This window comes from Pituophis catenifer, unplaced genomic scaffold (genome assembly GCF_029215685.1).
Source record: "Pituophis catenifer annectens isolate HBS135680 unplaced genomic scaffold, rPitCat1.0.hap2 SCAF_10, whole genome shotgun sequence".
Classification (NCBI taxonomy): Eukaryota; Metazoa; Chordata; class Lepidosauria; order Squamata; family Colubridae; genus Pituophis; species Pituophis catenifer.
The window spans coordinates 29,930,900-30,073,464 of record NW_027256890.1 but is presented as its reverse complement, the minus strand read 5'-3'; the positions used below and the strand labels follow the sequence as shown (position 1 = coordinate 30,073,464).

General features: G+C 45.8%; 3 protein-coding genes across 8 annotated transcripts; 1 reads left to right on the top strand and 2 right to left on the bottom strand.

The window, feature by feature from the left end:
* The first annotated feature begins 32,537 nt into the window (after positions 1-32,537).
* VANGL2 (VANGL planar cell polarity protein 2) lies at positions 32,538-57,754 on the top strand. 2 transcript variants are annotated; one of them, XM_070950861.1, is made up of 7 exons: positions 32,538-32,608; positions 36,190-36,310; positions 36,892-37,499; positions 45,752-45,882; positions 52,635-52,770; positions 54,910-55,141; positions 57,162-57,754. In XM_070950861.1, exons 1-7 carry the CDS (start codon positions 32,538-32,540, stop codon positions 57,420-57,422), a joined length of 1,560 nt encoding a protein of 519 aa, XP_070806962.1. In that variant the 3' UTR covers positions 57,423-57,754. The 2 variants fall into 2 exon arrangements, with proteins under 2 accessions (XP_070806962.1, XP_070806961.1); XM_070950860.1 differs by having other exon boundaries at positions 45,752-45,888.
* A 10,368-nt stretch (positions 57,755-68,122) lies between these two features.
* LOC139322477 (uncharacterized) lies at positions 68,123-79,208 on the bottom strand. The gene is made up of 7 exons (XM_070951596.1): positions 79,169-79,208; positions 74,969-75,154; positions 74,477-74,737; positions 70,783-70,905; positions 70,063-70,101; positions 69,450-69,511; positions 68,123-68,227 (listed from the first exon to the last, which is right to left on the bottom strand). The coding sequence occupies exons 1-7, from the start codon at positions 79,206-79,208 to the stop codon at positions 68,123-68,125; spliced, it is 816 nt and encodes a 271-aa protein (XP_070807697.1).
* Positions 79,209-82,436: 3,228 nt separating this feature from the next.
* On the bottom strand, positions 82,437-130,947 carry LOC139321604 (SLAM family member 5-like). 5 transcript variants are annotated; one of them, XM_070950367.1, is made up of 10 exons: positions 130,859-130,947; positions 112,410-112,727; positions 110,749-111,009; positions 108,970-109,005; positions 101,702-101,806; positions 100,522-100,557; positions 96,604-96,656; positions 91,480-91,578; positions 84,199-84,303; positions 82,437-83,692 (listed from the first exon to the last, which is right to left on the bottom strand). In XM_070950367.1, the coding sequence occupies exons 1-10, from the start codon at positions 130,905-130,907 to the stop codon at positions 83,618-83,620; spliced, it is 1,137 nt and encodes a 378-aa protein (XP_070806468.1). In that variant the 5' UTR covers positions 130,908-130,947; the 3' UTR covers positions 82,437-83,617. The 5 variants fall into 5 exon arrangements, with proteins under 5 accessions (XP_070806468.1, XP_070806470.1, XP_070806472.1 ...); XM_070950369.1 differs by lacking the exon at positions 108,970-109,005; XM_070950371.1 differs by lacking the exons at positions 100,522-100,557; positions 101,702-101,806.
* Between the last annotated feature and the right edge of the window lie 11,618 nt (positions 130,948-142,565).

The window sequence follows — 142,565 nt, the reverse complement described above, 5'->3', positions numbered from 1 at the left end:
GACACATTTCCAGGTGTTCTTCAAACATAGCTGGTAAGAGAAGCGGAAACAAGTTGTAAACAAGATGTGGATAAATCTTGTCTCGGAATTAGCTTGAGGAGTGACTCCTGCCAGCACCTGTGTGAAGATGTTAAGCAGCATCAGGACAAGAGAGACCCCGGGGTCCCCAGCGTAGGACAGTCCCTCCTTCTCTTGATTTGAAAGAGAGCAAGAGCCAGCCTCGCTGCAAGGAGCCAGAGTCTATCCAGTGATTTTCAACCTTGGCAACTGAATTAGAATAGAGCTGGAAGGGACCTTGGAGATCTTCTAGTCCATCCCTCTGCTCAAGCAGGAGAACCTAAAACATTTCAGACAAGTGGCTGTCCAGTCTCTTTTTAAAAAGCTCCAGTGATGGAGCACCCACGGTTTCTGGTGGCAAGTTGTTCCACTGGTTAATTGTCCTCACTGTTAGGAAGTTTCTCCTTAATTGCTTCTCTCCTTGATTACTTTCCAATCATTGTTTCTTGTCCTGCCTTCAGCTGCTTTGGTAAATAAATTGACCCCCTCCTCTTTGGGGCAGCCCCTCAAATCCTGCTCTCACGTCCCCCCTAACTCTTCTTTTTTTTAGACCAGCCAGACCCAAATCCTGCAGCTGTTCTTCGTCTGTTTTAGTCTCCAGGCTTTTGATCCTCTTAGTTTCTCTTCAACTCCCAGAATTCCCCAGCTAGGCATGGGGAATTTCACAGCGGTTAGGCAAATGCTATGGTTGTTAAGTGAGCCTTGTGGTCATTAAACGAACACCGTGGTTGTTAAACAAGTCCATTTTCCCCAATAGGCATTTTTAACTGGAAACCAGAAGGAATTGCTAGAAACTGGCAAAAGACATAGAAAGCCTCAGTCACGTGGGATGCTGTAATTGGTCATAAATGACTCTGAGTGTGTGTGTGTGTGTGTGTGTGTGTGTGTGTGTGTGTGTGTGTGTGTGTGTGCATATGGCTGTCAAAACTTCAAAAACAGGTCAAGTTGCTCCGGGGAGGTCCGTCGTAAATTCAAACGGTTGCTAAGCAACCAGTCGTTAGGTGAGGACCACCTGTATTTGGTTTGCCTTAAGGGTTCAGAGCTGCGTGGAATCTGGTTTCCTTTCACCGCCCCCAGAGGGGTCTTTGGTTCCTGGTTCTTATTCCTTGAATTTTTCTCCCCATCTGATCCGCTTCCTCCAGATTCCTCTGGCCTCCCTCCCTGCCCTTGAAAGCCTCACCAAACAGGAAACCTGGTGCGATATATTTACACAACATATTGTCCTAGCTCAGAGGCGATAATGAGTGGTGTTTGGCCAAGGAGGTTGCCATAACCACCCCACAGAATCCACTGTTGAGACCCCCCCTCCCTCCATGCCTGGGTGAAAATTCAGCCTCGCTTAAGAGCCGGCAGGGGTGCAGGTGAAGGGATGGGCAAAGACTGGGACTACGGTGCCCATATTGTGCTCGATCCTGTATTGTTTGTGTGATGATTTTTAAAAACGCAGGGAAATTTTGATTAGATCAGGGGTCTCCAACCTTGGCAACTTGAAGACTTGTGGGCTTCAACTCCCAGAATTCCCCAGCCAGCTTTGCTTTGCTGCCTGAGGAATTCTGGGAGTTGGTCCACAAGTTGCCAAGGTTGGCGACCCGTTTTAGATGGTCCTATAAACTGAACAGAATCAGTCCTTGACTTACAGCCATTCGTTTAGCAACTGTCCAAAGTTAACAATAGTACTGAAAAAAGTAACTCATGACCAGTCCTCACACTTACGACAATTGCAGCATCTCCCTGGTCAGGTGATCACAATTTGGTTGCTAGGCAACTGGCATGGATTTAACATGTTTGCAGCCTCACCCGAGATCCAGGATTCGTCCCAGACTGCAAAGTCAGCGAGAGAAGCTGGATTCGCTTTTTACAATTGGGCGATTCACTTAACAACTGCAGCCATTCACTTAGCAGCCATGGCAAAACGGGGGTAAAATCAGGGGCGGCTCACTTAATGACTGCCTCGCTTAGCAATGGAAATTCTGCACCCAATTGTGGTCGTATGTTGAGGACTTCCTGTAAATACACTGCTCAAAAAAATAAAGGGGAGACAAGCAGAAGACCTCCGAGATCTGAATGAATGAAATAGCCTTATTAAATCCTTTGTTCTTTACATACAGTAGTTTATACACTGCTCAAACAATTAAAGGGAACACAAAACTACTGTATGTAACGAACAAAGGATTTAATAAGGCTATTTCATTCATTCAGATCTCGGAGGTCTTCTGCTTGTCTCCCCTTTATTTTTTTGAGCAGTGTAGATCCATTGGTCAGAAATGAATTTTAGCTTCAGCCCAGTGGTGGGTTCTCAACCTAGTCTTCAAGACTTATATTGATTTTTTAAGTATATATATTTACATTTATATTTTTATTTCTATTCTTTCTTATTCTTACAAATAACTTAGGGGAGTGAAAATATCAACAGACCTTCTTCCTCCTATTTTCCTCACAACAACCCTGTGAGGTAGGCAGGGCCGAAAGTCACCCAGTTGGCTTTCAAGATTAAGGCGGGACTGGAACTCCCAGTCTCCTGCTTTCTAGCCTGGTGCTTTAACCATTAGACCAAACTTTGCCCCTTAGCAGTTTTCAACCACACAATGATAGTTGTTTCCTCCCAAAAGTAGGCTTAAGAAAACAGAGCGTAAGAAGAGATGGCTCTTTTCTACCACTCCCCGCTGCACAAACCTACCAGCTGCATTTTAGCCTCAGGGGTTGTGTGCAAATGAAAGGCCTGTGTTTAGTTTGTGCATTGCGGTGTTGTCCCAAACCAGTAAATCTGGCTAATCCATGAGGCTGTGATTAGGTGAACCATGGATAAATATGGTTTTTATGAACCCAGCCAATAAATTGCATCTTAAACTGCTTGACTCCCACCCAAGCTTTAGATTCTTAATTGGTTTCACCACACCAAGGACAGGAAGCGGTTGTGAAGCCTGTTGTGTCCTTGTTAGTTTTTGCTTACTGGATATTGCTATTAGGTTGCCATTATGTTAAGGCGTCTGTTTGCTTCCTAAATACTCACCCACTAGTGCAGGGGTCTCCAACCTTGGCAACTTTAAGCCTGGCGGACTTCAACTGGCTGGAGAATTCTGGGAGTTGAAGTCCGCCAGGCTTAAAGTTGCCAAGGTTGGAGACCCCTGCACTAATGCAGCCTTTCTCAAGCTGGTGACTTTAAGATGGGTGGGCTGGGGAAAAGCTGGCTGGGGAATTCTGGGAGTTGAAGTCCACCCTCTTAAAGTCACCAAGGTTGAGTAACGGCTGCGTTCGTGGGATAAACTGAACAAACAATTCAATCTCTATACATCATTGTCAGCCAACCTCAGTCACAACCTCATAGAATGGGGAGAGGGCAGCTTAAGTCTCTCCAGGGCAGCCTGTTTATCTTGATGTGGTAGTTTTCGGGAAAAATGCCTCACAACGACCTATCCCCCTGATCCCAATCCCAGGATTAGGAGATCAAAACTTCCGATCAGACCTTGAGAAGGTCAATTAGCTTATCCCTGCTCACACGCCCCACTAATATGGGGGGTTGGACTAGATGACCTACAAGGTCCCTTCCAGTTCTGTTAATCTGTTAAATATTTCCTCTTTCCTCACCGCCCCCCCCATCCGGATTTCTCTCTAACGTCAGGGAATAGCAGCATTTGCAGAACAGATCAGAGGTCTTCTAGTCCAACTCCCTGCTCAAACAGGACAACCTATACAGATAATCCCCTATTTACAACCACAGGTCATTCCAAAATTTCTGTTGCTAAGTGAGACAGTTGTCAAGTGAATTTTGCTCCATTTTACAACCTTTCTTGCCAGAGTTGTTAAGCGAATCGCTGCAGTTGTTAAATTAGTCACATGTTTTTGTTTTTTTTTTAAATTTGATTTATATGCCGCCCTTCTGCGGAGACTCAGGGCGGCTTACAATGCGCTAAGCAATATGGTGGTTAAGTGACTCTGGCTTCCCCATTGACTTGGCTTGGCAGGAGGTTGCAAAAGGGGATCATGTGACCTGGGACAATGCAACCGTCATAAGTACATGCCAGTTGCCAAGCATTTGAATTCTGATCATGGGGATGCAGCAAAGAACATGGGTGTGGAAAACTGTCATGTCACTTTTTTCAAAGCCATTGAGTCTTTGAACAGTCACTAAACGAATGGTTTATAAACCGAGGACTATCTGTAATTGTGGACCAGGATAAAAATATATATCCTGACCAGGATAGGTTCAAGTGGGCTGGGTGATTTGGGACCCTTGGGTTGCGGGAAGAAAGGCCATCCTTCTTTTGGTAGATATGACAAACCATCATAGTATTTCTCGGAAGCTTGCTTGCCATACAGTTTAGGATAGAGTTAGGATTTAAAAAAAAAGCTGTAGAGGTGAGCAAGGATACCTTGCTATGCCTTTTGCTCCCGACTAACTTATCTCTGATTTATTTTCCTTCTGTGTCTTTTTTTTAAAAAAAAAATCCTTAAAAAGAGATGAGGTTCAAGAGCCGTTGCATTGTCCAACGAAGAGAAAGTTATTATTTTTCCCCCGCCCGCCCACTCACCTCCTCCGCTTTCCTGAACGAACGAACCATAAAACTAACCGGCCGCCAGGAGGAGGCGGGAGGAGCAGGAGGGGGCGGGAGCGGCCGAGGGAAGAGCGGGCGCTGGGAACTTCGCGGCGGAGACAATGGAAGCGCCGGAGGGAGGCGCGCGGAGCCCTGGGAACAGCCGCGCCGAGTCCGCAGGTTCGAATCCTCCCCGTTCACACGCCGGAGCAGCGGGGGGGGGGGGAGGCTTGCGCTGGATTCGGCCCCTTTCCAAGGCGAGGAGCAGCCCAGCGCCGCTTCGGCCCCTTTTCCCAGCCTCTGAGTCGGATCCCGACCCCCCCCCCCTTCCTTTTTGCAATTGCACGGAAAGCGGAAGGAGCCGCCCGGGAGGGAGAGCGCGGGGATTCCGCGGCTGGGGCCGGCCGGGCAGGCAGAGGACAAAAGCCGGAGGAGCCGTCTCGCCCCGAGGGTAATCCGGCCCCAGCGCCTTTTGTTCGGGCTCCTTGCAGCCGTTGCAAGCGGGGCGGCCGGGAAGGCGTGGTTGCAACGGCCGGGCATTGCAAGGGAGCCGCCGCGGGGGTGGGGGGGGGCATGGGAGGGTCTCCCCGGGTAGGAGCCGTCTGGCCCCGCGGAGGCTGCCTGGGGGTCCCGGGGCTTGCTAGGAGGGGCCAGACCCTGCGACCCCCGCCCCGTCCTGGCTTGCAAAGACGGGAAGCGGGCCCGGGCCCGGAGGGGTCTCCCTGCCTGGCTCTGCCCTGCCCAGCCCAGGAGAGACCCCGGGCTCGGAAGCTGGGGGGCTCTAAGCGGCGGGTCCCGTTTGGCCCCTTGGCGTCAGGAGCCTGTTGCAAAGCCGCTCGGGCGGGGGGCGGGGGGGCTGCCCGGGGCCTGGCACGGTCTTAGAAGGCGGGCTGGGGGGAATCCGGGGTTTGCACGTGTGAACGGGCTGCAATGCAACCTGGGTGGATTGCAACCGTCCCGGGTTGGGTTAGCAGCCGCTCGGGCCAAAGGCTTGGGGTGATGCCAGGGAGTGGGGGGGGGGTTGCTGGAGGCTCTTCCTCCGCGGAACTGTTGCTGCTGCTCCGTCCTGCGTGGGCTCTTCCACGGACAACAAGCCAGGCTTTGCATTCCCCCCGCCCCCCCCTCCAAGCAGCTAAAATGGCTGGGGTCGCGCCAAGCCGGAGTCACCCCACTTGGTGCAATGCGTGAGCTCAGCTGTTGCAGGCCTGGCCCCTGCCGCCTTGCCTTCCCCCCCCCCCCGGGCATCGCCGGGTGGCCTACCTCCCAGGGCTGCTGTTTTGCATTTTTTCCCTTTTTAAAAAAGAGGGGGGGCGATCCTGGGGACCTCGAGGGCTGAAATTGCAAGCAGCAGCTGGGAGGTGTGTGTGTGGGGGGGGACGACGGGCTTTAGGAAGGGTGAGGCAGATTTGTGGGTCCCTTTGAGTGAGCTTCGGGTCTGAACAGGTTGGGAAATTGTAGGGGTCTACTTTGGGGGAGAAGAACCCTGATTCTGGGCCTGTTCATCCCACTAGCTCATCCCCTCTGCTTTCTACCCTGCCCAGGATGAAGAAAAGGGGTGGTGGTGGTGGTGAGAACTGGGGGTGCAGGCCTTTGAAGGGAGTGTTAGCCTTGATTTGTGCAAACCTCTTCATCCCAGTGACATTCTGGCTGAGTGCAAAGTGGGAATGCAGGGCACAGTCTGGTTCCTGTGAATAAACCATGGTTTGTTGCATTCATCCCAGTGTCTGGCTTCCCCCAGCATCTTAAACCATCAAGATTGCAACCTGTGGTGTTCAGTATATTGGGAGGGGGCGTAAACCTGACCGCCCCCCCTTATCAGATCTATTTGGGGGGTGGGAGGAACTTGTGTCTTGGCTGTGAATGGGGCAATTTTTTTTTCTGGGCAAAGATTTCCCCCCCCCCCCATTGTGTGTGTGGTTGGCTCTTTTGCACCCCCCACCCCCTGCAAGAATGGGGAGGGTGCAGGGATCCTCTGGCTGCGTGAGGAAACCCCCCCCCCCACTGGAAGGGCGGGTGGGTCTGGGTGTGAAGCTTGTAAGGGGGGTGTAACCAGCCCGTCTTTCTAGCAGGGTGTGCAAAGGCCTTTTGGGGTGGGGTCCTTTTCTCCCCAGTTGGAGGGTCTGGAGAGAATGAAGGTCTGCCAGCAGGTCCTTAGTTAGAGCTATTGCAATGGGATGGGAGGGGGCAGAGGAAGAGGAGGGGGCTGCAGAGAACCTCAAGGGAGAGTGGTGGTGGCAGCAAATCCCATCTGCTTAGCAAAAGCTGCTGTTTTTTGTTTCTGGAATGGAGGTGACGTCTGAAACCTGGAATCTGGCCTGGGCCAAGGCAGGGGTGAGAAGCCCCCCATTTCTGGGGCGATTGGCACTTCTGGGGTGCACCAAGCTGTTCCTTTCCTCCGGTTGGGGCAGATTCAGACTTTCTGTGAATTGCAACATCATGTTGGAATTGCAGAGGCGAAGGACTTAATTTTTATTTAAGTGGAAACATTTGCAGAGTCCATTTTGTGATTCGGCCTTGTGTCCTGTTCCAGGCGGATGGGAGACCCGGCCAGCTCTTCCTAGCCAGCCTCCAAGAAGTCAGTTTAACTCTGGTGTGTGGAATAAACCATCGTTGGCTAGGTTCACGCAGCAGGCTGAGCTCAGATAAACCGCATTTTGGCTTTGGCGTGTTTTTGCTTTGGGAAATTCATACGACCACAAATATAAAATTATTTCCCTTTTTGTTTTTGCCACCGATTGCTAGGCTACAGCTCCCTCCTGCCTCAGGGCCAGGCTGGGGCTGAAGAGCTGGGAGGAAGAGCTGAATAGAGAATTTCTCATGCTTTAAAATGCATTTAACTCGCTTTTCATTGTTGAAAAAATGCTAAATGTTGTGTGTGGGGGAGGGAGGGAGGGAGAAGCTGGGAAAGCCCCCTTTGTGAGCTGTGGGAAGCTGCTGGGATCAGGCAAGCCTTCCATTTCTGGCTTTGCCCCCTTTGCAAGAAAGGGGGAGAAAATCGGGGTACAGGATGGGGATGCTCCATGGGGCTGGAAGCATTGGCGTTCGTTATTGCTTAGAAGGTAGCTGGGTTTGGGGGTGCAAGGGCTAGGAATTGGGGAGTAGCTTTGCAGCAGGGAGAAGGAAAAGCCTCGCATGATGGACTGCCTTTTCAGGGGATGTCACCCCTTTCCCCAGCCTTCTCCACCCGGAATCCTTCGAACTCAGCACTGCCTGGAGCAAGGTTGCCAGCTGGATTTCTTAAAAAAGCAAAAATCGCAACAAATCAGTTTTAAACTGAATTATTTTTACCTATTTATTGACTTTAAAAAAAAACAGATTAACAGAGATGGAAGGGACCCTGGAAGGGTCCAACCCCCTGCCCAAGCAGGATGTTGCGTGTACCTACAATATATTGCATAGATATAGATAATTCTTGATCACAATTGGGAAGGAAAGTTCTGCTGCTTAAGAGCTGCTGTGGTTAAGTGAGCTGGGCCTGATTTTACCTCCCTTTTTGGCCACGGTGGTTAAGCGGTTCACATGGTCCTTAAGTGAATCTGGCTGACCCCCCCACTGACTTGGCTTGTCAGAAAGACTGCAAATGGGGGAATCTCCTAATTCCAGGGATGCTGCAGCCGTCGTCAGTTGCATGCCAGTTGCCAAGCGCCTGAATTTTGTTCACGCGAGGGTGAGGTTGCTGTGATGGTCGTAGTGCAAGGACCTGTGGCAAGTCACCTTTTTCAGTGTCGTAACTTTGAATAATTGCCAAACCAATGGTTGTAAGCCGAGGACTACCCATATAGAAAAACTTTAATGAAATTTTAAAGTTGACAACTTAGAAACCCAGACAAAAAGTTAGAACAATTCAGATGGGGTTTAAAAACCCAGCACGGAGAATCCTGATCTGGAGGGCAACTGAGGTTGGAGGGCGCAGATATAAATTGTGATCCTGGCAGGAAGCAGGAAGTGTAAGATGAGCCGGACCTGACAGGAGAGTCCTCCTCAGTTTCACTCATTACGCTGAACAGAGATTCTAGAAGGGGACGGCGTTTCTTCAGGCTTTTGGTTGTAATTTTAAGGGTGTGAGTGTGTCAGAAAAGGCGGAAGGAAGGAAGGAAGGAAGGAAGGAAAAGAAAGAGCGCGCGAGAGAGAGAGAAAGGAGAAAGAGCGAGAGAAAGAAAGAAAGAAAAAGAGACAGTGGAGGAATACAGGTACTCCTTGACTTACAAGCACAATTGGGATTGGAAAATTCGTTGCTAAGCGAGACATCACGTGACCACAACTTGTGGCCTTGTCTGCTGCTGTCCCCATTGGTTTTGCTTGTCGGAAGGCAACTGCGAAGCTCACAAGTGTCAGTTGTGTGACCATCGTAGATGTGAGCTGCTTGCCAGGAGCCCAGATCGCAATCGTGACCATGGGGATACTGCCACAGTCATAAGTGTTGCAAGTCACTTTTTTCAGTGCTGCCATAACAGTTGCTAAACGAATGGTCATATGTCGAGGACTGCCTGTATGCTGGTTGGCATTAATTAGGGCATCTTTCGGAAACTTGACACTGGTATTGATCTTCCCAGAAAATGCCCTGGACGTATCGTTGAGGTCACCAGGAATCCAGTTTCATTGGAGGGTCGCTTTACGGACTGAATGACAGGTCTTCGAGTTATGACCATAATTGAGCCCTGCAATTAGAATTGCAAACTGTGACGGTTGTAAATGTGGCCATGAGACATTAGAACTTCCAGTCCAGGTCGTAAGTCCCTTTTTGGGGTGTCTGTTGTAACTTTGAACCATCACTAAGCAACCAGTCGTAAGTCAGAGACTAGCTCAGCCTACGTCAGCCTGGGGCTCCCGGATGCTGTTCTTGGCTCTGCCAGTTGAGGACGATGGGAGCCCACAGATGGAGAGTCCAGTGTGGGGACCTGGTGCTTTTGGGGTTCTGCGGAAGCGGGAGGGCTTGCTCTTGGGCACTTGAGCGGCTGGGGATGCTGCCCCCCAAACAAAACTTACCTCCCAGGAGGCAGCCCTGACTTCATGGCGGCCAAGGCACCTGTTGCCCAAAGCTTGGCAGATGCTCCCAGGTGTCCCATAAAAAGAACTTTGATTGCACCATCAACACTACCATTTCGACTGCACCCTGCAGACAGGCTGGCAACCTGGGTTTCATCTCAGTTGCCCAACACCTGGGCCGCTCCCTTCCCCTGTGATAATAAATGGGGATCTAAAGTCACAGAATCACACAGCTGCAAGGGACCTTGGAGGTCGTCTAGTCTATCCCCCTTCCCAAGATCAAAGAATGGGGCTGGAAGTGTGGAGGTCTTCTGGTCCAATCCCCCGCCCAAGCCCTTGCCTTGACAGGACCCTTAACCTGGTGCCTTCTAGATGTGACGAGGCCACCATTCCCAGAATCCTCAGCCTTGATTAAGGGAATTCCGGGAGTTGTAGTCCCTCATCTGGAGGAGCCACATTGGAGAAGATGGCTTTCTGTGTATTTTTGTGCAGCTTTCTTAAGATACCTGTTGCAGTTGTAGCCAGTGCCATGTTAATTGTGACTTGTTGTTTGCTGGCATAAGCTCTGGTTGGGTCAGAGTCCACTTAAGACTCCAGTTCTGGAGAATGCATTGTAGGAATTTCAGGAATTTACAGAGTGGTGCAGGTCCAAAGGAGAGCAGCTAAGGTGATCCAGGACCTGGAAGGAAAAACTTCGTGGGTGTTTAGCCTTCAGAGAAAAATAAATGTGCGGCTCAGGTTAGCTGGCTTCAAATACAGATAGTCCTCGACTTATAACAATTTGTTTAGCAACCAAAGTTACAATGGTACTGAAAAAAGTGACTTACGACCGGTTTTCAGACTTCCGATCATTGCAGCATCCCCATGGTCACATGATCAGAATTTAGATGCTTGGCAACTGACATGTATTTATGACGGTTGCTGTATCCCACGGTCTTGTGATCCCTTTTTGCGACCTGACAGGCAGAAGTCAGGGGGGAATCCAGATTCACTTCATAGCTGTGTTATTAACAATGAATGAGTCACCTAACAGCTGTGACAAAGTCGTAAAATGGGACAAAACTCACTTAACAAATGTTTCACTTAGCAATAGAAATTTTGGGTTCAGTTATGGCCACAAGTCGACTACCTGGACGTGAAGGATTCATGTAGAAGAGAGAGGGCAGATTCGTTCAGAAGAATAATGGGTGTAAATGACGAGGAAGCAGATTTTGATGGGACTTTTAAGAAAAACTTCCTAGGGCAAACGCTGTTCAAGCTGGAAACAGATGTGCTTTGGAAAATGGTGGACTGCCGTTGGCTGGAGGGATTTTAATTATGGTGAGGCTTAATTATGGTGATCCATAATCTTGCTGACTGTGACATGCAATGTAATTAGAGCTTCATCTGAACATTATTAATGGATAAAGGGATTCTGGCTAAACAAAATAGCGTGAAAAATAATGCTTTTTGTTAATCTTTATGGAAAAATGTTGCGCTAATAGTCACCGTTTTTCTTGGTGAAAATATGGGCTATCTGATGCTCTTGAGAGGGTAAATCATTGCACCGGTTGCAGTTGGACGTATGTTTAAGGGACCTTCCATATTAAAAACCTACGTTGTCTGATTACCACAATTGGAGTCTACTATTCAAGTTTGTGAAAATGAATTATATCCCAATCCAAAGAGTTTTCTGCAGGACTCAGAAAATGTTGACAGTCTCCATTCATCCATGGTCACCATTGTTAGCCTTCCCATTGATGTTCATCCAACTGAATTATCTCAAGAACAGGATATATAATAACTGCAGGAGGTCTCAAAGAACTTCTGCAGAAGATCTGTGGAACATCTTTGCATGGCCTTAATTTCAGTGTCCATCAGCATGAAGATGTCCATGGAAGAACATCAAAGAGGCAAGTCTTCTGCAGAAAGCATATTGTTTTCAACTTGAGTTTGCCAAGGAACATTGGATGACCTAGTAGTCATTGGAACCACACTCTTATAGACAGATGAGTCAATGGAGAACTTTCTGGCTTTACTGAGAAATGTTACACCTGGAGAAGTCTATTCATTTCAACAGAAGAAGCTCTCCTTCCCAGCATAAAGCAGACTGTGTGAGCATCTAACTTGAGGTTGCTTTGCAGCTTCAGAATCTGGATGGTCTTCATCCTTGGGGCAATAGTAGATTCTGGATTGTACCAGAATATTTTACTGGAGAATGTCAAGGTAGTCTGTACATGAGTTGAAACTTAACATGGCAGCAACCCTGAACGCATGAATAAATTTACCAAAGAAGGTTTGAAGCCAAAGAAATTTTGCATTTGAAAATGGTTGAGTTGACCACTTGATCTTAACCCAAGTGAAACGTGGTAGCATGAGCTGAAGAAACCAGTTTGGTCAAGATGGCCCCCCAACGTCGGTGAGTTAAAGCTGTTTTGGAAAGGAAGATGGGCCAAAATGTCTCCAGGATGGTGTGTAGGATTGATGCCCACGTACAGGAAACCTTTGGTTGAAGTCCTACCTCTCATAAGAGGTGCCATCACTTGCTAGAAGCCCTGACTGCTTTTCCTGTCAAAGATGCTGAATATTGATTCAGTGAGTTTAACAAAGGCTTGGCATTGTACACTAGTTGTCTATTGTTTGTTTAACCAGAATGTCTTTATCTATTAATAGAGCTTGGATAATAGCTCTGCTCTTTGCAGATTGCAAAGAAGTCACTACCTGCTTGGATTATAGAACTTCTAAAGGCTTTGCAGGCCCCACAGAAGATTTGGGGTGTCACGAGAAAATCCAACACAGATTTGTGGTACCTTTGTGCTTTTGATAATGGATGGCTGGAGGCTTTTTTGTTGAACTTCAAGAATTTATGGGCGGGGGGGAAGGGGTGTGGGGGGTGGTAGGGGGAGGGAAAAAGGGTGGGGGGAATATTGGGGGAAAAATCTTTTTTTCTGTAAAACTTTTCAATTAAAAAAAAATATGGGTAGTTTTCAATTTACAATCATTCATTTCATAATAGAATATTCTTTATTGACCAAGTGTGATTGGACACACAAGGAATTTGTCTCCAGTGCATAAGCTCTCAGTGTACATACAAACGACAAAGTGATAAATCATAAGATACCAATAGGGGAAGGTAATAGGACAGATGAGAAGGATAGTAGCAGTACAGCCCTATTAATTTAATGCAATTAGTGTTTGAAATTAGAATGGCACCGAAAACAGTGATTTATGTCCAGCCCTCACACTTACGCCCATCATAGTATTCCCACAGTTATTTGGCCAGAAAACCAAATTAAACCTAACCAAGTTTAGCATCTTACGCAAACGTAGCTGCTAGATATTTAGGTGTGGTGCGAACATGGCTATTCATAGTCTGCCATGTCGGGTGGAATCAACCCAAGATTATGTCTTATTTAACAAATTGTCATCAAATACGGCTCAGTGCAGATCCAACTAGGGTGAGGACTTGTGCATCCCATTCTGGGATTTTACAGGACTTGTGCATCCCATCTCATTGCGGAATTAGGTGAAAGGGGATTACCTGGGAAAAGGTGTGACCCATACTAGAGAAGTAGCAAAGTCTTGGGGTGTGTGTGTAAGTGGGAGGACAGGGTGGATTAAAATTGACGATTTTTTTTTTTAAATCAAAAGTATCAAGATTTTTTAAAAAATTTAATCGGATTTTTTTGATTTTTATAAAATTTATTTTTAATAAAATGCTTTTGGAGTAAAAATCTATCTAAAGATAGTTTTCTATTTAAGATACATTCATAATTTACTTTATTCAATGTGACATGGATCTTAGTTATGTAGCATGAGGAAGTTGCAGATTCTGCAATATTGGGACTGTCGGTGAGTCAATAGCGGGACCGAGGAGGAGCCGCTGTGGGGCAGAGATGACAGTTGCTCTTTAAAAATTATGATTTAAATCAAGTTGATTTAAATCAAATCCACCCTGCTGGAAGACCTCTATTCTAGATTGACTTGCAGATAGATCTAGAAAAGATGGTAGCCCTGATCCCTTTGAAGCCTGGTGACCCAGTTGATCCCTGGTCTTGTATTCTTGGGCTGCAATGATGGGGAGAAATGACTTAACCCCCCTCCTCTTTTTCTCCAGCTTCCCTGGCTGAACCCATATATCCAGGGACGATCTTTATTAAGTGGATAGAAAGTTCTAAAAAGGGTTTCAAATGTTTTGAACCCTCTTCAGTCTTCAGGCAAGATGATTAAAGCTCCAGCTAAGCCGCCTCGGAGGGCTCTGAAAAAAAAAGGGGGAGATTTGAAGCTTTGGGTCTGGGGGAGGAAGGCGAGGCATCTGTTGGCTGTAGAGACCCCATAAACTTTATGAACTCATAAAATTGGGAAATATACATTCCAGCTGTTGGAGTTGCAAGGGTCGCCTAAGAGGAGCTTTCCTTCCTAATGGCCACCGGGGCTGTGAGAAGATCCAGATGCTTCTTGGATTTGACAGAGGAGTCCTGGACTTTGAAGGGACTTGGGGGGGGGGTCTTGGGGGCAGCTGGGAGGCAAAAACCCCGAAGGAAACCAGACATTTTGCTCAGTTCTCTCTAGGGAAGGAGTCGGGAGGCACAATTGTGTCCCTTTCTTGTCTTCTTCAAAGGAGCCAAAACTTGCCCAGCCAAATGCTTCAACCTCTCATTAGAGGTTTCGTCTACCTGCCAATTAGCCTTCCTTGCGCTGGGCTGAACCCGTGGCAATTTCTCTGAGTCTTCTTTTGAAATGGTGCCCCCAGAATTGGGCATGGCAGCTGGGAGCAGCATGGCCTGGATATTTGTTCTTTTGGGAACTGCAAAATAATGTTGAGGTTGCCATGCCAGTCTTCGACTTAGGTTCACAATTGGGAGCAGAATGACTGTTGCTAAGCAGAGTGGTTCTTAAGTGAGACAGGGCTGATTTTATGGCCTTCTTTGCCATGGTTTCCTTCCTGTTTTTCCTCTCTTCTCCTACTCGGGGCTTTCCTTTCCTTTCCTTTCCTTTCCTTTCCTTTCCTTTCCTTTCCTTTCCTTTCCTTTCCTTTCCTTTCCTTTCCTTTCCTTTCCTTTCCTTCCCTTCCCTTCCCTTCCCTTCCCTTCCCTTCCCTTCCCTTCCCTTCCCTTCCCTTCACTTTCCTCTTTCCTTTCCTTTCCCTGTTCCTGCCTGCCTCTTTTCCTTCCTTCCTTCCTTCCTTCCTTCCTTCCTTCCTTCCTTCCTTCCTTCCTTCCCTCCCTCCCTCCCTCCCTCCCTCCCTCCCTCTGCTTCCTTCCTTCCTGCCTGCCTGCCTTCCTTCCTCGTTTCCTTCCATCCATCCATCCATCCATCCATCCATATCATCCTCAACTTAACCACAATTCAGAATTTCTGTTGCTAAACAAGGCAGTTAGCAGAGTGGTGCACAATTTTAAAACTTTTTTGGCCATAGTTGTTAAGTGAATCACTGCAGTTAAGCAAATCACATTGTCATTAAGTGAGTCTGCCTTTCCCCCATTGGCTCTGATTGCTGGAATCTGGCTGGGAAGTTTGCAAATAGTGATCCCCTGATCCCGAGATGCTGCAACTATTGTAAATGCATGCTGGTTGACAAGTGTCCAAATTGATGGGGAAATGGATGGTCATAAGTGCGAGGACCATTCTTGAGTGCTGTTGTAACTTCAAACGACCGTTCAAATGCATGGTTGAAATTTGAAGACTTGTCTGTATTTTACCAGCTTAACATTTCACTAGTGATCAGCTATTTGTTCCAAGATCTTTTTCCTAAATTCTCTGGTCAGATTAAGCGTTGCCCATCTAAAAATCCAGGAACGTGTAGTCGCCATGCAATCTGTCATAGGCTCCCAGGGTGGGGAAAAATTAGTTGAAGCTTAACCACTAAAATTGCCAACATGGAGGTTTTAGACTTGACGTTGGAGGCGATTCTGCCCATGGTTCCCTCCCACTGAAATGTTTGTGTCTTTAGGCCAGGGGTCTCAACCTCGGCAACTTTAAGACTGGTGGACTTCAACTCCCAGAATTCCTCAGTCAGCTGCATGCTGGCTGGGAATTCTGGAGTTGAGGTCCACCGTCTTAAAGTTGCCGAGGTTGGAGACTCTGGGGTTTGAATGCGTGTGAAGGGTGGTATAGGGCTGTGTGGCTGTGATGTTCCTTGGAGGAAGCCCTTCCCCCATCTCCATGTTTCTCAACCTTGGTGACTTCAAGCTTGAGTGGACTTCAACGTCTGTCAATTTCACAACTGTTGAGTGGAATTAATGGTTGTGCTTCCTGAATGTTCTCCCAGAGAATTTCATGGCTGAATTTGAATGTTAGTATCGCAAGAAGTCCACAGTGTGCATCATTTCCATAATTTCCTCTAGAACCAAAAGCTCTCATCAAACCGAATCCTGGACTTGAGACTAGGATATCTGCGTTATTGTTTATCGATAAAATGAGGACCCAGATGGTTGGGGGGGGGGGCAATTATGCTGACTTTGTAAACCTCTAAGACTTAGAGACGGCTGCAAAGCCCTGTGAAGCGGTATATAAGTCTGAGTGCCATTGCTATCCTTCCATCCCTCCCTCCCTCCCTGTGGTTAGAATACAGGATTGCAGGCTAAATTCTGCCCACTACCAGAAGTTCGCTCCTGATGAGCTCAAGGTTGACTTGGTCTTCCATCCTTCTGAGGTCGGTAAAATGAGGACCCAAATTGTTGGGAGCAAAAGGCTGACTTTGTAAATCACTTAGGGCTGTAAATGACTGTGAAGTGGTATATAAGTCTAAGTGCTATTGAGATCCTCCTTTTTCCCTTTTTGATTTCTCAACCCATGAAACCTTGATGTAATGTTAATTCTTGCTGGGACATGCAACATCCTCCTCCGCCTTTATCCCTCTGGGCCTGATCCCCCGATCTCCTCTGTTGGCTGGACTCATGATGTCCAATTCTGTAGAGCTTTCAATATCCTGAAGTGCTGGAGCCACCCTTGAAGGGCCACCTCTCACAGTTTGATTCTGGGCACCTTTACCAACTGGTCGAAATATGCTGAATCAGAATCAGAATAGCGTTGGAAGGGACCTTGGAGGTCTTCTAGTCCAACCCCCTGCTCAAGCAGGAGACCCTACCGGGTTTCAGACAAGTGGCTGCCCAATCTCTTCTTAAAAACCTCTAGTGATGGAGCACCCACAACTTCTGAAGGCGAACTCTTCCACTGGTTAATTGTCCCTTCGTCCTTCCTTGTAGGATAAACGGTCCTTCAAGCTGCCTTCTCCTTTACTTTCCCCAACCATTCAAGATACTTTTTGGATGCTTCACCCCATTCTTGCTTCGTTATGGTTCATAGCTAAAATAAGGAATCATAACAACAACCAACCCTACTTGCATTCTCTCATACTTGATCTTGGTTCTTTCTGCAGCTCGTTTCTGGACCTTGGACTACACGGTAGCCCTTGTAGATGCTGAGATCCAGGACTTGCCACACTAACCGGGAGAGGAGGGAGCGTCTGGCCCAGCGGCTGAGTCTTCAGCGGCCCGGCTATGTACAGCTGTTGGTGGGGCTGAGTGGGCAAGCAAGAGACGGTTCTTCAGCGCCCTTTGGGTCGGTGAGTGTGGCTTCTCTTGGAGGGGGGGCTGGCCTGGAAGAAGGACCTTCGACTGGGGTGTGTTTTCTCCTGCTGGTTATGATTCCTGAGACTTTGTTGAAGCTGTTTTTAATCAGTGATGGAGTTTTGATCAAGAATGGTGGCTTTATCTCAGCCGTTGTCCAAAACCTTTAGCTGTGTGAACAGAGGCTATATTGGCTAATAATGGGTGAATTGTTCTTTTTAAGTCTTAATAAAATCCTGGGTGTGTTACAGAGGTGAGGAAAAAGCCTCAACCTTGGGGACTTTAAGCTGCATGGACTTCAGCTCCCAGAAGGCTGGGGAATTCTGGAAGTTTTTTTTTTTTTTTTTAAATTTGATTTATATGCCGCCCTTCTCCGGAGACTCAGGGCAGCTTACAATGCATTAAGCAATAGCCTTCATTCTTTTGTATATTTTTACAAAGTCAGCTTATTGCCCCCACAACTGGGTCCTCATTTCACCTACCTTAGAAAGGATGGAAGGCTGAGTCAACCTTGAGCCTTGGAGAGATTCGAACCAGCAGTAATTGCAGGCAGCTGTGTTAATAACAGGGTGCTTAGACCACTGTAAGTTGAGGTCCACACATCTTAAAAGTTGCCAAGGTTGAGAAACACAGCTGTAGAAAATCACGAATACATTTGTGATGTTTGAGGATTTAAATAGCAGTGGTGTAGTAGCTTCATCGCTGCAGAGAGAACTCTCGATCATGCACAGGCCATGGGCTGACAGCACGGGAAGGCGCAGGCCGCTGTAGGTTAATGCAGCCCTTGGGCCCACCTCTGTGGGTCAGGATGTCCATTGGGGATGGACATTTGGGAAGTGGGCTCCCAAGTTCATGTTCTGCTCTCAGATGGCCCAGTCTTCAGAAGACACAGGCAAATCTCCCTCTCTCTCCCCCCCTTTCTCCTGTTTGTTTCATTCTCTTGTCTGTCTCTCTAACTATCTTGCTTCTCTCTCTCTCTCTCTCTCTCCCTCCCTCCCTCCCTCCCTCCCTCCCTCCCCCCCCCCTCATCTGTCCAACCATCCATCCTGTATCTCTCTCTCTGGTCTGTCTACTCACTTTCTTTCTGCCCCCCTCCCCCGCCTCCCTGTCTCTGTCTCTCTGTCTGTCTTTTCTGTCTGTCTGTCTCTGTCTCTCTTTCCCCCGTGTTTCTTTCTCTTGTCTGTCTCTCTAACAGTCTTGCTTCTCTCTCTCTTTCCCCCCTTCCTTCCTTCCTTCCTTCCTTCCTTCCTTCCTTCCTTCCTTCCTTCCTGTATCTCTCTCTCTGGTCTGTCTTTTTTTAATCTATGTCTAGTCAGCTTCTTTCTACCCCCCACTCTGCCTCCCTCTTTCTGTCTCTCATCCGTCTGTCTGTCTAGTTTGCTCTCTTGTCTCTCTGTCTCTCTCTCTTGTCTATCTAGTCTCTCTCAAATTTTGTGCTGCCCAGAGTCTCTTTGCAGAATGATATGGGCGGTAAATGAATTTCATAAAGAAATTGTTTGCACATGCCTTCCAAAGACTGGGACGTCTGAGAGCAGAACCTGAATTTGGGGGCCCCTGTAACACGTCCCCTCCCCACTTTAATCCCCTTGTGAGCCATCCACAACTTGACTGAGAGATTTAGGGTCAGGAAGCTGCACCCCCACCATTCGGGAGGGGGGACTTTCCATTGGGTCTTGGGGGCTGACTTCTCTAGCGGGTGCATCCAGCTCCAAATTGCCCCCTCCCCACTGAATGGGGGCTGCTTCCCTGCCTCGCCTGGAGCTGCTGGGAACGGGTGGAGCTTTGAATCCTTGCGCTGTGCGAATATTTTCTTTTGTAACCGAGTGGATTGCTCTGAATGGGCACCTTGCAAAAGGGTCCCTCCCCCGGCTGGGGGGGCTCAGCGCAGAGGGCTGGGGGTGACAGAGGTGGCCCTCTGTGTTTTCCTTCACCCAAAGGCCAGCCTGAATAAGTCCACGGCCGCCTTCCCAACCTCTTCTATTCAAAAAAAGCCCCCCACCCAACCCCTCTCCAAAATGTTTGCCCCCAGCTGTCCCGGCTGCTTTGTTTCCCCGAGAAACCCTTGTTTTTTCTCCCCCACCAAACAAAGCTCAGGGGGGCGGAGGCTGATGGGGGCAGCGTCCCCCTCTTTGGGCACCCCTTGCCCATCTCCCCCCCTCCCCAAAAACTTCATCTGGCCTCTTTGGATGCTGGCCTGCAAGCTCCCTGGCCTGCTTGCCATCGCCTAGGTAACCGGCTGTGTGTGTCTCAGGCCGGCTTTGTTCCCCCCCCCTCCCCTCCCCCCCCCCCCCCGCCGTGATAAATGTGCAAAACTCTCCAGGGGTTTTGCACAAAAGGCTGGTCTCTCTTTCTCTCGCCTTTTGTGCAGGCAGCGGTGCTTGCATTGTGGGGAGGGGGGGAGCGGAGAATCTGTCAAGGGTTGCCCCCAGCCCCAGTGATATGAGCCTAATTTGCAGCAGCCTCCCCCTCTTTGTGAAGGCCCCAGCCCTCCACCCATTTCAGCCCCACCTTCTCTGTATTTGGGGGTGGGTGGGAGAACTAAACGTCCCCTTGCATCGAGGAAAAGAGCAAACTCTTGCCCTGTGGCTTTAGCATGCCCTCCCCATGATCACGTGATCAAAATTCAGACACTTGGCAACTGACTCGTATTTATGACCGGGATCATCTGATCCCCTTTTGTGACCTTCTGACGAGCAGAGTCGATGGGGAAGCCAGATTCACTGAACAGCTGTGTTAGTAATTTTAACAACTGCGGTGATTTGTTTAACAGCTAGCAAGAAAGGTCGTAAAACGGAGCAAAACGTACTTAACAGATGTCTCACTTACCAACAGAAATTTTGGGCTCAGTTGTGGTCATAAGTCAAGGACCCACCCTGTATTGGCAGGTTCAATGTCCTGAATGGTTTTCTGCTTGAATATAGTGTTAGACTAGAACAGGAGTCAGCAACCTGCAGCTCTGGAGCCGCATGTGGCTCTTTCATCCTTCTGCTGTAGCTCCCCGTCACTCAAAATATATGTCACAACCGCCAATGTGCAACACCTGCAGCACGCGATTTATTGAGCTTTTCAACCCTCGGTAGGCCAACCATGGATAAATCCAAGAAAAGAAAAGTTTAAGAAGAAAACAGAAGGTTTAATTCCACTACATAGGCTTGTTTTGTGGCCGCTCAAGAAATAGTCAGGCACGGGAAGGGTTTTGTGGCTCCCGGTGTTTTCTTTTCTGTGGGAAATGGGTCCAAATGGCTCTTTGAGTGTTTAAGATTGCAGACCCCTGGACTACAAGACCTTCAATATCCCTTCCAACCCTATTATTCTATATTATATTCTCAATCTCTGCAACTTTAAGAGGGTGGACTTCAATTCCCAGAATTCCTCAGCCCGCATGCGCCAGCTGGGGAATTCTGGGAGTTGAAGTCCACAGGCCTTAATGTGGCCGAGTTTGGAGACCCCTGCCCTATAGACACAAACCTTTCAGTGGAAGGCATAGCTGGCTGGGGAATTCTGGAAGTTGAAGTCCGCCCTACTTAAAGTTGCAGAGATAGACAAACCAGTTAAATTAAAGGGCAGCTGTTTTAAAAGATGAAGGATTTGTAAATTTGTTTTTTTAAGACAGTGCTTAGAAAAAACAACCACTCAATGCTGCTCTTTCTTTCTCAAGGTTCAATGCAGGCCCGAGATCAGCAGTAGGCCTTTCTTAAACAATGGCCTTCATTTGCAGAGGTATTAGTTTCTGTCTGCATGCATAATAAAAGGGCCCTTGAGGCAGAGTAAAACAGTATCAGATACATGTGGCTTAGGAGAGAAGATAGGCAGGACAATGTAGGACAAAGACGAGCAAAAAACAAACTGACTTTAACAATATTAAATGGTTATTAGTTGCCCCGACCCTAAACGTCTCAGGAATTTAGTAGGGTAGGTGTCCATCACTGGAGGTTTTCAAGAAGAGACTGGCCAGCCATTGGTCTAGAATAATTTCCTGCTTGAGCAGGGGGGTTGGACTAGAAGACCTCTAAGGCAGGGGTCTCCAGCCTTGGCAACTTTAAGACTTGTGGACTTCAACTCCCAGAGTTGAAGCAAAGCTGGCTGAGGAACTCTGGGAGTTGAAGTCCACAAGTCTTAAACTTGTCAAGGTTGGAGACCCCTGCTTTAAGGCCCCTTCCAACTCTCTTATGCTGTGTTGTAAATTAATGCCAGGGAGCTTTGGGGTCAAGAGGAAGAGGCTTCAAAAATTTAGGATCAGCACCTTAATGGTTATGGTGGTATCTCTGGGTACATCGGACCATTTTGGAGCAATTCAATGGTTGAGTGTTTTGGTCAGGTTTCGCCTCTGGTTTCTCCAGGAAAGGTCCAGATGGTGAAGATCAGCAGATGTTCTTGGTGGCCTGCATGTCAGTGGACAGGGATGGTTACAAGGAGAGGTTCAACCAAGGTGGAGAATATGTCTCTGGGCATCGAGACCTTTGAACGGCCCAAACACTTTATATCTTTCCTCTGTTAGATTTGCCCTGTTGCCTTTCTCTGCTGCAAACGTGGCTGTAGATTCTAACAGATCTCTCACTCTTGCCCAGGATCAGGCAGGAGAGAAGGATCTGGTGTGAAAAGGTAGCTCTAAAATAGACTGAGTGTTGAGCACTTTTCGAATCTCTGGATGATTTAGAGCAGACTCTGGTCACTTCACAGTGGACTTCAACTCCCAGAATTCTATGCTGGCTGGAGAATTCTGGGAGTTGAAGTCCATCCCTCTTAAAAGCGGCAAGGCTGAGAAATTGCCGACTTAGACAATAGATTAATTTCAATTTTAGCAAACATATGGCCCTCTTGAACCGAGGAGATTCAGAACGGTAGAATCGCTTGCAATGCCTTTGAATCTTTTAGTGAATTTTGCCCAGGAGGAAAATGCATGAGATCCTTTAATTGACCGTCCTCCAGGGAGACCCAACTTGAGTGTCTTCCAGATGTTTTGGGGCTACAGCTGTCAGTAGCTATGCTGAAGTGATGGACTAGGGAGACCAAAACATCTGGAAAAAGCACATTCATGTTGCTGGGCTCTTCCTCCCTCTTTGGGGTGTCACCTCAGCCCCAACAGCATTGCTGAACAACAAGATGGCTGGGTTACACCCCAATCATACACCCAATATAGTGTTGTTTTACCACAAGTGTTGGTTTTTATAAATTGTGATGTCACTTTGAAAGTCCCTCCTGGAATCAGGATCTCATTCATAGATCTTTGGAAGCTACGTGGCATTGGTGAACCCCACATTTCTGACTGCTGGCTGACCTTATGCCACATCTACCATCTATGGCAGTGATGGCGAACTTTTTCGGCACCAAGTGCTGAAAAGTGGACACTCAGCGCATGCACATGCTCGTCAGGGCTGCGACTAGGAAGAGGAGCTGCCCAGGGGGCCATGTGCATGCCGGATAAGGTGCTTTTGATTTCCGGCACACACATGCAAGTCTTCCAGTCACTTTCAGGCATGCAAATATGCTGATCAGCTGGCACATGCTCACACCGGAGAACGGAAGACCAGCTCTTCCGGTTTCCGGTACATGTCGCCAGCTGATCATCATGCGCATGCGCACCAGAAACCCGGAAGAGGAATGGGCAGTGCCATGCGTGCCAGGCAACAGAGCCTTGGTGGCGCAGTGGACTAAGTGCTGTTAAGTAACACCAGCTGCCTGCAATTACTGCGAGTTCAAATCTCACCAGGCTCAAGGTTGACTCAGCCTTCCATCCTTCCGAGGTAGGTAAAATGAGGACCCGGATTGTGGGGGCAGTAAGCTGACTTTGTATTAAAAAGAACACCGCTTGGGGGGGGGGGGGGCGAAAGCCCTACTAAGCAGGTCTATACAAAAGTATGAAGGCTATTGCTTAACGCATTGTAAGCCACCCTGAGTCTCCGGAGAAGGGCGGCATATAAATCGAACCAATAAATAAAATAATAATAAATAAACGTGGCTCTCCATGCCACTTCGGGCACACATGCCACAGGCTTGCCATCACGGATCTGCGGTCTTCTCTTGGGTATAAAAGCGGAGGTGTGAGGGCCCCTTGCTAGCTGGCCTTCAACCCAACACAGTCATGGTCATCTCTGGAGATTCTCAATCATCGAGGTCACGGTTGTCCCCAAAAAAGTGCTTTTCCCAAAAGGCAACTGGGCTTTTCTTGTTATTTTTCTTCGAAAACATTTCCCTTGGTCATCCAAGAAGCTTTTTTCAGTTCTAACGTTTTGTTTGTGTGAAGTGTTTTCAGAGAAAAAAAAGAAAAGAAAAATCCAGTTACCTTTTGGAAAAGCACCTTTGAGGCATGGTCCTCTGTGTTCTCAGAGCCTCAAGGTTGATTGCACATCCAGGACATTTGGCTGCCTTTCGTTCCCCTTTTCTTCAAGACCCCCCTCCTCTCCCCTCCCCTGTCCCCAGTCTTTCGTAAGGCTCTTCCAACGAAGCCTTGTTCTCTGGAAATGGAGTGGCCCAGGGAGAGAAGAATCTCTGACGGAATCGGCGTTTTATCATTTCACAAACCTTGCTCTCTCTTTGAAGAGGCGCATTCAACTGAGGCTTATGGGCTTAGTGCCTTTCTTGCAAAGGGAGGAAGGGGGTAGGGTGGGGGCTAAGGAGGAGAAGAGGCCAGGGAAAGGCTGGGGAACTTGGGTTGGGAAAAGAAACGTGGACAATAATCGGTGTTAAAATTGTTGGGTGAGTAAAGCCAGCATATTAATCTTGTGATTTGACCCATTGAGTCATACTTTTGGGTAAGGAAGGCTAGTCAATAATCCAAACCAAAGTCTACGATAGTATCTCTCAACTGTGGTCACTTTAAGATGGGTGGACTTCAACTCCCAGAATTCCGCAGCCCAGCTGTGCTGGCTGGGGAATTCTGGGAGTTGAAGTCCACCCATCTTAAAGTGACCACGGTTAAAAAAAACAACCATCTGTCACTGCCTTGCTTCTAAACTATTCTTCTTGGTAGGCTGCAGCTTCATCCTGTTGGCAATTGTGTGTTGCTTGGGTTGTGTGAAGGTGCGGTGCTTCAACCCTGCAAAGCTGATTTGGGCTGCTGTCCTCATTTTGCAGCCGGCCAAGCCAGAGGTGCAATCTTTGATGTCCCACCCTCCAAAATTGCTGTCACTTCTAGGCATGTGAAATCGTTTTGGAGCTGGTGGCCACCGGGGAAGGCTGGCGATGGCTGTGAAATTGTCCTCCCACTGCAAGGGTGTGGTGAGGAGACGGCTCTGCAGTTTCGGAGAGCAGAAGGCTTTAAAGCCAGGTGGATGCAGGGAAGGTGTCTGGGAGTGTCCTTCAGGGCCTGGCCTGCAGGTGGAAGGAGAAAGGTGCTGAGCAGTTCTCACCTTGCCCAGGTAGACATCTGTGCTTGGAAATCCTGGAGGCCTGGCAGATGTTAAGGAGCGTTGCTAATATAAGCAGCAGCTGGGTGCCATCCGTGTGTGGCTAGCGGAGCTGCCACCTGCCCCTGCCCTAGATGGCAGCTTGACTGCATGACCCAGTTGGCATAGCGTGGTGGCCTGTCTTTAGGATGGCTTCATAAGTCCAGGTAGTCCTCGACATATGACTGTAATTCGGACCAGAACTTCCATTGTTGAGCAGTGCGGTTTGCAAAACACTGTGTGTTGTCCTCCTTTCGCCATCTCTCTAACGCTGCAGGCAAGGAGATCCCATGGCCCCCCTCCTGAGCTTATGTCTGAACATCTGGGACGGGGTTGGAGTAGACGTTCTCCAAAGTCCCTTCCAGCTCACGGTTCTGTGATTCTATGATCTTGGGCAGGAGGCTGGACTAAAACCTCCAACGTCCCTTCCATCCCTAGGATTCCTCCTTTTGCCATCTCTAAAGCTGCAGGCAAGGAGATCCCATGACCTTCCTCCTGAGTTTATGGATGAATATCTGGGGCAGGGGGTTGGAGTCAGAGATCTCCAAAGTTCCTTCCAGCCCTAGGATTCTATGATTCTTATGACCTTGGGGCTTACTAGAAAACCTGTAAGGTCCCTTCCAGACCTGTCAATTCTATGATTCTGTGATCTTGAGCAGGATGATGGACTAGAAGACCTCCAAAGTCCCTTCTAGCCTGTTCTACCATTCTATGATTTTGGGCAGGGGTTATTAAAAGACCTCCATGGTCTCTTCTAGCCTGACATTCTATGATTCTGTAATTTTGAAGAGGGGGGGGGGCTGTAGTTTCTTCCTGTTGCAATTGTGAAGACCACCAAAGTCCTTTCCAAGCCCTGTTGTTCTATAATTCTACAATTTTGGGCAAAGGGTTATTAGAAGACCTCCATGCTCCCTTCCAGCCCGAAGGTTCTATGATCTTGGGCAAGAGGTTGGTCTAGAAGACCTCTTAAGATCCCTTCCAGCCTTAGGGTCCCAGGATTGTATAAGCCATGCCCTGCTGGATGGGACCCCTTGCCCTTGTTTTCACCATGGCCAGCCAGCTGCACCAGGAGGCCTGCCAGCGGAGGCCTTCGGAGGCAGGTGCAGCACCATCGAGGCTAAGATGGTGGAGCCTCGATGGTGGCGCAGCAGACTTAAGCACTGTTAAGTAACACTGTTAAGTAGCACCAGGTGCCTGCAATTACTGTGAGTTCAAATCTCACCAGGCTCAAGGTTGACTCAGCCTTCCATCCTTCCGAGGTAGGTAAAATGAGGACCCGGGTTGTGGGGGCAATAAGCTGACTTTATATAAAAAAGAACACCGCTTTGGGGGGGGGGGGCAAAAGCCCTACTAAGCAGGTCTATACAAAAGTATGAAGGCTATTGCTTAACGCATTGTAAGCCGCCCTGAGTCTCCGGAGAAGGGCGGCATCTAAATCGAACCAATAAATAAATAAATAAACCAATAAACCAATAAATAAACCAATAAACCAATAAACAAACAAATAATAAATAAATAAATAAATAAATAAATAAATAAATAAATAATAAGCTTAATAACAGGATTCCCATGGATCACACAGCCCCTTTTTTGAAACCAGCCAAGTTGGTAGCATCACATCTGGTAGCAGATTTCAAGCGGAATTTACTCGTTGAGTGAAAGAAATACTTCCTTTTGTCTGTTCTGATTGTTCCAGGGTGCAATTCAGTTGGGGCCAGGGGTCTCCAACCTTGTGGACTTCAACTCTCAGAGTTGGACTCCTGAGTTGAAGGAGCTCTGGTTCTAGTATTTGGAGAAGGAGGGGTAGAGCTGCTCCTGCTCCATACTATCCGTACCCAGCATAATTTTGCTTCTACTTTGCTTCCCTTGGTTTTTCTCTGGCTTCTCCTCTTTTAGTGCCTGACCGTTCATGGTGAGATATTAGGAGATAGATGAGTGTCTATGAAGCTGATTTATTCTCCAGACAGTGCAGAAAGTCCTTGACATGTAACCGTTCGTTTAGTGACCATTAATGGAATTCAGGGGGACACGGTGGCTCAGTGGCTAAGATGCTGAGCTTCTTGATCAAAAGGTTGGCAGTTCAGCGGTTCGAATCCCTAGTGCCGCGTAATGGGATGAGCTCCCGTTCCTTGTTACAGCTTCTGCCAACCTAGCAGTTCAAAAGCAGGTAAAAAATGCCAGTAGAAAAATAGGGACCATCTCTGGTGGGAAGGTAAGAGCGTTCCATGCGCCTTTGGCGTTGAGTCATGCCGGCCACATGACCACGGAGACGTCTTCGGACAGTGCTGGCTCTTCGGCTTTGAAACAGAGATGAGCACCGCCCCCTAGAGTCAGGAACGACTAGCACATAGGTGCGAGGGGAATCTTTACCTTTAATGGAATTCAGAAGACCAGCGAGTCTTCCAGAATAAAATTATTGGCAACTATAAGCACCCTGGTCATCTCCTTTGAACCAGGGCTGAATTCTCAGAAGGCAGCTTCTCCAGCCATCGGTATAGGCATAGGTGGCGGCTCACGACCACGGTTGAGCTTAGAATTTCTGTTGCTAAGTGAGACAGTTGTTAAGTGAATTTAGTCCCATTTTACAGCCTTCCTTGCCACAGTTGTTAAGTGAATCACCACAGTTGTCAAGTTAATAACACGGTTATTATGTCAGAAGGTCACAAAAGGGGATCATGGGACTCTGCAACCGTCATAAATGCGAGTCAGTTGCCGAGCGTCTGAATTTTGATCAGGTGACCCACAGGGAAGCTACAACGGTCGTAAGTGTGAAAACATTTCATTCAATGCCATTCTAACTTCAGATGGTCACTAAACAAATTGTTGCAAGTCAAGGACTACCTGTAAATGTGAACCAGGCTAAAATAATCTCCTTGTATCTTCTTAAAAGGGTGTTTAGGTATCCCTTAACTCCGTGATGGCGAACCTATGGCATGTGTGTCACAGATGGCACGTGGAGCCATATTGGTGGGCATGCGAGCGTTGCCCTAGCTCAGGTCTGGCGTGCATGCACGCACTGGCCAGCTAATTTTGGGGCCTTCTGAGCCCACCAGAAGTCAGGAAACGGGCTGTTTCTGCCTCCGGAGGGCCTCCACGGGGCTGGGGAAGGCTGTTTTCGCCCTCCTCAGGCTCCTAGAAAGGCTCTGGAGCCTGGGGAGAGCAAAAAACGGGCCTTCCGGTCCCACCGGAAGCAGGCAAAAATGTGCCATCGTGTGCCAAAAGTGGGGAGAGTTCGGGGGGATGGGGCGCATTGAATTATGGGTGTGGACATGCACGCGCACAACCCCCTGCACTTCCCCTACTTTTGGCACGTGATGGCAAAAAGGTTAGCCATCACTGCCTTAGTTCATTTTTACTCTCTTAAGTCTGCAAAAATATGGCCCCAGATGCCGAAACAGCCTTTCATTGTGCTTTGTCCCTCCTGGCCTGTATTCTTTGTTCTAATGAGCAGGCTTGTTTCTTTCATAAAGAATCTCCAAGCGTGAGGTGGCTTCTCAACGCGCCAACCAACCTCCGTCTAGACACCAGGAGATGCTTTAATGGAGGAGAAATGGAGGACCATGCAGGATCTCCACTTGGCAGTCTCGGAGCCACCTTCACCCGTGACTTGGTGGTGCCAAGAATTCGCCCTGCCCCTCAACTCTGGTCCCCCCCCCCAAGGAGAACCGGATCTGGGACTTTCCTTTGGGGGGGGGGAGGATGGGAGCTTTGTCGAGTCAGCTTCTTCTTTCCGGAGTGGTTGTGTCCAACTTGTTCTGACAGACTCCTGGCGCCCTGCAGCAGAGCGAGCTCCTGTCTCGCAGGAGGAGGAGGAGGAAGAACCATCTTCTAGTTGGCTTCTCCCTCTCTTGCTCTCAGGCGCTGAACATGGAGGAGAGCAGATCCTTAATGAGCACATCAATCATGCTTCATGTTCCACCGCTGGAGACTCCAAGAGGGTGGAGTGCATGGAGTTCTGGGAGGAATTTGGGCTTCCTGTTTGGTCTGACTTTCTCCTGGTCAAATCCTGGCCAGGGTGTTTTCTGCCTCTTGCTTGGTCCACTCCTTCTCCTCTTCCACCACCAGTTAAGTATAGTTTATTGAATAGCCCGAAGGCCTTTTCAAACAAAACAGAAAAGAAAAAGGGAAAAAGATAAAACAGTTACAAAAATAGCAATCTAAAAATATATGATAGATGACATTACAATTTTACCATATCAAATTTCAATAGCTAAGTTGCCAAGACTAGATAACCCAAATAGGATAGCTCCTCTCTAACTGAGCTCATCTTTCTTACAATCGATAAAATTTTCCTTGATATAACTGGCTCGTATTGCCGTCAACCTTTTAAGGTATCGAGTGATCGCTCTTACCACTTAACTTCCACCACCAAGACCCAGCCCAGGCCCTCTCTTCCACCAGGAAGGTGACCGTTTGGTCCTTGTGGCTGGACAAAACTTGCCCTGAGTCTGCTCATTTTGAACCACTTCTCTAATAGGATAAACAAGAATTAAAAGTGCACAGAGAATTTGCTCAGGTCTGCCTTAATGTAGTGCTGTTGTTGTTATAATGGCAATCCTGCTTGAACGGGGGAAGACCTCCAAGCTCCCTTTAATTTGGTTATATTTTATTTTGGAACAAGGTTCCCAACATTGGACAATTGGAGCTTTTGCCTCAATCTGGAGGCTGTGAGTTCCTAGGTAGAGGCAGATATTTCTCTCTCTGGGCACAATGAGAAAGTATCTGCTGAACAAAACTCCACATTGGCGACAGGAAGGGCATCCGGCCAGTAAAACACTCTGTTAGCTCCATTCAGTTGCCCAGCCACCCGGCAAGGGATTATGGAGTCGTTAAAAGAAGATGATTGCACAATTGGAGAAGTCACTTCAGAAATTAGTTGTGAGGAGAAGAGGGTTTGGGTAAAATTCTCCTGTGGAATGTGAAATTCTTTGCACTCCCATAGTTACAAATGCACACTTTACCACACATATGTGACCGGGTAGCCAAAGGGTACCTGTGCATCTCTCTCTGCTCAGTCCCAGTGAAGAGAGTCACGTGGGGCTGTTCTGGATCCCTGCCCTGGAAACCTGCTGGAGAAGTTCTACGTCCCCTGAAGGGATTCAGAGAGATCCCTCGCCCGGTTTCTCCCTGCCCCAAACAGGCAGAGACGTTCAAAAGGTGCTTAATTGTCTTTTAAAGCTGTATGAAATGTGCTTTTCCAAAAGGCAGCTGGGATTCCTTGGTCTCCCCCCCCCCCCCGCCCCTGAAAACGTTTGGCTTCTATGGCACTTTCCACCGGCAAGATTGGCAAAGATGTTTAAGGTCAAATCTGCTAAATGTTGGAAATGTAATCAAACACCGGCTTCACATTATCATATGTGGTGGACATGCCCAAAGGCAAAAAAACATTGGACAAAAATATATGCATGGTTGGAAAAAATGGTAGAACAGCACATAGATCTAAAGCCCGAAATATTCTTGCTGGAAAAATACAAATACAAGAAAAATACAGAAAAATACAATAAAGGGCATACATCAGGGGTGAAATGCTCCCGGTTCGGACCGGATCACCCAATCCGGTAGCGATGGAGGTGGGTGGTTCAGAGAACCGGTAGCAAAAATCCCTGCCCCCTCCCCCATTACCCAGCTGAGCCACACAATCATCAGAGGCTTTTTAAAAAAGTTTTTAAAAGCATTTTTTCTATAACCTCTTTGGCCAAAAAAATGCTTTTAAAAGTAAAAAAAAAAGCCTCTGATGATTGCGCGGCTCAGCTGTGATCGTCAAAGGCTTTTAAAAGCATTTTTTCTACAACCTCTTCAGAGGTTGTAGAAAAAAGGCTTTTAAGAGCCTCTGACGATCCAAGCTGAGTTGCCTGATCGGCAGAGGTTTTTAAAAGAAAAAAAGCTTCTGCCGATCAGGCAACTCAGCCGGGATCATCAGAGCCTTTTGAAAGCATTTTTTCACAACCTCTTCGCCGAGGTTTAAAACCATTAAAAATGGTTTTAAAAGTTATAAAAAAAAATGGCCAAGCCCAGCCAGTCACATTCCCCCCCCATCAAGCCACGCCCACAGAACCGGTAGTAACAAATTTTAGATTTCACCACTGGAATACATATTTAATTTTACATGTGTTAACAGCAGCTAGAATTGTGTTTATAGAACAGCGGAAAAATGAAGAGATCTCTACAGAGGAAAATGTAATTAAAAAATATTAGAAAGTGCAGAAATGGATAGATTAACACTTAAAATTAAGGAGAAGGAAGAAACGGAATACTTTTTAAGATGGGATTTGTTTTCTCAATGGTTAACTGGCAGGAACAGAAGTTAGAAATTTAAAAGCATAAGAGAATGATTAACTGTACCCAGACAACACACTATTTATCTAGACATTGAATTTTTTATGTTTAATAAAAAAAATATTAAAACTTTAAAAAAGGAAAGAAAACATTTCACTTCTCATCTGAGAAGCTTCTTCAGTTCTGAAGTGAAGCTGAAGAAGAAAAAGAACGGAAGAAGCTTCTCAGATGAGAAGTGAAACATTTTCTTTCTTTTTTCTTTTTTTAAATAAATTTTTGAAATTTCTTTAACCATTGATAAAATAACCCCCATATATTATAATAATCTGATTCTTCCTTTCCTTGAATTGCAAGTGTTAATCTATTCATTTCTGCATATTCTAATATTTTCTTAATCACATTTTCATCTATGGGGATCTCTTCACTTTTCCAGTTTTGTGCAAATACAATTCTAGCTGCGCTTATTACATGAATAATCAGATACACAGGTGAAACATTTTCAAGGGGGAAAAAAATCCAAGAAAGTCCAGCTGCCTTTTGGAAAAAGCACCTTTGGGACAACCATGATCTCGAGGATTTGAGAATCTCCACAGACACGTCTTCTGTTTTTAGGGAGCTGCAGGAGTCCTTGCAAGAGGGGAATTCTGGGAAAATATCCTGTTTTCCTTCTGAAAAGCAATTGGGGGGGGGTTTAGGGGGTTTAGGAAAAGGAAACCAAAGATGGTTAGAAATTACTACCTGAAGTTCACAGTTTTTGGAGAAATGAAATCGCATCACACAGCTAAGGTAGTCCTTGACTTATAGACTACACTTGAGACCAGAATTTCTGTTTTTATGTGAAGGGGTTGTTAAGTCAGTTGTGCCTGATTTTACAACCTTTTGGCCATTTGACTTGTTAAGCTAATCATTGCAGTTGTTAAGCGAGTCACACAGTCATTAAGCGAATCTGGCTTCCCCCATTGACTTTTTGCTTGTCGGAAGCCAGCTGAGAAGGTGGCAGATGGGGACATTGCAACTGTTGTAAATGCATACCGGTTGCCAGTCACCCAAATTTTTGATCACGTGACCCTGGGGATGTTGCAACAGTTGTGAGTGTGAGTCACTTTTTCCCCTGTACTGTTTTCACTTTGAATGGTTGCTAAATGAATGGTTGTAAGTCGAGAACTACCTGCATTCTCCAGAAAGTGTGCGTGTGAAGTTGTTATGTGCCCCAAGCGTGGATTAGAAATCCTTGCATGGAGAAAGCTAGTTGTGTCAGGGCAGAAGGCTTCAGTTTCACTTTCTTGAGTGGCTGATGTTCTACTTCAGGGCTCTCCAACCGTGGCAACTTTCAACTCCCAGAATCCCTCAGCCAGCATGCTGGGGATTTCTGGGAATTGAAGTCCACAGGCTGTAAAGTTGCCAAGGTTGGAGAGCCCTGGTCTACTGGCAACCCCAAATCAATATAGCTCCTAGTCCCTCAGCTTCTTCTCCTCTTGTGTGCTCCAGGTGGACTCTTTGGTGGATAGGATGAGAGGGACTAACCTGTTCTGCCTTCCCCCCATACAGGTGCGCCACTTTTCTTCTAGGTTGTGCCCAGCCAGCCGATCAAAATAGAGTCCTTCAAGGTGAAAGTTGACTTTCTGAAGGTGCCCCTTGGCCTAAAGAAGCCGACTCTGAAGGAGGCCGCGGCTGCCTTGGTGGCTGTCCCAGGGCCCGCCAGATCCAAGTCCATCAACGTGGATCGCTACAAGGCTCGGCGTTCAGACAACATGGACAACGAATCGCAATATTCAGGGTACTCGTACAAATCGGGGCACTCGCGCAGTTCCAGGAAGCCCAGGTGAGCTGGCCAGATGGGCTGAGTTTGGGGCAGGTGGAGGAGGTAACACGGGGACGGTCCTGGAAAGATCTGGAGAACCTCGGTAGAAGGTTCAGCAAGGGACAAAAGGTGGGCAGAAAGGAACTTGATATAAATGGGATGCCTTGCCTCCAGAAGTTGTGGGTGCTCCATCTCTGGAGGTTTTGAAGAAGAGATTGGACAGGCACATGTCTGAAATGGTATCAGGTCTTCTGCTTGAGCAGGGGGTTGGACTAGAAGACCTCGAAAGTCCCTTCTGCCCTATGAATAGATTAGATAGATAGATAGATAGATAGATAGATAGATAGATAGATAGATGATAGATAGATAGATAGATAAGATAAGATAAGATAAGATAAGATAAGATAAGATAGATTGATTAGCTTTCATCTCAAGAGTTGTGGATGCTCCATCACTGGAGATTTTCAAGAAAAGATTGGGCAGTCACTTGTCCAGGATGGTCACCAACTTTTTGGACCTCAGGGAACACTAAATTCATACTTTTAAATCCTGCGGACCATTAATATGAATTTTCTAAGAAGATAAATAGTATTTTATTGCAATATAAAAAAATTGCAAATATTTTTTCTGTGGACCACCGAAATTTCCTCATGGACCACCAGTTGGTGACCACCGGCCTAGGGCCTTCTGCTAGAGCAGGGGTCTGGTCTAGAAGACTTCCAAGATCCCTTCCCATTCGGGCATTCTTTTCTGCCGTTAAACATGGTTTGTTGCGAGGGGTCCTTGGTGATCTCTGTGCTTGGTTGTTTTCTTGCTAATGTTTCATTACCCAAACTAAGTAACATCATCAGCGCTGGAAGGGAGAAAGGTATACAGAGAGGAGGAGGAGGAGGAGGAAGAGGACTGGGGGTCCTTGGTGCTCTCTGAGGGGTCCTTTCTTGCAGACATTTCATGACCCAACTAGGTAACGTCATCCGTTCTAGTTGGTGATGTTATCTGGTTGGGTCATGAAAAGTCTGCAAGAAAACAACCAAGGACCCCTCAGAGAGCACCAGAGACCTCTTGTTTCAACCCTGAGCGACAAATATTCTCCTTTGTGGGTGTTGTTTGCTAACGCTAGAATGGCCAGCACCTTCTGAAATGGATAAATTAACAATGGAGATCAAAGGAAGAGAAGACTCGGATTATTATAAAGTGTTGAATAGGTTTTATACATGGTTGGAAAACAGAAATCAAATTAAGAAATAAGAATATAAAGTGAAATCAGATATTAACATACTGGATATAAATATAAATAATGATCCTGCTAACAAAACAGTTAATTATGAATATTTAAAAATAAAGAGAAGGAGCGGGAGGATAAAAGCTAAGAGTAAAGACAAAAGTCGATGCAGAAAGTTGTAAAATTGTATATATCTGTTGTTAGTATTGTACACTGCTCAAAAAAATAAAGGGAAGACAAGCAGAAGACACCGGAGATCTGAATGAATGAAATAGCCTTATTAAATCCTTTGTTCGTTACATACAGTAGTTTTGTGTTCCCTTTAATTGTTTGAGCAGTGTATAAACTACTGTATGTAAAGAACAAAGGATTTAATAAGGCTATTTCATTCATTCAGATCTCGGAGGTCTTCTGCTTGTCTTCCCTTTATTTTTTTGAGCAGTGTATTTTAACGTCTGGTGTACATGTGTTTTTGTTTTTTGTTTTTGTCTCTTGATTTCTTTTGCTATTGTGTGCTTGGTTTTAAAATGTAAAATACTCAATAAAAAATATTTTTTTTTAAAAAAATCAAAATTTGGATGCCAGAGAACTGGAAGTCTGTGCTGCCACCTAGTGATGGACTGGAACGCTGCAGTCTGGATTTGGTGGCCCTCAGCCAAGGGACAGCATAACTTAATTCTGTTTGGACATTTCCCCCATTTCCCACAGGTCACCCAGAGACCCTCCAAGAATCAGTTAATTCTTGAGGGCCGAAGGAAGAAGCCTAGAATTTAAGCTCTAGAGGCGTGTTTTTCAATCTCCCAAAACTTTAAAATACTTCCGTTCCCAGAATCCCTCTGCCTGCTGGTCCCTGTTTGAAGCCCCTACATCTTAAACGTTGCTGAGATTGAGAAATGGGTGGTTGCAGAGCATAGATTTGTGTAGAGGTTGTGAGTTCTTTGTGCCGAATTGGACAATGGATTGTGGCGCTGGAGGCTTCATGCTCCTCTGCAATAAGGATTCCAGTCAAATGGCATTATATTTGGGAACCTTACCTGCCGTATTTTTTGGACTATAAGATGCACTTTTGTGTCTCCCAAAAGGGGATGAAAATGTCTGTGCGTCTTATAGACTGAATATTGCCAAAGCCCCACCCACCCGCCAGCCCTTCTTTGGCCTCCGCATGCCCAGTTTTGGGCCCTTTTTTCAGCCCGTTTTTTCCAGGGCTGTGGAGTCGGGAGATAAATGTTCCGACTCCGACTCCTCAGTTTTTTGTACTTCTGACTCCGACTCTGACTCCAGGTACCCAAAATTTCCTTCGACTCCGACTCCGACTCCACAGCACTGGTTTTTTCAAAAAAAAAAAAAAAAAAAAAAAAAAGAGGCCAAAAAGCCCCCCAAACGGACCAAAAAACCTCAAAAATGAGCCATAAAAGCCCTGAAAACAGGCTGAAAAAAGGCTAGAAAAGGGCCCAAAAAAAGGGCCAAAAAATGGGGTGCACAGAGGCTAAAAACTTTTTGTTGTTGTTTTCCTCTTCTAAATTTAGGTGCATCTCATCAGGTGTGTCTTATAGTCTGAAAAATATGGTAAATCAGAAAGGCTGATTTAAGGACCTGTGATTTATGGCCGAATCTGGTGTGAAGCTCAAGAGATTGATTGCCAGTTCAATGGCTCTAAAGTTTGGAGACTCCTGGGGTTTAGTGTGACATTTAATCCCGGTTGTCCTGGATTCGAATTCTTTGCCGTATGACTCCATGCAAGGGATGCCCCCAAGCCCCCTTTTTATCCTGTGTTTGTGGATAATTTAAGGAAGACTTTTTGCTGTCTGGTGGTGAAAAGGAGGAAAAAAAAAACTGTGGCAGAGGCTGTAAAATAGGATGATAGGTAGTCCTCAACTTATGACCACAATTGAGCCTTAAATTTCTGTTGCTAAATGAGACACTTGATAAGTGAGTTCCGCCCCATTTTATAACCTTTTTTTTTTACAACAGTTGCTAAGTGAATCATTCCAGTTGTCAAGTTAATAACATGGTTGTTAAGTGAATCTGGCTTCCCCATTGAATTTGCTTGTCCGAAGGTTGCAAAAGGGGATCACATGATCCCGGGACACTGCCACCGTCACAAATATGAGTTACTTGCCAAGCAGCCGAATTTGGATCACGTGACCGTGGGGATGCTGCAGTAGTCATTAATTGTGAAAAAGTCACCTCCTTCAGTGCCGTTGTAACTTCAAAACAGTCACTAAACAAAGTGTCGTATATCGAGGACTGCCTGTGTGCAAGATCCCTGCCTTCCGGTTTCCACGGAGCAACTGGGTAGGGAGAAGATGGGTATTGCAATGCTTGTGACTTGAGCCAGCCCCCCCTAACTCTCAGGACCCCCCCCCTCCTTGCCCCACAGAGACCGCCGAGAGCGGCACCGCTCCAAGAGTCGAGATGGGAGCCGGGGGGACAAATCGGTCACCATCCAGGCTCCTGGGGAGCCCCTGCTGGACAACGAGTCGACCCGAGGGGACGAAAGGGTGAGTGGGCAGACAGGCCTGGAGCCGGCTTGGAGGCTCGCTCTTGCCTCCTGGGGGAGGGGGAGGGGAAGGGGGGGTTGGGCCTCCCCAGGGATGAAATGAAAGGGTCTCTTGGAGGAATTTGGGGAGGCTTCCCTACATGGGGGTATTTCCGGCATGGGCTTAAGGGGGGAAGCAGGAAGGACAAATGGCAGCACTTCTTGTGTCTATGAGGTGTTGAATTCTGCTTGTCTGTCTCCGTCCATCCATCCATCCATCCAATTTCTACAGCCAGCCAGCTGTCCATCCATCCTATTTTTTATCCACCCACCCACCTATCTATTCTCTCTCTCTCTCTCTCTCTCTCTCTCTCTCTCTCTCTCTCTCTCTCATATCTCTCCATCATCCACTGTGGGGTGGGGGGGGGGACAGAGGCCGACTGGAGGGGCTGCAGGGCTGCTGGGGTCCCTGCGTGGTGCCATGGACAGATCCTTTGCAACCGCAGAGGGCAGCTCTCCTGTCCAGAAGACTCCCCTTCTGTTTCACTATCGACTTCACTAAACCCCCTTTGACCCCCCGACGTGGCCTTTGTTTCCCGGCAGGACGACAACTGGGGCGAGACGACCACTGTGGTGACCGGCACATCGGAGCACAGCATTTCTCACGATGACATCACACGCATCACCAAGGACATGGAGGACAGCGCCCACCTGGACTGTTCCCGCCACCTGGGGGTCTCGCTGGCGGGGGCCCTGGCCCTGCTCTCCTTCCTGACCCCCATCGCGTTCATGCTGCTGCCCCAGCTGCTGTGGGGGGAGCAGCTGAGCCCCTGCGGGACCCCCTGCGAGGGCCTCTTCATCTCGGTGGCCTTCAAGCTGCTCATCCTTCTGCTGGGCAGCTGGGCGCTCTTCTTCCGCCGCCCCAAGGCCTTCCTGCCGCGCATCTTCGTCTTCCGCGCTCTCCTGATGGTGCTGGTCTTCCTCCTGGTGGCCTCCTACTGGCTCTTCTACGGCGTTCGCATCCTGGACTCCCGCGACACCAACTACCAGGGCATTGTCCAGTATGCCGTCTCGCTGGTGGACGCCCTGCTCTTTGTCCACTACCTGGCCGTGGTCTTACTGGAGCTGCGCCAGCTCCAGCCCCACTTCACCCTCAAGGTGGTGCGCTCCACCGATGGGGCCAGCCGCTTCTACAACGTGGGGCACCTCAGGTAAGGGTGGTGGAGGGTCAGAGGGGCTTGGGGGTATCTCGTTGTGGTCAGGGACAGGCGGGGCGGCTGATGGAAGCCCCCTCTTGCAATTGAGCGATGGGGATTTTGTCAATGCCGATGGTGCTCAAGTGGTCCTCCAGAGGTTTCTGGATTAGAACCCAAGATGCTTACGACTAGCTTCTGCCATCCAGTCGTTCTAGTTCTACAGGTAGTCCTCAACTTACAACAGTTCGTTTAGTGACAAGTTACAACAGCACTGGAAAAAGGGACTTAATACCATTTTTCACACTTTGAGACTGTTGTAGCATCTCCACGATCACCTGATTTACATTCCGATACTTAGCAACTGACTCACATTTTATTATTATTATTATTATTATTATTATTATTATTATTATTATTATTATTATTATTTATTAAATTTCTATACCGCCCTTCTCCCGAAGGACTCAGGGCGATGATTAAAATACATACAATATGAAAATTAAAATAATTTAAAACATAATTAAATCAATTTGGCTTCCCCAATTTAAAACCCCTTACCCATAAAACTTTTAAGCCAGCCTGGCTTGCTGAAATAGAAAAGTCTTCAGGGCCCGGCGGAAAGTATGGAGGTCCGGGATCAGTCATATCCCTGGGGGTAGCTCGTTCCAGAGGGCGGGTGCCCCCACGAGAATGCTCTCCCCCTGGGGGCCGCCAGTCGACATTGTTTGACCGACGGCACCCTGAGGAGACCCTCTCTGTGGGAGCGTATTGGCCAGTGAGAGGTTATCGGTGGCAGAAGGTGGTCTTGTAGATATCCAGGCCCTAAGCCATGGAGCGTTTTAAAGATGAGAACCAATACCTTGAAGCGCGTGGTTGTGAAAATGGCAGTCACAGTTGGGCAATCAAGTTTCTGCCTCTACGTTAGAGGACATTTGTAGCACACCTTGGCATTTCTGACCACATACTGTGTATAGCCTGCAGAAATCTCCCAGTTTTCAGATTTTCATGTGACAGAGTGGGAAATTTACCACATTATTATTATTATTTATTATTTATTGAATTTATATACCGCCCTACTCCCGAAGGACTCAGGCCGGTGAACAGCCAAAAGATAAAATACATATAATACAAATGTTAAAAAATCATTTAAAATACAATTTAATAATTTGGCCCAGAAAACAAATTTAAAACACCCCAAATTATAAGACAAATTTAAAATTTAAAAAACAGTTTAAAAGAAAAGTTAGGCCAGGCCAGCCTGCTGGAATAGGAATGTTTTGAGGGCACGGCGGAAAGCCCGCAGATCCGGGATCCTCCGTATCTCCAGGGGGAGCACGTTCCAGATGGCAGGTGCCCCTACAGAGAAGGCTCTCCCTCTGGGGGCTGCCAGTCGACACTGTTTGACCGACGGCACCCTGAGAAGCCCCTCTCTATGGGAGCGTACTGGTCGGTGAGAGGCTATTGGTAGCAGAAGGCGGTCTCGTAGATACCCCGGTCCAATGCCATGGAGCGCTCTAAAGGTGGTAACCAAAACCTTGAAGCGCACCCGGAAGACCACCGGGAGCCAGTGCAGCTCGCGCAGGAGGGGGTCACATGGGAGCGCCACGTCGCTCCCATAACACCTGCGCGGCCGCATTCTGGACCAGCTGGAGCCTCCGGGTGCTCCTCAAGGGGAGCCCCAAGTAGAGAGCATGAGTGGAGAGCCCTTCCATTAGCTCCAAATATTAATATTTATGAAATGTAAGTATGCATGCATTTCATTACTTGTTTTTTTTTTGTTTTTTTTTTTTTCTTCTTTTTTTTTTTTTATTCTTTTTTTTTTATTGCAAAAGTTTTACAATTACATTTTCACCCCTTTTTTCACCCCCCCACCTCCCTCCCCAAACTTCCCATCCACCCTAACCCTCCCTAACCCTCCCCCCCCAGACTTCCCTATTACATACTCATAACTAATAACACTAATATATAAACCTGAACCCATCCCTCCCCCTATATAATTTTTCCTCTTTGTCTCTTTACATAAAAATATTTCTAATACATTATTTTCAAATAAAAGCTATTTGATACTTTCTGGTTTGGTATTTGTTCTGAACATATTCTATCCACCTTTTCCATTCCCATTCGTAAGTCTCTTGTGAACAATCTTTTAGATACGCTGAAATCTTCGCCATCTCTGCAAAGCTGGCCATCTTCAAAGTCCATTCCTCGATAGTAGGCAAAGCTTCATTCTTCCAATATTTACCTATCAACAATCTAGCTGCTGTTATCATATACAATATTAGTTTTATTTCACCCCGTGTAAAACCCTTAACTATACCCAATAAAAACAATTGTGGAGAAAATTGAATTTTTTTCTTCAAAACATTCTGCATGACCCACCAAATTTTTATCCAAAAAGCCTTAACTTTCCTACAGGTCCACCAAACATGATAATATGTAGCATCTACACAATCACATCTCCAACATTTTGGCTGAACATTAGGGTACATACATGACAACTTTTTAGGATCTAAATGCCATCTATAAAACATTTTATAAAAATTTTCTCTCAGGTTTTGCGACTGTGTAAATTTAACATTCTGAACCCAAATTTTTTCCCAAGTTTCCAGCATCACTGGTTCTTCAAAATTCTGTGCCCACTTAATCATACAATCTTTAACTAATTCCGTTTCTGAATCTCTTTCTAACAAAACATTATAAAGCCTTTTAATATGCATTGGACCTTTCTCTCTTATATGTCTAACCAATTCTTCCTCATGCAACATAATACCAGTTTTTTGGTCCTCTTTCCATCTCATTTGTAATTGATTATATTGTAACCAGGTTAAATTAATCCCTTCGTCCAACAGTGTCTGCAATGTCTTCAGCTGCCATCTGCCCGCATCTGTAAAAAGAACCTCTTTGTATAAAAACCCCCCGAGTGACATTATATTTGTATTCCACAAGGTATGACCAAGATCCAGCCATAGCGGTATTTTATAATCCCATTTGAGTCGGTGCTTCTTCCAAACTCTCATCAAAGAATCTCTGAGTATATGACTTTTAAATACTTTATCAACTTTATCATCATAAAATAAGTAAGCATGCCATCCAAATTCAAGATCAAAACTTTCTGCATTCAATATTCCAGCCTTTTTATTTCCAAACCAGTCACTTGTTAAAGTTAAAGCTGCTGCATCATAATATAACTGTAGGTTTGGGAGTTTAAGGCCTCCTCTTTCTGGAACATCTTGCATAATTTTCAATTTCACTCTCGGCTTTTTCTCGTTCCAGACAAACTTATTCACACCAGACTGCCAGACTTTCAGTTGTTTATCACTTTTAAGCACCGGAATCATTTGAAACAAAAACAGAAATCTTGGCAAAATATTCATCTTAACTGCTGCTATTCTTCCAAGTAAAGACAGTTGCAGCTTTTTCCAGGTCTCCATGTCTTTCTGAACCTCTCGCCACAACACCTCGTAATTATTTTGAAACAATTTCATATTTGATTCTGCAACCTGAATTCCAAGATATTTTACCTTAGGTACAATTTCAAAACCTGCCCTCCTTTCAAGCTCATGTTTACGATCTTGTGTCATATTCTTAACTATCATTTTAGTCTTTTTTGAGTTCAGTTTAAAACCTGAAACTCTACCATAGTCTTGTATAATGTCGTTCATCAGGATTATTGATTCCATTGGTTGTGATAGGGTAACAACCAGATCATCTGCAAATGCCTTTATTCTATAATCCTCTTGCCTTATCACTATACCTTTCAAGATTTTTGAGTCCCGTATTATATTTAGCAAGACTTCCAATGTTAATATAAATAAAAGTGGGGACAACGGACATCCCTGTCTTGTTCCTTTTTCAATTTTAAACTCTGTCGTCAAACTTCCATTAATAATAATCTGTGCTTTTTGCTCTTGATAAATTGCTGAAATCGCCTGTATAAATTGGTCCCCAAAGCCCATCTTTTTTAAAGTCTTTAGTAGAAAGTTCCAATCCACTCTATCAAAGGCTTTCTCCGCATCCAAGAAAACCAGCACTGCAGAAATCTGTTTATTCTTATCAAGATATTCCAATAAGTCTATTACTTGCCTTACATTATCCTTCATATATCTGCCCTCAATAAATCCCGCTTGGTCCTCATGAATCACTTTTTGAATTACTGGCATCAACCTGTTGGCTAATACCTTCGCATAAATTTTATAGTCTGTATTCAAAAGAGATATTGGTCTGTAGTTCTCTGGTTTTTTAGGACCAACTTGTTCCTTTGGTATCAAAGATATATAAGCAGTTGTCCAAGATGGGGGTATTTTACCCCCTTGTTGAATATTACAAAATAAATCTCTAAGTTGTTCCACCATTTCAGCTTGTAAAGTTTTGTAATACACTGCTGTCAAACCATCCGTGCCAGGCGCTTTAGCTGTTTTTAGCTGCTTAATTGCTGCTATTATCTCCTCCACTGTTATAGGGTAATTCATTCTTTCCTTTTGTTGATCAGTAATTTTTGTAATTCTCTTATCCTTTAAATATTTTTCTATAAGTCCATTCTGCACCTCTTCTTTGGCATATAATTTAGTATAATAATCCACAAAAGCTTCTTTAATTAATTTTTGTTGAAAAATTTCTTTCCCTCCAATGTCAATACTATCAATAGTCCGTATACTTTGTTTTTTCCTCAGTGTGTAAGCCAACCATCTGCCCGGTTTATTAGCATTGCAAAATGTATTATGCTTTGCGTATTGTAAACTTGTTGCAACTTGTTCCGCCATAAGCATTTGAAATTGGTCTTTCAAAAGTTTTATAGCACTTCTTATTCTTTCATCTGTTGGGTTTTTAATAAGTAACTGTTCCTTATTCTTTATTTCCATTTCCAACTCAGATCTTTTCTTTTGTCGGAACAGTCTGTGTTTAGAATTCATGTAGATAAGTACCCCTCTCATATAAGCTTTACTAGCGTCCCAAACAATTTCAATTGGGGTACCTTTATTCAAATTTATTTCAAAAAATTCTTTCAAATGCTTTTTAAGTTCTATTGTATTTTTTTCATATCTAAACAAGTTCTCATTTAATCTCCAAGAACGTCTCTCAACCTTATCCATCTCAATTTCTATCCATACAGGGCTATGGTCAGTCAAAGTTCTTGGAAAAATCTTTGTTCTTTTTGTCTTAATAAGTAAATCATTTGACAACAGAATAAAATCAATCCTAGAAAAGGATCTATGTCTATCGGAAAAAAAAGTGTAATCCAATTCATTCGGATTATGTATTCTCCAAACATCTTTTAGTTCCATATCTTCTTTCATATCAAAAAAAGTCTGCGGTAGTCTAATTCTAGACTTTGCCAAGCTCTTTTTATCTAATTTAGAATCAATTACTCCATTCCAGTCACCCATAAATAAAATAGATCTATAGTCCCATTGCAATATTTTAGTATGTAACATCTTGTAAAAACAATCCTGTTGTTGGTTAGGAGCATAAATTCCAATCAAAAGAATTTGACCATTTGCTGTAAGCAATTCAATTGCTACAAACCTACCATCTTGATCTACTTCTATAATTTTTGCTGTTAATTTTTTATTTACATAAATAACCACACCATTCTTTTTCTGCGAAGTTGAAGATATATAATGCACTCCTAATTTTGAATTTATCAAATATTTCTGATCTTGAGTTGTAATATGTGTTTCTTGTAAGCAAATTATATCATTATTAAATTGTTTCAAATATGTAAATATTTTCTTCCTTTTCTGTGCTGAATTCAACCCATTAACATTCCAAGATAAACACTTAAGGGTCATCGGCCTGTTTCTGGAGCGCAGAGCAAAATATTTGAAGTTCATCCAAAAGCTTCGATCTTGCTCCTCCCATAGCTCCACTCTCTTGTGGGGTACTCTTAGCTGCCATCTTGTCTTGTCTTTCCTGTTGTTGTTGTTGCTTTTGTTTAAGTAGCTTGGATTGAGCTCTAGTTATACGTTGATCTTTAACTTCAGTCAGCTGAATCAAATCCAAAATTGGAGAAGAATCCAGCAAGGGCTCACTCAGAAAACCTCCTTCTGCACCTTGCACATTTTCTAATTCTTGCTTGGGCTGTTCTCCTTAATCTCCAAAACTGTAGATGTACGTGGAGATGGTGTTCTTTCCTTAAGAATAGTACTATAAAAATGTTGTGCCTTCTCCACGGTATTCAATCGATATCCTTCTCCCTTATATCTAAAAATTATCCCAGCTGGTGCATCCCACCGGAAGGGTATCTGTAAGTCTTTCAGTTCCTTAACAAGAAAACCAAACTCTTTTCTAGCTTTCAGCATTTTAGGAGGTAATTCTTTAAAAATTACAAGTCGTGAGCCCCCCACTTCTACAGAGGTGTGAAAAGATTTTTGGAGGATTTCATTTCTAATTTCTCTCTCAGTAAAGTATATGACCACATCTCTAGGCAATTGTCTTTGTCTGGCCACCCAAGAGTTGACTCTGTAAATTTTATCTATTTTGTGAAATACCAAATCAGGGTTAACTTGTAAGATCTTAGCCAGGGCTTCAGAGCAAACTTGTCTCAAATCCTGTCTCTCCTCCTCTCGAATTCCCCGAAGCCGTATGGCAAATTCCATCGCCCGGAATTGTATCATGACAATCTCATCTTCAATTCTCTGCATTTTATTATCAGCTTCTTCAATTTTATAGTCATTATCTTTCATCCTAACATTAACTTCTAATTTGAGTTCTTCAACTTTAAAATCAACTTTCCCAATAAAATTTGCCAGGCCAGACGCCACTTCTGATATTTTTTTGGTCACCATATTTTGATTCTGCTTCACCATATCTTTAACTTCATTAATTTCCTGCAGAAATTCCTCATGTGATTTTTGAAGTTTATGATCTATTTCCTGTTGAGATTCTTGAAATTTTTCATCCAAAGTTTTAGCAATAAAATCTTTTAAATCTCCCACATCAAGTTCTTTTTTCTGAGTTTGTAGTTGTTGAGCAGGGGGAAGTTGCGTTTGATGTTTGTGTGTGGGGGATCCCCCCCCTGATGCCTTCCCTTCCTGCTTCTTTGAAGCCATTGTGCCACGTAGGCTAATTTTTCTAAAGAGGGAAGTTCTTTTTCCTTTCCCTCTTCCACAAAAGCTTCTAAAAAAGTCCCCCAAATTTAGTCAAATAAAACTGAAGTAAAGCAAAGTCAAATTTTAGCAAAAAGAAATGTTTTCCTTTAGGTAAGACAACTTTGTAGCAACTTTTCAACTTTGTAGCAAAGCAGAGAGGCTTCACAAATCCACTTTCACTAGCTCGTTAACTCAAGCGCTGGACGCCATATTTTTTCCAAATCACTTTCACTCGCTCACTTTCTCTTGATTTAAAAAGTCAATAAAGCACTAATACTTGCAATTTTCAGGTTTCTGGATTCAAGTTGGTATTTCCGCTATTTGTTAGAATTAGTTCCTCTCACTTTAAGAGTTTGCTGCTGTCGGCTTGTTCTGCTGAAGGCAGAATCGTCCCACGCCGCCCGGAGTCTCCGCAGGTTGGAAGGGAGCCGCTCCTGTTTTCACCCCCAGAAACAATTCCCTGGGGGGGTTACAGGGGCTCAACCTGTGCCCTGCTGTCTCTGCTCCTGCAATCTTCAAGATTTCGGAGTTTTCGAGCCGCTCCTCGTTCGCGGGGCGGCTCTACAGGCGGCGGGGCTGGCGGTCTTAGAAAATCACCGCCGTCGCCGAAGCTTCATGCATTTCATTCTAGCCCCAGAGCAGTGGTAAAATCCAGCAGGTTCTGACAGGTTCTGGAGAACCTGGAATGGAAATTTTGACAGTTCGGAGGACCGGCAAATACCATCTCTGGCTGGCCCCAGAGTGGGGAGGGAATGGAGATATTGCAGTATCCTTCCCCTGCCATGCCCACCAAGCCATGCCCACCAAGCCACACCACACCCACCAAGCCACGCCCACAGAACCAGTAGTAAAAAAATTTGGATTTCACCACTGGTCAGAGGGGTGGATCTGCCCTTCGGAAGCTCCATTTCGGCCTGCAACGTGCAGGACAAATGTTGCAGAGCTTCTGCGGTTGGTTGTAAGGGCAGACAACTGCCGTGATGCTGCAAGATTTGTAGTTTCGGGAGTTATTTGCAAATGCTAGGGGACGCTTACCACGTAACTTCGAATGTTCACTAAGGGACCGTTCGTAAACCGGGAATTACCTGTATTGTGCTATGTAACTGGATCCTTCGGTGATTGCTCCGGTTACCTTGTTGTGTCCAACTAACGCTGGATCTAACGCTTCCTTCTCTGCAGCATCCAGAGAGTCGCCGTGTGGATCCTGGAGAATTATTACCACGATTTCCCCGTCTACAACCCGGCTCTGCTCAACCTGCCCAAGTCGGTTCTGTCTAAGAAAATGTCTGGCTTCAAGGTCTACTCGCTTGGCGAGGGTAAGCGTTGGCAGCCCCTTCTGAAGCGGCAGCTTCGATCTTCCATCCACGGGAGCCAAGAACTGTCTTTCCTCCGGCTCTCAAGCTCGGCTTCCAAGAGGCAGAGGCTTCAACCAGATCTCCTGGAGATCTAACTTGATTGCTGGGTTCTTGGACCGGGGTGACCGTGATCTGGGTCAAAATCACATTTATTTATTTATTTATTTATTTATTTATTTATTTATTTATTTATTTATTTATTTATTTATTTATTTATTTAATTTTTATACTGCCCCCTCTCCCGAAGGACTCGGGGTGGTGAACAGCCAAGATTAAAAAACATATAATATAAACATTAAAATACATTTAAAAGAAAAATTAAATCCAAAATGGCTCTATAACCCTATAATTAAAACAAATTTAAAATTTCCACATTTAAAAGGGGGAAGATTTAGGCCAGGCCGGCTTGATGAAATAGAAGAGTCTTAAGCGTGCGACGGAAGGTGCGCAGATCCGGGATCCTCCGTATGTCCGGGGGGAGCTCGTTCCAGATCGTAGGTGCCCCCACAGAGAAGGCTCTCCCCCTAGGGGCCGACAGCCGGCATTGTTTGGCCGACGACACCTGGAGGAGCCCCTCTCTATGGGAGCGTACTGGCCGGTGGGAGGCTATTGGTGGTAGCAGGCGGTCCCGTAAATAACCAGGTCCTAAGCCATGGAGCGCTTTAAAGGTGATAACCAGAACCTTGAAGCGTACCCGGAAGACCACTGGGAGCCAGTGCAGCTCGCGCAGGAGAGGTGTTACATGGGAACTCCATGTCGCTCCCATAACCACCCGCACGGCCGCACTCTGCGCCAGTTGGAGCCTCCGAGTGCACCTCAAGGGGAGCCCCACGTAGAGAGCGTTGCAATAGTCCAGCCGAGAGGTAATGAGGGCATGAGTGACTGTACGTAGGGAGTCCCGATCTAGAAAGGGACGCAACTGGCGGATCAGGCGAACCTGATGAAAAATCCTCCCGGTCACGGCCATCAAATGCTCTTCTAAAGACAGCCATGAATCCAGGAGGATGCCCAAGTTGCGAGCCCTATCCGTGGGGGCCAATGATTTGCCCCCAATAGTCAGCGATGGCACCAGCTGACTATATCGGGACGTTGGAAACCACAGCCACTCAGTCTTGGATGGGTTGAGCCTGAGCCTGTTCCTCCCCATCCAGATCCGTACGGCCTCCAGGCACTGGGACATCACTTCAAGGGCATCGTTGGGGTGGTCCAGGGTGGAGATGTACAGCTGGGTGTCGTCAGCGTACTGATGATACTTCACCCCGAAACCACGGATGATCTCGCCCAGCAGCTTTACATAAATGTTGAACAAAAGGGGCGAGAGGACCGATCCCTGCGGCACCCCACATATAAGGGGCTTCAGGGTCGACCTCTGTCCCCTGTCAACACAGACTGCGACCGGTCAGAGAGAAAGGAGGAGAACCACCTTAGTACGGTGCCTCCCACACCCAACTCTTCCAACCGGTGCAGCGTGATACCATGGTCGATGGTATCAAAAGCCGCTGAGAGATCTAACAGGACCAGGACAGAGGAGCAACCCCTGTCCCGAGCCCTCCAGAGATCATCAACCAATGGACCAATGCCGTTTCTGTGCTGTACCCAGGCCTGAAACCCGACTGGAACGGATCCAGATACGATGCTTCATCCAAGTACCGGGGAAGCTGTCCCGCAACCACACTCTCAACAACCTTCGCTACAAAACGAAGGTTGGAGACTGGACGATAATTAGCCAATATTGCCGGGTCCAGGGAAGGCTTCTTGAGGAGGGGCCTCACCACCGCCTCCTTAAGGGCAGCGGGGAAGACACCCTCACCCAGTGAAGCATTTATAATCCCCTGGAGCCAGCCTCGCGTCACCTCCCGGGAAGCCAGCACTAACCAGGAGGGACACGGGTCCAACAAACATGTGGTCGCATTCAGTCTACCCAGAATCCTGTCCACGTCATCTGGGGTCACAGGATCAAACTCATCCCAGATAACAGTCTCAAGACCTGCCTCCGTCACCCCCGCTGGATCTACCCAGTCAGAGTCCAGACCTTCCCGAATCTGAGTGATTTTGTCATGCAGATACTGAACAAAATCCTCGGCTCTTCCCTCCAAGGGGTCCTCCCGCGCTTCCTGGTGGAGCAGGGAGCGGGTCACCCTAAACAGGGCGGCCGGGCGATCATCTGATGACGCAATAAGAGCAGCAAAATGAGCACATTTTGCTGCTTTTATCGCCACTAAGTAATTCCTAATATGAGATCTTACCAGTGTCCGGTCCGATTCAGAAAGACTAGCCCTCCAACTACTCTCTAGGCGTCTTTTCCGGCGCTTCATCTCCCTCAGCTCCTCGGTAAACCAAGGAGCCAGGCGAGATCGGCGCCGGGTCAGAGGCCGCAAAGGCACGACTCGATCCAGAGCTCCAGCGGCCGCCCTATCCCACGTGGCCACTAGGTCTCCAGCCGAGGCGTGAGCCAGAACCTCAGGAATTGGCCCAAGCTCCGTCTGGAACCTATCAGGTTCCATCAGGCGCCTGGGGCGGTACCATCTTATCGGTTCCGCCTCCCTGCGGCGGGGTGCCGCGGTTCGAAGGTCAAGGTGAAGGAGAGAGTGATCCGACCATGACAAGGGCTCAATGACTATGTCCCCTATCTCAAGATCACTCAACCACTGTCCAGAGACAAAAACCAGGTCCAGTGTGTTTCCCCCTGTGTGCGTAGGGTCATGAATTAGCTGGGTCAGGTCCATGGCCATCATGAAAGCCATGAACTCCCGAGCCACCTCAGACGCCTCACCCACGGACGGCAGGTTGAAATCCCCCATGACCATAAGTCTGGGGGTATCAACCGCCACCGCGGCGATAACGTTGAGTAGCTCGGGCAGGGCTGCTGCCACGTGGCAGGGAGCCAGGTACGTGATCAGCAAGCCCATCTGAACCCCATGGCCCCACTTCACAAGGAGGGACTCACAACCGGCCGTCTGAGGTACAGTGGTCTCCCTCGGCCTAAGGCCTTCTCTAATAATAACCGCTACTCCCCCGCCCCTCCCCTGTGACCTCGGCTGATGAAATGCATGGAAGCCTGGTGGGCACATTTCTACCAGAGGGACTCCTCCCTCCGGGCCCAACCAAGTCTCCGTAATACCCGCCAGGTCCGCTCCCCCCTCCTGAACAAGATCACAGATGAGGGGGGCTTTATTTACTACGGACCTGGCATTGCACAGCATCAGACGAAGGCCCGGGCCGTGAGGGTCTGTGCAACCTGGAGAAAGGGTGGAGCCTTGGGGGCCGGAGCACCCTACCACTTGGAGACAGCGGGTGCGTGCTCCCTTAACATGATATGGCCCCCTGCTCCGGCCATATCTACCCCTCCCACTCACAGTACTGATAGTAAAGACACAGTCTGGACAAGCTCGACCCCCCCCCCATTGCCCCCGGATTCCCTCACCCACCCTGCCGCACGTCATGGCCGGGCCCGACCCTCCCCTTGGTGGGTTATCCCCCAAACCCACAACCCTAGTTCCAATCCCACCCCCTTCCCCCCTCCCCAAATCCCTTAAAAAATTAGACAAAGACAATTTTAAAAAAGCATGCCACATGAAGTGTTGTTAATACCACTTTATAAGGCCTTGGTAAGGCCACACCTGGAATACTGCATACCATATTCCGTAATACAAAAAAATAAAATAAAATAAAATAAAAATTTGCGACTCTAAAACATATGAAAAATGGTTACAGGAACTGGGTATGGGAAATTTTGAGCAGTTCGGAGAACCAGCAAATACTTCCTCTGGCTGGCCCCAGAGTGGGGAGGGAATGGGGATTTTGCAGTATCCTTCCCCTGCCACACCCACCAAGCCACGCCCACAGAACCGGTAGTAAAAAAAATTGGATTTTACCACTGGGCTAGGGGTGATACGATACCAGTCTTTTAATATCTGAGGGGCTGCCACAAAGAAGCGGGGCTCAACCTACCCTGATAATAAGCCCAATCGGGTTTTTGAGCGCATGTGTTAAAATAAGCCCCCCCCCCCCCAAAATAAGCCCTCCCCGAAAATATTTAAATGTATGTGCAGCCGGTCCCCGCCATTTCCTCTGGTTAGGGTTAGGAAGATAGAGCTGGAAATCAGGTAAGACAGCAAGAGGAGTCACATCTTGCTCCATGCACCCCAAAATAATAAGACCTCCCCAAAAATAAGGCTAAGCGGTTATTTTGGGGTTCAAAAAATATAAGACAGGGTCTTATTTTTGGGGAAACACGGTATTCTCCAAAGCACCTGAAGGCAGGACAAGAAGCAACGGATGGGAAGACATCAAGGAGAGAAGCAACTTATTAGAACTAAGGAGGAATTTCCTTAACAGTGAGAAGAATTAACCCCTGGGACAGCTTCTCTCCAGAGGTTGTGGGTGCATCACTGGAGGCTTCTTAAAAAACTGGACAGCCATTTGTCTGAAATGGTATAGAGAAGGGGGTTGGACTAGAAGACCTCCAGAGTCCCTTCCGTCTCTGTTATTCTGCTGACATCCCAAGCCTGGCACCCACTAGATGTCTTTGACGATGCTAATTCCGAAGTTCCCAGCTACCGGTGAGATAATCTCAGCTTGTTTAGGGGGTGCCAGGTTGGGGGCAGGCTGTGCTGATGCCTGTGAGGACTGAATGCCAATCCAGGGTGCCAGCCTGTGCCAGCATGGTTCCTGCGTTCTTGCTTCTCTTGTGTAAAAGGTAGCTTAGATGGGCAGCTGATCTCCCCGGCTGGGTAGAAATGTTGATTGTTTGATTGCTTTAGACCTCAACCTGGGCAGTTTCAAGATGTGTGGTCTTTAACTCCCAGAATTCCCCAGCCACCATGTCCGTCCTTCTTCCACCCACCCCCCTTCCAGATTAAACATGGACTGGTTCTTTGGGTGTTCACCTGGGGATTTATCCATATGCTGTGGGGCTAAAGCAGAGGTCTTCAAACTTGGTGGTTTTAAGACTTGTGGACTTCAACTCCCAGAATTCTCCAGCCAGCATAGGAGTCGAAGTCTGGGATTCTGGGAGTTGAAGTCCACAAGTCTTAAAGCTGCCAAGTTTGAAGACCGTTCGTTTAACAATGGTTTGAAAATATGATGGCCTCAGAAAAAGCGACTTAGTTCACATCCTCAAAGTTATGACAGTTGCAGCACCCCTGCAAATCATGTGATCACAATTTGGGCAGTTGGCAAACCGGCTTGCATTTAGGGCAGTTGCAGTGCCTTGTAGTCACATGATCGCAATTTGTGATCTTCCTGGCAGGTGTCCTACAAGCTTAAGTCAATGGATCATCCCAACTGGACTTTCTGGTTTTTTTCTTTTGAAGACGTTTCGCTTCTCATCCAAGGAGCTTCTTCAGCTCTGACTAGGATGGAGGGGAATAGAAGGATTTATATTCCTTGCAGACAACTGGCCATTTGCATCCTTTGAGAGGGTCGTTGAGGCCACTTGGAGGTTTATCCGTGTCCTCAGGGTCACCTGAGTGGTGCAAATGATTCCTGTAGTCTGCAATTTTTCCTCTGGAAATCCATTCCTACTCCCACCTCATTCCAGGGGGGTCCATCCCAAATTGAAAAAGCACCTTTGGGACAGCCATGATCTAGATGACTGAGAATCTCTACAGTCAGTGGGGGGAACCACTTAACGATGGTGGTAAAATGGTCGTAAATTTGTGTCTGAGACAATGCCTGATTAACTACTTGCATTGTTTAATTCTCAGTTGTGGGTCATGAATCAAAGTTGGCTGGGGAATTCTGAGAGTTGAAGTCCAAACATCTTGCACTGCTATCTTTCAGAAATGGTGTAGGGTCTCCTGCTTTGGACCGGGATGGGAGTGGGGGGTGGGGTCGGACTAGATGACCTACAAGGTCCCTTCCAACTGTGTGTGAATCTTCAAGCTGCCAAGGTTGAGAAACGCTGATTTAGACTATGAAATGGAGACTAGGGTGACCCAGGTTTTCTTTTTTGGTTGCTTGTATTTTTCAGCAAGGATGGGGACAACTGCTAGGCATGTTATTCCCCACCAATGTTTAGCAAAGAGACAGACTCTTCCTTTAGAGTCATCAGGATGGAAGGGACCTTAGAGGTCTTCTAGTCCAGCCCTCTGCTGGATTGATGGTGTTTATGACCCTCCACTTTGAGGAGGTTTGAGAGGCGCCTCAATAACTCCATTGGTCCAGAAGCTAAAAATTATTGGAATAAAATGAAGACATGGTTGGAAGAAATGACACAACAACGTATTGATTTAAAACCAGAGCTGTTCCTACTGGGTATCCTTCCAGAGAAAACTAGCAAAGAAAATACCTATTTGATTATACATGTAATAACAGCTGCAAGGATTGGATTGTCTTTGCACAAAATTGGAAAGCAGAGAAAATACCTGTGGAAGGAGAAGTAATTAAAAAAAAAATAGACTGTGCAGAAATGAATAGATTAACTTTGATGATTAAAGAAAGAGAGGATTTAGAATACTTTAAGATATGGGATCATTGGTTAGAAAAGAGATATAGATAAGTAAATCAATAGTTATGTATTTTTGGAGATAGGTTGTAATAGATTGGGTGATAATGAAGACAGAAGAAACAACAAAAAGATGAAGTTATGGAGAAAACACCAAGATGTGACATGGAAGGAATGATGTATTAAATGTTTGTCTATAAAATAAAAAAACAACAACCTTAAAATAACTCCATTGGTCTTCCCTCTCTCCTCCCTCCAGAGAACACAACCAACAACTCAACCAGCCAATCGCGGGCTGTTATCGCTGCAGCTGCCCGGAGGCGGGACAATAGCCACAACGAGTACTACTACGAGGAAGCAGAACATGAGCGCCGGGTGCGAAAGCGGCGAGCCAGGTGGGTTCCCTCAAAAGGGACCGTGTGTGTGTGCGTATGGGTGTCTTTCCCAGCTGGGAAAAAAACCAGGCTCAGGTTCCCGCAGAGGGAGGATTCCTGGCGGCTGAAATCGGACCCTTGTGGTTGTGTGAATTCTTGAGTTGGTTTGGGAGAAAAATCCTCGGATCAGCTCTGCTTTCAAGGAATGGCCGAATTGGTTTTGGAGGTTTCTCATTTATTTCTTTATGAAATTTATTTGCTGCCCGTCTCTTATCCAATGACCCCAAGTGTTAATTGGCTTCGGCTTTAGAATTATTTGGAAAACTGTGGGGCCCTTGGTTTTTTGCTTGCAGACGTTTCCTTACCCAACTAGTGACTGGTTGCTGCTAGCACTGATGAAGTTACCATATTTTTCGGAGTATAAGTACTGCAATGCTCTCTACTTGGGGCTGCCCTTGAAGACCACTCGGAGACTTCAGCTGGTACAGAATGCAGTCGCGCGGGTTGTGATGGGAGGATCCCGAGACTCCCATGTTACACCTCTCCTGCGCGACTTGCATTGGCTGCCGGTTGCCCTCCGAGTGAGATTCAAGGTGCTGGTGATGACCTATAAAGCCCTACATGGCTTAGGCCCAGGATACCTGTCGGACCATCTGCAACCAGCAACAGCTCCCCATCGCGTTCTCACAGGGAGGGTCCACCCAGGGTGCCGTCGGCTAGACAATGTCGGCTGGCAACCCCCAGAGGTAGAGCTTTCTCTATGGGCGCACCCACCCTCTGGAATCAACTCCCCCGGGGGCTCCGGTTGGCCCCTGACCTTCGCAGTTTCCGCCACGAACTAAAAACATGGCTGTTTAAATTGCCCAGCCTGGACTGATGGGGTTTTGATTTTTAATGTATTTTAATATGCGTTTAATATGTATTTTAACATGTTTCTTACTTGGATTGAGATTGTATATCTTAATTGTTGTGAGCCGCCCTGAGTCCTATGGAGATAGGGCAGCATACAAATCTAATTAAAATAAATAAATAAATAAAATAAGGCGCACCTTAATTTTTGGGGAGGAAAATAAGAAAAAAGCTGATTGGCGGGTGGCTCAGCCTCCCGGAATACCCCCAATCAGCTGTTCCCAGAGGTGAATTTTAGCAACAGGTTTGTTGGTTATAAGCTCTGTGCCTTGCTTTTTTTTTCAGCCTCTAAAACTTCTAAAACTGTTTCAGAAAAAACGTTTTTTCCTGCCTCTGAAAGCTTCTGAAACAGCTTCAGAAAAAAAGCCTCTCTGTTTGGAGGCTTCTTTTCTGAAGCTTCGTTTCTGATGCTTTTTTCAGCCTCTGAAACCTCCGTTTGAGAAGCTGGGCGGGGTTACATTTGGAATATAAGACGCACCCAGATTTTTCACCCTCTTTTTGGGGGGAAAAAGGTGCATCTTATACTCCGAAAAATATGGTACCTAGTTGGGTCATGAAATGTCTACAAGAAAACAACCAAGCTCAGAGAGCACCAAGGACCCCTCAGTCCTCCTCCTCCACAAGCCCCACTTCCTTCTAACACTGATAATGTTACCTAGCTGGGTATTGAAATGTCTGCAAAAAAAACCCCAACCAACCTTAGAGAGCAGCAATGATTTTACAGTTCAAAGCTAAGCTGCAAATATTCTCTTTTTATCCATTTGGAAAACAGATTCAGCCTTGGCTGAAATGGCTGCTATGCTTCTGAGCTTCACGCAGGCTGCCGTCCTGAGTAATAGGATTAACATTAAGATTAGGAGAGTTGTAATGGGCTTTCCACATCCCAGTTGTAAGCACCCGGTAAGCAGATTAGAATGCAGAAATACACATTGTACTGTCAAATCTGGAAATCCTGGTGGGGTGCAAATTGGAGGGTGAAGTAAATCCAGGTAATCTGTTAGAGAAGTTAGGGGAAAGATTGTCCTCCCTCAGCATCCTCCTCTCTTCATTCTTCTCTTCCTCTTGTTTTGGGGGCCCTTTACTTCTTCCCTCTGCTGGCAAAACTTCAAATCGGATTTTGTGAATGCGTGTGCCATGGTGAGCAGTTTAGTCTGTGCCGAAGGTGGATTTCCATCCTGGTTGGTCCTTGAGGTAGGGGTGGGGATGCTTTGGAGATCGTGGCTTGCTATGACGAGGTCCCCGTCTCTGCAGGTTGGTGGTGGCTGTGGAAGAGGCCTTCACACACATCAAGCGGCTCCAGGAAGAGGACCAGAAGAACCCGCGGGAGATCATGGACCCCCGGGAGGCCGCCCAGGCCATCTTCGCCTCCATGGCCCGGGCCATGCAGAAGTACCTGCGCACCACCAAACAGCAGCCGTACCACACCATGGAGAGCATCCTTCAGCATCTGGAGTTCTGCATCACCCACGACATGACGCCCAAGGTAGCCGAGGGGGGAGGTGGGGACGGGAGGGGGAACCGGGACTGCAGGGAGCAGCTGGTGGTTCCCATCGCAGGTCCTCTGCTCTGGTTGGATTACTCTGCAGAAAGACGGTCAGCCTTATCCAGGGAGGCCATAGAGGAAACCCGCCCAGTTAAGCTAATTCTACCTTTATTGTAAGGCATTAAACATTAAACAGAATCTTTCAAGTCTGAAAGGACAAATCTCCCGCTTTCATCTTTATATGAAAACAAAACAAATCAGACTTTAAAAATCAGAAGATGGGATTATTTCGAGCTCCGGCCGATGGCTCAGTGCCTGATGGTGCTGTTGATGTAGGATTCCAAAATAAATATGGTTTCATCCACTTGATTTTCACTGGCATCGATCCTTGAATAAAAAAAGAAAATACAATTAAGATCAAGGGAGGTCCTAATACCACTTTATAAGGTCTTAGTAAGGCCACACCCAGAGTCCTGCATCCAGTTTTGGTTGTTACACTATAAAAAAGACATTGAGACTCTAGAAAAAGTGCAGAGAAGAGCAACCAGGATGATGGGGGGACTGGAGGCTCAAACATACAATGGACGGTTGCAGGAACTGGGCCTGGCTAGTCTAGGGAAGAGAAGGACCAAGGGAGACATATTAGCAGTCTTCCAATATTTGAGGGGCTGCCCCAGAGAGGAGGAAGGGGGTCAGGCTATTTTCCAAAGCCCCTGAAGGCCAGACAAGGAATAACGGATGGAAACTGATCAAGGAGAGATTCAACCTGGAAATAAGGAGGAATTTCCTGACAGTGAGAACAGAAGTTGCCTTCGGAAGTTGTGGGAGCTTCATCACTGGAGGCTTTCAAGAAGAGACTGGACTGCCACCTGTCAGAAATGTAGGGTCTCCTGCTTGGGTGAGGGGTTGGACTACATGACCTACAAGGTCCCTTGTGGTCCAGTTGATCTTGGGGATTGCTTTTTGGAGTTTTCTTCCAAAAAAAGAAGAGTATTTGATAGGTTCTGGGGTGCTCCTTGCTTCTTTAGTGATAGGAGGGGGAGGAGGAGGCAGATTTTCAAATCAATTCGGCTGCTCCTTGTGCCATCTGACAGTCTGAGATCAAATGCTCTTGAACATGGAGGTTCAAATGGGATAGGATAGTGAACGGTCCTGAATTTGGAACTGTTGCGGAGTCAGTATTTTTGGCTTCTTAGTTTTGGTTTAATTTTTTTCTGTTGGGGCAAATAGTCCGTGACTTACGCCCAGTCTCCTCACTTAATGACTATTGCAGCGTCCCCTCGGTCACACAATCCCCATTTGGACCTTCCCAGGGTTCTTCTGACAAGCAGAGTTAATGGGGAGCTGAATTCACTGAACGACCATGGCCAAAAGGTCATAAAATTGGGTGAGGTCAGGTTGACAAATCACTTAATGACTGCATCGCTTAGCAGTGGAAATTTCTGCCCCAATTGTGGTTGTAAATTGAGGACTTAACCTTTATTTCATTTTGGCTGGTTTCTGAATTCTTCTGTGCATTTTAAAAGGCAATTCTGTGCAAGAAATTTTCTGGAAAAATCTGTTCAAATTAAATTTGACTTTATCAGACAGCACGGAGATTTCAGCCAGAGATAGAGCACACATATTTTAAAATAGTTGACCTCGTATCGGCTGTAAAGTCAGTATCTGATTTAACTCTCACGTTGTTTTAAAACCACCCAAGGCTGAGATTAGCAGCCGGGTGCTCCCGGGCACCAGGGAATCCACAGCGCCACCAGGGGGCGCCCAAGGACCTAATCAAAAGAGCGTTAAATGGATAATATTTAACTCGAGTCGATTTGATAAATCAGTTCTTAGCAGGTCCTTCATTTTAAATAATATTGTTGGTGTTACTATTACAGGTAATCCTCAACTTAACAACAGTTCATTTACTGACTTTGGTTTAGCATTACCCCTTTGAATTGCAAACTTTTCTCGTAAACCACTGTTTGTTACCCTTAAAGTCAGGCTGACCGGCTCTTCTCTCCGTCCGTCTTTGCAGGCCTTCCTGGAGCGCTACCTGACCGCAGGGCCCACTATCCAGTACCACAAGGACCGCTGGCTGGCCAAGCAGTGGACTCTGGTCAGCGAGGAGCCCGTGACCAATGGGCTGAAAGACGGGGTGGTCTTTGTCCTGAAGCGCCATGACTTCAGCCTCGTGGTCAGCACCAAAAAGATCCCCTTTTTTAAGCTCTCCGAGGAGTTTGTGGACCCCAAATCACACAAGTTTGTCATGCGGCTGCAATCGGAGACCTCGGTGTGACCCACGGCGGAGCCGAGGGGCTTGAATGCCAGGGAAGGCGGTTCCCCGCCAGGAGGAGGCAATGGCCTGGCGCCAGCCTGCGTCTCTCGGGTTTGAGAGGGTTCCTGGGCTCGGTGGAAGACCCTCTTGGGGCGCCTGCCTCACCACCTCCATGCCAGAGCTTCCCCCTCCTTCCCCCCCTCCTTTGTGGCCCCAACTGAGGGGAAGGTAAGGGGCCCGCTCTTCCTTCCTTCCTTCCTTCCTTCCTTCCTTCCTTCCTTCCTTCCTTCCTTCCTTCCTCTCCCTCCCGCCCTCCCCCCCCCTCATTCTCCTTCTCTCTTTCTTTTTCTTTCTCTTTCCCTCCCTTCCTCCCTTGTAGCAAGCCCCCCAGGAACTGAGGAGGTGCGTGGGTGACAAGGACAGCATCACCCCTCCCTCCCTCCGTCCCTCCTGATGAATTGCTGGAAGTTACCTGTGCCAAATTCTAAGGGCTAACTCTGTCTTCACCAGCACCTGCAGACATGGTCGGGCTAAGGAACTTGTTGTGAATGTCGTTTTCTACAAAGCTACACGCCGGCACCTGCACCTGCACCTCCAGACCCACACCCCACCTCGACCCACGCCGCTGGGTGCTGTTGTCGTCTCCCTGGGTCTCTTGAGGTCCAACTGCACAAGGTTTGGGGGGGATCCCCCCAGGGGGACCCAGAGGTCCAAGGGAAGAGGGACCCAGCCAGCCTCCTGGAGCCATCCTTCCAGCCTCTGGAGGTCTTGGGCTGGCTGGAACTTCAACAGGTCCATCACAAAACGAAGGCTGGGAGGGAGGTTGGGACATTTTTAAGAAGAGGCTGGCTTTTTTGTCAAGAGCTCTGTGCTTTTTAGAGAAGTTCACTGTGTTGTAAATACGTTTCCTCTGAGTCACTCACTCGACCACAAGGTGGTGGGGACTCCTCATTGCTCTGTGGTTTGAGCAAGCTTTGGTGTGAAGCGGTGGTGGTGTGTGTGTGGGGGGGTTGAGGGTTATGGGGGGATGTGAGCAAGGAACCCCTTTCCTGCCTTTGAATCAGCAGGATGATTTTTTTGCACTTTTGCATGTGCAAAAATTAGATCCGGCTGTTCCTTTTGGAAGATTCCTGTCTGCATTTTGCCTTTCCCCCCTCCCTAAATGTCAGGCCCACCCCCAACACAAGACAGCTCGCAGAGGGTTTTCCTGTTCGCCTCCCACCCCCCAAATTACTGATTGGCTGAGGACCAATCACTCACCAGTAGAGTGATGATGTCATTTTGAGGCAGTGTTCTCAACAATAGCCACTTTTAAGATGGGTGGACTTCAACTCCCAGAATTCCACCTGTCTTAAAAGTGGCTGAAGGTTGAGAAACTCTTACTTTAAAGTGTCGTTGGGATCCTAAGAAGATTTTTTTTTTGCAGTTCATTTTTCAGAATTTTTTTTTTTTAAAAAAGAAAATGTCACCAGTTTTTCTGCTGGGTTTTCTCGACAGTGGTTTCCATTTAATCTAATGTGGGTTTTTTGTGTTTTTTTTTTTAATGTTGGACTTTGCAGATGAAGATCTGATAGGGGTTGCAGTTAGGGTGCTCAGCTGGTGCTGGGGCTGCTTGACCTCATTCGGGGTCCTGTGTTGAAGGGTGAAGATTGGGGTGGAGAGGCCTCTGGGTGTTATCACTATGATTCACATTTTTAAAATAATTCTAATTCTTGGGAGAGGACCTGGCCATAGTAAGGGACCTTCTGAAATTGCAGTGACGGTTTTGCCTTGAACCAAACGGTCTTAAAAGCCTTTTACACCAGGGGTCTCCAAACTTGGCAACTTTAAGACTTGTGGACTTCAACTCCCAGAGTTCCTCAGCCAGCTTTGTCTTCAAGTCCACAAGTCTTAAAATTGCCAAGTTTGGAGACGCCTGCTTTACACCTTCATCAGAATATTCCAGTTTAAATCACGGCATTGGCTTTGGGAGAGGGATGCCTTTTAAAAAAATAAATCAACGCTGACATCGGAGCTTGCATTCTATTTATATATTTATATCTTTTCTTTATTCCTGCCGTAACATTTCCCCAAAGTGAGCAACTGAGAGAGACCGGCCCAATCTCCTTCGCAGAGAAGTTTCCGGGACAGGTAGTCCTCGACTTAAAACTATTTGTTTAGTTGTAATAAGTGGCTCACGTCTTGTACACAACAGTGGCAGCATCCCTATGGTCGTGTGATCAGAATTGGGACGCGGGGCCACTGGCATGCATTTATGTCGGTTGCGCTGCCCACGGTGCTGTCCTGATCACCACTCGTGGCCTTCCCAGCTGGCCCCCGACCAGCAAAACCAATGGAGGAAGCCAGATTCGCTTAACGAACACTTGATTTATTTAATGACTGTGGTGGCTGGTTTAACAACGGTAGCAAAGGTGTCGTAATATCGGCCGCAACTCACTTAACCCAGTCTTAGCGATGGAAATTTTGGGCTCCACTGTTGTCGTAAATCGAGGACTACCAATAGATATCATAGCAAATCTGCTAAAGGCTCCAAAGTCCCTCTTGGTCGTTATGCAGACGCTGGCCTTGGTTTTTCTGAGCAGGTGCCCACCAGGTGAGGTCTTACACCTTTGCGGCCTTTAACAGCGCTGTGTCTGTGACCCACTGCTGAATGAAATAGAATATGCTGGAAGGGAACTTGGAGGTCTTCTAGCCCAGCCTCCCTATGCCATTGCAGATAAGTGACTGTCCAGTCTCTTGTTAAAAACCTCCAGTGATGGAGCACCCAGGATTTCTGAAGGTAATTTCTGTGCCACTGGTTAATTGTCCTCACTCTTGGAGTCTTAAATTAAATAGGAGCCAGCCGTGTGCAGTGGCAGCCAAAAAAGCCAATGCAATCCTAAAATGCATTAACAGAGGGATACAATCAAGATCAAGGGAGGTCCTACTACCACTCTATAAAGCCTTAGTAAGGCCACACCTAGAATCCTGCATCCAGTTTTGGTCACCACACTATAAAAAAGACGTTGAGATTCCAGAAAGAGTGCAGAGAAGAGCAACCAGGATGATGAGTGGACTGGAGACTAAAACATGCGACGAACGGTTGCAGGAACTGGGCCTGGCTAGTCTAGTGAGGCTCTGTGGGGCTGCCACAGAGAGGAGGAAGGGGGGTCAAGCTATTTTCCAAAGCACCTGAAGGCCAGACAAGGAATAATGGGTGGAAACTGACCAAGGAGAGATTCAACCTAGAAATAAGGAGAAATTTTCTGACAGAACTATCAACCAATAGAACAGAAGTTGCCTTCGGAAGTTCATCCTTGGAAGCTTTCAAGAGGAGACTGGGCTGCCATCTGTTAGAAATGGTGTAGGGTCTCCTGCTTCGGTGGGGGTGGGGGTTGGACTAGATGACCTACAAGGTCCCTTCCAACTCTGTTAATCTGTTAATTTGATCCAGAGGATTGCAGGGCCTTAGAAGCAGTTCGCACCCAGATCTTGGAGCTACAGAAGGGATCGGTTTCTTAGGGAGATTCTTAATGGGGTCCACCAGTGATCCATTCTTGATTTTGGATGGTGGCTTCTTGGTTTAGAACTGTGCTGGCTGGGGAATTCTGGGAGTTGAAGTCCACAAGTCTTAAAAGTTGTTTAGGTTGTTGGACACCCTGGTTTAGAGGAATTTTGGGGTGGCTGCCGGATGACAAAAGTTGATAACAGGATAAGAGTTTCCCCCAGCACTTGGAAAAACACAAGTACAGGTAGTCCTCAACTTAAAACCACAATTGAAAAAAAAGTCATTAAGTGAGGCATCATGTGGCCACACATAATTTTTATGAAATTTTTCACCAAATTGCTATTTGTAAATAAGGGAGGCATCCCATGACTGCAAATTGCAACCTTCCCTTCCAGCTTCCCCATCAATTTTGTTTGGGTCAGAAGCTGGCTGGGATGGTTGCAAATGGGGATCATGTGACCTCAGGATGCTGCAACTGTTGTATGTGTGAATTGGTTGCCAAGAACCTGGATTGTGATTACATGAACATGGTGCTGCAATGGTCATAAGTGCTGGGACCGTCATACGGTCGTTCTGCAGCACTGTTGTAACTTTTCGGTCACTAAATGAGTCGTAAATCAAAGACTCAATAGAAACTTTCTAACCCTCATGGGGGGGCAGGGGGGGTCTTGTATTTGTAGCGCACTCCTCTTGATCCTCTTAAATTTGAAAGCACATCCAGACCTGGCTTCCGAGAAGTAACTTCACTGCCATTTTCATGTCATTTTAAGACTTGGTTGTTTAGTAGGAGAAAAGAGTTCAAGAGACCATCCTCCCCTCTCAGACTGGAAGTATTATTGAAGCAGAGGCCACTTTTCTCCTTAGCTCAAACACACACACACACACACACACACACACACGCCGAATTTAGGAAACCATTTTCTGACATTCCCACCCACCCACCCCCAAAAAAGCAGAGAAACCTTGTGCATGCATGTAGAAAATTGTAAAATGTAAATTTTTTTTAATATATAAAATTTTGTTTTTACTGTTTGCAGTGGTACTAAGCATTACAACAATGTTAGTCGAGGGTTTTTTTCATAAATAATAGGAAGTAAAATTGTACATTTTTTTCTAAAAATAAACATCTTTTGGAGTTTTGGGTATTTCTGTTCTGTCTGGCCTGGTGATGTTTTCAGGAAGGGCTGGGTGTGGGAGCTCATTCAGTTGGGGAATGAATGGTCCCTGGTCTTTATTAGAATTGAAAGCATCCATGGCTACAGAGGAGTCGTCCACCAAATTGGGAGAACTATTTCTTTGGGATGGCATAGGGTCTCCTGCTTGAGTAGGGGGTTGGACTAGAAGATCTCCAAGGGTCCCTTCCATCTTTTTTTCTCTCTTGTTAAATGGGTTGCTTTTGCCAAGCTTCAACTCAAGTTTCCAAATGATCAAACACCATTTTACAATTTCCCTCCCAATAAGCTTCTTGGAAATGGTAAAGACAGGTGTCCAGAGGAATGAATGGGGTTTCCTGTCTGAAGAGAACGCCAGCAAACTTTCCAAAAAAAGTTCAAGATTGCATGTCACCATTTTCCTTCTTACGAGATTTGGAGCCATAAAGGTCCTTCAACAAAGGGACGTCATCATTGCTCTTCTGTTCATAAAAGTAACCCTTGAATTAGACATGCACTGGATTTGCAGCTCACTGTTAACTAAGTTTAGAGATGTGAAAGTCGCACCTCTTGTTTCAGTGGCTCATAATCCCATAAGTGTTAAGGATCCTTTAAGCCTGGAGGGCGAAGACTTAATGGCTTACTCTCAGCTCAAGAGGATGTTAAACTGAAGGATTAACACAATTCAAAGAACATCTAATCTAAAGCAATTTAACTCCTGGTGTTTCTTTAGTTACAATAAGGGATTCATTACAGAATAAATAGCTGGATCATTGGGGGAAAAAAACTCAGCTGCTACCATGTTTTCCTGAAAATAAGACATGTCCTGAAAATAAGGCCAAGCTTTGTTTTTTGGGGTAGGCCTAAATATACGCCCTCCCCCGAAAATAAGCCCCCCTTTCTCACCCACCCACATAGGTCCCTCACTCCCCCAACCCTCCCAAGGCAGCCACATCTCTGCAAACTCCTGTGCCCCCCGCTCCTTTCGCCACCCGCGGCACCAACCGTAAACCTCGTGTGCCTGCTCCTGCTCCATGGTAGCGGCCCGCCTGCTGTCTTCCCCACTCCCAGGCGCCGCGTCCACATAGCCTGCGCTATGGTTGGGAAGCCGCAGAGGCAGAGTTTGGGCGCAGAAGTCTTTCTCTCCCGCAAACCCTGCCTCTGCTGCAGTCAGGGCAGAGGCCGCTCTGGGAGTGTGCTTCCCACTCTGGTGACGGCTGCAGCTGGAGCCTGCAGGGAGGGGTGGCCCAGGCTGTGTCTTCCACGCTGTGTCTTCCACGTGGGTGCTGGTGGCATTGGCTATGAGCCCAAGGACCTGATGCTCACCAGCTTCGCCCACATCAACATGGTGAGGCCTGGGAGGCGCGTGAGCTGGGGGGGGGGAGGACAGGCACTCACGCAGCTTGGTGCTCACGTTCTCCACACACCCCGTGGGAGGGGAGGGACTTGATGGCGGTGCACAAAGGGATTCTGTCTCTGCCGGATTCCCGGCTGTGAGTGCGCAGGCCACCTGAGCCTCCTGCACCCCCAAAATAATAAGATCCCCCCCGATAATAAGGCCAAGCCTCTATTTTGGGGTTCAAAAGAAAATAAGACCCTGTCTTATTTTCGGGGAAACATGGTAGTACTTTTGTTTGGGATGGCAAACTCTTAAATTTTAACACTGGAGGCAATAATAAATCAATAGATTAAATAGATTTTATAACAAATTGATGTTAAGCTTCGAATAATAGAGAATATCTGTAGCTGAGGGTTGAACTGTGGGGTCTTTGAGGCTCTCTGGTGGTTTCTCTGCAGACGTTTCAGGACCCAACTAGGTAACATCATCAATGCCAGAAGGAAGTAGAGTCTGCGGAGGAGGAGGAGGAGGTAGACGAGGAGGACAACTCTAGTGTCCTTGGTACTTTTTGAGCTTAGTTGTTTTATGGCAGACATTTTATTATCCAACTAGGTAACATAATCAGTGCTACTTGAAGCTTAACCATTGAAATTTGTCAACATGGATGCCAACATTCAAACAGTGGAGGCTGGTGATGTTACCCAGTTGGGTAATGAAATGTCTGCAAGAAAGCAACCAAGCTCACAGAGCACCAAGGACCCCCAAACTTGAAACAGGTTGACAAATATCTAAATACAATATGGGTGTCCCCTCCCCAGGTGTCTCAGCCATGAATCCCAGGTGGGCTTCATTTCCCTCCTGTCCCTTTGATCCATCTCTGTTGTGGCCCATCAGCGGCCTGTGCAGATTGTAGCTGATTCTGACAACGAGGAGGCTGGCGTGGTGCTGTGCCAGCAGCCTGTGCAGCTGGCGCTCGAGTCGGACAGAGAGGAGGCTGGAGAAGATGTGCCAGAGGCAGGGATTCAGCCAGGGCCCTCAGAACCTCCAGAAGCTCCCATAAGTGAAGAGGACGAAGAGGAGGAGCCTCTTCTCAATGCATGGGTGCGCAGAGCTGCCAAAAGGCAGGAGTGGCTCCTCAGGAGGAGGCCTTCTCGAGAGTAAGGCTTGGGGCTAATTGGCCACTCCCTTAGTCTATTTAAGGAGGAACCGGTTGCAGCAAGCTGTAGGGAACAACTTTAGTTCAATCTCCTTTGTGTCTGGATTCTCTGCAAAATTATTTCTGGGCTTTCTGCCAACTCTAGTAAGACTGATTACTTTATCTTAGAATTCTGGTAGGCTGTTAAGACAGTTATTAACAGCCTTTGGTTGATAAAGACTAAGTTATTTGAGTAAAATAAGCTTTGTATAGAGTTTGTGTGTGCTGCATTCTTTGAGGTCCGTAGTTGGGGCAGAACACTCTTCCTCCACCAGTGGAAATTTTCTTGGCACTTATTTATTTTTATTTTTATTTATATGTCAAGCATGTATAAAGTAACAGATATAAGTATCAACATGATTATGAATACAGGAAATTGATATGAATAAATGGGAACAGTAGGACAGGGATGGTAGGCACGCTGGTGCACTTATGCCCGCCCCTTACAGATCTCTTAGGAATGGGGTGAGGTCAACAGTAGACAATCTAAGGTTAAAGTTTTGGGAGGTTTGGGGAAGAAACCAGAGTCAGGTAGAGAATTCCAGGCATTGACCACTCTGTTGTTGAAGTCGTATTTTCTGCAATTGAGTTTGGAGCGGTTTACCTTAAGTTTGTATCTATTGTGTGCTCATGTACTGTTGTGGTTGAAGCTGAAGTAGTCATTGATAGGTAGGATGTTGTAGCAGATAGTTTTGTGTACTACACTTAGGTCAGACCAAAGGTGGCATAGTTCTAAATTGTCTAAGCCCAAAATTTGAAGTCTGGTGGCATAAGGTATTCTGTTGCAAGCAGAGGAGTGGAGGACTCTTCTCCTGAAATATCTTTGGACTTGCTCAATTGTATTAATGCCCAATATGTAGTGTGGGTTCCAGACAGATGAGCTGTATTCGAGAATTGGTCTAGCAAAGGTTTTGTATGCTCTAGTTAGTAGAACAATATTATCAACATTACAATATTACCACAACTTCCTAGTCAGATTTTGTCTGTTCCTTATCAAGGGATGCGGTGGCTCAGTGGCTAAGACGCTGAGCTTGTCGATTGAAAGGTTGGCAGTTCAGCGGTTTGAATCCCTAGTGCTGCATAATGGGGTGAGCTCCCGTTATTTATTCCAGCTTCTTCCAACCTAGCAGTTCGAAAGCAGGTAAAAAATGCAAGTAGAAAAACAGGGACCACCTTTGGTGGGAAGGGAACAGCGTTCCGTGCACCTTTAGCGTTGAGTCATGCTGGCCAGATGACCATGGAGACGTCTTCGGACAGCGCTGGCTCTTCAGCTTTGAAACAGAGATGAGCACCGCCCCCTAGAGTCGGGAACGACTAGCACATATGTGCGAGGGGAACCTTTACCTTTAATTAAGGGAACCACTGCAATTCGAGTTGTTTTTTACCCCCTGGTGGGGTTTCCACAGTAGGCTGACCAAGCTGAATTTTTAGCCCCTGAAAGACAGGCGTCACAATGGTGGGAATACAGGACAAGACATATCATGAGATTCTCCTCAGTTTTTGATGTTCCCGTAAGAACTTTTGGCTTCTCCAGAGAAAGAAAAAGAGATGGGGCAATAAGCTGACTTTGTATAAGGGGGGGCCAAAAGCCCTACAATATATACAAAATGTATGAAGGCTATTGCTTAACGCATTGTAAGCTGCCCTGAGTCTCCAGAGAAGGGCGGCATATAAATCAAACCAATAAATAAATAAATAAAATAGATGGTATCTCTCTTGCAAGTTTCTGGAAGCCAGAGGTTAGATAGGGCAAACCTGTTTCTCTCTCCATCCCCTTTTTGCAATGTTGAAATATTGCAGTTCATTTTATAATGGTTGCAAAACTACATTCTCCATTTTGCTTTTTTCCTATTTCAAGATTATTCATTCCATTTTGTAGCCACTCTCTTGCTGAGTCTGACTCATCCAGACCATGACAACCTTTAGAGACCCAGTTGGGGTTTCCACGGTGACTTCCATTCAAACCATGATAGGCCTAGATAACTGGGTATCACCTAAGACTGATGATACATCACCCAGAATTGGTGAAGGACTCCTACGAGTGGTTTCACACAAATGCCCAACATCAAAGGGGAGTGGAACAAGGCCTCAGACGCCCAGAATGGCAACTCACTTCACTTCCCACTTAAAGAGCAGAAACATCATAATATGGTGCATCCAACTTGGAACATACAATATAGGACCGTGATGGTGAACCTATGCTACGGCAACCAGCTGTGGCAACCTAGGCGTGCCACAGCTGGCCCACAGAGCCCTCTCTACGGTCAACTGAGCCATCGCCCAACTCATGTTCACCCTGCCTCCCTCCAGCCAGCTGATTTTTGGGAGGCGCAGGGGCTGGGACGCATGCAAGAGATGCGTGCACATCAGTGGTGGGTTGCCCCCGGTTCGCACAGGTTCTATAGAACCAGTAGTAAAACCGGCGGGAGGCTCCGCCCACTGACGCTGACATCATGAAAATGCTACTGCGCACGCGCAGCCCCGTTGCAAACCGGTAGTAAAGGTAAGTATAACCCACCCCTGGTGCACATGAATGGGGGTTGCGTGCACATTCACAGAGGGGCAGGGGGAGTGCAAGTGGAAGCAGTGCACACATTCCGGAAGTGGGGAGGGTGAAAAAGAGGCCTCTTGGGAAGTCCAGAAACGGGCCTGTTTCCAGCCTCCGGAGCTCAGGGGAGGCGGTTTTTGTCTTCCCGGAGGCTAGAGGAAAGCCTCGAGCCCAGGGAGGGTGAAAATGTCCCCCCCTCTGCCGTGGTGCAGGTTGCTAAAATTTTTGAATCCCACCCCTCACAGGGGTCGTGGGGGGGTTGCGTACACATGCAGGTTAGCCATCACTGGTATAGAATAATAGGGTCGGAAGGGACCTTGAAGGTCTTCTACTCCAACCCCATGCTCAAGGCTATTCTGGACAAATGGCTGTCCAATCTCTTCTTGAAAAGCAGTAATGGAGCATCCACAACTTCTGAAGGCAACTTCTGTTCCATGGGTTGATTGTTCTCACCGTCAGTAAATTCCTCCTTATTTCCAGGTGGAATCTCCCCTTGGTCAGTTTCCATTCATTCTTCCTTGTCTGGCCTTCGGGTGCTTTGGAAAATAGCTTGATCCCCTCCTCCTCTCTGGGGCAGCCCCTCAAATATGGGGACATTGCTCATTGTATGGTTTAACCTCCAGCCTCCTAATCATCTTTGTTGCTCTTCTCTGCATTCTTTCCAGGGTCTCAACCTCTTTTTTGTATCATGGTGACCAGAATAATTGGATATAGTATTCCAAGTGTGGTCTTTTCCACTTCCAATTCTTGGAAATTATCCAGATAGAGAGTCTAGCTAAAACTGCTGAGGACCTAAGCAAGACTAAAATGGCTCCTTTGGTGCCGGTTTTGGCACCAGGGAAGTTGGAGATAAGATGCCAGTCTTGGAAGCCAGGAGGTGCCTCCCCCTGTGGGGGGGGCATTCCAGGGCTTCTTACTGGGGTGGCCAGCCCCCTATCCCACCACCCTTAACATTGCATAACATGGGGGAGAAGGCAGTGACCCAGAATCTGAAGCAAAAATCATGCTTGAGTTGGAAGTTGCTTCGGTGTATCGGAGGCCTTTCCCTGGTTGCTGACGGCTGCTTCTGCGTTGGACGTGTTGTTCTGAGGGAGAGGTTTAACGCCCTGCAAGAAACAGCAAAATCCTTTTCATCGGCCCACGTTCACATCTGTAGCTCTAAAGCAGGGATTTCTCAACCTTGGCAACTTTAAGACTTGAGGACCAACTCCCAGAATTCCCCAGCGCGCTGGCTGGGGAATTCTGGGAATTGAACTCCACTAGTCTTAAAGCGGGCCACGCTTGGAGAGCCCTGGTCTAAAACCTCAAGCAATTGTTGTTGGTCTTTTGGAGCAAAAGAGTCGACTTATAGCAGTGGGATTTTAAAGTCAAAAGCCAAAACGCCTGGATTTTATCCACTCTCATCTCCAAAGGCTGCCAAAATAGCCAAAGGAAGGCAGAATTTGCTGCTGCTAATATTCCTGCAGCTTCTGGCTCCTGGGGGAAGCAGCCATCCAGTCAAGGTGGGGAGTCGGGAGGCCCCTCCCCATCCCTCCTGCAACACCCCATTTCTGCTCTGAAGATGAGCTATCCTTACAGGTAGTCCTCAACATATGACCGTAATGGAGGCTGCCCGTTTTGGTTGTATTTCAGGACGGTCATAAAATGGGTTGCTCGTGGGACCAACCTGGTTTTACAACTTTTGCAGTGGTCGTTTTTTTTTTTTTTTTTAATTTGATTTATATGCCGCCCTTCTCCGAAGACTCAGGGCAGTTTACAATGCGTTAAGCAAGAGCCTTCATCCTTTTGTATATTTATACAAAGTCAGCTTATTGCCCCCACAACTGGGTCCTCATTTCACCTACCTTAGAAAGGATGGAAGGCTGAGTCAACCTTGAGCCTTGGCGAGATTCGAACCCTGTAGTAATTGCAGGCAGCTGGTCTTAATAAGCTTAATAACAGGGTGCCTTAAACCTCTGTACTACCAAGGCTCAGTCGTTAAGCAAAAACAGTGGTCGTTAACAAAAGCAATGATTGGCTATGGGCACGGTCTGGCCAAGAACCAGTTTTGGCAAAACCTCCATAAAACGTGACCGTGGGGTGGTGCAAACAGCCATAAATGTGCCCTTTTGATTGAACAGCTGAACTTCGGTCACATGATTGTGGAGACGGCCTGACCACTGGAACTGGGTTGTAAGTAGCCCCAAGGTAGATCTGAAGTAACTTTGATTGCTTGTCAAGCAACTTGTTGTAAGTCGAGGATTCTAGTTCTCAGGCAATGCAGAGGACCAGGCAAAAGTGGGAAAGAAAACGGGGCTCCCACCCCCCCATACGGCATAACTGGATTACCTCGGGAAGGAAGCTGACCTCTGCCATCTGTTCCACCGAAGGACCCACCTCGTTGTCGGAGTCTGAAATGAGAATTAAGCCGTTCATGCTCAGGATGGAGAATGGGTGCTCCACCTAAAGAAACCTGTTAGAACTACAACACCCAGCATCCCCCACCGTTGCATGTGCTGACTGAGGCTGCTGGGAGTTGAAAGTCAGCAAGGTTGGGTCCCCCTGCTCTGATTTACAATTCTGATATAGGAGATGACCAGGCTGAGCCCAAGGGAGGGAGGGAGGGAGGAGTCAAACGAGTCATCAGTCTCGAGTCCCTTCGTGCTCACAAGAGATCTAAGTTCGGTCCGCCTTGAGTTCTGCTGACTCTTATCTGCCGCTAATTTGCTTTGAACTGTTAGTTGGCCAGATTCTTGTTGAGAGCTTGAGCTTGTAATAAACGTATATATTCATTTGAGCTGCCTGAACTTCCTGATTTATGGTGCCTGACGCCTTCTTTGCTGCTACATGAAAGTACAAACAAACTCTTGCCCAGAGCAGTTTCCCATCTAGGCCCCCAAGAAATGTGAATGTGGCCCAGCCGTGGCTCTTGATGAGGGCCGTGGCTACGAAGATGACGTACCTGAAGACTCGTTGATGGACTCCATGCTGCTGTGGATTTCTGTTGGACGGGAAAGAAAAGAGATATGAATTCTTTGGAGGATCTGCTGCAGGCATTATTCGGGGCACCCTACCCCTTGCCCATCATCTTGCCTGTGGCCAGGACTGGTGGTTAATTCGTTGGCTACTCCTGCCTGCCTTGGATTGGGATACGAGGGCTGTGAAACTTCAACCAAGGTTCTGCCTGGAGACCTGAAGTCATGAAGAATTGATCTGCCTGCAAGAAAACTTTGACCAAGCCACTTTCTCTTCAGTGGTAGTCCAAGGAGTCCTCACTTAATGACCTGAACTGAGTCTAGCCACGTTGTCATTAAGTGAAATGGTTGGCAAGTGAAACCACAATTGTGCTTACAATCTGACTTCAGCTTTTCTTTGCTTTACAGCCTGCAAAAGTTATCAGTGTGACAACTGGTTGCAAAATTATCATTCATCATGGTTATAACTGTGGTGGTCATTGTACAGGGCAGTCACTAGACTTTCCCTAATAACCACCGCCCCCTCCCCTCCCCTGAGTCCTCGGCAGCCCCTCAAATACTGGAATATCATGGCACCCCTAGTCCTTCTTTTCACTAGACTAGACACACCCAGTTCCTACAACAACTCTTCCTATGTTTTAATAATGAATAATAAACCATTTTGCAAATAAGCCTTCCTGCTAAAAAAACGAACAGTCACGTCTTACCTCTCCCTCTTTTTCGTCTATACATTAAGAAGAGGACCAGCAAGATCACAAGAACGATCAAAAGTGGGACGATATATTTAGCATAAAAAGATGCCGAGAGGTATTTGCTGGTGATAGGCGGATCTGTAGAAACCCAAAATAATAGCAAAGTCAATTAGACCCTTCCCCTATTTTTTTTCCTAGCAAAATTGCTGAGTGGTTTAAACATTTTTATGAAGTATAATTTATGACAACTCCCCCCCACCCCCCATGCTCAAAATGACCCACCAGGCTAGGAAACCCAACTCAAATGGTGGCCACCAGGTTGGGGAAAGTTGGAGTAAGGATTTAACTCTCATCAGCCCCACTCAGTGCGCCCAATGGGAGGAGTTGCCACCCCAAAATACGTAACTCTGGTATCATGGTGTATTCAGGGGTTCTCTGCCTGGTTGCTGGGTGGGCGTGGCCATGGTGGGTGTGGCCTAGTCAGGCTCCTGCACCACGGCAGGGTGAAGGCGTTTTTGCCCTCCCCGGGCTCCGGAGGCTTTCCTTGAGCCTCCAGGAGGGCGAAAACGACCTCCCCAGGCTCTGAAGGCCCTCTGGAGGCTGAACTTTCCAAACTTCCGTTAGGCGCGTTTTTTGCTCTCCCTGAGCCTTTGCGCATGCCCTGCACTTATCTGCATTCAAAACGGGCTGTGTGGGGACTCCTGGGAGGGGCAAGGTGGGGTGGCCAGGGCCAGCCAGGGGTGGGATTTACGAGTTCTCCAAACTGTACAGAATCTAGAGGGTCTTCCGAACCCCTGCGAACCCCCAGCAGCCCACCTCTGGGTGTATTTCATCATAGAATAATATGTTGGACAGACTTTGGAGATCATCTAGTCTAGCCCAGATACCTGCCTAGAGTACAGATTTGTTCCTACAGTAGGCAAGAATGCTCTTCCCTGATGACCATGTGCAACACCCCGGGCAGGTGTCTTCACAACTTCCTGAGAGTACAAAAGCCATCAACCAGAGGAACAACCTGCCACTGGAAGTGGTGAGGTTTTTCACCAGAGGCTGAATGATCACAGAATCCTTGTCAATCCTGCATTGGGCAGAAGTTGGACTGATGGAGAAGAATATTTGCAGCTCAGGGTTAAAATGAAAGGTCCGTGGTGCTCTCTGAACTTGGCTGTTTTCTTGCAGAAGTTTCGTTGCCCAAACTAGATAAGACCATCAGTGTATGTTGGACTAGAGCAGGGGTGTCAAACTCCAGGCCCGGGGCCTGGATCTGGGCCCATGGGGCTGCCCTGGAAACTGCAAAGGACCGGCCCAGGGTGCCTCTGCCAGTGAAAACAGAGTTCGGGAAGGCCGCAGGTGACCCTCTTGAGCTCTGTTTTCGCTGGCAGAGGGTTGCACAGGAGGCCGTCGCAGGCGAAAACAGAGCTCGGGAGTCCGTTTTTGCTGGCAGAGCACTTGGGCCTGCACAGCTGCCCCCGACATGAGTGATGTGGAGCTATCCACGTCCGCCCTGGCCATGGGCACCCCGGCCTCCAAGGTCAAACACAACCCTGATGCGGCCCTCAATGAAATCGAGTTTGACACCCCTGGACTAGAAACTTCTAAATTCCCTCCAATTCTATGATCGGATTGACAAGCAATTGTACCACCAACATTAACCCAAACTCCACATCTGGTCTTCTTAACTGTAGCATTAATCTTTGCTAAATGTTCTGTGTTGTCTACAAGTTTGATTTCTGTGTGCTCAAACTCTTGACCTTCCACTCCAACACCTGCGGTTATATGTTTTCAGGATGTCTTCCTGGGTGAGTCACACCAAATGAATTTTCTTCCTTTCCTCTCTCCTGTGCCATGGGCCCCCAGGATTGCAAACATCCCTTGCCATAAACCATCGTCACGTTAGAAAAGGAAGATGGTGATGCCTTAAATGCCAGTCTTGGTGCCTGGCAGGTGCTCTGTATCTTCTGCTTTTGTTAACAGATATTTTAATGAAACAGGAATAGAAAGACAGATGGTGCTCTCTGAGCTTGGTTGTTTTCTTGCAGACATCTTGTTACCAAATGAGGTAACGTCATCAGTTGTGGGGCTTGCTCCCTATTTATATACAATAGTTTGCTTTGCCAGGGTTGGTGGGGTGTGGTTTTCTCAGTAGTTTCTTGATTAGGTTATTGTTTTCTATTTGATTGATTGTCTGGGGTTAATCCCTGCTTAACTGGGTGTTGGTTACTGGAGAGGATGTGTTCTGGTTTGATGGTTCCTTCTTAGCTTTTTTATTGTCTCTTTGCACTGGTGTGTAAATGTGGTTTATCTCTATGTGTCTGTTGATGGTTGATTTATTTGAATATCATTGAGGGCCGTATCAGGGTTGTGTATGACCTCAGGGGCTGGGGTGGGCGTGGCCAGCTTGACATCACTCATGTTGGGGGCACCTGTGGTGGCCTGAGTGCTCTGCCAGCAAAAGTGGGCTCTTGAGCTCCATTTTCAGCTGTGACGGTGTCCTGCAGCCCTCTGCTAGTGAAAATGGAGCTCAGGTGTCCCACTGGGCCCTATTTTTGGTCACAATGGCCTCCTGCAGCCCTTTGCCAGCAAAAATGGAGCTGGCAGAGCTGCAGGAGGTGTTGTGGCTGAAAACATGCCCTGGGAGGGCCACGTGTGGCCCTTCCGAGCTCTGTTTTTGCTGGTAGAGGCACCGTGGGCTGGTCCTTCACTGTTTCCATGGTGGCCCCGTGGGCCAGCTCTAAGCACCTCTTGGTGCTTGAGTTTGACACTCCTGTTCTAGGAATTCCCTAGTGCAGTGATGACAAACCTTTTTGGCCTCGAGTGCTGAAAAGGTTGTGCGGAAACGTTGCGTGCACGCATGTTCATTGGGGCCGCACTCCGGAAAAGCCAAACTTCCAGATTCTAGCGCACATGCGCGCCCGACAATCAACTGGCTGGTGCACATGCGCGCACCAGTTTTCAGCACTGCCATGCATGTGGACAGCTGATTGTCGCATGCACATCCACACCAGAAACCTGGAAGACAAACAGGCAAGACTGCGCATGCCGGGCCACATTTCTTTCATGTGCCACTTTGGGCATGCGTGCCATTGGTTTGCCATCACGCCCCTAGTGGTTTTGATCTAAGATGTGCACAATTTCCCAGTTGAGACTATGGTTGAGTCTCTTCATGTGTTGTGAGATTAAAGAGTTTTCCTTGTGTCTTTTGACTGCTAATAGGCGTTCATTGATGTGCCCTGCTGTCTGTCCTGCATAGTGGCTGTTACAGTCCTTTCACTGTCGGTTGTGGATTTTTGCTTTTATTTCTTGGGGTCTTTTGATTTACTTAAGATGCTCTGGGGGGCTTTAGTTGGTTTCTGTTGGCAGATACAACTGCAGAGTTCTTTGAAGACGAACAAGGAGCATCAAAGAGCATTTACCCCCGAGTCACCTTGGGTAGTAAGATGAGCGATGTATGCATGTAATAAATATTTATAAATATCATAATCATAATTATAAATACTGATATAATAAATCTCCATCTTCTGTCGAGCCCCAGCCGGGTCTTGCCATTCTAAATGGATGTTTTTGACTGGCACGGCTACTGCAGCAGCCATGATGTGAGTCTGCCCAGGCTTTGCCCTCACAATTTCAAAGGTGAAACGTTGTCGTACCCCTGGGTGAAACCTTCTGGTCCCTTAACATCCCCTGATTTTGTACCAGAATCTGCGCTCACCCTGGCAATGCTTCTTCAATGAAACCATGCTGGAACGTTCATCCGCTTGGCTGCGAACAATGCAGATGTAATCCGGGGTGCCCTGCTGAGGCTTCTGGGTGATGTTCAGCGTCTGGGCCGTGGAGAGAACCACGCTGCCGTTGACCTGGAGCCAGGTGAAGTTCAGGTTGCCGGCTTCCTCTTCTGGCACTGCACATCTCAGGAGGGCCCGGCAGGTCCCGTTCTCGGCATGGACGGTGATGGTTGGGGCCGTCAGCCTCCCTGGGGGAGCCCAGGAGGGGGGACAGTTAGTACACAGGTGTCTGCAGAGTGCTTAAATCTGGCCCGTGGGACCAGCTTGGAAATAGCAAAGGACCGGCCCATGGTGCCTCTGCCGGACAAAACGGGGTGTGCGGGAGTCACATATCCCCCCCCCCGTGTCCCATTTTCAGCCTGGACAGAGAAAAGGGTCTGGGACTTGTATTCCCTCCCTCCCCTCCTTTTGAGGCTTACTGGCTTTGTAGTCAGTGCTGGTTTGCATGGTCAGGGGAGGAGCGGTTGTGTTAAACACCCACGTTGATCTCCAAGTGGTGCTTGTCTCATTTTCCAGCACTGTCTTGTTCCAGGTGAGCCTGTCTTGAAATTCCTGCAGAGCCCTCTTGGTTCCCTCTTTGGAATCATGTTCCACCCCTTGGAAGGCTGGAAAAATAAAAATAAATAAATCTCTCTATATAAAAACGAAAACCACTCATGCATTAATCACGAAATCTCCAGAACTGTAAAGCCTACAAACTTGAAATGTGCCACATATGTTCCTCTTCGCTTCTAAATTCTCACTAAGAAATGATTTTTCAAAATGATCATCAGAGCATTATTTATTTATTTATTTATTTTTATTTTATTTATTCAATTTATATGCCGCCCCTCTCCGAAGACCCAGGGCGGCTCACAATAAACTCAAAAAATCACTATAAAAACACTTAAAAATTTAAAACATTAAAAACATTAAAACCCATTCACACCATTCATGGCCGGATCTCGTCAGATTGCAAGAGCGAGATCAATGGCCCGAGGCCTGCCAGAAAAGCCAGGTCTTCACCGCTTTTCGGAAGGCCAATAGGGTGGGGATGGTCCGGACCTCAGGAGGTAACTGGTTCCAGAGAGCCGGGGCAACCACAGAGAAGTCCCTCCCCCGCGGGCCCGCCAGCCGGCACTGTTTAGCTGACGGGACCCGGAGGAGACCAACTCTGTGGCATCTTACCGGTCGCTGGGAGCTATGCGGTAGAAGGCAGTCTCGAAGATAACTTGGCCCTGAGCCATGTAGGGCTTTAAAGGTAATAACCAACACATTGAATTGTGACCGGAGACCAATAGGGAGCCAGTGCAGCTCGCGGAGAATTCGTGTAATGTGGGTGTACCTAGGTGCACCCACGACAGCTCGCGCAGCTGCGTTCTGGACCAACTATAGTCTCCGAACACTTTTCAAGGGTAGCCCCATGTAGAGCGCGTTGCAATAATCTAGTATTGCATTAGTATTTCCTATATTATTAACATGCTCTGATGCTAAGGAGTTCTACTCCCCCTTCCCACTTCAAAAGAAATCTGTTCCAAATGCAAAACACAAACAGAGGAGAGGAGTTTCACTTTCAGTTTTACTTTCACAGCAGCAAGCAGCTTTACTACAGAACAGTTGAGCTAAGCCATGCCCAGCCTCCTTCTTGCTCACACAGCAAATACTGTTTGAGTTTCCAAACACCCCTCAACTCTCTCACACACTGACAGGATGCTAGCCAGATGAATACTGATGAATGCTGCGGGCTGGGACATTCTACTCCCCCTCCCCCTCTGTTCCAACTGGCAGTTGCATTATATTAAAACACTCTGATGCCACGGAGTTACACATTCTACATTAAATTTCAGGCTGCAAGTGTCAATTTATCAAGCCTGAGCACATAGTTTTGTAGCAAAGCACAGGCGTCCAGCTAGTATTTCAATGTATATCGAAGATCTTCAAGAAATAGAATATCTCCCCTCTAATATTTAATAATTTCATTTTCCATTATTTTTCAGAGGTCCTGATTGTTGTTCCAAAGTTGTAAATACAATTCTACTGAAATCTCACATATCCAGATGAAGAAAGCATATTAACACATGCTGCTATCTAGCTAACATTTGATAAATCAGCCCAAACTGATTGTACAGCCAGCCTTGGCTGATAAACCGTGTCATCTGTTCCTAACCATGATTTGCCACATGCCGCAAATGTTGCATATTTTTAACAAAGGCTGCTCCCCCCCCCCCAGATGCTCTCCATCTCAAGGTAGGGTATTTTTCTCCCAAGCACCACAATTAATAATAAATAAAATAGAATACTGAAAAAAGATGTTGAGACTCTAGAAAGAGTGCAGAGAAGAGCAAGAAAGATGATGAGGGGGCTGGAGGTTAAAACATATGAAGAATGGTTGCAGGAATTGGGTCTGTGAATGAAAAGAAGGACCAGGGGAGACAGGATAGCCGTCTTCCAATATCTCAGAGGCTGCCACAAAGAAGAGGGAAGCAAGCTATTCTCCAAAGCACCTGAGGTTAGGACAAGAAGCAACGGGTGGAAACTAATCAAGGAGAGAAGCAACCTAGAATTAAGGAGAAATTTCCTGACAGTAAGAACAATTAATCAGTGGAACAATTTTTTTCCAGAAGTTGTAAATGCTCCAACACTGGAAGTTTTTAAGAAGATGTTTGGTAACCATTTGTCTGAAGTGGTGTAGGGTTTCCTGCCTAGGCAGGGGGTTGGTCTAGATCAGGGGTGGGCAATTGTGGCTCTTTTACAATCTGTGGCCTTCAACTCCCAGAATTCCTCACACAGCTTGGCTGTCTCAGGAATTCTGGGAGTTGAAGTCCACAGGTTGTAAAAGAGCCACAATTGCCCACCCCTGGTCTAGATAGCCCTCCTTCCAACTCTGTTATTCTAAATTAAATTAAATTAAATAATTATATTAAATTAATTAAATTAAATTAAATTAAATTAAATTAAATTAAATTAAATAATTAAATTAAATTAAATTAAATTAAATTAAATTAAATTATTAAATTAAATTAAATTAAATAATTAAATAATTAAATTAAATTAAATTAAATTAAATTAAATTAAATTAAATTAAATTAAATTATTAAATTAAATTAAATTAAATTAAATTAAATTAAATTAAATTAAATTAAATTAAGGAGAGGACCATGCAGGTGCCAGGCAAAATACCCATAGAAATACTGATGCCCCCAATCCTGTTTACCTCCTGGTGTGACCCCTTTTCTGCAACCAGACCTGGCTGAGGCCTGGGGATGGAGGCCTCCGAACTGATGGTGCAATTCCCACACCCAGAGGGAGTGTGACACACAAAGTGGCCCACTTCAGGGTTGTGAAAAAATTGCCACCCTACCCTTCTGAAGATGGCAGTGCCTGTGTAGTTTGAATGCCCAGCGCTCATTCCCTCTTCCAAATGGTTTGGAACTCAGTTGCAAACAGTTACAGCCTCTGATTATTATAGCTGATCACAGATAGTCCTCGATTTACGACTGTAATTGAGCCTGGAATTATAGTCGTTCACTGAGTCACCACTCTTGATTGCACCAGATTTTACAACCTTTTTTGCGGTGGTCGTTAAGCAGATGCTGCAGTCATTAAGTGGATCATTGTAGCCAATGAGTGTTTTTTGTTGGAAATCGGAAGGAAACACCAGTTGCCAGCAAAAAAACCCATCATAAATTACAGTCTTGTTATTGCAGAATTCTGTCATAAACGGTCATAAATGCAGGCCGCTTGTTAAACACCCAAAATGTGATTACATGGCCATTGGGGTATATATGTGTCCGTCATAAGTTCAGAACGGGCTCCATTATGGCCGTAAGCCGAGGACTACCTGTTAATTAGTTTTCTCACACATTGCAAAGGACTGAAGCAGGAGCTTTTGCTGGTCTTTCAACCCCTCCAATGCCTGAAAGAAGAATTCTGCAGAATCCTCAGAAAGGATAAGCAGCCAGACAACTCACTAATCTCAGACCCATTTTCTGACCATTCAGTCTCTAAACCAACCAAACAAGCTGGATTTGCACACCTGGCTTAGCCCCCCCCACCCCACCCCCCAAAAGGGCAGAAACCACCTTCATTCTAACTAAATTTAGCATGTGATGGAAGTTCAGCTGCTGGCTCTTTAACATAAATGAAGCCTGTTATATGAATTCAACACTTAATTTTTTTTTTATCTGGGACTTTCTTTGACTTTTTTTTTTAAAGCTCTTTTGTGAGCTGATTCAAATGGGGAAATTTGGAGGGAAGGAAAAGTGTTGGCATAGTTAGTTCAGTTTTTAATTGTTTCTTTTTCGAATGTCTCATGAGAAGTTCTTTAGACACCCTAAAAAGTGTGGTTTGCTCCACCTATGAAGTTTAACCGCAGTTTTTGGAAATGAGTCCTTGTACTGACACAGTCTGGTTTTCTTTTGGTTTTGCTTCTGCTGCTCTTGGTTGGGGACAGGAATCCCCCTCCCCGGACCCCTTCCTCCCTTCAAGTTCCTCTTGGACACGGGGAGGGAAGCCGAGAGGATTCCCAAGCTCTCCTCCTGCCAACCTCGCCCAACGTGTTTGTCCTGTTCCTTCGAGAGTTTAGGAAACAGAAACGTGGCTCTTCTCTGCCCAGAAATCTTTCCGACTCCAGAACTCACCTGCGAGACGAAAGAGGGCCACGATCCAAAGCAGCCACATGCTCTCTCTGTTTTTTCTTGACCAGGAGCTCTGGTGGGACAGAAGGAACCAAGAGAGTTCCTCTTTAAGGCTGGCTTCGCTTCCTCTTCGCAGGAGGAAGTCAAGAAGATCTGAAGAAATCACAGGGTGATTAAGACAAAGTTGTACAATGCATGTCTCTTCTTGTACTTTTGTGTTGAAGAGAATGGCTCAGGGGCCCGGCTGCGTCCAGGCTGAGCTTCCATCGCTGAACCTGGGAAGTCCTCTTTCAGCTGTTCCAAGTGCTTCCTCAGTCCACCCAATTGATCATCTTTCCAAGGAGGCCACTCAGGTTCTCCCCATCTTCTAAACCAGGGGTCTCCAACCTTGGCCACTTTATGAGTTTGGACTTCAACTCCCAGAATTCCTCAGCCAGCCATGCTGAGTTGAAGTTGAATTCTGGGAGTTGAAGTCCACAAGTCGTAAAGTTGTTAAGGTTGGAGACTCCTGTTCTAAACCTTCTCATGTTCTAAGCTTTGGAAGAAAGAGATGGAAGGGGTGGCGTAATCTTTCCCACTGCTGAAAATCCCTCCCCTGCTGGCAGTTTCCTTTTTGGAGAAGAATGTGGAGGTCCCAAGACCAGGAGGTCCTCCTTCCCCACCCTGCACCCTCAAGGGAAGGAGGAACAAGAAAGAGGAAAGAGAACACAGGTGCAAAAACAGAGGAAGGGAAAGCTGTGCAGATGGGCGTGTGGCTCTTTGTCTTTGGGTGGAGGTAGCTAGATAAGAAGAGCTGCTGACCCACTTGGGAAATTTTGTCAGCTACTCAGCTCACTCCCCCCCCAAAAGGCTTCAAACTGCAGATTTTGACAGCAAGAGCCAAAAATGGACTCCCTGCAGCTCAGGGTCAATTTTTGAAACAAGGTTTCTCAAGTTTTACAAGTTTAAGATGGGTGGACTTCAACTCCCAGAATTCTCAGCCAGCATGCTTGACCCTAACCCCAACCCTTCTCAATCCCACCACAATCCTGCCCCCAGGCCCCATCCCACAGCCACCCTCCCATCAGGGGTGAAATCCAGCAGGTTCTGAAGGACTGGTAGCGGAAATTTTGAGTAGTTCAGAGAACCGGCAAATACCACCTCTGGCTGGCCGCAGGAGTGGGGAGGGAATGGAGATTTTGCAGTATCCTTTCAAAAGTAACCAAGCAACACTCACCAAGCCACGCCCACAAAACCGGTAATAAAAAAATTTGAATTTCACCACTGCCTCCCATCCAATCTATTTACCAAGGCCAGCCTACAACTGTCCACCCCTCACACCAAATTTTCATAGACCCGTAGAATTGGGAGGGACTTCGGAGGTCTTCTAGCCCAGATCCCTGAGTAGGGTAGGGTGCAGACTCTTCTGGATAAGTGGCTGTCCAATTCTTTTCTTGAAAATTTTCAGGAATGGACCACAACTTCAGGGAATTCTGGGAGTTGAAGTCCACACCTCCTAAAGTTCCTAAAATTGACAAATACTGTTCTAGAGGAGTAGCTGAGAATAGAAGTCCCCAAAGATCTTTGATTTCTTAAGAAACGTCAAAGGTTGTTCAGGTGTTTCTGAACATTTAAAATGGATTTTTGGTGGACTACACTGGACGAAAAACAGCGTCCTGATCAGGGGTGAGATTGAAAAATTTCAGCAACCGGTTCACTGCCCAGTTGCTGGGTGGGCGTGGCCATGACCTATTCGGCCTCCTGCACCACGGCAGGGGTGTGTGTGTTCGTCCTCCCCAGGCTCTGGAGGCTTTCCCCGAGCCTCTAGGAGGGTGAAAACAGCCTCCCCCAGCCTCTGGAGGCCCTCTGGAGACCGGAAATGACCCCGTTTCTGGACTTCTGGTACTTCTGGTAGGCCCATTTTTCGCCCTCCCCAGACTCTGGAGACTTCGCTGGAGCCCCTGGGAGGGCAAAAATGGCCTCCCCCAGGCACTAGAGGCCCTCTGGAGGCCGGAAACAGGCCCATTTCTGGACTTCCGGTAGGCCCATTTTTCACCCTCCCTGAGCCTCTGCATGGGCCCTGCACTTACCTCGCATCCAAAATGGGCTGCATGGAGACTCCTGGGAGGGGAGGGGTGGGTGGGGTCAGCCAGTCCTTGTAAATACGGTTCAGCGAACCAGATTAAAATTAACATCTGGTTTTCCTGAACCGGTTTTAACCGGCTGAATCCCACCCCTGGTCCTGATGCTAGATGAGCCCAAAGATTGAGCATGTCAATTTCTCCTTTGTTCTCCCTAAAGCATGACGTTTGCAGGCCAAGTGTTAGTTTGGTCTACTGGTGGCCCATTTTTTGTTCATGCAGGATCACAGGAGGACGGATGACCTCTTCTGTCAACATTTCTCAATATTAGGCAATCCCATTTTCCTGTTTCTCAGAATATTGGGACTCAGAATATTTTTCCAGTTGTGCACATAAAATCCTAGGGCTGGAAGGGACCTTGGAGATCTTGTAGTCCAACCCCTGCTCAAACAGGAAACCCTATACCATTCAGACAAATGGTGGTCCAATCTCTTCTTGAAAACCTCCAGTGTTGGAGCACCCACAACTTCTGCAGGAAAGCCATTCCACTGATTAATTGTCTGCACTGCCAGGAAATTACTCCTTAGTTCCATCTTGGATCTCTCCTTGATAGGTTTCCACGTATTACTTCTTGTCCTGCCTTCAGGGGCTTTGGAGAATAGGTTGACCCCCTCTTCTTTGATATTGGACAATATATCGTGTCACCCAGGAATGGTATTCACTTACCTTTGCTACTGGTTCGCAAATGTGAGCTCGCGCCACCTCCACGCATGCACAGACCCTTCCGCGGATGTGCAGAGCATCAAAAATGGGATGTGATGACGTCTGGGTGGGTGGGCGGAGCCTCCCACAACCTCTGTTACTGGTTTGTCCAAACTGGATAGAACTGGCTGTCACCCCTAATTCTTCTTTTATTAGACTAGACATACCTATTTCTCACAACCATTCTTCATAGGTTTTAGCCTCCAGCCCCCTAATCATCTTTGTCGTTCTTCTCTGCACTCTTTCTACAGTCTCCACATCTTTTTTCTATTGGGGTAACCAGTATTGGACACAATATTCCCCATGTGGTCTGACCAGCACGGTATAAAGCGATACTAGCACTTCTTGTGATCTTGATTCTATCCCTCTGTTAATGCAACCAGGACTGCACTGGCTAGTTTGGCAGCTGGATCACACGGCTGGCTCATATTTAAGTCAACTAGGGCATATAGACATAGGACATTTATTCCTCTAACTTGACGTTAAAACCCTCAAACATTTCATACCATATATAAATATTGGGGTGCCCATTTACCTTTAAAAAAACACATTTTTACACAAAGTATCTACCGAGACAAGCTTCCCTCCTATAAATCTTCTGTACATTATTTCACAGAATTATACATTTTATAGGTATACGTCCTCGACTTATGACAGTAATGGAGCTTGCCCATCATAGTTGTAATTTGTGACAATTCTAAAATAGCCCATCCGTGTTACTGACCTGCTCTTGTGACCTTTTTCATGGTGGTCATTAAGTGAATCAACGGTTTTGCTCTGAGACAAAAACCAGACGTAAATGCTGGGATTTTGCGAAAATGTCATAAAACCCAGACCTGCAGTCACATGACTTTGGAACTGCGTCATAAGTATCCCTGGGTAGAACCTTCAAAATTAGAATAACCTCATGTTCATAACTTGGAGTAACCTATCCTAAAGGCTGGTCATAAGTCGAGGACTATCTGTATGCAGATTTTCCCATTTAATGCCTTTTTTTTTTTAATGCTGGTGAAACAATAGTGCAAAGTTCAAAGGGCTTCACAGTGGAATGCATGCACACATTTGTGCATCATTTAAAATTACGAAACAAAGAAGAAAGAGGGGTCTAGGACAACTCGCCACGACCAAGTCACCGTGGGACAATCCAACACTCTATATTAATCATTCCATTCAATTACTTTTATTATTGGTGACCAAGTTTTCGTTGAAATTCTTGTCACTCTCGTTTTTCTGGATTGACTCTTCTTCTTTGTCGTTTAACGGCCCCTTTTTCTGGATTGGCTTTTTTATTATTATTGGCCCTGCTTCCGTCGAAATGAATTTAACTTTGTATTTGTTGAATTGTCCTGTGGCGAGTTGTCCTGCGGCTAGTCGGCCGTGGCGAGTTGTCGCATCCCACTCCCCAAGTCCTTCTGATGAGCTGCTGGGTCGGTGCAAGTCCAGGAGTGAAAGTTGGTGGCGAGACTGGAATGACCCATGTCTTGTCTTCTCCACTTCTCTCTCTCTCGTGCGTGGAGTCCTCTGCAGGTGCTCCAGGCTGCCTTTGGAAGACGGGGCTCAGGCACCCCCCAACTCTGGGGGGGGGCATCTCTTGCTAGCTTTGCAGAGGGTGTGTGTCTTAAACAAAGGCTCACAGGCCAGAGGATTTGACGGGCAGGGGGTTTTGCACTGTTTCATAGATGGTCTTGATGTTTGGGTCTTCACTCTGCCAAGGAGAAGACAAGGAAGCGGTTATTTGGAGAGCTGAGACCTACCTGGAAAAAGAGGGATTATGGGGAGTGGGGGGGAAGCTGTTTGGTTTTCCTCCTGCAATGAAGATGAGAATGGGCAGGAATCCAGAATGACAGAGTGGGAAGGGGCCATGGAGGTCTTCTAGGCTAACCCCTAAGCTCAAGGCAGGAGGCCCTATATCAGAAGCACCAGACGTGCTAAGGGTCCCATTTCTTGGCTTTGTTATTAACTGGCCAAGTATCTCAGCTGTTACACATATTTGTTTTGCATAAATATTTTTATTTAGCTTTTTTAAAAAAATGTTTTAAAATGTTTTTACAGTTTTAATTGTATATTATACCACTGGCTATAGTAGGATGTATGAATGTAGCACAGTTGTAATATTGTTTTCCATTCAGAAGCCCAGTAACTAGATTCATTGAGGTGAAATGTATACTGGACTATGGGGGTGTCAAAAGCAGAACCAAGAAAGCCACGTGCCTCCTGAGACTTGGTGATCTCCGAATAAATTGTTTTCTCTGCCTGGGTTTGGTGGTGGCGGCGCCGTCCCTTCTGTATCTTCTCATCATCTGTTTGTAAATGATTCTGCAAAAGAGAAGTTATTAGCCCAATGTTTCTCAACCATATCAACTTTAAGATGTGTGGACTTCAACTCCCAGAATTCCCTAGTCAGGTATGCTGGCTAGGGAATTGTGGGAGTTGAAGTCCACACATCTTAAAGTTTCCAGGTATGAAAAACAATGTATTAGTTTGGAGAAACTGAATCTTTGCCCTCCCCAAAAATATCTTTAGAAAATCTTTAGCCCCTACAGGTAGTCCTCAAGTTATGACCATAATGGAGCCTACCTGTTGCTGTTCTAAGTCATGACCATTGTTCAGCGAGATCCTGGAGATCGACTTTGGGAAGGAGAGCAGGCTGATTTGTCCCTTGGTTTCCCTATACCATATGGCGGCCATGTGGCGCCATCTTGCATCCATTCAATTGCATTGATTCTTTGAAACCGTTTCCAAAATGGTGCCCACTTTGGAAGAGCCGCCCTGAGTCTCCGGAGAAAGGCGGCATATAAATTGAACTAATAATTATAATTATTACTTGCGGGACCGCCTACTACCACCAATAGCCTCCCACCGGCCGGTACGCTCCCATAGAGAGGGTCTCCTCCGGGTGCCGTCAGCCAAACAATGCCGACTGGCGGCCCCCAGGGGGAGAGCCTTCTCTGTGGGGGCACCTACTATCTGGAACGAGCTCCCCCCAGAGATACGGAGGATCCCAGATCTGCGCACCTTCCGCCGTGCCTTAAAGACCTTACTATTTCACCAGGCCGGCCTGGCCTAATTTCCCCCCTCTTTTATAAAAGATTTTTAAAATTTTAAATATCTTTTAGTATTTTATATATTCAATTTTAAATTCGTTTTAAAAGTTTGGGGTTTTAAATTTGTCGGGGCCAAAATTATTTAATTTGATTTTATTCTATTTTTAAATTTTGTATGTATGTTTTTTATTGTTTGGCTGTGCACCGCCCTGAGTCCTGCGGGAGTAGGGTGGTATAGAAATCTAATAAAATAAATAAATAAATAAAATAAATTATAATAATAAGAGTGCCATGTGGCCTCTGTGTAGGAAGGCAGTGTGGCACAGTGGCTACTTCCTGAAGGAGATCTATGGAAAAGGTAAGTGGACTGAGTTGTGATGGCGGGGGGGGGGGGGTGAGGGGAGGGACACAGCAGGGAGGGATGAGGGCTTGATAAGCAGGGTGTCAACCCTGAAGCTGATCTGGCTGTGGCCATTTTGGGGCTTCAGTACTGCCCCAACTGGAGCTGTGGGAAAGGGAGAGGGCAGTAGAGAGAGCTGGGGTGCTGTAGCCAAAATAAAATACTTTCTCTTGGAAACCAAGAACATTCTCACCAGGTGTCCGGAAGGAGGGAGCTGGAGTCATCTAGCAACAAGAACGTTTACTTTTAATTAGGTGAAAACCATGGGAACATTTAGAGTCAGTTTTCACCAGGTCGTGCCAATATGACATGTCCAATAAATCTTATTTCTTTGAGGAATCCACCTGCCTCGGAGTTTTGATTGCTATGGGTGGGTTACTTGGAACCCTGACACGGGGAGGCCACTGTAGTATCCCTGCAGTTGGTTGTAAAGGACTACATTTTGTTCATGTGACCCCAATGATGCTGCAGCAGTTGTAACTTTGGGTAAGGGTCTTAAGTCTCTTTGTTCAGTGCTGTCATAATTTCAAACGGTTGTAGAATGAATGGTCACAAATTTGTATGAATTTCTAGACACCATAAACCAGGGATGACGAACCTTTTCGGCACTGAGTGGCCAAACTGGAACGTGCGTGCATGTGCACACACCGGAGCACCGGAAACCCAAAGACCAGCTATCCGGTGCGCACATGCCTGTCTTTGTTTTTCAGACATTTTTAGGCTGTTTTTCAGGCCAAAAATGGCCCGAAAAACAGCCTGAAAACGGCCCCAAAAATGGCTTGGGTTTTGGCCATTTTCAGGTTGTTTTCCGGTGCTCCGGCACCCACGAAGACCAGGTGGCTGGCACGCGTGAAACCAGAAGAGGAACTGGTGACGGCGTGCCTGCCCACAGACAGGGCTCTATGTGCCACCTCTGGCATGTGTGCCATCACGGCCATAAACCTTTTAAGTTTTCCAGTTTCCCAGAGTGGCTTTGCAGAACGGTTAGCAAATGTACTGTTCCCTCTGAAGAAGAAATATACGGTCATATTCACAGCTTCATCCTTTTTGAAAAATATAAAATTTGCATTGTACATTTTTAGCACACTGGCAGGAAATTGGACTCTTAGAATTTGCACAATCCTTTTCGAAACCAGAAGCAATTAGGGGAAGCCCGAATGGCCATAAACACCAAATCCAAACGTCTAAGATGGCCATCAGTCAGAAATGGGGTAAGGTCTCCTGCTTGGGCGGGGGTGGGTGGGTTGTACTGGATGACCTACAAGGTCCCTTCCAACTCTGTTAATCTGTTAATACTGTTATCACTTTTTAAAAAACAGAGGACAAATAGCAGGGACCGTTTGTGCTCTCTTTTCTCCAAGTACCATCCTATTTAAATTCGTAGTTGCAAACTTGACAACTTTAAGACTTATGGACTTCAAGTCATAGCTGGCTGGGGAATTCTGGGTTAACACCCAGAATTTAAATCCACAAGTCTTAAAGTTGCCAGGCTTAGAGACCCCTGTTTAGGTTGAATCACAATTTATTCCCTGCGGTCTCGAGAAGTGAGTGTCTGTGTTTTACCAACACGGCCTCCTCCAACTTGGTGCCCCTCTGGATGCTTTCAACTACCAGACCCATATGGCTGGGATTCCGAGACCAGTGTTCAAAAAGGCTGCTGTAAATGGAAAGGAGTGAAGATCCACCTCTCCCCCGTTAAGCCCACCCTTCCCACCACCATGGGAAGTCAGGGCGTGTTACGGGTCTCATCAATTACAGATGTACACCTGGTAGGAATATCACAAACGGCCTTCTCGGTGTTGCCCCTTGCCTATGGAACATCATTCTCCTATAGCAGTGATAACTAACCTTTTTGCCATCGCGTGCCAAAAGCAAGGTGAGTGTGGGGGGGATGTCGCGCGTGAGTGCGCCCACACCCATAATTTTATGCGCCCCACCTCCTGTGCATGTGTGCATGACACACACACCCTCGCTCCCCCAGCTTTTGGCACAGTGGGCCTGGTAGGCCGTTTTTGCTCTCCCCAGGCTCCAGAGCCTCTCTAGGAGCCAGGGGAGGCCAAAAATGGCCTTCTCCACCCCCCCAGAAGCTAGAAACAGCCCACCTCCAGTGGAACTGAAAGTCAGCAAATGGGCTGTTTCCGGCCTCTGGAGGACCTCCAGGGGGTGGGGAAGGCTGTTTTTGCCCTCCCCAAGCTCCTATAAATGCTCTGGAGCCTGGGGGAGAGAGAAAAACGGGCCTTCCCCACCCCCACAGGCCCTCCGGAGGCAGGAAACAGCCTGTTTCCCTACTTCCAGTGGCCCCAGAAGGCCCAAAAATCAGCTGGTCGGCATGCACATGGTCGCACATGGTCGTGTGCCATAGGTTCACCATCACGGTCCTATAGCTACAGTTCCGTTGCTTTTCAGAAAGGCCCTAAAAATATGGTGTTATCGGTGGTCTCCGGGGAACCCTGAATGGAGATGGAGCTTTTACACTGTGTCTTTTAACATTGTAAGTAAGGTGACCAGACGTCCCGCTTTTGGCGGGACAGTCCCGCTTTTGAACAATTTGTCTTGCGTCCCGCGTTTTAAAAAAGTCCCGATTTTTGGAAAGAATGCACGGCGCAGTGGTGGGTTGCTTCCGGCTGCCTCCTGAGTCCCAGCTGATGGCCAGAGGGAAAAAAACTATTTAAACTCTTGCCGTGGGGCTTCAAAGGGCCGCCCTACAGCTGATCAGTGTTAAAAGAAAACAAATGAGTAGACCGATGCCTATAAAAATCGAAAAAACAGCCCCTTAAAGCTTCAGCATAGGTTAATTAGCACAAGTTGATTAGATCGGCTTCCCGACTCTCAGCTGATTTACTCTCAGCTGTTTTGCTCAGGGCTCTGTAGTTGCTAGCTGCAGAGTGCTGGAGATTTTTTCCCCCTAACTATGCTTTAAAAGCTAAACTGAAAGTAAAGCAGGGTCTTTGCTGCAACGTGGCAAAATGAGGCAGAGAGAGATTTCGTTTTCTTTTTCCTCACCAAAAAAGGTAGGTGCAAAACTGCAAACAATGGGAAATTTAGGGCAAAAGAGGAGAGTTCAAGATTTTAAAACACAAAAGAAAAAAAGCTCTATTTAATTAGGGAATTGTAATAATTAAGATACTATTAATTGTATATTGTGTTGAAAGCAGAAATGGTTAAGTTGTGGTTTGGAGGAATACAGTCAGGTCCAGAAATATTGGGACAGCGACACAATTCTAACATCTTTGGCTCTATACACCACCACAATGGAGTTGGAATGAAACAAACACAATGTGCGTTAACTGCAGACTGTCAGCTTTAATTTGAGGGTATGTACATCCAACTCAGGTGAACGGTGTAGGACTTACAGCAGTTTGCATATGTGCCTCCCACTTGTTAAGGGACCAAAAGTAATGGGACAGAATAATAATCATAAATCAAACTTTCCCTTCTTAATACTTGGTTGCAAATCCTTTGCAATCAATCACAGCCTGAAGTCTGGAACGCATAGACATCACCAGACCCTGGGTTTCATCCCTGGTGATGCTCTGCCAGGCCTCTACTGCAACTGTCTTCAGTTCCTGCTTGTTCTTGGGGCATTTTCCCTTCAGTTTTGTCTTCAGCAAGTGAAATGCATGCTCAATGGGATTCAGGTCAGGTGATTGACTTGGCCATTGCATAACATTCCACTTCTGTCCCTTCAAAAACTCTTTGGTTGCTTTTGCAGTATGCTTTGGGTCATTGTCCATCTGCACTGTGAAGCACCGTCCAATGAGTTCTGCAGCATTTGGCTGAATGTGAGCAGATAATATTGCCTGAAACACTTCAGAATTCATCCTGCTGCTTTTGTCAGCAGTCACATCATCAATAAATACAAGAGAACCAGTTCCATTGGCAGCCATACATGCCCACGCCATGACACTACCACCACCATGCTTCACTGATGAGGTGGTATGCTTAGGATCATGAGCAATTCCTTTCCTTCTCCATACTCTTCTCTTCCCATCACTCTGGTACAAGTTGATCTTGGTCTCATCTGTCCATAGGATCTTGTTCCAGAACTGTGAAGGCTTTGTTAGATGTTGTTTGGCAAACTCTAATCTGGCCTTCCTGTTTTTGAAGCTCACCAATGGTTTACATCTTGTGGTGAACCCTCTGTATTCACTCTGGTGAAGTCTTCTCTTGATTGTTGACTTCGACACACATACACCTACCTCCTGGAGAGTGTTCTTGATCTGGCCAACTGTTGTGAAGGGTGTTTTCTTCACCAGGGAAAGAATTCTTCGGTCATCCACCACACTTGTTTTCCGTGGTCTCCCAGGTCTTTTGGTGTTACTGAGCTCACCTGTGCATTCCTTCTTTTTGAGAATGTTTCAAACAGTTGTTTTGGCCACGCCTAATGTTTTTGCTATCTCTCTGATGGGTTTGTTTTGTTTCTTCAGCCTAATGATGGCTTGCTTCACTCACAGTGACAGCTCTTTGGATCTCATCTTGAGAGTTGACAGCAACAGATTCCAAATGCAAATAGCACACTTGAAATGAACTTTGGGCCTTTTATCTGCACATTGTAATTGGGGTAATGAGGGAATATCACACACCTGGCCATGGAACAGCTGAGAAGCCAATAGTCCCATTACTTTTGGTCCCTTAACAAGTAGGAGGCACATATACAAACTGCTGTAAGTCCTACACCGTTCACCTGAGTTGGATGTACATACCCTCAAATTAAAGCTGACAGTCTGCAGTTAACGCACATTGTGTTTGTTTCATTCCAACTCCATGGTGGTGGTGTATAGAGCCAAAGATATTAGAATTGTGTCGATGTCCCAATATTTCTGGACCTGACTGTATATGGGGGAAATTATTTGGTTTATTATTATTGGTAAATATAATTAATTGATTTGTAACAAATTGGATTGCATGGAAATAATTGGAATATTCATGTTCATATTGATTAATATACAAAAAAGATAGTTATATAACTAATTGATTTATATTAAAATGTTGAATTTGTATTAAACAATTATTACATAATTACATAATTAACCAATGTGAGGATGGATATAAAAATAGATGACAATGGGAAGAGGTATAATATAGAATAGAAGGGAAAATTGAATTTTATTAAGATTAGAGATGAGGATGAAGGGTAATATTGTTTTTTTTTAAAAATAGATGAGGAATAAATATGGCAAAAAGGAAATATAGAAATTGTAAATTTAATTGAAATGACTAAACACTATTTAAATTTGTGAACCAACCAAATATTCTGTTCAAAGAAAATACATTGTATGTTTGTATGTGTGTTTCTAATTATTGCTATTTATTCATATTCGTTCTCTTTTATTCTTTAAAGTTTAACAATTCATTCTTTATCTTAATATCTTTATATTTGTTTGGGGTTGGTTTTCTTCGCTTTCATTTTTTTTATTGTACAGCAATCTTTCTCCTCAAACCTACCACCTCTCTCTTTTCTTTCCTTCTTACTTTCTCTTCCCCCCTCTTCTTCTCCTCCCTACTTCCTCTTCCTTTCTCCTTCTCCTCCTCTCTTCCTTCCCTCTCTCTCCTTCTTTCTTCATCTCTCTTCTCCTTCCTTCATCCCTCTCTATTGCTGTATCCTTTTATGCATATGGACTACTCAGAGGGCTGAAAAAATTATTTTTGACTGGTCTGGTCCTCACACTTTTGACCAGTCCTCAAACTTACGATGGTCCTCACATTTTACGTTTTTTGCCCTATCTTATCACCATAGTGAAGAGAAGCAGTTGTGAAATGAGTGACATGGTTGTTAAGAATGCTGCACGGGCATAAATGTGAGGATGGTCATAAGTGTGAGGACCAGTCAAAAGTGCGAGGACCTGTCAGAAATGGTTTTTTTCTATACACATAGCCATGGCCACCCAGTCACATGACCTCCAAGCCACGCCCACAAAATGGTGGGTGTCCCGCTTTACCAATGTTAAAATCTGGTCACCTTAATTGTAAGCCACCTGGAGTCATCTATGTGTGAACTGGGCAGCTGTATAAATTTAATAAATACAATAATCATTAAATATTTCCCACCTGCTTGGGATGCTGCACAGCGGAATAAATGGTGTGAGGCATCTCCTGGTTGTTCTTTGCTGCTCTTCTAGCTGGCTGATTTGTCTTTCTCCTGGTTTCCTAGGAGTTTTAAAAAAAGAGAGAGAAAGTTAAGTATTTATTGTCACCTGCCAAGTTTTCAGCAATTCTGAACTGCTTCTTCTGACTCTGGTTACAGTGTGTGTATGTGTATGTGTATGTGTATGTATACCTGCATGGACAGGTAAAATATTTTATTTTAGTACATTACCTCACTTTTTACTTGACTTTTTACCTTTTTGTTTATTTGACTTTTGCTTTTCATTCGTTATTTATTTTACCTTATCTTACCTTGCTTTACTTTCATTTTCGCTTTCACTTTTTACATTGCTCTTGAATTTACCTTAGCTTCTAGCTTTATTTTACCTTACCTTATTTTACTTTATTTTCCTTTCTTTCACTTTCACTCTAGTTTTTACTATACCCTAAGGTGACCAGACGTCCCGCTTTTGGCGGGACAGTCCCGCTTTTGAGCAATTTGTCCCGCGTCCCGCCGCGTTTTAAAAAAGTCCCGATTTTTCATTCTGCCTCCTGAATCCCCGCTGATGGCTAGAGGGGAAAAAAACTCTTTAAACTCTTGCCGCGGGGCTTCAAAGGGCCGACCTACAGCTGATCAGTGTTAAAAAAAAAAATGAATAGACCCATGCCTGCAAAAATAGAAAAACAGCCCCTGTTAACAGCTTCCGCTAGGTTAATTAGCTGCGAAAAGCTGCAAAAAGTTCCTGGAGCAGATTTCCCCCCCCCCCCCCAGCTATACTGAAAACAGGCGAAAGCGAAACTAAACCTGCAACGTGACAAAATGAGGCAGAGACAGATTTCTTTCTTTTTCTTTTTCCTCACCAAAAAAGGTAGGTACAAAACTGCAAACAATGGGAAATTTTGGATTTTAAAACACAAAAGAAAAAAAGCTCTATTTAACTAGGGAATTGTAATAATTGAGATACTATTAATAATTGTATATTGTGTTGAAAGCAGAAATGGTTAAGTTGTGGTTTGGAGGAATATATGGGGGAAATTATTTGGTTTATTATTATTGGTAAATATAATTAATTGATTTGTAAGAAATTGGATTGCATGGAAATAATTGGAATATTCATGTTCATATTGATTAATATACAAAAAAATATAGTTATATAACTAATTGATTTATATTAAAATGTTGAATTTGTATTAAACAACTGTATTACATAATTACATAATTAACCAATGTGAGGATGGATATAAAAATAGATGACAATGGGAAGGGGTATAATATAGAATAGAAGGGAAAAATTGAATTTGATTAAGATTAGAGATGAGGATGAAGGGTAATATTGTTTTTTTAAAAAAATAGATGAGGAATAAATATGGCAAAAAGGAAATATAGAAATTGTAAATTTAATTGAAATGACTAAACGCTGTTTAAATTTGTGAACCAGCCAAATATTCTGTTCAAAGAAAATACATTGCATGTTTGTATGTGTGTTTCTAAATTCTAATTATTGCTATTTATTCATATTTGTTCTCTTTTATTCTTTAAAGTTTAACAATTCATTCTTAATCTTAATATCTTTATATTTGCTTGGGGTTGGCTTTCTTCCCTTTCATCTTTTTTATTGTACAGCAATCTTTCTCCTCAAACCTACCACCTCTCTTTTCTTTCCTTCTTACTTTCTCTTCCCCCCACCCTCTTCTTCTCCTCCCTATTTCCTCTTCCTTTCTCCTTCTCCTCCTCTCTTCCTCCCTCTCTTACCCTCACTCCTACTCTAATTTCCATTCCTTCATCCCTCTCTATTGCTGTATCCTTTAATGCATATGGACTACTCAGAGGGCTGAAAAAGTTATTTTTGACTGGTCCTCACACTTTTGACCAGTCCTCGAACTTATGACTGTCCTCACATTTTACATTTTTGCCCTATCTTGTCATCATGGTGAAGAGAAGCAGTTGTGAAATGAGTGACATGGTTGTTAAGAATGCTGCACGGGCATAAATGTGAGGATGGTCATAAGTGTGAGGACCAGTCAAAAGTGCGAGGACCTGTCAGAAATTACTTTTTTCAGCCCTCTGGTTAGTCCTTTTGTGCATATGGACTACTCAGAGGGCTGAAAAAGTTATTTTTGACTGGTCCTCACACTTTTGACCAGTCCTCGAACTTATGACTGTCCTCACATTTTACATTTTTGCCCTATTTTATCATCATGGTGAAGAGAAGCAGTTGTGAAATGAGTGACATGGTTGTTAAGAATGCTGCACGGGCATAAATATGAGGATGGTCATAAGTGTGAGGACCAGTCAAAAGTGCAAGGACCTGTCAGAAATGACTTTTTTCAGCCCTCTGGTTAGTCCTTTTGTGCATATGGACTACTCAGAGGGCTGAAAAAGTTATTTTTGACTGGTCCTCACACTTTTGACCAGTCCTCGAACTTACGACTGTCCTCACATTTTACGTTTTTGCCCTATCTTGTCACCATGGTGAAGAGAAGCAGTTGTGAAATGAGTGACATGGTTGTTAAGAATACTGCACGGGCATAAATGTGAGGATGGTCATAAGTGTGAGGACCAGTCAAAAGTGTGAGGACCTGTCAGAAATGACTTTTTTCAGCCCTCTGGTTAGTCCTTTTGTGCATATGGACTACTCAGAGGGCTGAAAAAGTTATTTTTGACTGGTCCTCACACTTTTGACCAGTCCTCGAACTTACGACTGTCCTCACATTTTACGTTTTTGCCCTATCTTGTCACCATGGTGAAGAGAAGCAGTTGTGAAATGAGTGACATGGTTGTTAAGAATACTGCACGGGCATAAATGTGAGGATGGTCATAAGTGTGAGGACCAGTCAAAAGTGTGAGGACCTGTCAGAAATGACTTTTCAGCCCTCTGAGTAGTCCCTATACACATAGCCATGGCCACCCGGTCACATGACCAGCTAGCCACGCCCACCCAGTCACATGGCCTCCAAGCCACGCCCACACAACAAGTCACGCCCACAATGGTGTCCTTCTTACCAATGTTAAAATCTGTTCACCTTACCCTATACGCATAGCCATGGCCACCCGGTCACATGACCAGCTAGCCACGCCCACCCAGTCACATGACCAGCTAGCCACGCCCACCCGGTCACATGACCAGCTAGCCATGCCCACAAAATAAGCCACGCCCACAATGTCCCTCTTTACCAATGTTAAAATCTGGTCACCTTACTATACCCTTTACTTTACTTTTCCTTGATTTTTACTTTCACTTTCTAGTCTTTACTATACTCACCTCTGTTTACTTTTTACTTTACCTTACTTTTATTTTTACTTTCACTTTCACTTTCTATTCTACTTTTTTACTACACTCTTTACCTTACCTTTATTTTTACTTTTACTTTTACTTTCTACTCTACTTTTTACTACTCTTTACCTTACCCTTTATTTTTTATTTTCACTTTTATTTTCTCCTCTACTTTTTATTATACTCCTTACTTTACCTTACTTTACTTTTTATCTTTATTTTTTTACTTTTACTTTCACTTTGTATTCTTTACTATACTCACCTTACCTAATTTTACTTTTTATTTTACATGACCTTTGTTTGTTACATTCACTTTCACCTCTAACGACTCTATTTTTTACTTTATTTTTTACTTGGCTTTACTCTTTGTTCTTTCCTTTATTTTTCAAAGTCACACAGCCTCTCTAACCCTTTGGGTGGCTACAGAGTGAGCCCCACAGTCCTCTTTATGGCAAAGGGCCACCAATGATTTCGGGAGCGGTAATATATTTCAATGCTAGACCGACAAGCAGCTTTACTTCAAAGTTCATTGATTGTGAGTTTTCCTTTTGGAAAATTTAAAATGAAGAAACTATGAGTAATTTTAGTGAGATTTATTTTTAATTGTATATTTTCCATAAGATCAAAAGCTAACACATTTTTTTCTCTTAAAGAAGCAAAAGTGTCATTTCCTACCAGGTTATCTGAAAGTTATCAGTTATTTCTTTCCTTTTAAGAAAAAATTACCGTAGGATATGCGTCACAAAATTGAACACGGCTCAAACTTAAAAAAGAAAAAAAAATACAACTTTAAAACCACAGCGCCTCAAAAAACACTGACAGCATCCCAACGCATAGCAAGTGGGTGCCCATCACCCCAAATCTGATTCCTCCACCCCCTTTCTGGCCTTGAGCTCTTTAAGGAGCCTGGTGTAAAATCCTCCTTTGAGAAGACCTCAAGTCAGCAAAAGAAAGAGAAGCTAGGCAGCCCATAACATACAATCCCATTTTATTCTGTTCAGAAGAGCGTTCTTTCTTTCCCACATATGGATATCTTCTGGAAGTGTGGATTTCAATTGCCAGGATTCCCCTGCACACGAACCCCCGATTGAGAATCCTGGCAGTTGAGATCACCTGCCTTAAGGAAGTCTCGATTTTGAAAACCTGATGGCCTTTTCAGGTTTCATCCCATAAGGGGTTTTCCTTCCTCTTGTGGAGGACATGGGATTGAGTTGGTGACATTCAAGAAGAACCTGAGCTGAGTAGGGAACTGGAGGGGGGTGACTTGGACTTCCAGGGACTAGTCCAGGGTTCTCCAAACTTGACCACTTTAAGACTTGTGGACTTCAACTCCCACAATTTCTCAGACAGCATGGCTGGCTGGGGAATTCTGGGAGTTTTTTTTTTTTTAATTTGATTTATATGCCGCCCTTCTCTGGAGACTCAGGGCGGCTTACAGTGCGTTAAGCAATAGCCTTCATCCTTTTGTATATTTTATACAAAGTCAGCTTATTGCCCCCGCAACTGGGTCCTCAATTTACCTACCTTAGAAAGGATGGAAGGCTGAGTCAACCTTGAGCCTGGCGAGATTCGAACCTGCAGTAATTGCAGGCAGCTGGTCTTAATAACAGGGTGCTTTAGACCACTGTACTACCAAGGCTTGTTGAAGTCCACAAGTCTTAAAGTGGCCAAGTTTGGAGAACCCTGAACTATAGATCACCTTGGTTCATTCAAGAAGCTTTAGAAGACCTTTGTGAGGAGGGGGTTGGACTAGAAGACCTCCAAGGTCTCTTCCAGCCCTATGATTCTATGTTTCACATTCTTATGGACTTACCTTGGCCTGGTCTCCTATTAAGGTGGAATCACTTCTAGGTGGATTTTCAATCTCTGCAAAGAAAAATTGTGACCGTTATCCAGATGGACCCTGTGACTGTTTGGGCTGACAACTGCCAATCCTTTTCAGGGCAAGATAAAGAAATAAAATTAAGCAGTCAAAATATAATTTCCTTTCCTTTCCTTTCTTCTGGCCTGGCCTTTTATTTCTCTGTTCCTAAAGAGTGCCTCCCCCTCCCAAGCGATGCTGAATAGAGCCGACGTTAATTGTTGTGTTTATATTCACTGAAGCAGGCAATTAATTTAATTAAAGGGCTCGGTTTAAACAGGGTGCTGAACATCAGAAAGTGGAGGAATCATTAATAAGCATTAATGATTGTGTGCAAACTTCATTAAGTGGGCCACAAGTCAGTCAGTTAGTCATGCAAGTTGAATCAAGTAGATGTTTTATTTCATGTTAGCACAAAGAAAACAAGCCTCTTCACCAACAGAAGACATTTACAACAAAAGTAAGAATACTGCATTTAGTAACAAAGAACAAACCCCACTTTGTACAAAACAACACAGCCAAACCAAACAACCCACACAATTATAAATCCTGTCTGATCCTTCGGATCCAAAATAAAACGAGACATTTCCCTGTGACCCGTTCCAAAGCCTGAAACAATCACCAAAAAACCCAAGAGATCTCAGCCTTATTTTAAACCCATCGGTGTTTCTTGTTTAAGAACAAGAGGAATGACATTTACACAAGTAAACATGTTCCAACTATAAATGTAGCCATAGCTTTGTGTTCAGGCAGAAATGCTTTGCAACCCCCTCAAAATGCAATTTTTTCCCCTGTCTTTTCGACAGTAAATGTATTTTCTTAAAAGACCATTTTCTCCTCTGTTCCATCATGCCTCTCTCTGCTCCAAGTTAATTCCCACGTCTTTTCTGAAGACAGGACGCTTTCCTTCTCCTTCCCACTGGCCACCCTTCACCAGCCAGGTGGTGCTTGTGGGTTGTGCTTCCAGAGAGGATGCTGTGTGTGTCTATCTGCCCTTTGAATTCCTTTTTTCCAAAGCACAACTTGCAAAGGCAAAATATGTACAAACTTTCTAGAAAAGCATCCAAGGACTGTGTGAGTTTTCATCAGAAGAGAGTGGTCTGATCCAGTGATGAAGCACCCACAACATCAACCCACAAAATGAAGTCACAACAAGACAGATTTGGAATATTTGTCTTGGCTATTGCATCCAACAAGATGACATTGGATTGTACAGCATGCAGTGTCATAAGCTAATCATAAACACACTAAGACACACACATACACAGACCCATAACAACATTTTGATAGTATTCACTCCCCTCCCCCATTTCACATCGCTTAGTTTTGTCAGTTTTTTTATTTTGCTTTAATGCACCTCCTTGCATCAGGGGTGTCAAACTCAAGGCCTGGGGCCTGGATCCGGCCCACGGGGTGTTTAGATCTGGCCTGTGGGGCCGCCCTGGAAACAGCGAAGAACCGGCCCGCAGTGTTTCTGCCAGCGAAAACCAAGCCATCACAGCCGAAAATGGAGCTTGCAAGGGCCACAGGTGACACTCCCAAGCTCTGTTTTCGCTGGCAGAGGGTTGCAGGAGGCCGTCGCAGCCGAAACGGAGCTCAGGAGCCACATGAGTGACATCGAGCTGGCCACGCCCAGCCTGCTCATGCCCATCCTGGCCCCCCGAGGTCAAACACAACCCCAATGCGGCCCTCAATGAAATCGAGTTTAACACCCCTGCCTTACATAGTAAGTAGTTCATCTACTCTCCCTTTTGTTCAGAAAAAGAGAGAGGGAAAGAGGAGGAAGGAAAGCAAAAGAGAAAAGAAGGAAGGAAAAAGGAGAAAAGGAAGGGGGGAAAGAAGGAAGGGCTGTATGTTTAGTGCAGAGGTGTCAAACTCGCAGCCAGTGGGCCGGATGCATCACACGCTGGCCATGCCCAACCCCGGTTTAGCAAAGGGGGAAAAAGTCACGATACGTTACGTAACAACCATGTGACAATGCAAGTTTGACACTCCTGGCTTAGTGGGAATAAGCTCCCACTGAATGATTCAAGCTCTGCTTGAAAGCAGCAGAACAAAAGCAATTCTTAGTTTGGCTAGTTGTTGTTGTTATTTATTTGGGGCAACCAGATGCTTGTCCCTGCTCCCAGTCCTGGGGAAAGCAGGGATGGAGGAAGAAGGACGGGTACGGAGAAAGTCTCTCTTGTCCCATTCAGGAACTTGTAGCACCACCTGCCAAATAATTGGGAGAAAAAAAACAACAACCCAATAGCCTGTGATTAAAACTTTGTCATTACTGACAATTATCCATGGTTCAACAACAGTGAAAGGGCTCTGCATATTTGCATGGGGCTCATTAATCAGAAGGGAGAATGGCATGAACAACCAGACTCACCTGGGCAGGGTGTAAGCTAACTACTTCATTATATTCTGCCTATAATACAGGAATCCCCCCAGTCTGGCAGCTTTCCCTTGGGATCACTTAGATAAGGCTCCAAGGAATTCAGGAAGGGCTGGTTTTGGCCCTTTTATGGTTGCACCATGACTCTAGACTAGCTCTGTGCTTGATCCCTCCTCCCTTCACAAAACCAATCCAATCCAGCCTGCAATTTTCAGGAGCTGAACTGGTGGGCTGCTGGCTTGACAGCTTCTCCTGCAGCAGGAAGAAAAATGTAGCCATTTGAGCATCGCTCCTCATTTGTTGAAATGAATCTTGGGATATATTTTCACGATTATTAATTAGCTGACCCCAGCTCCCCTCTGCACTTCCTGCTCCCCCTCCGCCCACCTTTTAATTCATATTCCGTCATTTATTTTAATTGTTGCATTGCTTTGCTGGTGTTGCATTGACAATTTTTATTGGGCTTTCCCCCCCCCCCCCCGTGTTACTGTTGTGAGCTGCCCTGAGCAGCCTCATGGTGAGATGGGCAGCAGATTTATTGAAGAAATAAATAAATAAGTGATATCAGAAGGTCAAAGACCACGCTAGTGTTGCCTTTCCTTTGCCTCCTTCTCGCTGTCCTTCTAAATTTTGTATTTGTTCCATTTTTTTTAAAATGTGAGGGGCACTGCCTCAAGCATCTGGAAACATTTCTTCTAACAACGATTTCTCCCCTCTTGTGATCTAGTGGTTCGTTGCAAGAGTGTTATGGGATAACTGAGTTGGAAGAGACTTTGGGGGTCTTCTAGTCCAACCCCCTGTTCAGCAGGAAACTCTACCATTCCAGACAAATGACTTTCCAATCTCTTTTTAAAAGCCTCCAGTGATGGAGCAGCCACAACCTCTGCAGGCAAGCCGTTCTACGGGTTAATAGTTCTCGCTGTAAGGAAATTTCTCCTTTGTTCTAGGTTGCTTCTCTCTTTGATTTAGTTTCCATCTATTGCTTCTGGTCCTCCCTTCAGGTGGTTTGGAAAACAGGTTGACCCCTTCTTTCTGTGAGAACCCCTCAAGTACTGGAAGATTGCTATCATGTCACTCCTAGTCCTTCTCCTCACTAGACTAGACATTCCCAATTCCTGCAACAATTCCTCATTTGTTTTAATAATGAATATTAAGCTGTTTTAGCCTCCAGTCCCCTAATCATCTTTGTTGCTCTTCTCTGCACTCTTTCTGGGGTCTCACTTGATCAATCCTGCCGGGCCCCCAGAGCACGCTCTTACTATCCTGAATGTGCACCAGACTCCAAAATCTGGGAGCCCCTGAAAATTAGCAATGTGTGTATCACGCTGGCGATTGATCTCCTAAACATCTCAATTCTCTTGCCCTTTGCTATGGGGGTTCCATTTTTGTTTTGCTCTTTGTGGTCTTTCTGTGTTTGTGTGTGCGGGCAAACCTTCCAATCTTACGTGGCAGGTGTTTGCAGTCTCTGGGGGGGGGGGGGGGAACGTTACCTGCATGTGTTGTATATCGTCCGCTTCCCTTAGCAGCTGTGGAAAGAAAAGAAACCAAGTGAAACGCAGGAAGTGGGTGAGTTGTGAGCCACAGCTGCTATCTTGTGCAAAGCTGGGGCGTGTGCAAATAAATTGTGGCTAATCTTGGTGAAGCCTACGAAAAGCGTTGGCGGGCAGGGAAGAGGGCAGGGTCTGAGGTAGCAAAGATCCAGCAAAGATTTGGAGTCTCCAGTTGTACTAGATGGGTCTCCTACCAGAACCCACCTACCAGTTTGCAGTGGGGTGTCGGCTGAGCAGCAGGTTCTGTAGAAAGCAAAAGAGGCACTCTGCCCAGCCCACCAGTTGGCAGCTGTCCAAATGATGGTGGTGGACCAGAGGATGCTGAGGAAATTGCTCTTGGCCAGGCAGAGAGAGGCAGTTCTTGAGGTTGCTGATATCTCCCACCAGATGCAGAAGCTGCCTCTCTGAAGCTGGGAGATAAGTTGGGCCCCTGGAATCCTTTCTCTTTGCCCTGTAGGGAAGCCTTGGGTGCCACACACTCCTGAGACTTCCTCGGAGATTCTCTTTGCCCATAACTTTTTTTATAGCACCATGAGGAGTCAAAAAAGTCAATATGGGGTCCAAGTTCTGCTCTTTTTGTTGTGTGTTGGCTGAGCTCTCTCTTCCAGCCTTGGAAGAGCAATAGCACTTAGACTTATATACCACTTCACAGGGCTTTTGCATCCCTCTCAAAGCAGTTTACAGAGTCAGCACATTGCCCCCAACAATCTGGCTCCTCATTTTACGGATCTCAAAAGGACGGAAGGCTGCGTTAACCTTGAGCCTGGTGAGATTCGATCTGCCAAATTGCAGGCAGCCAGTAGTCAGCAGAAGTAGCTGCACTCTAACCACTGCACCACGGTGGCTGTTAGAGGATGGCTTGGAGGCCTGAAGGATGCAAGGAAGAGCCCAGATTAAAATGGTTGGGCCCTCCTACCCCTGGAGCATCCATGGAGAAGTAGACGGTGCCCTGGGATGGGGGGTGAGGGCCCACCTGGTGGCCCACAGATGCCTGGGTGACTTTCTGGTTCAGCTTTTTTCTCTTTTTGGATCGAGGGAGAAGGAAAGAAGAGGAGTGGGGAACCTGGTCAGTGGAGGGGGCGCTTTGCAAGGGGGTGTGCAGCTGAGAAATATCTTGTACCTTTCCTCCTGCACAGAAAAAAGACAATGACAATGACAAGCAGAATGACGATAAAAGCTGCAATCACGGCCCCAATCAACGCATTGCTTGCAGACGGTCCCTTTTCTGCAAAAGAAAGAGCAGAGGTTGTGTCAACCCTGGTCAAACATTAACAAACCCTGTGGAAATCTATTCCCTATACAGGTAGTCCTCGATTAGTGACCATTTGCAGTGGTGACAGTGGTGAAAAAATAACCAGTCCTTTGCAGGTCTGTAAAGGGAAGAAAAACTGAAGACAGATCATCAGCACAGTTAAGTGGTTTCGTTTAGCAACTGCTTTGTTTAACGACCAAGTTGCTGGTTCCAATTGTGGTTGCTAAATGAGGACTCCCTGCATGGGGTAATTTTCCTCTACCCACAATTCCCTGCAAATGACACAGCTAAGCTGACAACAGCAGAAAGATATCATCCACCAGAATAATGCAGCCTTAACTCTCTCTTCCTGCCATGTCAGGATTATGCTGCCCTCTCCTAGAACATAGAACAATAGAACTGGAAGGGACCTTGGAGGTCTTCTAGTCCAACCTGCTTCTCAGGTAGGAGACCCTGTACTTCTACATCTGGAGCATGAGCTGAAGAGACGTAACTACGGAACTTTTAACCGGAAAAGATGCTTAAAAGGAGATGTACTCTGCAATGTAATTGAAGCAGGAATATTGTCCCAATCGCTGAAAATCTCCTTTTCAGCATCTTTTCCGGTTACAAGTGTTCCTGCCCAGAAACTCTATTGCTTCCTATCCTATTGGAAAGATGTTTAGAAAACCTTGAGCCATTGAGAGATTCAGGGCAACAATTGAATATCTTTCAGCCTTTTATTTATAGCTTCAAGATAATCTAATTTCCTTCCTCCTTGTGCACAAGAGGCACAAGAGCTCGGCGGAGATTGCAGTCATTTATTTATTTATTTAAAGATTTTGTTAATCTGCCTTTAATATTCTTATAAATAACTCAAGGTGGTGAAGGTATCTGATACTCCATACTTCTCCTCTGACTGTCTCCTGGTGATTGGCCCAAAGTCACCCTACTTAGCTTTCATGCCAAGTTGGGACTAGAACTCATCATCTTTTGGTGATTGGCCCACTTAGCCAGCTGTCATGCCTAAGGCGGAACTAGAACTCTCAGTATTCTAGTGATTGGCCCAAAGTCACCGGGCTGGTTTTCATGCCAGGGTGGAACTAGAACTCAGGATCGCATAGTTTCTAGCCTGGTGCCTTCACACCACTAGACCAAGACTGGCTAAATGGAACTAAATGGAAGACATGAGTTGCAAGAGAGGGATGTGTAACTTGCACAAAAGAAGATTTGAGAGCTGAACGCCTGTCCTAAGCCAAGGACTAGATTTCATGATGTAACTCACTAACTATAATAGTTTCATATGATTTCAACCATTTACTTGGGTGCCTTGGCAAGACGGGCAAGCATCTGAATTTAATAAATAATACATAAATATAATTTACAAAGCTCATCACTAGATATATTGCATGGATAGCATATTTCATCAGGAAGTCAAACTAAAAATTAAATTATTTCTCAACGTAACATGTCTCAACACAGTCATTTCTCAACATCACAACAAACCTCATCCTGCCTCTAAAAACTGCCAGATCATCTCTGTATACCATATATAGGAATACATTGGTAGATAAGCACCAGCAGCCACATCGTGCAATTCATTTCAAGTTTTTTTCAGTCTCCTCAAAATAATACATAATTAAGAGAACAAAGTTACTGTTGGATCACCTCAAAGCAGCTATAGGCCTGCAGTTTTAACCACTTTCTTTACATTTGTTAACTGACCCTATGAAAGCAATAATTGTGTTTGGTGGTTGTGCACTTTGGATGAGGAATTCTGGGACTTGAAGTTCACAGATCTTAAAGTTGCCAAGGTTGAAAAACCCTGTTTTAGGCAGTTGCCTCAGTACCCTGGACAGGGACTTATGGAAGAGTTCGGATTCCTCGGATGGCGTTTATGGCTGTTTGGAGTGAGTGATGGACACAATTTACAACATTTTTGCTGAAAATTACTCTTTACTTCTGGTTTTCAGCAAAAATGCCTATAATGAACAATGGGTCTAGTTAATATGCGGCCAATGACAGCTCCCCATCGCCCGGTGTGTTCCCACAGGGAGAGCCTCCTTGGGGTGCCGTCGGCCAGGCAGTGTCGGTTGGTGACTCCTAGGGAACGGGCTTTCTCTGTGGGCGCACCTACCTTATGGAATCAATTCCTCCTGGGACTACGGATGGCCCCTGATCTTCGCTCTTGCCGCCGTGACCTCAAAACATGGTTATTTCGCCAGGCCGGATTGGACTGAAGGGGTTTTAAGGGGAGTTTTAATGGTTTTTAACATTTTAATGTTGAATTTTATGTGTTTTATTGCTGTGAGCCGCCCTGAGTCCTTTTCGGAGACAGGGCGGCATATAAGTTTGATAAATAAATAAATAAATAAATAAATAAATAAATAAATAAATAAATAAATAATAACCATGGCCTTCATTAATGGCTGCTGCAAAAAAGGTTGTAAAATTGAGTCTGCTGTTGTGATGATCTGCTTTGTAGCTGTCATGACCCACAACCGTAATGGGCAGGCTGTGCTACGGTGTAAATTGAGGACGACCTGCTTTTGAATACAATTTAATGTTCCTCTGAAACAATACTAAGTCAATGCCCCGAAAGATTTAATATAAATGTTCAAAGGGAGCTGCCTAATCAGCTGTTTAGAAAAGGGCTAGTCCAGAAAGCTAAAAGTTTCCATAGAATATGGAATAATAAGATTGGAGGAACCTTAGGGATCTTCTAGTCCAACCCACTAAAGGAGGGGATGTTTGAGCTCACAAATACAAAACATTCATGCAAAATCAAGACCGAGTTTTGACAGAGGGCTAAATTGGCAGCTTCAACCATCTGTGAAAACATGCCTTTTTTTTCAAACTCCCTTAATATTACAAAGAGTAATTTATTTCCCTTTTTTGAAGATGGGAACCACATCAGCTCTTTTCCAATCCTCTGGTAGTTCCCCGGTACTCCAGGATTTTATTACTTATACAATTTTATAAATTTATTATTCTGTTATTCTTATTAATGGGTGGCAGCTCCCAGCAATTGGGGCTGTGTGCATTGTGGCCCCTGGGTTTTCTTATCTAAGCTTCCAGGATTCATGAACTCTGTGGACACAGCCTAAAACTAACTCTTGCATTAATTGGGATAAGTCAAGTCTAAATATTTCTTTTTTTATTAGTTTGTTATATTTATGCTTTTGCCTTCAGGCATTCTGACTCTCTGTCCTGGAAGACCTGGGGGTTGGAGCAGAGAGTGCACAGGTTGCTACATGTTCTATGGGAGCCAGAATCTGGCTGGTAGAGAGAAAAGATAAACCAGCAAAAAATAAAGAAATACAGGTAGTCCTTGAATTACGAATATCACGGAGCCTGCCAATTACATTCGTAACCCGAGGATTCGTAGGAGTGAATTGCGTAACGTGACTGCGATCACTCCCTGCTTTCGCCCACGCATTTGCTAATCGGGGTGGGTGGGGGTGGGTTTAACTGCACGTGAGGTATCTCAGGGTGGGGAAGACCAAGGGGTCTTGCTAGATCATTGCAAGGTAAGTGAGTCTCTACAGGTCTAATGGCTGTGGAGACCCGGCAGGGCGAATGTTGTAGCATTTCTGCTGTCATTCGTACTGTGTTTTCCCAAAAATAAGACCTGGTTTTATTTTCTGTTGGGCTCAAAAATAAGCACTAGGGTTTATTTTCGGGGATGTCTTATTTTTTTTCACTTACAGGAAGTGGCGAGCGTGGGGGGCTGATGGGAGTGGCAGTGCAGCTTCTGCCGGCCCCACCCTCCATCCCACCATCCACTTGCCTGTGGCCACAACGGTCCAAGCTCTTGGCGCTCCCCGGCCCTCCGCCTGCCCTGTCTGCTGGCCCTGCTGCTCCTGGGACACTGGAGTTCGGGTCGTGCTCAGGCTGTTGCTACGATGAGGCAAACAGCCATGCAGTGCATCAGGATCAGCTCCCCCGCTCCCGTGCCTCTGCCTGGCTGCTGGGCCTGCTGCACCTGCTGCTGCTGACCTCGCGGGGGCTCTTCGCCCTCCTGACCACATTGCTCACAGCCACCCTGCTGGCCTGTGCTGCCTTGTGTGGGACAACTTGGCCCAGATCTATGACCTCTGGAGTGATCTCCCCCTCCCTTCTCCAGCCTGCTGCAGGGCCGCCATGGATCTTGCACAGGGCAGGGGAGGGGCACAGCCTGAAGCGGGCGAGGTGCTCCAGAGGTCATAGATCTGGGCCAAGTTGCCCTGCACAAGGCAGGAGCAGGCCAGCAGGGCGGCCAAGAGCATCACAGCCAGGAGAGTGAAGAGCCCCCTCAAGGCCAACAGCAGCAGGTGCAGCAGGCCCAGCAACTGGGCAGAAGCATGTGGGGGGGGGGGGAGAGCAGGTGATCTTCTGCCTTGTGGTACTGTAGCAGCAGCCTGAGCAAGACCTGAGCTCCAGGCCTGGTGGAGCACAAATCGTGGTCGCTGCCTGCTCCAGAGCCACAAAGGTGGGCTGGGGAAGAGAGGGACCCTCGGCTGTGAGGTTGCCTGGCGCCATAGGCAGGGCTGGGCCTGGTGAGAGTGCACCAGAAACAACTCTAGGCACCCAGAGAGACAGAATGAGATGCAGGTCCTGGCCCTCAGTGGCTCAACCGATCTGTGGGGCCGAGCGCCCAGGGAAGGGAAGGAGCCACCATGCTAAGCACCGCCTCAGGCTTCTCTGCCCATGTTTGTGAGGGGACACGTGGTTGGGCTGCCTCCTGTGCTGGCCATCCCACCTCCTTCACTAGGGCTTATTTTTGGGGAAACACGGCCATGGTGCTACAACATTCATAATTTCGGGACTGGGTCTTAAGTACTTGGAGGGGGGGTCTTGGTTGAAATTTTGAATGGTCGCTAAGTGAACTGTTTTAATTTGGGGATTACCTGTAAACTCAAACCAGACATAGTTAGCTTAAATAGTGTCTCTCAATAATAATATGCTATCTCCTTGCTACTGTTCTTTGGAGTTCTTTTTTACAGACTCACTGTTTTATGTACAACATACAGAAACTGTTCTGACCTAAGCTTAACAGAATCACGAAACAGACTCTTTGTCACAAAAAAACCACCCCTTTTTATTTGGCTAATGTGAATTCCTCGCATTCACATTAGCCAGCAAAGAGCCTTGGTAGTACAGGGGTTTAAGGCACCCTGTTATTAAGCTGGTTATTAAGACCAGCTGCCTGCAATTACTGCAGGGTTCGAATCTCGCCAAGGCTCAAGGTTGACTCAGCCTTCCATCCTTTCTAAGGTGGGTAAATTGAGGACCCAGTTGTGGGGGCAATAAACTGACTTTGTATAAATATACAAAAGGATGAAGGCTATTGCTTAGCGCATTGTAAGCCACCCTGAGTCTCCGGAGAAGGGCGGCATATAAATCAAATTAAAAAAAAAAAAAGTCCCGGCAATAAGCCTTTTGAGGTTTAATTGCAACAACAGACCTTATCAGTCCTTGGATAGTTTTTAACAGTAACAGAGTTGGAAGGTACCTTGGAGGTCATCTAGTCCAACCCCCTGCTCATGCAGGAGACCTGTACTAGGGATTCGAACCGGAAAAGCTCAGTGTCTTAGCCACTGAGCCACCTAGTCAGTTGCCAGTTGATAGCTTCCAAGCGCAACGCTGTACAAGGAAATACTTGGCAAGCAGTCTCTGTGAGGCACGATAAGCAAATCTTCACACTAATAAACAAACTAATTGTCTCCTGCAAACTCCACTCCCCTTTTGCTCCTCTTTATTCCCTATGGGAGGGGCCATTCACTGTCCACCTGTGGCTTTACTCCTGAGTCGGCCCTTGTTCCTTAGCTGTTCCCTTCTCCTGGCAGCTCTGCGCAAGCACACACATCAGGAACAGGCTTCAGCTGTTCTTCTGCCCCACTTATCTCCAACTCCAAAGGTAACTGATAACTGTTGGATGGCCCTGGCCCCATCTCTGCCTCCGACACATCAGAGCCTTCCTCAGACTCCAGGACTGGCCCATGTTCCTCCCCAACCTCCTCACTGTCTGAGTCTGCTGCCAGCTCTGCTGGCCATTGGAGGGTCACAACAGAAACACATCAGCATTATTAATCTACAACATATGAAAACACATCAGCATTATTAATTTATATCATACATAGCTTTATTAATGTACATAAACATACATAAACACATCTGTTTTATTAATCTGCAACATACATAACACACTTTATTAAGTACAACACATATAAGCACATACATAAAAACCAACAGAAATGGACAGAGAAAGCTTACAGCTTGGGTGAAGAGTTATAATTCTGAAAAATGATTCAATGGTACCCAAGGGTGTGTTAAGTGATTATTATTTCCCCTAATTTGGCCAATTGTATTGTTCATATTGTCCTATTGTTGCTTTCCTCTTTATGGCTCTTACCGTTTACAACTCTCCCTATATTTATTCCTATGTTTTTTCATCTATTAGCTTTATTCTTTTGGATGGTTTTGGATGCTCTTTGTTTAATCGTTGATTGATGTTTTGGGCTAGCGCTGATGGTGTTCCCTAATTTGAGTAATGGAAAGTCTGCAAGAAAACAGCCAAGCTCAGGGAGCACTAAGGACCCCTCAGTTCAACCTGAGCTACGAATATTCTCTGTTTAGAGCAATTTTCACTTTCCAGAAAAGTATTGCAATTACAGGTCCTGGACTTAGGACCACAACTGAGGCCAAAATTTCTGTTGGTAAACAAGACAGTTGTTAAGTGAGTTTTGCCCCATTTTATGACCTTTCTTGTCATAGTTATTAAGTGAATCATTGAACTTGTTAAGTTAGTTGTTAAGTGAATCTGGATTCCCCATTGACTTTGCTTGTCAAAAGGTTGCAAAAGGGGATCACATGACCCCGGGACCATCATAAAAAAGGATCAGGTGCCAAGCATCTGAATTTTGATCACCTCACCTGCAAAGATTGTAAATGCGTAAAATGGTCATAAGTCACTTTTTTCAGTTGTAACTTTGAATGATTAATAAGGAACTGTTGTAAGTTGAGTCCTCAACTGTATAGGAGACTCATTAGTTCCTCCTACCCCCTTCAAGAATGGGTCTATTAGGTGCTTTTTTTGGGGAGGGGGACCCTTTGGAAAACTGCCAAGAGGGAGGGGCAAGGAAGGGTGGAAGCTATAAGGAGGGGGTGGAGCTCACCGTTCACTTGGGGGGCCTCCGTCCCAGGTCTCTCCTCTGGGGTTCAGCATGATGGACAGAATGCAAGTACAAGAGAGCAGATAGAAAGGAAACAGAGATCAGGCAGTGAGAAATTGTGCATCTCTGATTTGGTGAAGCCATCCGATTAACAGCCACCAGACCCAATTAACCCTCCTTGAAGCATATTGTTAGGCCTAGTTAATTTTACAATCATTTTCTCAGTAAAGCATTTTTCTCTATTCTTTACTACAAGCACAAAACAATCGCAAATGAAAACAGGAAGAATGAGAGCAAAAGTAGGGCAGGAAATGCATGCAATGTGATCATTATCATGTGTCTGAGTTAAGGCTTGCAAAATGAATGGAGTAACTGCATTAGTCAAATGCCACTCAGCAGCCTGAAGCATTAATTTACTCTTACTCTTACTCTTACTTTAAATGAGCCGAAGTGGCGCAGTGGTTAGGGTGCAGTACTGCAGCTACTTCAGCTGACTGCTAGTTCAGCAGATCAGCGGATCAAATCTCACTGGCTCAAGGTTGACTCAGCCTTCCATCCTTCCCAGGTAGGTCAAATGAGGACCCAGATTGTTGGGAGCAATATGCTATTTAGTATACTGTCTTTGGTGTAAGCCGCCCAGAGTCCTCGGAGAGTGGGCGGCATAGAAATATGACTAATAATAATAATAAAAAATAAACACGAGACGTATGCATCATTAGCTATCTTGAGGTAAAATCATCTTCTCTACCAAACTGTAAAATATATTTCTATCCAACAGCTTTGCAATTTTGGAAGTAGATTTAACTAGGTAACATATACTCCCAATAACTGGAATGTCTGTACAGGGTCATGATCACCTCATCATCCAGAGATCTGTCCAGCAAAGAATCAAATAAGGAATTTTGACTCCTTGTTTGACAATCCTTCCAGGTTCCTAATCCCCCTGATTTGGTTTCCCTGTTGGAGAGCCACTGTCCCTGTTGGGAGGGGGCTCAGGTGGGGAATTAGCCTAGAGTAACTCACTACAAAAACACAAGAAGGCAAAGGTCTGAAGCCTTCTCTGTCCTTTCCCAGGTGAAAGCTGCCAGTCAGGGGAGATTCCTGTATTATAGGCAGAGAACAATAAAGTTGCTAGCTTGAACTCTATACGTGTGGGTCTGGTTGCTCGCCATGGACCCTACAATCAGGGTAAACCAAAGGAATTTGGCTACATTCTCCCAAATTAATTGGTCAGCTTGGCTGGAAGCTTGTTCTGCATTCCATTGGCTGCATTTCTTTTGCTTAGAAATGCCTAGAAATGGCCCTTATGGGATTTGCTTACAGAGTCATCCAAATGAACCTTTGCAGGTGGGGCTTCTTCACCCACAAGGGAAAGAAGCACCTGGTGTGCCTCGGTTGGGAATCTCAGAAGAGCTGAGCTCCGAGTAGCTTCAGAGACCAGAGGAATTCAGCAACCAGCTGCTTTCGAGTTCTTAATGCAAAGTATGAGGTCAATGGAAGTGGAAATCTAGAGGGCCAAATAAGATTTCCGGTGCCAGATGAAGATTCCTCCCCCTCCATAAAAAGAGGAATTATAAATTTAAGGAATATGATTGGTGATGGTGGTTAATGGCTGTAATTTGTATGTTTGCACTGAATTCTTATTTTTCTGATTTGTTGTGGCAGCCCAACCCCTTTCCTACTCCCAGGGAAGTTCTGCCTTCTGTAGGACTTCTTCTCTTCCAGCTAAATGTCAGGTTCATCTTTGGTCCCATGGACTCTTTCAAGAAGAGGAAAACTTACCAGCACAAACTTGCTTTAAGGACACTGTTGTGGATGCCTTGCTAACCGGATTTTCTGCTGCGCAGGTGACATTGAGATTAAGATCTTGGGAGGTGAGGATTGAAGAATTCCAGAGGGGGAGATCCTTGCTTTGGACAGCTGAGGTCCAACTGAATTTCACCCCGTCTTCCCAAGTCCCTGTAGAGCAATTCAGATTCCAAGTTCCATTTCCAGCTGCATCAGGAGTGCAGGTCACTCTCATCTCAGAGTCCAGCAAATGTCCTGAGAAGAAGACAGACAAATCACATTGTGGAAGACCACAAAAGCACAGTGAGGCCAAGGAGGAAGGAGAACAACAACAGCAGTGGCTCAGTCAATGGTTTTGCTTAGGTTAGAGCAGGGAAAATACTTCTAACCTGTTTCTGTCGCAAATAACAATCTCAGAACAATCCCCCTTCTTATATGGGAGACAGATTGTGAAGGGAGAGGCCCCCCAAGATAGAGGAGAGCAAGCACCCCTCATCCTCTGCCTTCCCCCAATTCCTCTTTACACCAAACCATGGATTGAGGGGAAGAGGATGAGGCTCCAGGCTCAGCTCCTCAAGGACTCCCTGACTCTTCCCCAAAGAGTTTGTGGGTCCAGCCAGTCCCACCAGATCCATGAAGAGTATCCTGAACTCCTCTCTGGAGATTCCAGCCTCAAAGGCCACCTGCTTCTCTCTTCCTCTCCTCTCCATCTGGGAACCCACTTTTGGCTTGGCCCAGTCCAGCCCCAAGGAGAGGGAGCCTGGAGGGAGCTGTGATGGGCCTCCACAAGCCCCCTTCCAGAGAGGAAGTGTGTGCAGGACATGGCTTGAGCTCCATTCTAACCCATTGCAGAAAGTCCTCAGATATGTCAAAGCTCCAGGCATGGACGATGATGGGCAGGGGGGAACAGGGGGGGAATTTGGGGAGGGGGGGAGGGCAAATGTGAGCAAGACTAGGCCTGATGAGAACATGCTTAAGCTATCAGGTTAATATATTTGCAATTTAATATTCATATCTGCATTTTTTTTTAAATCCAAATTCTGCCCATTTGAAGGGAGATTAAAAAGGAGGGAGCAGCAGGTGAGAAACTCATGGCTGCCATTCTGCTAGCATCACTTCGCATCCTGCCAGGCTGACATTTCTGGAATGGGGGGAGGGAACAGGTTTGGAATGGGGTGGGGGGAAAGGGAGGGCTGAGAACCCAAGCAGAGCTGGCCTGGGGAGGAGACCTTCCCATACAGCCCAAGGTCACCCAAAGGAATGTGCAGATGGAGAAGGTGCGAATTGAGGTCCATTACCCAAACAATGGTGATACTTCTGCCTGGACAATGACTGATAACAAGGGGGAGGCCTGGGAAAAAGGAAAAGTGAGCTGTATCTTTTGTTTTGCACCAAAGCAACAGACTCCATCCTGCTACTTCTGTAGTCACTTCTGCTCCAGTAAAGTAGACTCTTGGTCATATGAATGGCCTGGGAGTCTTTCTTTACTAACTAACTTAAGTGGGATGGATGGCACCAGGCTCCATCCAGTAAGTGTGTCTCTTCAGAAACTGGAAACCAATCCCATTCCCCCAAATGCCCCCCACCCCCATCTCCATATCACTCTGGGCAAAGGAGGAAGGCCAGGAATTTACTGCCATGGCTGGGATACTTACGGAATATTTGCAGATCAAAGGACTCATCCACCTTCTCTGCATCTGATGGAATAATGACTGCTGTGAATCTGCCAGTATCCTCTTTCCTGAGATGGCTGAGCTGTAATTCTCTGCAGTCCTTGGAGATGGTCACTCGCTTTTCATAGGCTGGGTCGGGGACCAGACGGCCACAGGGCTCCCCAAAGGTCACCACAGCAATAGTTTCAGATTTACTGCTGGCAATTTTACTCCAGGAAATTGATTTAAATGGTAGAGAGGACTTCACTTGGAATGTGACAGAGTCTCCCAGAATGCCAGTCACTTTTGCTTCAACATCTTCTGTAAAGTCAGAGAGAAGAGAGAGGAAGGCTTCAAAATTAGGGTCACAAGAGACCTTCTGACAGACATTTAATTTCTCACCTTTTCTGAGAAGGGACAAAATGGCTCCAAAGGACATGGTAGGGCCTCTCTGGGCAATGGCCTGTCCTTCTTAGAGTAATAGGAGGGGTTCAAATGTCCTCCCTAGGAACTGAGTCCTTCCCTTGGGGTTCAAAAGGAGGATCTACCTCACAGGAGAGACCCAAGCCTCAGGCCACCTGAAAGACTGACCTGGAGGAGGCCTGACGGGGTCACTCAAAGTACCAGTTGGGTTTAGCCTCTCTCTGCAGGCCCCTATACCTGGGACCCCATGTGATGCCCCTGTTATTGGCTGCCACTAATTTGTTTCCCCCCCTCAACCATGGTGGAGGCCACTGGGGAAAAATGGGGCCCTAGAATGATTTAACTGGTTTTTGTACATATTGCTGAGGCTTGGACTAGATGATCATTATTGTTATGTATTGATACTTTTCAGCGGGAGTTTCAAACCTGCCTAAGTTTCTGATTGGTTGACAGCCTCTCCGGAGTTGTATATAAGGAGGGCTGCAGCCCCTGAGTTTTTGCTGAAGTCTCACTGTATATTAAAGAGCTGTTGTCACTAGCTTGCTTGTGCCTCTCGTTATTCCCGAACCACTTCATTGGCAACGAAGGTGGGATTGAGGCCACAAGAAGCGAACCAGTGAGACCACGAGCTTCAGCTAGGCGACGAGGCGAACTACAGGAGGCATACCGAACATGTCTGCCTACGTTCCGCCCAAGCCTTTTGATCCGGCCCGCGAAAAATGGGTCTCGTACCTAACGAGGTTTGAGTGCTCGCTTGAAGCCAGCGACATGCAGGGACTCTCCGCTAATCGAAAGAGAGCCCTCTTCCTAAGCCACTGCGGACCGGACGTGTTCAAGATGGCGGAGTCACTGTGTGAGCCAACACTGGTCCAGATCGTCTCCTGGGACACCCTGATGGCAACTCTTCGGGCTCACTACGCTCCCGTGCCCTCCCAGTTTGTGCAACGATACCAACTCAGACAGCGCATGCAATGGGAGGGAGAACCGGTCAGCGCTTACATGGCGAGCCTGCGTAAAGCCGCAACACATTGCGACTATAGAGACTTGGACGATGCGCTGCTTGAGCAGCTAATCTGTGGCGTCCGAGATATAAGACTGCAAAGGCGACTCCTCGCTAAGCCTGATCTAACGCTTGCTGGGGCCCTAGATGAGGCCAGAGCTCATGAAGCTTCTACAAAAGCCGCAGAAACGCTGCAGCATCCGTTGACCAGCAAGGACAGTCCCAAGTCCACACCAGTGCACAGGGAAGACGCCGGATCCAGCTCGGAGTCCGAGTATGATGAGGACGTTTTCCGAACAGAGCACCACAGAAAAGACGCAGGCAGCCCCCGGCGCAACTGCCCCAGCTGTGGCGGGCATCATGATAGACTGTCCTGCAAATACAGAGAGGCTATTTGCAGGCGTTGCGAGAAAAAAGGGCACTTGGCGCAAGTCTGTAGAGCCATTCTGCCCAGAAAACACCAACCATGTGAGTGCCGCAGCCAACCAGAATCAACGCATCAGAAGCATCCAATGAGAGAAGGCGCCGCGAAGAAATGGCGCGAATTTGAACCGCGAGATGGCCGCAGCATACACATCGACCAGGCCAGCACGACGATCGAGGACAAAGTCAGCACGGTGGTCGAAATCAACGGCAAGCCATGCTCGATGGAGATCGACACCGGATCAGCCCTCTCCATAATGTCGTGGGCGACCCTGAAGACCATCCTGCCATCATTCTGGAAGGACCAGCTGTCCAAGCAGAGACTGCGCGTCCTAGACTACCAGGGAAACCGGGTCCCCCTTGAAAGAGTAGGCACGTTCCGAGTCACCTATGGAGACTTCGAAAAAGACCTGCCGCTAACCATTGTCTCAAAGCAGCTGCCAAGCCTTCTGGGCATGGGGTGGTTCCGAGCCCTTGGCATGGGCTTCACTGGCGTCCACCGAATGTCCGAGCCGTCACTGAAGGACAGCCTCCTGAACGAGTTCCAAGACGTCTTCAGGGACACGTTGGGCAACTAACTCAAGCCCGGGTTCGAGAGAATACTTAGCTGACAAGCCCTGGTTCCAGCGCTGCCCCAGCGAGTCGCCACTCCCAGCCGGGGATAACCACGCCCCGGACAAAATCCAGGAGGTTCCATTGGCGGAGCCAGGAGAGACAGAAAGTCCCTCCGACCAGCTCGACGCCCCACCAAACACTGAACTGCGCAGGTCAACTAGAACGAGAACTCGGCCAGGGCACCTGCGAGATTTTCTGTGTACTTATGTAAATATTTGAATGTTAGTGCTTTCTGGGAAGGGAGGGGTGTTATGTATTGATACTTTTCAGCAGGAGTTTCAAACCTGCCTAAGTTTCTGATTGGTTGACAGCCTCTCCAGAGTTGTATATAAGGAGGGCTGCAGCCCCTGAGTTTTTGCTGAAGTCTCACTGTATATTAAAGAGCTGTTGTCATTAGCTTGCTTGTGCCTCTCATTATTCCCAAACTACTTCAATTATGGTCTTTCCAATTCTACAATTTTATGCTTCTGGAAAGTCCAGCATCTGGTGACACCCAGCCCTTGTTCCTGCTTCAGATATACCAATAAGTACCAAAGGGATTTTTACAGTTTATGTAGACTTTGCAGTTGGGCATAAAAATAAAGGTTAGAATTCAAAGAGATCAGGTGAACCAAGAAATGGCAGGAAGGAACATAAGAATTATGGCATAGAAGAAAGCCTGCAAGAAATTTGAACATCAGAAAAGATATTTGAATGGAAAGAGTCATTTGAATCTCCTTTGCTGGTGTTTAATTAGTAGCCAGGCAGTCTTCAGTTGGGGATTTTGTAGTAGTAGATCCTTGCACTGGACTAAATCTTCTCCAAGGTCCTTCCAACTGTTGAAATCTCTATTTCTCTTCAAAGAACAAAGTCTCCAACAAACTCATGACTGGAATGTACTAATGGAAGGATACAAACTATTCAAAAGAAACAGACCTAACAAAAGAGGAGGTGGAGTTGCATTGTATATAAAAGATCACTTCATCTCTACAGAAATCCACAAAACCAAGGATGAAAACCTCCTAGAATCCACATGGGTCAACATAAAAGGGGAAAAAAACACATTGCTGTAGGAGTATACCACAGGCCACCCAACCAAGCAGTAGAAATAGATGAACTCTTTGCTAATCAATTAACAGTAGTAATGGGAGACTTTAACTACCCGGATATCGACTGCGAGACAAACTTTGCAGCAAATGGGAGATCAAACAGATTCCTAACCAACCTAGTTGACAACTTTGTCATCCAAAAGGTAAAGGAGGAAACTAGAGAAAAAAACTGTATGGACCTAATTTTTCTCTATTTTTACTAATAGAGAAGAAGTGATAGGGGGAGCTGAATTTACTGGAACGAGAGTGACCACATCATACTGGAATTCAATATAATGCAAACACAAGCAATAGAAAACAATCCAACTAGTGTCTTAAACTTTAAAAAGATGATTTTAACAGAGAGGGCCTAAGCAAAATTTAATGGATAAAAATCCTAAAGGGGAAAACAACTCAAGAAGCATGGGAAACACTGAAAAATATGACCATAGAAGCCCAGTCCAACACAATTTTCATCCACACGAAAAAGAAAAACAAGAAATCCAAGAAGAAACCAGCATGGTTGCATAAAGATCTCTCTGATAAACTGAAAGACAAAAAGGAGAATGTCTATGGAGATTCTCAGTCATCCAGGTCATAGTTGTCCCAAAGGTGCTTTTTCAAGAGGCAACTGGACTTTCTGGTTTTTCTTTCGAAGACGTTTTGCTTCTCCTCCAAGAAGTTTCTTCAGCTCTGACTGGATAGTGGGGCTGAAGAAGCTTCTTGGAGGAGAAGCGAAACATCTCCAAAGAAATAACAAGAAAGTCCAGTTGCCTCTTGAAAAAGCACCTTTGGGACAAACATAACCTGGATGACTGAGACTCTCTACAGATTATTACATCCCAGAGTTCTGAAGGCGCTGGCAGATGTTAGGGTTAGAACCATTGTATCATGTCTTTAAAAAATCTTGGAGCGCCGGGGAACTACCAGAGGACTGGAAAAGAGCTGATGTGCTTCTCATCTCCAAAAAAGGACAAAAACAAACAAACAAACCCAGGCCCTGGAAACTACAGACCAACTAGCCTGACATCAATACCTAGGAAAATACTGGAAAAAAATAATAATAAAAAACAGATCTGTGAACATCTAGAAACAAATAAAGTTATAACTGGTAGCCAGCATGGGTTTGTTAAAAACAGATCATGCCAAACCAATCTTATTTCATTCTTTGAAGTGACTAAATTAATAGACCAGCGATATGCTGTGAACGTAGTACACTTAGGTTTTAGCAAGGCATTTGACAAGGAAGACCACAACCTACTTCTTGGTAAGCTAGAAAAATGTGGGATGGAGAGCATCACCACCAGATGGATTTGTAACTGACTGACAAACTGTACTCAATGAGTAGTCCTTAACAGTACTATATCTATACAGAGGGAAGTAAGCAGTGGCGTACCACAAGTTTCCATCTTAGGCCCAGGACTCTTCAATATTTTCATAAATAACTTCAATGAAGAAATAGAAGGGGAACTCATCAAATTTGCAGATGACACTATGACCGATAGCCAACACCCCAGAAGACAAGCTCAGGATCCAAAAAGATCATGACAATGGGCCCTATCCAACAAAACGAATGTGGAGAAAATGTGGAGAAAAACAAGGTTTTACACCTATACAGGAAAAACCAAAGGTATACCTACCTTTAGGCAAAACCTGGCTCAAAACCAATAACCTTAGAGTCCCAGTGGACGATCATTTAAACACGAGCCAGCCGTGTGCAGCAGCAGTCAAAAAAGCTAATACAGTCCTGAGTTGCATAAACAGAGGCATAAAATCATGTGAAGTATTAGTACCACTTTATAAAGCCTTAGTAAGGGCCACATCTGGAATTCTGCATCCAGTTTTGGATATCAAATTACCAAAAAGTTGTTGAGGCTTTGGAAAAAGTGCAAAGAAGAGCAACTTCTTGCTTTTCTTTCTTCTGAAGAGCCTTGGTGGCGCAGCAGACTAAAGTGCTGTTAAGTAGCACCAGCTGCCTGCAATTACTGCAAGTTCAAATCTCACCAGGCTCAAGGTTGACTCCGCCTTCCATCCTTCCGAGGTAGGTAAAATGAGGACCCAGATTGTGGGGGCAATAAGCTGACTTTGTATAAAAAAGAACACCGCTTGGGGGGGTGGGGTGGGCGAAAGCCCTACTAAGCAGTTATATACAAAAGTATGAAGGCTATTGCTTAACGCATTGTAAGCCGCCCTGAGTCTCTGGAGAAGGGCGGCATATAAATTGAACCAAGAAAGAAAGAAAGAAAGAAAGAAAGAAAGAAAGAAAGAAAGAAAGAAAGAAAGAAAGAAAGAAAGAAAGAAAGAAAGAGAGAAAGATGATTAAAAGCCTGGAGATGAAAACATATGAAGAATGGCTGCACGAATTGGGTATGACCAGGCTAGAGAAAAGGAGGACTAGGGGGGACATGATAGCAGGATTCCAGTATTTGAGGGGCTGGCACAAAGAAGAAGGGAGCAGCTTATTTTCCAAAGCACCAGAAGGCAGAAGAAGAAACAATGGATGGAAATTAATAAAAGAGAAAAGCAATTTGGGATTAAGGAGAAACTTTCTAACAATGAGGACAATTAACCAGTGGAACAGCTTGCCACCAGAAGTTGTGAATGCTCCATTCGTGGAGGTTTAAACCAAATTCAAGCTCTTTATCACCATTGTTTCTTCGTTACAAGGCAGTTCTGTTTTTCCTTTCCAGGATCTCATGATCTTTCATGGCAGATTCCTGAACCTCATTTTATGATTTTACAATGAGTAATAGCAAGGTTTATTCAGGTTCATATTCATGTATTTATATTCCCTTCCTAGAATGATAAGAAGCCTAAACTCTAGCCATTACAAGATTGAAATTTAAATATGCTGTTGTTTTCAGTTTTAGTAATTGGTAATTGTTTAATAGTTCTCATAATGTGTAGTAGTGTAGGTTGTTTCTGTGTATTTTACATTTTTACACATTTTAATGGCTTGTTTCATCCTTATCATGCTCCATTTTTTATTCTTAGAACTGTCCTAAAATTGTACTTTATGTGGCCGTTGAACCTACATATAAAGTGAACTAATGTTCTGCCATATCTAGAGAACCTACTTAGTTTTAGGGTGCACAGAAGGACCCACATAGCACACAACCTCTGTCCCCCAAGATTGGCTAATCTTTCACCCCCGATCTCCTGTCTGAGTGGGATAATTCTCTCTGCCTGATGGATGCTTGGGAAGCCTCTGGGTGTTTTCAGGGCTTTCAACTACTGTAATCATAGAATCATAGACTCTTAGGGCTGGAAGGGACTTGGAGGTCTTCTAGTCCAACCTCTGCGCAGGATCATAGAATCATAGAACTGTAGGCCTGGAAGGAACCTTGGAGGTCTTCTAGTCCACCCCGCTGCTCAAGGCAGGAGACACTATACCATTCTGGACAAATGGTTGTCCAATCTTTTCTTGGGAGCCTCCAGTGATGGAGCACAAAACAATTATGGGAGGCTGTTTTTTGTTAACCCATCAGCTGCTCTTTGCTAAGCACTCTGCAGTGGCTTCCCGGATTGTGGACAAAGGATCCCCAGGTTCCATTTCATGGTTGTGATCTCCCCAAAAGGGAACATCCACTATTAGCTTTTTAAAAATGACTTCCAAAGAAATGTGTTGTTACTCATGTGGTCTTCCCTTCGGATGTTACTTCCCCATTTTTGTGTTGTAATTGTAAACACAATGCCAAACAATATTGCAGGTGACTTCTCTTGAAAACCACTTTTTGCCACATGACCTTGGGACACCCCGTGCTCAGCACCATGTTAGCTGGCATGTCTAGTTGCAACTTCACACCCTTACAGTCTTCAGGGTCTCAATGACTGAAGAAAGACATCCTCAGAGCTCCCATGAATGGTTCTTCAGGAGTCTGAACCAACTGAGATGGGCTTACTTTGCCAACTTTGCCAAAGGCTAGCGTGGCTCACCATTTTTCCAGGACTATCACATGCCTTGTCCTTAAAATAGTTGGTCAACAAAGGCACAAGTCTTGCTTGGGAAATTCTTGGGTGTTTTTCAGCCTGAACTCCATTTGGTTCCAATCAGAAGTGAAAAAAATGGCAAGGTGGGGGAAGAGAAGGATGAACCTCACCTGCCAATTTCAGATACTCATCGAGACCCTGAAAGGAACCTGCTCAGATACCTTGGATCAGGGCTTCTCAATCTTGGTGTCAACTTGTGAAGCATTCCTGACCTGCTCTCAAGTTGCCGTAACAGGGGGATGGGAAAACCGAGCCTCGCAGCTGCATCGAGGAACTTGCATTTCAGTCAAAATAAAGCACATTCCAGCAGCAACATCAAGGTCATCTCCAGGGGGACCTACAGTGGCCGGAGGGAGTGACTTCTACAACCTGCAAAATTGCTTTGTTGGGGAATGTGACTGATGACACACCTGGGGAGGGGGGAGGGGGAAACAGGGACAGAGCCAAGGCGTGAATTATGTGATGTCAGAGTTGACTTCACTTGGATTGTGACATGAAGCTCCTAATAAATAACTGGATTTCTTTTGAAGTTTGGCTTGAGGCTCATGATTTAATTAGGGGCATCGGGTCGGAACCCTGAAACTTGGCCCCTTTAAGATGTGTGGACCAACTCCCAGAATTCCCCATCCATCCAACCATCCATCCATTCAATTCTGGGAGTTGAAGTCCACATGTCTTAAAGGGGCCAAAGCTGGAAACCATGCCTAAGACACCCCCCCCCCCCATGGAGCTGTCCTTGGAGGACCACTCTCTGGACCTCAAATGAGATGGAGAGTACCAGGTTCTCCTCCCTCAACCATGTTCATTGACATGTGCCTCCTTCAGATGGGTCTGGGATGACCTCCATCCTCCCATTATGCACAAACATTGAGCTGAGAAAGGTCCTCAGGACAAATGAGAGAACAAGCTGGAGCATCCTGAGGCTCATGTGATCAACATTAAAGCAGGTCATCCTGGTTCTGTGCAGCAAAATCTTAGATTAGGTGCTCACATACTCCACAAAGGGAAAGGTCTGGCTTTATTCTCTTGTAAAATAGAGGAGTGTTGTTAAAGATATGAGTAACTAAGAATTAGGCAAGTAGGAAGTTGTCCAATGGCTTTGAAAGAGTCAGTCTTGATCGTAAAAGGGAACTTTTTTTTAAAAAAAATGTTGAAACAGAGTCAGAAAGGTGAACTTAAGAAAGTCAAATTTCTCCACACTTAGAACACACAATATGTAATAATAGAGTTGTAAGGGACCTTGGAAGTCTTCTAAACCACCCCTACCCCACTGCTCAAGCAGGGAAACATTCAGGACAAATGGCCTTAAGTCTCTTCTTAAAAATATCCAACAATGTTGGAGATGTTGGGTTCACAGTCTTGACTGAGTAAGTGACCAGACCAGGTTCAACCTTGGTGTAAATATACTTCTGAGAAGGGAGAGGAGCTATGGCCCTCATTAGTTATGGCTATAGAATAGAATAGAATAGAATAGAATAGAATAGAATAGAATAGAATAGAATAGAATAGAATAGAATAGAATAGAATAGAATAGAATGTGATTGGACACACAAGAAATTTCTCTTCGGTGTGTACATAAAATATATGTGATAAATCATGATCATAGTCATCATAAATACATTCATCATGAATCATAACATTACTAGTGATAGTAATAGGGTATTAAATAAGCAGTCAAAATCATACTAGGAAACTAAATAAAATAATATTAATCATAAAGATACAAGCAACAAGGTTACAGTCATAAGAAGATGAGGCGATAGGTAATAGGAAGGATGAGAAGAATAATAGTAATACAGCCTTACTAGATAATTTGACAGTGTTGTGGGAATTAGTTGTTTAGCAAAAGGATGGCATGGGGGAAAACTGTCCTTGTGTCTAGTTGTTCTGGTGTGTAATGCTCTATAATGTCATTTAGAAATTGAAACAATTTATGTCCAGGATGCGAGGGGTCTGTCAAAAAGCCCTCTGGTGCAGTATACAGATCTTCAATGGAAGGCAGGTTGGTAGCCATTGTTTTTTCTGCAGTTCTAATGATCCTCTGAAGTCTCTGTCTGTCTTGCTGGGTTGCAGAGCCAAACCAGACAGTTATAGAGGTGCAGATGACAGACTCAATAATTCCTCTGTAGAACTGGATCAGCAGCTCCTTGGGCAGTCTCAGCTAATAGGATCAACCCAGGGGTGAACTACTCCCAGTTCGGACCGGATCACCCGATCCAGTAGCAATGGAGGCAGGTGGTTCGGAGAACTGGTAGCAAAAATCCTTGCCCCCTCCCCCATGCCCAGCTGAGCCACACAATCATCAGAGGCTTTTAAAAAAATTTTAAAAGCATTTTTTCTACAACCTCTTCGGCCGAAAAAATGCTTTTAAAAGTAAAAAAAAAAAAAAGCTTCTGATGATCCCACGGCTCAGCTGGGATCGTCAGAGGCTTTTAAAAGCATTTTTTTCTGCAACCTCTTTAGTCGAAGAGGTTGTAGAAAAAATGCTTTTAAAAGCCTTTGATGATCCCAGCTGAGTTGCCTGATTGGCAGAGGTTGGTAGAAAAAATGCTTTTAAAAGTAAAAGTAAAAAAAAAAAAGTTGGCCACGCCTACCTAGTCACATTACCCTCCCCACAAGCCACGCCCACAGAACCGGTAGTAACAAAATTTACATTTCACCACTGGGTCAACCTATTCTCCAAAGCATCTGAAGGCTGAACAAGAAGCAATGGATTCAAAGAAGAGAACCAACCAAAAACTAAGGAGAAATTTCCTGACAGTGAGAACAATTAACCAGTGGAACAGCTTGTCTTCAGAAGTTGTGGGGGCTCCATCACTGGAGGCTTTCAAGAAGGTTTCTCTAGCCATAATTGGGCAGCCATTTGTCTGAAGGGTCTCCTGCTTGAGGACTAAAAGACCTCCAAGGAGTCTTCCAACTCTGTTATACTGTTAGTTTTCTCTCCATCCAGGATTCATCAAATCAGGAAGAGGCATCCCTTTCTTGTGGTAACAAGACTTCCTTCAGGAATGGAAAAGCCATCCTCACAATTATCTCTCAAAAAAGGGTAAGGTGATAAGAAGGAATATCAAAGAGAAAGAAAGGATTGAAGAGGTGAAGGAATGTGTCTTTCCCTTCTTACGGTAGAAGATATGGGACAGGTGGCTGAGCTCATATTGATTCTTGCAGGGAAAGAATCAAATCAACTAAAAGAAACAGAGATAATGGAAGGTATCCTGAAAGGCCTTAAGAGGTGAGCCAAGGATAAATCCCCAGGTCCTTATGGCATCCATTTGAGAGCTCTTGAAGAATCCAAATGGGGTGTAATTTTTCCCTCAAACCGGGGCAAATTACAAGCCAGACTGGAAAGAGCTAAAGAGACTGGCAACTTTTATTAGGGCATCGGTTGGAATCCTGACAGAGACATTTTGAGGGATAAGGAGCTGGTGGGCCACCTCTGCAGATTATAGCAGAGAGGGAAGAGTCAAGAATGATGGCTGTTGAAGGGATTCTAGAACTAGGAGGACCTCTTTTTGGGTAAACTGGCAACCAAGTGGCAAATATAAATGTGATGCCAAATGGACAGAAATGCTAACTTCAATGTGTTCAGCATTCTTTACCTTGGGAAAAAGTTGATTGCTAGGAGACATGACTGAGAAGGCATGGAGAAGGTGGACACAGAGATGCTTCTCTATCTCCCCAAATACTTGGATAATTGCGTGCATGTGTGTGTGTGTGGGGGTCATCTGATGAAGTTGATAGGACAAAAGAAAGTTATTTTTCACACAGTGCATGACTTCTGTATCAAATTAACTTCCATAATTCATTACCACAAGACATTCAGCCAGATGGCTTTCTTAAAATACGATCATGGAGGCAACTTAGTCTTGGGTTATTGCTCTTGAAACTCAATGTTTTGTCTGAGTTGGGGTCAGGGCACTTCTGAATGCCAGCTTCAGAAGAACAATGGTGGTTGATAGATTGATCCTCCCCCTCCTGCTTCCAAGCATCTCAGAGGCATCAGGTGAGCCATCCAGAAATATAATAATGGATTTGGCTGGACTTTTGGCCTGACTCAACTGGGACATTCTTATAGAAACTCCAGAGGAAACGTACAAATTCCCTTGTGATCTGTGACTGGAAGAGACTCATTTAAAGTTTGCAAAACCTTATATAAATAAAAGGAAGTATTGCTGAATATAGCACTGAAAACCTCTGACTAAGATGCTTATGGCTACAATATAAACGGGGACACGGCTATAAACTGTATGTTCATTGATGAACTTCCCCCAACTAGAGGATGACAAGAGGTCATGCGGAAGATTGGGACGGGAATAGATTTTTGCAAATCAGTGTTGCCATATATGCATTTCAAACAAAAGTGGGTGCTTTTAGCTTGGGACTGAAACGAGGGGTCCTTTGAGCTTGGTGGTTTTCTTGCAGATGTTTCATGACCAACTAGGTAACATCATTAGTAGAAGGGAGAGTGGAGTTTGCTCTCAATTTATACTGCTAGTCCTCAACTTACAACCACAATTGGGACCAGAATCTCTGACCCTAAACAGACTATTGGAACTGAATCTAAAGCAGATCCCTTCTGGGTTTCCTGCCCCTCATCTCCACCCGATTTACTGGGTTTAATCACGTTACCAGGGACATCCACAGAGTGCAGTCAAAAAATCAAGGTGGCAGTTGAGATGATGCCCCTGAAAGCTGCCATCTTGACTACCTCCACCCCCGAGGACACCCTTGATGATTGCTGCCTCGAAGTGGCTCCATGATTCAGTCTTGCTGGTGAGGGGTCTTTCAAAGCCACTAAAAATAAACCCAAAACTTAGTAAAACTGTTACTAGCAATGACTCATTCTTATTTTTGTGGTTTCATTTCCTGACTGTGCAGGGCTGCTGCCCTCAGGGAGGACCCCCTATTCCCCCCAAGCAGGGCCTCTCGGTGGCTATTTTTCTATCGATAATTTGGGTTGGATTTGGATAATTTGGATTCAGTGGGCAAGGAATTTTGGGTATAATGTGGTACTTGAACAATGGGAAAATATGTGGGCGAAGGGTTTAGGATTTAGATTAAATTATAATCTAAAAGAGAATTTCTTTAAGGTGATGCATTGCTGGTATTTAACACCAGATAAGCTATCTAAGATGTACGAAGGGATGTCAGATGGAGGTGTAAAAGTAAAGAAGGGACTTTTTATCATTTGTGGTGGACATGTGATAAAGCAAAGCAATTTTTGGAGTATGATTCATATTTTAATACAGGAAATTTTGAAAATGAAGATAAAGATGAAACCAGATTTTTTTTTTTGGGGGGGGGGGGGGTTGGTAATGAAAAAAGACCTGGAGAAAAAATTTGGAACTTTGTTACTATATATCCGTGATAGTGAACCTATGGCATGTGTGCTACAGATGGCACGCAGAGCCATATCTGTGGGCACATGAGAGTTGCCCTAGCTCAGCTCCAGGTGGATGCGCGCACCGGCCAGCTGAATTTTGGCCCTTCCGGCCCCACCGGAAGTCGGGAAACAGGCTATTCCGGCCTCCAGAGGGCCTCCAAGGAGGTTGAGGAAGGCTGTTTTTGCCCTCCCCAGGCTCCTAGAAAGTCTCTGGAGCCTAGGGAGGGTGAAAAATGGGCCTACCGATCCCACCGTGTCATTGTGTGCCAAAAGTGGGGAGAGCGCGGGGTGGTGGTGCACGTATATGTGGGGTGCATTGAATTATGGGACATACGGGCACGTGACCCCCCTGTGCTCCCCCCGCTTTTGGCAAGCGACAGCAAAAAGGTTACCCATCACTGCTATATATGTTGACAGCAGCAAGTCTATTGTATGTGCAATAACGGAAGGACACTTCGATTCCTACTACGGAAGAAAGGTTGCAGAAGTTGATGTGGTTGGTGGAAATGGCAAAACTGACTACCTTGATGAAAGAAAAGAATATAAGTACTTTTGTTTCCACATGGAAGCTGTTTTTGAACTTCGTGCTTGATGTGGAAAAGGATGTAATTTTGACTTGGGGTTTTACAGATTGGATTCATAGATCTTTATAGAAATGACTTGTTCATACTGTTATGGAAAAGCAAACAGCTGTGATTCGATGTTAATGCCTTATTTTACTGTAACAGAGTCGGAAGTCAATGCTTCTTTCGCTCTCCGCCCCCCCCAATCTTTCCTCATTTCACTTCCCCCTTTCCCCTCCCCCCCACTGTTCTTCTATTTACTTTTGTATTTTGTATTTTGTAAAACAGGGGTGGGTTTCAAAAATTTTCGCTACTTGGCATCACTCATGCCCGTGCCCACTCAGTCACATGACCCCCCCCCCCCCACCTAGCCACATCCACAGGAAAAGGTAGGAAAATATTTGGAATTTCCACCTATCTTACCCCCACCCTTCTTTCACCAGTCGCCCCCGTTTCCCCTCATTTAGCAGCCTCGGCCCTAGCCTCGCTTCCTCCCCCACCCCTGCCTCTTTGTTCGGGCTGCTTACCTTCCACGGCGGCTGGTCCAGAGTCCAGAAGGCAACCTGACCGGAGTTTTTGGCAGCCCCAGCCAGCCGCCACTGCTGGAAAGCAGTTGGCAAAGAAGCAGGCTGCTGAAAAGTACCAGAGGTCGCGGAAAAAGCTGCTGCCATCGCTGCCATGTTCTTCGTGCATGCGCATCCCGTTGGACTTGCAAGGCAATGGGATGCACGTGCATGAAGAACATGGCGGTGATGAACATGACTGGCGGAGTGAGTGAGCAGCAACCGGGGGACCAGTTCAGGGGTGTGGCCAGCTGGCCATCACTACCAGTTCGGCGACCTTGGCCAAATTTCCACCAACGGTTCGCGCAACCCGGGGCCAACTGGCTGAATACCCCCTCTGCTCTATAACTTAATAATTTTTTTTGACATAACGATAATTCGGGTTGGGGTAGCTTGCTGTCAGTGTCAGGGATCCAAGTAACAGACCCAATGCAATCAAAACTTCGAGGCCAAGCTTCTCTCAAAATCTAGATTTATTAGGCTCTTTCACATCTGGTGAAAACCTGACTCTGAAGGTCCCGAGGTTTCCCCCACCCAAATTAAAAATCAAAGCTCTTCCCCTCAGTCCACATGCCCATCACATGGTCCAACCAGGTCACAGTCCCAACTCCAGTTGGTTTCAGTCCATGCCTCCCCAGCACCTGGTGGGAACGTTCTTGGTTCCCAGGAAAAAGAATTTTATTTTGGCTACAGATCCCCTCCTATCTCTATTCCTCCCTCCCATTCCCACAGCTCCAGCCAGCCCAGCTGTGGCAGCCCTGAAGAAGCTCCAAAATGGCTTCAGGGTTGACAGTCAGGAGAATAGAGATCTAATAGCAAAGGCATTGAGGCTTATGTGCTGCCCCATAGCACTTTGCAGCTCTCTCTGGGCGGTATACAATGTTGAAGCGTTATTTGCATATTGCCCCCAAACAATCTGGTCTTCTGGAGATTCTCAGTCATCCAGGTTGTCCCAAAGGTACTTTTCCAAAAGACTTCCTTGGTGTTTTTCCTTGAAGACATTTTGCTTCTCATCCAAGAAGCTTCTTCACTTCTCCTTCTTCAGCTTCACTTCAGAACTGAAGAAACTTCTTGGATGAGAAGCAAAATGTTTTCAAGGAAAAAAACCAAGAAACTCCAGTTGCCTTTTGGAAAAGCACCTTTGGAACAATCTGGGTCTTCATTTTAAGAACCTCGGAAGGATAGAAAGCCTTGAGCTTAGGATCAAACTCCAGGCTGTGTGCAGAGTTAGCCTGCAATCCTGTACTTCAACCACTGCATCACCAGGCAGTTATTATTGTATGTTAATTATATTTATAATAATTATAATAATATTAACAATATATTATTGATGTTATTCTAGTGGGTTGTATAAACAGAGGCATAGAATCAAGATCACGAGAAGTATTAGTACCACTTTATAAAATCTTGGTATGGCCACATCTGGAATATTGCATCCAGTTTTGGTCACCAGACTACAAAAAAGATATTGAGACTTTGGAAAAAGTTCAGAGAAGAGCAACTAAGATGACCAAAGGCCTGGAGACTAAAACATATGAAGAACAGCTGCAGGATTTGGGTCTGGCTAGTCTAAAGAAAAGAAGAATTAGGGGTGTCACAATAGCAATAGTACTTGAGGGGCTGCCACAAAGAAGAGGGGGTCAAACTATTCTCCAAAGCACCAGAGGGCAGGACAAGAAGCAATGCATGGAAATTTAAGGAGAGATCCAAGCTGGAACTAAGTAAGAATTTCATAACAATGAGGACAATTCACCAGTGGAACAGCTTGCCACCAGAAATCTTGGGCGTTCCATCACTGGAGGTTTTTAAGAAGAAACTAGACAGCCATTTATCTGAAATAGTATAGGTTCTCCTGCTTGAGAAAGGACTAGAAGACCTCCAAAGTCCCTTCTGTTCTAAAAATAATAATGCCGTAAAACTAATGCTGGTAATTGGTGCAAGGTGTGGAATGGGTTTTTTTCCCCCGAAAGATCCATAATTGCTAAAAAGTTAAGGGAAAACGATATTAGGTTTGAAATTTGTTGCAAACAGACCGTTCCCTAATCTAAGGAAGCAGTTTCCACCCACCACATCTGCTCCCTATACCTTATCTGCAGCAACTTATGTTCTCTAAATATGTTTATCAGAAAAAGCCAAACTGCTTGGTTTTGAAGATCCTGTCTCCACCCCCAACCCCTGAAAATTCCCCATCTAATTGCATTTCCATGCTTCTTTCATGCTTCTGTTGCAGTTTCCTGTGTGACTGTAAATAGGGTCCCAAAGGGTCCGCCCACCTCCTTGAGACCATGCGTGGTCTGTTGGGGTGGCCTTTGCTCCAGGCTAAAAGTCTCACATGCTGCTCACGGGGATGTGCTACTCTTTTTTTCTCTCTCCCTCCCATTGTTATGTCCTTGTAGGCATCTTTTCCACAGTGCCCTTGTTGCAAACCAATAGCAGAACAACAGAGTTGGAAGGGGCCTTGGAGGTCTTCTAGTCCAACCCACTGCTCACACAGAAGGGACCCTATAGCAGGGGTGTCCAATCTTGGCAACTTTAATGGACTGCAGTTCCCAGTAATAACCTATGCTGGCTGAGGAATTCTGGGAGTTGAAGTCCACAAGACTTAAATTTGCCAAGATTGGACACTGTAGCTCTATACTGTACCATTTCAGACAAATGGTTGTGCAAATCCTTTCTTGGGACCAAAAGAGTAAATCTCTGGTCCCAGTGACCGGCCCAAATTCGATTTCATAGTATTAGATATCTTCACCACCTTGAATTGTTTATAAAAATAATAACAGTGGGATCATCAGTGGCATTGATGTAAAGGCACGCTGTGCATGAAGATGCCCTATAGCAATGGGTGGCGTTAATCTCCCTCACTGGAGTCTCCTTTAGGATTCAACTTGGAAATTGTCCCTGGATTCATTAAAATCAAGGATCTATCACAGGGGTGTCAAACTCGTGGTCTGTGGGCCGGATGTGTCACACGCTAGTCACACCCGCCCCCAGTTTATCAAAGGGGAAAAAAAGTCATGATACGTCATGCAATGATGACGTGACACCATGAGTTTGACACCTCTGATCTATCCCTGAGGGAGAGATTCCTGAATTCATGGACAGCTGTCAGGAATAGCTTGCCTTCATAATTTGTGGGTTATGGAGGTTTTTAAGAAGAGACTGAACAGGCACTTGTCTGAAATGGTGTAGGGTTTCCTGCTAGACCGGGGGTGTTGGACTAGAAGACCTCCAAGGTCCCTTCCAACTCCAGTTTGTTATTCTGATAGAATTCAGATTAACTATAGCTCCTCTCTGAGGGACATGGGCAGTTTAGAAATATGAAATATAAACAAACAACCAAGTAATAATAATAATAATAATAGGTACAAAGGTCCTTGAAGGTCTCGCAAATACCAAGAATTTTAGCACCTGAGCCGTCCTGCCCTCTCTCTGCCCCCCTGTGTCCCCCAACCTCACACTGATTCCAATACTACTCCAGAAATGGGTGAGGGGCTCATGAAAGCCCCAGACGTTGCATTCAAGAAGGTGGTCAGAAGAGGGTCCGTCTGACACTCTCGGCTTTCAACCTAGCAGTTTGGCAATTTAGTGCATTAGCATTTCAGCATCCAATCCCAAAGTAGTTCTACAATTAGTTCAATTGCTTTTCAGCATTTAGATATTTTTGTGTTTCACTTTTTGTCTTTGTGATATTTGGTAATTCGAACCATTTTAGTTCCTTCCGCTACTCTTCAAAAAAGCGTTTCTGCATTTTAACCTTACACAAAAATTGTATAAAAAAACCTCACTGACAGAGATACTGCTGTTAACAAATTGTCTTTGATGATTGATGATTTACAAATGCATTTGATGATTAAAATATTAGCTAGGCATATTTTAAATTAATATATTTCTCGGTGATTATAAAACTATTTATCTATTCTCCGAACTTTGGGGTTTTGCTTTTTAAAAAATCTATTTCCTGTTTTTAATTTTTTTTGTTCTTCTCATTTTTTTTCAATGTTTTGTAATTATTTTAATCAACATAAAATGATATGGGACTGTGAAATGTTTATTTACATGCTCTGCACTGCGTTATTGTTACGTTTGGGTCTGAAATTGAATTTTTGGTCCTGTTAATCTAGACTATGCTGTTGAGTAACATATTTATACAAAACATAAATAATGGCCTTATCTTCATGTTTCTTATGTTTTGTAAAGAAAAATGCAGAAAATGTTTTCTATTTCTTCTGCTAGAATTTGTTATTTCAATCTTATCTGCCTTTTTCTTGAGGTTCTTCTCCAACTCAACTCTTTTGGGTGGCAGGAAAGTTCCTCCACAAATCCTGCCTGGATTCAAGGAAACAAACCCTGTTTTGGCCCCAAATTTCAGCCTCGGTTTGAAACTGCAGCTAATGCTAGAAACACAGTAACAGAAACACAACTTACCTAAGAGAAGGATTGAGAAGCACAGGTAGAGAATGATCTGGTGAGACATGTCAATGAAATGAAGCCTTGTCCAACATCTGCAAAATGTATTGTCGCTCACAGTCAGCAAATAGGACTGCCTCTTTGGTGGGAGGGAATTGAAACTTCAATAACTTCACACAACTCTCGCAAAATTTTATTTATTCAATAAATAAAGATATATTCAATGTATGTAGCTGTCATCAAAATTAGAACATAAACAACCCCCCCCAAACCTCAAAGATAAAAACATTAAAAACCATTTAAACTGTTTTGTTAAAAAATATACAATAGAAAAATTGAAGGAAGAAGATAGCAAAATTCAGAATGGGGCATGTTCCCATCACACAGCGGTTGTAAGATAATTTTCCTGGGTATGTTTGAACAGGAGGCCAGGTAGGGTGAAACACATCCCGGTTTATTGACAGCACTGGAGGCAAAGATGGACCTTAAGAGTCTTTAGAGTCCACAGCTGCCTCTCTGTTGGCTGAGACCATCCTGGATGACCAAGGCAACATTGTCCTTATCAATCACAGATGCAGCTGCCCCAAGGCCAAACTTATCTTCTGGTATATTAATTGGGCTCTAGGAGGTCATTGATCCCTTCTGCTCAGCTCTGCCCTGATCAGACCCTTTTGGTGTCTAATTCTGGGCAGAGCACTTCTGAAAGGACAACACCAGGTTGTGAGGAAGGCTAGATGGCGATGGCTCTAGAAATGAAATTCTGAAGGACCTGAATATCTACAGAAAAGGTGACCAACGGATTCATTAGAAGATGGGGAGATTGGTAGCACTAGCTACCGAGAGTAATACTTCACAAATCTAATGAACTGGTGCTAATTCATAACAGTTTATGCCGGAAGAAATCTGCCGCAAGAATTACTTTTTTCACCTCTTGATCCTCCCTTTCCTTCCCAGCCCTCCGCTTACATTCTCCCCCGCTTCCCACCCACCCGGGGCCAAAACCCCTGAAAGTGACCGTCCGACTTGCCAGGCTGTTGTAACACTTGATTTTGATGCTGTCCAGCAGCTGCCTCTGCTCGTCCGAGGGTTTGCCCAGGCTGGTAGCCCCCACAGAGGAGGAGGTCGAAACGGCATCCTTGGAGTCTTCCTGGGCAACAGCCTCTACAGCTCCAGCAGCGCCCTGTGAGATTTGTCGATGGCTTCTTGGCACTTCTTCTCCTTGTAGCACTGAGCTCCTTGGCTTTTGCAATCCAGCGCTCCTTGGATCAGCTGCTCGGGCTTGGCAGCCAGAGAAGCGGTGGTGAGGCCAGGCGAGTGGGCAGCCAGAAGGCCAAGAGGCCTGAGAGGGGAGAGGGGAGGCAAACTATTCAGACGGTTCGCTGAACTGCACAAAAGGTTAGTTACTGGTTCGGGTGAATCAGTGTGAACCGGCTGAATCCCACCACTGTTGTGAAAGTACTTCTAGTGAATTGGTTCAACTATCTTCAATGAGCTTCCAGGAAGAAACAGACCATGGGCATCCACTGAACATACGGCAACCCATGAGGGCATCTCTGCCACCCTTCCCCGACTCCTGGCACCGCATCCCATTTCCCAATGACCTGACTGGCGCACAGAAGAAGTGTACCTGGACTCATCTGGATTGGATTCATAATTTATTCTTAATAAATGTGCCAAGACAAATCAGATACCCAGTTACTCCTGAGCCCCCTTCATTCTGGCTGCCAACCTCCCATTGGACACACCTCAAAGTTTGACAGTGCCCCCTTCTCTATTTGAGCTTCCTCTTGCTTCCTCTTGTGTCCTCTGCCCCACACCAGGTCTGGCTGCTCACTGTTGGCAATTTCTGACCGTGGTGTGCAGTTTGTCTGAGTCCCACTTTTTCAGATTCTGGGGGTCCCTCTCCTTCCCTGCCTTGCCCCTCCAGGGTACTCTGCCGGTTGCACACCTCGCTCAGGAAATGCTCCAGTTCCTGCTCCATGGAGGCCAGCTGGTGGGCGTACGCCTGGAGGGTGGGGTTGGTGCCCCGAGGGTTGTATCCGAACTTGGATTGGCCAGGACGAGGTACTTGGGCAATTAGTCCCTGTCTTCTTCTGGAGAGGACGTCTGGGCCTCCTGCACCAGTGAAAGAGAATGAGGGGACACCTGTCTTAATTAATTAACAATTAATTACTAATGGACAATCACTTCAATATGTGCCAACAGTGTGTGCCAGCAGCCAATATAGCCAATGCAATGCTAGGCTGCATTAGTAGAAAGATAGAATCAAGATCACATGAAATTCTAATAGTTTTTCATCTCACAGAATCATAGAGTCCTAGTCACCTTAGGCCATTGTCTGTCAAGATGGGCCACTTGAAGATTGATGGACTTCAACTCCCAGAATTCCACAGTGAGCATGCCTTCAAGTGGGTGGAGCGATTCTGGGAGTTGAATTTCACCCATATTTGTAGGCAAGCTTGAGAAACACTCCGTTAAGACACAAGCTGGAATATTGTGACATTAGCCACAACTCCACAAGAGGGCACCGGTTACCTGGCTGAGCTTCCACTCCAGTTACGGCCAGGTGCCATTACCTGTTGAGCTGCTGCCAAAATCCAGGAAGCAGCAGAAAGATTTAGAAGGATTCCTTCTAAATCAGCCCATTTTGAGAAATGCCAGAATAAAGGAATGAAGGAACTTCCTGATGCTTTACTTCTTTTTTTCTTTCCCTATTTGTGCCCATCTCCTCTGAATCTCTTCAGACCATCAGACGTTTCCTCCAAAAACAAAGACAATCTTCCTGTCACCACAAACCTTCTGGATTATTTTTTATAGTTCTTCCTCTCCTTCTCTTTCCTCCTTATTTATTTATTTATTTATTTTATTTAAATTTGTATACCGCCCTTCTCCTGGTGGACTCAGGGCGGTGCACAGCCACGTAAAAAACATCCAATACAAAATTTAAAAATTTAAAAGAATTATACCCTTTGGCCAAAAATTAAGAACCTTATGACTAAAACCCATTAAACAATTAAAAAATCTAATATCTCAAAAATGGGGGGGGGGGGGGGGTTTCACGCCAGCCCTGCTTGATGGAAGAAAAAAGTTTTTAGGGCGCGGTGAAAAGCCCGGAGATCTGATATTCTCCGTATCTCCGGGGGCAAATCGTTCCAGAGGGCAGGTGCTGCCACAGAGAACTGCCGACACTGCCTAGCTGACGGCACCCTGAGGAGTCCCTCTCTGTGGGAGCGTACTGGCCGGTGGAAGGCTATTGGCGGCCGAAGGCGGTCCCGCAAATACCCAGGTCCGATGCCATGGAGCGCTTTAAAGATGGTAACCAGTACCTTGAAGTGCACCTGGAAGTCCACCGGGAGCCAATGCAGCTCGCGCAGGAGAGGTGTCGCATGGGAGCGCCCTCTCGCTCCCATAATCCCCCACGCAGCCGCATTCTGCACCAGCTGGAGCCTCCGGGTGCACCTCAAGGGGAGCCCCATGTAGAGAGCATTGCAGTAGTCCAGGCAGGAAATGACGAGCGCCTGAGTGATTTTGCGTAGGGAGTCCTGATCCAGAAAGGGACACAACTGGCGAATCAGGCAGATCTGATGAAAAGGCCCCCTGGCCACGGCCGTCATATGCTCTTCTAAAGACAGCCGTGCATCCAGGAGGACACCCAAGTTGCGAGCCCTATCGGTGGGGGCCAATAACTCGCCCCCAATAGCCAGCGATGGCGCCAGCTGGCTATATCGGGACGCCGGGAGCCACAGCCACTCGGTCTTGGAGGGGTTGAGTTGAAGCCTGTTACTCCCCATCCAGATCCGCACGGCCTCCAAGCACCGGGACATCACTTCAAGGGCATCGTTGGGATGGCCTCGGGTGGAGATGTACAGCTGAGTATCGTCAGCGTACTGATGGAATTCCACCCCGAAGCCACGGATGATCTCGCCCAGTGGCTTCACATAAATGTTGAACAGAAGGGGTGAGAGGACCGATCCCTGCGGCACCCCACACACAAGGCGCCTCGGGGTCGACCTCTGCCCCCCTGCCAACACTGACTGTGTCCGGTCGGAGAGATAGGAGGAGAACCACCATAGAACGGTGCCCCCCACTCCCAGCCCCTCCAACCGGCGCAGCATGATACCATGGTCGATGGTATCAAAAGCCGCTGAGAGATCTAATAGGACCAGGATAGAGGAGCAATCCCTATCCCGAGCCCTCCAGAGATCATCCACCAACGCGACCAATGCCATTTCCGTGCTGTGCCCAGGCCTGAAGCCGGACTGGCGTGGATCCAGATAGACAGCTTCATCCAGGTACCCAGGCAGCTGTCGTGCCACCACACTCTCAACAACCTTCGCCACGAAGGGAAGGTTGGAGACCGGACGATAGTTAGCCAAAACAGCTGGATCCAGAGCAGGCTTCTTGAGGAGGGGCCTCACCACCGCCTCTTTCAAGGCTGATGGCAAGACACCCTCACCCAAGGAAGCGTTGATAATACCCTGGAGCCAGCCTCGCGTAACCTCCCGGGAGGCCAGTACCAGCCAGGAGGGACACGGGTCCAATAAATATGTGGTTGCATTTCTTCTTTCTTTCCCTCTCCTCTCCTCTCCTCTCCTCTCCTCTCCTCTCCTCTCCTCTCCTCTCCTCTCCTCTCCTCTCCTCTCCTCTCCTCTCCTCTCCCTTCCTCTCTCTCTACTCCTTCCCCTCCCTTTTCTTCCTCTCCTTTTCCCTTTCTTCTCTCTCTCCCTCTCCTCTCCTTTCCCTTCCTCTCTCTCTACTCCTTCTCCTCCCTTTTCTTCCTCTCCTTTTCCCTTTCTTCTCTCTCTCCCTGTCCCCTCCTCTCTTCTCCCCTCCTCTCTCTCTACTCCTTCCCCTCTCTCCTGTTGTTTTCCTTTTCAATTCAATCTAAAGTGGTATTAGAGCAGCCCCGATTTTCTATTTATCTCTATTCCCATTTCAATTTCTTATTTGATTAATAATTATATCTATTTCATCCTTTGTGTACATTTTAATAATAATCTCACTTTTTCTCTTTTACCCCACCCCTCCCCTTTCTCCTTTTATTTAGGCATCATCTGGGTTTCTATTCTGATTATTTTCTCCCATCTTTTCTCTATCTGTTTTATCTCCATACCCTTAATCATATTTCCTTTCTCACCAATCATAGAATTTATCCCATGTCCTGAAATACATCGACTCCTCTTTATCTTTTATTCTCAATGTTAATCTATTCATTTCTGCACATTCTAAAATTTTATTTATAATTTCTCCTTCCAACAGTGTTGTTTCGATGAAGAAAGACGCGTAGGCAGGATGATGGTTCACGGGAAGGCCCCTCGGGTGGAAGGCACCTTGATCAAGGCACCTCGGTGCCAAGGTACCTTGGGGAAGGCACACTCATCCCATCCAGAAGGCTTCCTTTTATTTTCATTTTACAACTATCATGGCAAAACATCAATCAACGTTTACGGATGCTGATTGGCTAAAGAAAGCTTGTGAAGTCCACATGGATCCCTCGTGTTTCCCTCATGTTATTTCCTGTGACAAACAATTGCCTACGTGTTGGGCCCCCATGCCTGGTATATCTTGATATAGGGTCTCTGCCAGACATCCTGTTTCTACATTCCTGATAAGATTAGGATTCTGTGGTAACGTTGTTTACCTAGTGCGGTTTGCCGACAACTGAGGTCACACCATCCCCACACAACAGGATTTTGTTTGCTTTCCAATTTTGTGCAAATACAATTCTAGCTGCTGCTATTATATGAATAATCAAATATGTATCTTCTTTACTATAATTCTCCGGTAAAATTCCCAATAAGAATATCTCTGGTTTTAACTCTATATGTTGCTGCAACGTTCCCTCTAACCATGCCTCTATTTTCACCCAGTAATATTTTGCTTCTTTACACGACCACCACATATGAAAATATGATCCGGCAATTGGTGACATTTCCAAGACTTAGCTGATTTATCTTTCAACATCTTAGCTAATCTTTCTGGTGACATATGCCATCTATAAAACATCTTATACAAATTTTCTTTATAAGCTGTTGCCATTGTTAATTTATAGTTTCTTTCCCAAAGTTGTTGCCATTTCTCCAGTTCTATAGTATATCCAAAATTCTTTGCCCATGCAATCATTGTTTCTTTTACTTCTTCATCTTCTAGTCTAATCCGCAATAGATAATTATATAATTTCTTATTCATTTTTTCATCTGTTCCTGCCAGTATTTCATTCAGTTCTGATTTCCCCAAGTTAAAACCGTATTCTCCATGATCTGGTTCATATCTTGATTGTATTTGCAGTCTTGTATACCAATCTATCTCAATCCCTTGACTCTCTCGTTCTTGTTTTTGTTTCAGTTCTCCCCCATCTGTCAAGATGTCCTTATATCTAACAATATTCCCCATATTTACAATGTTTGGATATCTCACCTCTTCTATTGGTCACCCACAGGGTAACTCTGGCTATTTTTAGCTGGGGGGGGCAGAGAAAAGAGAACTCGGGGTGCCCAAAGTAGCTTTCCCTTGATTAAACCAAGCCTTGTGTAGAGTTGTAGAAGTGAATAAATAAAACATTTGGCTTGGAGCTGCCTTCTAATGTTTGGATTTCAACTCCCATCATCCCAGACAAAGTTGACCCCAAATGCCGGTGGAGACCAAATGGCCTAGTCTGCTTGAAACAGAATGGAAGGGACCTTGGAGGTCTTCTAATCCAGCCTGCTGCCCAAGCAGGAGACCCTGTACCATTCCAGACAAGTGGCTATCCAGTCTCTTCTTCAAAACCTCCAGTGATAGAGCACCCACAACTTCTGGAGGAAAGCTGTTGCATTCATTAATTGAACAATGCAGGTTTGGCTTGCTTTGAAGGTGACTCAGAGCCTGAAGGGAGATGAGATCCAGGAAAAAGGACCCTCCTGGACCCTCCAGTCCCCATCTGGCTCAATTGAGTTGCCCAACCGTTTCAGAGATGGGCTTGTTCTTGCAGGAAACTTTCTGCGTATCTGGAAATCCACCCCAAAGTCAAAGGCCCCACTCCTTCTTAGTCATCTCTGGAGTCACTTGGGCCTCCTGCCTTTGGCCTCCTGACTTTCATGGCTTGGTTTTTGAAGGATCTGGCAGGACTTCCTGAGTGACGAAGTCAGCCCCGGAATTCAGAAACTTCCTTGGATTGACATGCCATGAATGGGTCAGGAAGGTGGGCCACAGGAGGGGCACAACCCACACGTCACACGAGGCAAGTTGGTAAGCAAGGAAGGAATAGAAGGCTGGAGGTTTTCACAGCTAGAGAAGGAACTCTTGGGATGAAGACTCCTGCCTTGGGCAGTAGGATGGACTAGAAGAGCTCTGAGGTCCCTTAAAGCCTTTTGATTCTATGATTCTATGAGCTTGGACAGAGGGGTGGACTAGAAGACCTCCAAGGTCCCTTCCAGCCCTAAATTCTATGATTCTATGAGCTTGTACCGGGGGTGGACTAGAAGACCTCCAAGGTCCCTTCCAGCACTACAATTCTATGATTCCATGAGCTTTGGCATGGGGGGAATGGACTAGAAGACCAATGAGCCAGCCGTGTGCAGCAGCAGCCAAAAAAAGCGAATACAATCCTTGCTTGTATAAACCGAGTGTATCAAAATCACATGAAGCATCAGCACCACTTTATAAATCCTTAGTAAGGCCACATCTGGAGTACTCTGTCCAGTTTTGATCCTCACCAGTGGTGGGATTCTACTGGTTCGCACCGGTTCAGTAGAACCCGTTATTAAGTAGTTAAGCAGTTCGGAGAACCGGTTGTTAAAAGAAATTTCCTTTTGTTTTTTTCCACTTTACAGGGTTAATCCTGTAAGGAATTACAACATTCGGTGTTGTTTCCTAGCCTAATCTTTATTACAGAAACTGCCTCTCCGGCAGTATGCCTAGACTTATTGTCACTTCCGGTTCCGGAGGTTCTCGGAGTTTTTTTTTTTGCTTGACTTTCTTAAAGGGGAAGGGTTGTTTTAAGCTTTTTACACCGCTGTTGGGAGGAAGTACTCCCCTGTTGGAGTTCTTCCAGCCAGGGTGCAATCATCAGCACTTTGAAGAAATAATTGAATAACGAAGCAGAAGCTTTTAATGACAAGGAACCAAGACATTCAGCAAGGCTTCCTGGCTAGCTAGAAAGATTGACATTCAAATGTGAGTTGACATACCCTTTCTGACTTTTGGTCTAAAACTGTTTTTTGGTGAAGTTTAATCCTGTGTTTAGTGATGGGATAATTTTTCCTATTCAGCTTTGTTTGGAAGGAAAAATGTTAATCTCTGTTCCTGAAAAGAAGCAGCTTCGGAAATCTGACTAGTTCTGTGTCTATTTGTTCTGGTAATTGGTTTAACAAGCAACAGATACTCTGTTTGCTCCTTTGCTTCATTCTGGAGAGCTTAAATGACCTCTCTGCTAAAGGGTTTCACTTTATGAGCAAGAGTTGGCTGCTGATAGTTATCATTGCATTTTAACTATTTTAATTTCTCAAGGTGCTCTTTGTAACTCCCTGATTTGTAACTCCAGTTTGCAGGTATTTCTAATCTAATGATTGGTATTTAGGGCAGCTTTTTGCAAGTAAAGAAGCTTTTTGTATTTTTGTACAGGTAATCCTAGACTTAAAACAGTTACAATGGCATTGGAAAAAGTGACTTATGATCGTTTTTCACACTTATGACCATTGCAGCAAACTGTCATTAGGGCAAAGAAGCGATGTCACATGACCACCTGGCCATGCCCAACCAGTCACATGAAGCACTGTAGTTGTGAAATAAGTGACACGGTTGTTAAGAATGCTGCAACGGGCATAAATGATGACCAGTCATCAGTGCAAGGAACTGTCAGAAATCACTTTTTTCAGCCCTCTGGGTAGTTCCTATCTGCATATGGACTACTCAGAGGGCTGAAAACATTATTTTTGATCGGTCCTCGCACTTTTGACTGTCCTCACATTTTATGTTTTTGCCCTATCTTGTCACCATGGTGAACAGAAGCAATTGTGAAATGAGTGACATGGTTGTTAAGAATGCTGCAACAGGCATCAATGTGAGGATGGTCATAAGTGTGAGGACCAGTCAAAAGTGCAAGGACCGGTCAGAAATGCCTTTTTTCAGCCCTCTGAGTAGTCCCTATACACATAGCCACGGCCAGCCGGTCACATGATCAGCTAGCCACGCCCACCCAGTCACATGACATCCGAGCCACGCCCACAAAATAAGCCACACCCACAGAACAGGTTAAAAAAATTGAATTACAAAAAAGATGTTGAGACTTTGGAAAAAGTGCAAAGTACAAAGAAGAGGAACTAAGATGATTAAAGGCCTGGAGAGTAAAACATAGGAAGAACGGTTGCGGGATTTGGGTTTGGCTAGTCTAGTGAAAAGAAGGACTAGGGGGGAGATGATAGCAGTCTTCCAATATTTGAGGGGCTGCCCCAAAGAAGAGGAGAGGGTCAATCTATTCTCCAAAGCACCAAAGGAGGCAAGAGAAGAAGCAACAGATGGAATCTAATCCAGGAGAGAAGCAACCTGGAACTAAGGAGGAATTTCCTGAGAGTGAGAACAATTTAATCAGCTTGGGCAGAGGGGTGGACTAGGAGATCTCCAAGGTCCCTTCCAGCCCTAGATTCTATGATTCTAACTCTCCGGTTTAAGAATTTTTTCTGACTGAGCTTTTGCTCCAGGTGTGAGAGACTGAGGAGAAAGGAGATCCTTTCACACAGGGAATCCTCAACTTATGACCATTTATGTAACAACTGTTCACAGTTATGACAGCACTAAAAAAAACAACCTTATGACCAATATTGTGCTTGCTTCTTTCTTTCTTTCTTTCTTTCTTTCTTTCTTTCTTTCTTTCTTTCTTTCTTTCTTTCTTTCTTTCTTTCTTTCTTTCTTTCTCTCTCTCTCTCTCTCTCTCTCTCTCTCTCTCTCTCTCTCTCTCTTTCTTTTCCTTCCTTCCTTCCTTCCTTCCTTCCTTCCTTCCTTCCTTCCTTCCTTCCTTCCTTCTCTCCTTTCTTCCTTCCCTTCTTTTCTATTTTTTTTCAATCTGTGCTTATTTTAATGCAAAATTATGTTGTTTTTTAAGAGACTCCACTCTGCCAAAAAGTTTCAGTAGCCTGCCGGGTTGAAGCTGGATGGCTGCACTTCCCTTTCCCTGGGGCTGCCCTTGAAGATTGCTGCAATGTGGGAGAAATGCACCCATTTGTGTGAACAGGAGCCCCTTTAGTTGTGTAACGCCAATTCTAGGGACCCTGTGTTGGCTTCCAGGTTGTTTTTGGGTGCAAATGAGGGGGAGACTAAGCTCTGCAGGTACAACGGCCCTGTGGCCTTTATTTCAGAAAACTGTCCTTTAGATACAATTTAATGATCGATTTTCTTGGTTTGGGCCATGAGTTTCCCATGGGAAAGCAAAGTCACAAACATAATATTTTTTTCTATCCTCTTTTAGTTTTGCCCCTTTTTCAGATTTGTCCTTTACGCTTCCCAAGAATTTATGGTCACTGTACTTTATAAATTTGTACTTTATTTGTGCATTGCGTTTTAACTCTAATTTCTGTGATGCTCCAATTAGCTTTTAAACAAGGATTATTATTCAAGTCCACCTATACTTCTAATATTTTTCCATAACTATCCTATTTTTTAACTTAGTGCATTTTGTATACATGAGTCCCACATTTTATTATTTTGAATTAGATAACTTTCCTCTGTAAGGTGACTGTGTAAGGGTACATTACACAGGTCCTCGAGTTATGACCGTAATGGAGCCTGCCCACCAAGGGCATAACTTGGGACGGTCATAAATAAGCCACATGACCAACCCAAACATTATTGGGATATTTTAAAGGGTTTTGCAGATGGATCTCCAACCAAGACGGTGGTTTTAAATAGAGCCACGTAAGGCCACATTTCCCGCCTGGGGGGCTTAGAAGCTGTATTTCTCATTTATTGGGCCACAATGTAGAAGCAGTTCACTTTGCTCCTTCCAGGCATAACCAAAAATCTCTTTGTGGTCTCCTGTCCCTTCCTCAGCCAATTTGACCCATTGTAATTAGAGGCCAGTTGATGACTGCCACTCATGGGCCACTCTTGGCCTTTGTGCAAAGCAGGCCACCGCAGCCTCTGAGCATGTACAGAGTTTATTTGTGTCTTCTGCTCCCACCTCATCTTCTACAGCCCCTGTTTGGACAAGAACTACTGGGAACCCACAGATGCTGAGGTGGCCAGACTCTCCCGGAGATGGGAGGCCTTGGGATCCCCTTGGCTGGGACGTCCAGTGGCTCTTGTGCCATGGTGGAATGTGGGGTCTCCCCCGCTGCAGGGTTGGAGGTCTCTGTGGCCAGAAGGTCAGGGCCTCCTCAACCGCAGGGGCTGAAGACCCCTCGGCCACAGGATCCAGTCCAGCAACTGCATGAGCCTCTCCAGCTCCTCCTCCATGGTGGCCCAGAACTTCCCACATGAAGTGAAGCAGGATCGTTTTCCTCTAGCAGGAAAGGGGGATCCCCTCCCGGGATCTGCTTCTTTCCGGGTGGTTCTCGACTCCCTCTTGGGATCTTGGGATTTCCAGTGGACTTCCACTCCCAGAATTCCCCAGCCTTCATGCTTTAAGAGGGGTGGGCTTCCACTCCCAGAATTCCCCAGCCTTCACGCTTTAAGAGGGGTGGGCTTCCACTCCCAGAATTCCCCAGCCTTCACGCTTTAAGAGGGGTGGGCTTCAACTCCCAGAATCCCTCAG

Excerpts from the sequence above, each read along its gene's own strand:
- VANGL2 (XM_070950860.1), top strand. The coding sequence starts at position 32,538 with ATGGACAACGAATCGCAATATTCAGGGTACTCGTACAAATCGGGGCAC. Across the intron at positions 36,311-36,891 it reads CGACCCGAGGGGACGAAAGG|GACGACAACTGGGGCGAGAC; the intron begins GTGAGTGGGCAG and ends GTTTCCCGGCAG. Across the intron at positions 45,889-52,634 it reads GGTCTACTCGCTTGGCGAGG|AGAACACAACCAACAACTCA; the intron begins GTAAGCGTTGGC and ends TCCTCCCTCCAG.
- LOC139322477 (XM_070951596.1), bottom strand. The coding sequence starts at position 79,208 with ATGTGGCTGCTTTGGATCGTGGCCCTCTTTCGTCTCGCAG. Across the intron at positions 75,155-79,168 it reads GGCCCTCTTTCGTCTCGCAG|CCTTCCAAGGGGTGGAACAT; the intron begins GTGAGTTCTGGA and ends TTATTTTTCCAG. Across the intron at positions 70,102-70,782 it reads TAGACGAAAAAGAGGGAGAG|AAATCCACAGCAGCATGGAG; the intron begins GTAAGACGTGAC and ends CCCGTCCAACAG.
- LOC139321604 (XM_070950367.1), bottom strand. The coding sequence starts at position 130,907 with ATGTCTCACCAGATCATTCTCTACCTGTGCTTCTCAATCCTTCTCTTA. Across the intron at positions 100,558-101,701 it reads TTTTCTGTGCAGGAGGAAAG|CTGCTAAGGGAAGCGGACGA; the intron begins GTACAAGATATT and ends TTCTTTCCACAG. Across the intron at positions 84,304-91,479 it reads CTGTGCAGCATCCCAAGCAG|AATCATTTACAAACAGATGA; the intron begins GTGGGAAATATT and ends TCTCTTTTGCAG.